The sequence below is a fragment of the Amblyomma americanum genome, chromosome 3, assembly GCF_052857255.1.
Source record: "Amblyomma americanum isolate KBUSLIRL-KWMA chromosome 3, ASM5285725v1, whole genome shotgun sequence".
Taxonomy (NCBI): Eukaryota; Metazoa; Arthropoda; class Arachnida; order Ixodida; family Ixodidae; genus Amblyomma; species Amblyomma americanum.
The window spans coordinates 2241505-2360893 of NC_135499.1; the positions used below are offsets into that span (position 1 = coordinate 2241505).

The 119389-nt window shown below is 47.1% G+C and overlaps 1 protein-coding gene and 1 long non-coding RNA gene across 4 annotated transcripts; both read left to right on the forward strand.

Moving 5' to 3' along the window:
- The first annotated feature begins 716 nt into the window (after positions 1 to 716).
- Positions 717 to 62179, forward strand: LOC144124411 (replication protein A 14 kDa subunit-like). 3 transcript variants are annotated; one of them, XM_077657038.1, is made up of 5 exons: positions 717 to 903; positions 1053 to 1127; positions 39146 to 39257; positions 61216 to 61334; positions 61875 to 62037. In XM_077657038.1, the coding sequence occupies exons 1-5, from the start codon at positions 832 to 834 to the stop codon at positions 61899 to 61901; spliced, it is 405 nt and encodes a 134-aa protein (XP_077513164.1). In that variant the 5' UTR covers positions 717 to 831; the 3' UTR covers positions 61902 to 62037. The 3 variants fall into 3 exon arrangements, with proteins under 3 accessions (XP_077513164.1, XP_077513165.1, XP_077513166.1); XM_077657039.1 differs by having other exon boundaries at positions 718 to 903; positions 61216 to 61284; positions 61875 to 62179; XM_077657040.1 differs by lacking the exon at positions 61216 to 61334 and having other exon boundaries at positions 721 to 903; positions 61875 to 62179.
- A 33067-nt stretch (positions 62180 to 95246) lies between these two features.
- Positions 95247 to 101294, forward strand: LOC144122837 (uncharacterized). Its single transcript, XR_013312912.1, has 3 exons — positions 95247 to 95418; positions 96171 to 96264; positions 97525 to 101294. It is a non-coding gene; the product is annotated as an uncharacterized LOC144122837 (long non-coding RNA).
- Positions 101295 to 119389: the final 18095 nt, after the last annotated feature.

Sequence of the window (119389 nt, forward strand, 5' to 3'; positions counted from 1 at the left end):
GGCAGCCATTGCCGAGTTCCGACAAACATCTCGACAAACATAGGTCTTGACAAACATAGGTTTTGCGAATCTTATCTAGCAGGTCCTCATTACTTCCTTTAAAGTTATGCTTGATTTGGTTTGATTTAGCTCTTGGATTTGGTTGGATTAATCATATACATGAGAATGGCCCAGGTTTTGGATAGGCTCATACTAGATCCAAGTTCATCACACATCTCCATCCAGTTCCTTTCGCACAGATCAGCGGCATGCTTTTATATGCTTTTGGTCAGTCTCGCAATTTCTCTCCTAATATTGCGATTCCATCGTTGGCTTTTCAGTTCCCTTCCCAGATCCGCTTTCTTTCTCAGGAGATCGGCTAGTGGACTGTCCTGTCGGGGCACCGCTAGGGTGTCTTGAATAGTATCTGTTGCTTCCCTTACGTCTTTATTAAGTGCCCTCTGCCATGCCTTGAGAGTAGGCCAAGCTTTAACTTCCAGGGATTGTCTAATTTCTCGGAATTTATCCCAGTCGTCCCCGACAATGATGCCGGCGTTTGCTGTGGGGCCAAAAAGCGCGCGCTAACACGTGACCATGGCTCCTCGGACAATGAGAGGCTTGCTTCATTCCGAGTAGTGTATATGCTCAAAGTACATTAAAACAAGCGCACGAAAAAAATTTACCTGCTTTTACTCTCTTTTTTTTGTTTCAGCAACTTTTTTTTGGCGACATTTAGGTGTGATTTTAGCCACTGCATTTGGCAACACTGTTGTGGCTGTTGAGCTGTGCGCGCTCGTTGAGTTGTGTTGGCGCTCTGCTTGTTCTCCCAACATCGTTGCATTACTGGGCATCATGCGAGTCAACGCCAAGCTGCTGGCCAACTACCAGCGGCAGACCGTATGCCTGGTGGGCAGGGTCCTTCAGGTACTACTCCTTTTTCGCAGCCCTATCCGGTCTCGGTGCTTTCAACTAGTGGCGCGCTTTGGCGCGCCTTTACATGCTCGCTGGTGCATGTTTCTACCTAGCTTAATTCTCTTTTTCCGTGCTCTTTACGTTTGTGTCTTCTACTGCAGTGCGAGCCACAGGGGATGTCGTTCAAGATGGAGTCCCCGGATAAACAGGTCGTCCAGATAATCATGAAGAAGCCCGTAAGTTCGGAAGCCCGTAAACACAGCGCTGTGTTTGTCTCTTTCTCAGTCCCGCCTTTCGTGCGCTGTGCCTTCATTTAGTCCCGTAAGTTCGATCAAAGGAAGGCATGCGTTAGCTCTTTTCGTTTTTGTTAGCGGGATTTTACTCGTCTGCCTCACCACTGTCCAGGCGTCAGTGGGCTTCGTTTTCGAAGCCGCTCGGTTGCTGTCGCTGTGCTGTACACGGCTATGTCTCGTTTCTGGAGACGCGGTGGTGAGAGCTCACGGGAAAGGCGATGAAAAGCGCCAACTATCAGCTGGTTTTATTCGGATCAGTGCTCCTTATATTCAGCGCCTATGGGTGGCGCGACGGCATCATCGTCAAGGGTGTCCCCTGTCTCCTTTGCACATGTTGTACTATCCGCAAGGGTTAAGAGACCAAACTGAGCAGCGGACTGGGCACCAGCTTTTCTTTTTTCAAGCAAGGCGAATGGATTAAACAGTCATTACCGGGACTAATGTATGCGGATGATGTAGTGCTAATGGCTGACAACAGGGAAGATTTGCAGTGGTTGATAGACATCTGCAGTACACAGGAAGATAGATTAGATTTCAAGTTTAGTAAGGAAAAATATGCTGTCATGACATAGGATATAGGAGATCAAGCTAGAGGTAGTGTGGATAAATAACGTTGCTGAGTATCTGACAGACTATGAAAAGTATGTAATGGCTAAAGGTAGCAGGAATGCAAGCAGGGCACTGTCATGAAAAGCAGGGCACTGTTGAACTACAATATGTACAAAGTGGTAAGAGGGATCTGGAAAGGGGTGATTGTTCTTAGCCTGCGTTCTGTGTATGAGACCAAATGTTCAAGCAAGGGTAGAAATAAACCAACGTGGCGTAGGGAGGCTAGCTTTGGGGGCACATGGCAGTACATCAAATCAGGGGGTACTGGGTGATATGGGATGGGCATCATTCGAGAGCAGAGAGGCTAGCAGTAAGATATCATTTGAGGAGCGATTAAGAGAAATTGGGGAAAAGCAGTGGGCTAGGAAAGTTTTCAGATACCTGTATATAAAGAATGTTGACACGAAATGGAGAAAGCAAACTAGAAAATTGACAAGCAAATATGTGGACAGCAGTTGGGGGTCTTTGGAGCTTGGTAGCAGCGGGACAGTTAGGGGCCGGGTAGCAGCATCCCACCGCTGCCCCGCAGTTGTTACGGTTTGGGTAGCATGACTAGTTGTGATGTGGGTAGTGTTCCGGCGTCCAACAACGAACACGCAGCGTGAAAGCAACCAGAAGAAGAACCTTTATTCGGGAGTGCTTCCCAACATATATAGTGTACCGGCGGCTGCATGATAACAGCCACGTGTTACAGATAGCATGCTGGCCAGGGCGCATGCATAGAGCGCATGCGCGTCTGATACGATACATCTCCCTCAGTGCAATATTTAAAAGTCGTCAAGCACAATACGGGACACTTGGCGGAAATCCTGGTCGTAGTGAAGACGACTGGGCTGTCGCTTTTGTCGGGTGGACCGCCTTGGCACATATTGGGTGGGCTGGGTTGTAGGCTGCGATACTCCAGCATTTTCCTGGGCTTGCGTGGGCTGTGTTATAGACTGTTGTGCTCCTGCGCTTTCCTGGGAAATGTCTTCACTGTCAGAGTCATCTTCCGTTAAGTCACGCCGGAATGGCTCACGTGTAGCTAGAAGATGTCGGTTGCGTCGAAGCACCTTGTTGTCCTCTGTAAGGACGCGATAAGACCTTGGTGCCACCAGGCCCATGACTCGAGCCTTGGAGTCCCATGCATCCCCTCGTACACGTACAACTTCGTCTTTCTTGAGTGCTGGCAGATTTTTCCCTTTGGATGGCCTTTGGCTGCGTGGCTGGCGCCGAGACGTCAGGTGACTGGAGCATGACACGAAGTCTGGTAACCGAGTGCGTAACTTTCTGCCTTGGAGGAGTTCTCCAGGGGACCGGCCTTCGGCTAGTGGAGTCGAACGATAGCCGAGTAGACCTAACCAGAAGTCCTCGTTGAGCTCGCAAGTCTTCTTCATTATTCTTTTCACAATTTGGACTCCTTTCTCGGCGAGGCCATTGGACTGTGGGAATCTCGGACTCGACGTCACATGCTTGAACTCGTACCTGGACGCGAACAAAGCAAATTGATGAGAAGAAAACTGAGGACCGTTGTCGGTGCAGACTTCCATAGGAATTCCATACCTTGAAAAAATTGAGCTAAGTGTGGCAATGACAGTGCACGTCGTTGTGTCGATTAGGTTTTCGACTTCAGGAAAGTTTGAAAACGCGTCAAACACGCACAGGTAGGAGTTTCCGCCGTACATAAAAATGTCAACACCTACTCTGTACCAGGCATGGTCTGGGATCGGCCTAAGCACCACTGGTTCGGCTTGTTGTTTGTAGGCGTATTTATGTTTTCAATGTCCGCATTCAGTCGCGGCCAGAAAACCAAGTGACGGGCTCTCGCTTTGCACTTATTTATGCCTAAGTGACCTTCATGAATGCGACTGAGTATTTCAGCTCTCATAGACTTTGGTCCCCTTCATAAGAATGCCCTTGACTTCTGATAACTCGGGAGCAAATGGTTTCATCCACCCTTCAATTTCTTCTCCATTCCTCAGTTGCCGCAACGCTGTCTGCAAGTCTGGGTCAGTGGCTGTCGCTTCTACCAGTCGGTCAAACATTTTGTTGCTTACCAGCTCCGAAGTCACGCTCACTGCATGGACGTCAACGTCATCAGTGAAGTCATCTTTGTCGCTTGGAATGGCCGACGATATCTTGATAGCATATCGGCCAGGAACAGTTGTTTGCCTGGGACAAAGTGAAGAACGTAATCATATCTTAGCAAGCACAGAAAGAACCGTTGCAGTCTTGGTGGCATGTCGCCAATGGCTTTCAAAGCAATTGCTAACAGTGGTCTGTGGTCGGTCTCAATTACAAACTTGCGGCCGTAAACGAAATGGAAAAATTTCTCACAACCGAAAGTAATGGCCATCGTTTCTTTCTCTATTTGCGCGTATCTTTGTTCAGCCTCAGACATAGGCGACCGGCCGCCAACTACCACCATAATTCTGAAGAAGGGCAGAACCAATCCCATTTTTGGAAGCATCTGCAACGACCTTCGTCTCCCTAGCAGGATCGAAAATGGCTAGCAAAGGTGGACCGCTCAATGTGTCGCAGACAGCTTGCCAATCTTTGGAGTGGTTGTCGGACCATTCAAAAACGTTCTTTTTTAATGAGGCCTCGTAGAAGCGTCGTCCTTTCCGCCAGATGCGGTATGTATTTTCCAAAATAGTTCACGACCCCGAGCATTCTGTGAACGCCGGCTTTGTCCTTTGGCTGAGGCATTTCACTTAATGGTGTGGTCATTGCGGGGTTAGGTCTTATTCCGTCTTTGTTTATAACATCACCCAAGAAGTCAATTTCGGTCACGCCGAATTTGCATTTCACCGCGTTGAGAGTTAGGCCGGCCTTTTTAGCCATTTGCAAGACTGTGCGGAGGCGAGTATCGTGCTCTTCCCTTGTGCTCCCCCATATCAGTATGTCATCGATATAGATTCGCACCCCTGGAGCATGGTCGAATATTTCATTCATAGTTCTCTGGAAAACTTCAGGCGCCGAAGCAATGCCGAAGGGTAGTCTCAAGAAACGGTAGCGTCCAAAGGACGTTCCAATTGTGCACACCTTTGACGTAGCCTCATCTAAGGGGATTTGATGGAAGCCTGAGTACGCGTCGATGCGAGAGAAAAAAGCTGCACCGGCAAGCTCAGCCTCAATGTCTTCTCGTTTCGGCATTTGATAATGCTCTCGCTTTAGGCACTCGTTAATTCGCCTCGGGTCAATGCATATGCGCAGTTTTCCGTCCTTTTTGCGTGCTGCAACAAACGGGCTCACCCAGTTCGTCGGTTCGCTGACTTTGGCCACGATTCCAGCACGTTCCATCCGATTCAGCTCTTCTCGCAGGGGCTTGAGCAACGCCAAGGGCACCCGTCGCGCCGGCTGGACTTCCGGTGTTACATCCTCCCGCAGAACCATGTGGTACTGGCGTGCTAGACAGCCGATGCTTTGAAACAGCTCTGGAAATTCCTTGACCAGTTGGTCAGTGCTGTTTGTATGCACAGCGTTGACAGAACGAACCACTAGTCCTAACGCTTCGCTTGCAGACAGCCCAAGTATGGCTTGGCTGCTCTTCTTTAAAATGAAAAAGTCGAAATGCCCACTTCGGTCGTTCACAGTCACTTGTACCGTAGCGACCCCGATGTGCTTTATAACGTCGCCGGTGTATGAGCGGAGGACGGAGGGGCTTGCTCTTAAAGCAGACTTCGCTTTGAGCCTTTGAAAAACGGAGTAAGGCAACAAATTCGCTTGCGAGCCTGTGTCTACTTTCAGAGACACTAGTTGGGAGGACACTCTCGCGTGGACGACCCAATCGGCTCTTTTGCCTAAGCTGACGTCGAGGATTTCGAATCCTTCCTGCTCGTCACGTACTGCGCTCACTTGAGAACTTTTTCTGCAACAGGCCGAGAAGCGGTTAACGCCACGGCACCGAAAGCATGTTTTGCCGAATGCTGGGCATCTGCCACGTTCGTGGAAGCGGTTACACTTAGAACACTTGAACTGCCTGCGTGCTTTGATCTGAGCCACTTCCTCTTCTCGACGGGCCTCGTCTTGCTCCGAACATTCCACAGTTTGTTCACAAGCTGGACATTTGCCCTGCTGGCGCGTTTTGATTTGTGCTACTTGTTTCTCCGCTTGAGCCCATACATTGTTTTGCTCGGCGCATACCTCTTCAGCTTTGCAAATGTCCTCTGCCTTCAGTAACGTAAGGTCCTTAACTTTCAGCATCTTTTCGCGCAACTTTGCATTCTTTGTTCCAAAGACAATCTGGTCCCTGACCATGGAGTCAGTTAGGCTTCCAAAATTGCAACTTCGTGCAAGTCTCTTCAAGTCCCGTGAAAAATGTTCGAAAGGTTCGCCCTCAACTTGCGTTCTTGAGCGGAAGACATACCTTTCGTACACTTCGTTCTGCTGCTGCTTGCAGTACTCCTCAAACTTCTTCGTAACTGTTTCATAATCTTCCTTGCTTTCGTTCTCCGAGAACACAAAATTGTTGAATACCTCTAGGGCGTCCTCCGGTCACGGTGAGCAGCAGTGCGGTCTTAGCTCCCTGCGTCCGTGGTTCTTTCGGCGGCTCCGTGGCCTGCAGGAACAGCTCGAACCGCTGCTTGAAGAGGCTCCAGTTCTTCGCGGTGCTACCGGACAGCACCAGCGGCTGCGGTGGCTTCACTAAATCCATCTTGCCAGTGCACAGCGACGCCCCTTCCACCCGCGTGTTACTGCGTATACGAGGGCGATCCCACTTCTGACACCAAGTTCCGGCGTCCAACAACGAACACGCAGCGTGAAAGCAACCAGAAGAAGAACCTTTATTCGGGAGTGCTTCCCAACATATATAGTGTACCGGCGGCTGCATGATAACAGCCACGTGTTACAGATAGCATGCTGGCCAGGGCGCATGCATAGAGCGCATGCGCGTCCGATACGATACAGGTAGCATGGTCGGGCTGGAGAAGGGACAAGGAAGGATGGAAGCTTGACATTTGGGACAACAAAAACACACAACGGGTTTACTGGCACTACGTAGAAACTTATTTACATAATTTAGAAAAGAGCAAACAGTCAAAAATTAAAAGTACATAGCTTTGAGCGACTGGATGAGCCTTGTCGCCAAGGCCCAGAGTGTTCATTCCCACGCAGAATGCTCTTTAAATACCCTAAGGCTCTGCCCCTTCACCAGGCGGTGGCCAATGCAACCTGAGGCACAGATTCAAAGAGTGACACAGCACATAGCACTCGGAGGCACTTTGGGAATGGGCGAGGAGGATTCAGAGGTCTGGTGCTACTTCGCCCCAAGCTGCACGTGTACATCCAAACACAGGTGCAGTGCTGTGGCTACAACCTCGGCAGGCTCTCTCTGGTGGGGAGGGCGCTTGTCAGACATGGTTAATTACTGGATGTCGTCATTTGTACGAGAAGCTTGGAAGAATGCAAACATTATCTTAATTCGTAAGAAGGGAGGCGCCAAGGACTTGAAAAATTAGACCGATCAGCTTACTATCCGTTGAATACAAAGTGTTTACTAAGGTAATCGCAAATAGAGTCAGGGCAACCTTAGACTTTAATCAATTAAGTGATCAGGCAGGCTTTCGTAAAGGATATTCCACAATAGATCATATTCACACTATCAATCAGGTGATAGAGAAATACGCAGAATATAACCAACCTCTATATACAGCCTTCATTAATTACGAGAAAGCATTCGACTCAGTGGAAACGTCAGCAGTCATACAGGCATTGCGTAATCAAGGGGTAGAAGAGCCTTATGTCAAAATACTGGAAGATATTGTGACGCTCACGAAGATGCGATGCCTAGTCTATTTGGTCGGCATCGCTGGGTAGAGAGAGGAAGAGGAGAACGAGGTGGTTGGTGGCGTCTCGTGCTTGGAGATTGGACCCCATCTGGTTTGTCAGTCGCCCGTCGTGGTTTGAATAAACCCCGGACGTAACATCTTGGTGGAAGGTGCCGGGTATACTGGTTCCCCGAAGACGGATCCCCTGCTTCACCGTCGCTGGATTCGTCGCATTGCTGGTCTACCGCCTTCTGTGCCCATGATGTCCCTGGACGGCGACGCTCCGAGGTCTGTGCCCAGCAGTTCGTGGCAGCATTACCGGGAGCCACGGTCGTTCGTGGGCTCAACCAGCGACGACGTGGATGAATGGCTCACCCACTACCTACGCGTGAGTCGCTACAATAAGTGGAACTCCTCCGCTCGACTTGCCAATGTTGTGTTTTCCCTAACGGACACGGCCCTAACGTGGTATGACAACCACGAGGATTCTTTCGTGGGACTGCTTTGTAGAGGAGCTGAAAAAGTGCTTCGGCGACTCAGTCGCGAAGAAGCGTGCTGAGCAAATGCTTGCGCAAAGGGCTCAGCTTCCCGGTGAGACATGTACGAAGTACATGTACAAGTACAGTACATGTACATGTACGAAGTACATGTTTTACCTCCGCACTCGTCGATCTCCATCACCCCGACGTCAATCCTCCTCACCTCCGCCGGAAAACTAGTCGGCGCGACCGATGGGGGTGAGGTCGCTGGACGTCTGCCGCTGGAAGAGATACCTCTGCCTGTAGTGATGTTACGAAACAAAGTGAATGTGCTAGTGGATGGAGTACCTGTGTTGGCTTTAGTGGATACCGGTGCTACTGTTTCAGTTATGAGTGCTGCGTTTAAGTGTCACCTAGGACGTAAAGTCTTGTTTCGATGGGACAAAAATGTCCAGTTTTGTGGTGCGAGTGGCGAACCGTTGCCTGCAGTTGCAGTGTGTAGTGTTAAGGTTTCTTTGAGTGGTGAAGTGTTCAGCACGGAAATGGCGGTGCTCGCCCGGTCGACGCACGATGTTATTCTTGGCCTCGACTTTTTGCAGCTGTGTGGCGCTAATGTCGACTGTCACACCGGTGAGCTCAACGTCGGCAAATGTTCCACCTCTGGCCTTGTGGAAGGCTCGTGCAGTGAAGAAAGTGTGTTTTGTGTTACTCGAGATACTGTCATGCCTCCTTCTTCGGCTGTATGCGTACCCGTTTCCTGCCCCAATACCCTTCTCGACGTGTTTGATGCGACTGTGGAGCCGAACCACTTGAACAGCATGAAGAACATCTTGGTTCCTCTTGCCATGGTTTCTGTCACCAACGGAAGCACTGAACTCTGGACAGTGAATTGTTCGACAGAATCTGTAGTTCTGCCTGAAGGCCTCAAACTTGCGTCATGCAGCCACGACACACAGGTATCCGTTGCCTTGGTTACCACCGCCTTGGCCGCTGCACCACCAGAGCTTTACGACGAGTCGCAGTTTCTTCGCATGATCTACAACTCGCTTTCCACGCATGAGCGCCGTGCTCTGTTGGCCATCCTCCGGCGACACTCCACTGTGTTCGGTTTTTCACAGCCCGGTGGCGCATCTTCCATCCCCTCGTCTCGGACCCTGCACAGGGTTGACACTGGCGCCTCACATCCGATCCGACAAAAGCCCTACTGAGTGTCTCCGTCTGAACGCAAGGTGATCAATGAACAAGTGCAGGAGATGTTAACCAAAGGTGTTATACAAGAGTCCTCGAGTCCCTGGGCTGCTCCAGTAATCCTTGTTCGAAAAAAAGATCGATCATGGCGTTTCTGCGTGGATTACCGTCGTCTAAATGCCATCACCAGAAAAGACGTATACCCTCTCCCTCGAATCGACGATGCCATCGACTGCCTTTTTTCAGCGTCCTACTTTTCTTCTATTGACCTCCGGTCGGGTTATTGGCAAATCCCTATGCATCCTGCGGATAAGGAGAAAACAGCGTTTATTACACCTGACGGCCTTTATGAATTTAATGTAATGCCATTCGGTCTTTGTAATGCACCCTCCACTTTCGAGAGATTTATGGACACTATACTGCGTGGTTTGAAATGGGAGATATGCATGTGCTACCTTGACGATGTTATTATTTTCGGAAAGACGTTCAGTGAGCACAACGATCATTTAGCTCTCGTCCTGGACTGCATGCGCAAAGCTGGTCTTGTGCTTAATTCTAAAAAGTGCCACTTTGGTGCGCGCCAAGCATTAGTGCTTGGAGACCTCGTTGACAAAGACGGCGTCAGACCTGATCCAGCCAAGACTGCAGCTGTTGAGTCCTTCAAGCCACCACAGTCTGTCAAAGAGCTGCGAAGTTTCTTGGGCTTGTGCTCATACTTTCGCCGTTTCATCCATTGCTTTGCGGGCATCGCATACCCGCTGACAGGCCTGCTTCAGAAAGATGTGGCTTTCGAGTGGACCCCTGAGTGAGACTCCGCCTTCCGTCAACTAAAATTCCTTCTCACGTCCCACCCTGTACTTCGCCACTTCGATCCCTCCGCCCCCACAGAGATTCATACCGACGCCAGCGGGGTTGGCCTCGGGGCTGTGCTCATACAGCGCTGCGACACCAAAGAGCACGTTGTTGCGTATGCAAGTCATTCACTCAGTAAGCCGGAGCGCAATTACACGGTCACCGAGCTGGAATGCCTCGCCATTTTCTTCGCCACGCAGCGTTTCCGTTCATATCTCTACGAACGCCCGTTCACCATGGTCACCGACCATCATGCACTCTGCTGGCTCTTTAACCGTCTGACCCATGTGGGCGCCTTGCACGGTGGGCTCTCCGGCTACAAGAGTTTGACTACACAGTCGCCTACAAGAGCGGTCGCCGGCACGCTGACGCGGACTGTCTTTCGCGGTTGCCTCTTTCCGAGACAGAGTCTAACATCGATGATTTCGATCACTGCGTCGCGTCAGTCTCACCGTGTTTTCCCGACCTCGCCACATTCCAAGCCGAGCAGCAGCGAGATTCGACCCTGCGGCCTCTTCTTGCGGAGGCTGAACACCCCTCCGGTGCAAACCACTTCTACTTGCGAGATGGTCTGCTATGGAAGAAAAATTATTCTTCTACGGGTCAGCGCTTCCTTCTGGTAGTTCCGCAGAGCCTGTACACCTCCGTCTTGCAGGCCATGCACGACGACCCTACATCTGGACATCTTGGGTCGGCACGAACGCTCCACCGTGTCCAGGCCCGCTTCTATTGGCCGAAAATGCGCGCCACGACTGAGCGGTACGTCGCCAGCTGCCCTCAGTGCCAACGATATAAGAGCCTTACTAGCGTTGCTGCTGGTCAGCTTCACCCTGTGACACCACCTTCCGCACCGTTCGAGCAAGTGGGCATAGACCTCCTTGGCCCATTTCCCAAATCCTATCATGGGAACCGATGGATAGTGGTTTGTGTTGATTACCTCACTCGGTGTTGTGAAACGGCCGCCCTACCCTCGTCTACGGCGTCTCATGTGTCCTCGTTTATGCTGCGCTCCATAATTCTCCGCCATGGACCCCCAGAAGTTATCATCAGTGACCGTGGTCAGCAGTTCACCGCTGACGTTGTTGAACAGCTTCTCCGTTCTTGCGCATCGCATTTTCGCCATTCCTCGCCTTACCATCCCCAGACGAATGGGCTAACTGAGCGTACGAACCGAACCAACATGCTCTCAATGTACGTTGATTCAAAACATAAAAACTGGGACAGCGTCCTGCCGTTCATTACCTACGCGTTCAATACCGCGCGCCATGAGACTACTGGATTCAGCCCCTTCTTTCTACTATATGCTATATGGTTGATGGAATCTGCGCTTTAATCGTCTTCGGCAGGTGTGCATCCCATTCATAACAGGGGACAAATCAGCAATTATCGGTTAAGAAAAAGTTAAAAGAAACAGAGAGAGCCCTGTGGAAAATAGGGATGCTGACGAAATAGGTACTGGGAACATACAGGATTTTTAAGCAGGAAATTGCCAAAGGAAATGTCTTTGATAATTGTATGGGGAACTTTTTGTTGTTTGAGGCCAGGATGGGAGTTTTGCAGAATAAGACATATAGAGTCAGGTACCACGAGATAGAAACTTTACGTGGTGCTTGTGGAGAGGAAGAGGAAATGGCTGAACACTTGATAATTTTTTCTAAAGGGCTTCACCCTGCATTAGAAAGCATTTTAGGGGAGAAACAGCGCAATAAAACACGGACACACGAAGAACGGACACACACGAGCGCTGTGTGTGCGCTGTGTGTATAGCGCTCGTGTGTGTCCGTTCTTCGTGTGTGTATAGCGCTCGTGTGTGTCCGTTCTTCGTGTGTCCGTGTTTTATTGCGCTGTTTCTCCCCTAAAATGCATTACCAACTAGCCCGGAACCTTGCTCTTCATTAGAAAGCAGCGGGGCTCATTTATTCAACGCTTTGGGGTTTAAGGACAGCGAAGGAAAAGTAGATTTTAAGCGGATAGGAGTAACCAAGCGAAGGTTATTTGATTGGTGGCTAAAATCAAGAGAAGAGTAAAATTGCACAAGTCATGGCTAGGTGGCTTGAGCCACCGCCCGATTTAAAAGGCTCAGCCTTATCCATTCATTCATCCATCCATCCATCTATCCATGGAGAACGGAGTGGCGATGGAGGTGCCACGGAAGCGCGCGTATGAAGGATCGTGTAGCAAGCAGTTCTGTCGCTCACTTAAGCACAGATGTGTGTCGTAGACGCCGAGACACCTTTAATGCTAGCCATGTGATCCAATAACCTCTTGAGACTATACAACACATAGTAAGGCAGGGGATGAATTAAACACCTCCCTGCGCCTTTTATGATGGTCTGTAGCATACCTTTGTGAAGAAAGTTTTTAGCAAGCATGGCTAACTAATTGGCTTCCCTGTACCATAGTTTGAGTTTATTTTCACAAACAAGGAGATGCAATGGTTGTGAGGATACAAGGGTGAAAAGCTGCTCAGGGGCAGCCTGACTGTCCCCAAGTACCATTACAATGGCTCCAGCAGGGCGAAGAGAAGGATTATGAATAGACTAAAAGCTAAAACAAAGGTAAAAAAACCCAAAGGATACAATTCAAACCGTAAAAAAGGAAAAAAGAAAACGAAAGTAAAACGCTGTACACAGCTTATTACACAACACAGTCGTGCACACAAAAATATTTCAGACAGGCTTCTTACAGAACAAGTTAGCACATCGATGTTACATTGAGTATGGTTTTAGTTACTTTGGCAGCCTGTAGCATAATATTTGTTGACCATAATTAGTTTGCGGATGAAGAACACACCAAGTCTCTGGAGCTCGAGTAGTGTAGGGGGCTACGCGTTTTGTGAGATTAGCGAGAGAGCAAAGATTACCGATTCTATTCTTCGTGTCTTTACTGTAGGGTGAAATCAGGCAGTGATTCAATAAGGCGGGAAGTGTCAGGGTTCTAAGATCACGGAAAAGGGGAGCAGAATGGGAGTCGTGAGGCTTATTGTATATGACACGGAGGAATTTTTTCTGATGACAAGCAATCTGTGAATGTTTGTGGAAGTTGTCGCCCATACAAGCCAGCAGTAATTAAGATGACTGAGAAAAAGTGCATTATATATTAACAGTTTTACGGAACGAGGAAGGCATCTGACAGACCAGACTAGACCCTGCACCTGTCAGTTAACCAGTGAGAAAATTTATACGGGAATGCCAGGACATATTATGATCGAAGTACATGCCCAAACATTTGAATATTCTCGCAACTTCGATTTTAAAAGTATTTCTAGTATATCACCAGGTAACGCAGTGTTCATGTGTTTCGGTTGAAAGAGAGAAATGGTGTTCATTAACAGGCCATTTTCGATCGACCACAGATGTAACTTAGAAAGCACGTGGTTAGAATGTAGGGTTAGGTCATCTGGAAATTTGGATGAGAAGTGTAGTATCATCTGCATACATAATGAATGTGGTATTGGGATCAGTGTTAGTGAGATCGTTGACGAAAATGTTAAATAGAGGGCTGGAAATGCTTCCTTGGGGGACACCTACATCAACTGGAAGGACGTTAGATATGCCATTCACATGCACAAACTGCCTTCTATGACTTAGATATGATTCAGTTAAGTTGAGGGCAGTGCCACGAATGCCATAGTAAGAATTTGCAAAGCAAAAGTTTGTGGTCAATTGAATTGAAGGCTTTGGACAAGCTGACAAAACGCCTAAGGTTAATAAGCATTCCTCAAAATTCTTTGGGATTAGCTCTTTCTGTTTAAGGAGTGCCAGTTCAGTCAGCATGCCTGTGCGGAAGGCGTGTTGATGCGGGGTTATTAACTTAAGCTTATCGAGAAAGCTAGATAGCCTACAAAAAATGATCTTCTCAATTTCTTTGGAAAAAATTGTAAGTATGGAGATGGGCCTATTGTTAGAAATTTGTCTGATTTCACCTTTTTTGAATAGAGCAACCACCTTTGCCACTTGAATTCTTTTTTGGGAATTGGCCTGATAAAAGACAAATATTGTAAACATGAACAAGGACAGGTGAAATTAGGTCAAGGACATACCTCAAGAGCCTGATCTGCAGGTCATCGACATCACAGGCAGTACTGTTGCTCAGTTCTTTGAAAAGCATTGTTAATTCATGTTTGCTTGTAGGGTGAAGAAAGATAGATTCTGTGCAGTGTGCATTAATATAATTGGATGCTTTCACACTAGCAGTTTGGCGACCATTACTACGGAAATGGTCATTAAAATAACCGGGATGTGCATCGGCACTGATTTCTACGCCGTTTACGACAATGTGGATTTCGGGTGTTGCCCTTGAGTCCCGATTCATTAAATCGTTTAGCTTGTGCCACGTTTTGTGGCTATCGTTTTGGCGTACGAGAAAGTTCATTTCAAAATATGAGGCTCTTGCCAGTTGTAGTTCTTTTGTAAACCGGTTACGAAAGGACTTAAAATCTGCATATCACCAGGATCTTTAGACCTGATAAACGTGTTAAAAAGCTGGTTTTTTCTTTGATCTTTATAAATAGGTCATTCGCTATCCATGGCTTACGAATTCATGAAGATCTAGAGCTTGTCATACACAGAGGAAATTGTTTCTTATAACATGAAGTAAAAATATCAATGAAGAGTTCATGCACGGGATCAGCACATTGAAAGGCATAAACAGTACTCCAGTCAACTTTGTGCAGTTCTTCCCGAAAGTGGTCATGGTTTTCAGTGATGATTTTATGAAATATAGGACAATGCTTGACTTTATTTTTAACTTTACGATTAAAACAAAAAAAAAATTCGCGTATGGTCGCTGCTGTGATATGTAAGAACACCAGACCTGATATCAGGTTGGCGAGAATTCGTGATGAAGAGATCAACCACAAGACCGAAGCAGCAGCTCAAATTCAGGTCTGACGGCAGTATCTGCATAGAAATCAATATTGAAGCCACCACCACATATGAATTCATTCGAAATGTATTTGAAAAGCCCTTGTAGGAAGTGAAAAAAGCAATCTGAATTTCCTTGTGGTGGATGATAAAAAAACAGAGTAAACTGTATGGGCGCCCAAAACAGACAATACTTCATAATCATGGGCAACACACAAGATTCCCCGAGACATTGCTCTTTGAAATTGGTTTGCACTAGCATGCTGACACTGCGACCACATAAAACACTTCTGATTAGACTAAAAAAGTCATAATTTGGGGGTCGCCAGGGAGAAGTGCTGTGGTCATAAGTTTCAGATTGCATAATAAAATAAAATTCCAGGTTCAAGCTGCTAAACATAGCATAAAGCTCGGCTGACATTTCTCGCTGACTGACAGCTTACATGGATGCACTGAATGCATCCATTGTGCTCAGATCCAATAAACTTCTTCGAATCGGAAGGAAGTACAAAGGGTTCATGCGATGATGACATTATGAAATGTCTCGTTTTTTTTTTCTTGCTTTTTTGCTTCTTCTGACCTTAATGAACTAGCTTATCAAGGTTGGCCATGCACTTTATGAGGCATGCTCTTGCTCCCTCTTCTTTCCTTACACTTTTTCACTTGGTGCCATGCAAAGTGAAAATCATTGACGCATGCCCATTCTTTAGCAGTGTTCAGCAACATTCGGTTCTGCGCAGTCAGCTTTTCCAACATGAAAGGATCTGGCTGAATGTCTGAAAAAGCATTTTTTTTTTGTTTCAAGCCATTTGTCCTTTGATTGGTGATTAAAACGAATGATTATACCTGGTGTTTTGTCGTTTCTTCACGGAAGTCTATGAAAAGCGGAGACAGTTTGTTTGGTTAGAGGGGCAAGTTTCAATTTTGACGCGATGTCGTTAAGTTTGTCCATGAGCGCTGCATCTTTTTCTTCCTTTATGCCATGAACTTCAAAGTTCAGATTTCTGCTATGGCACTCGAGATCATTAACTGTGGCGCGGATGGCCCGTACATCGGAACTAATGCAGGATGCTTCAATTTTAGCCACTTTGGCTGTGAGTGTCCATACTTTACTATCATGCTTGGCACGATTCGTGAGCACATCATCATATTTGGTTGACAGGAGCTTGACCGATGCCTCTGTTTCGCCAAGCGGTTCATCAAGCTTTTTGCTGATGTCAAGGAGTATAGTGGCGAATGAAACATCCTGTTCCTTGGGCATACCGGAGCTAGGCTTTGCATTTCGGCACAAAGGGCAGCGCCTCAACTTCTTAAAATCTTAATCTTTTGAGCAAAATTTTTTCTTAGTTACACCAGAACAAGTATGACTGATGTGAGAATGCCCTGAGCATTCGCAGCAAAGCAAGTAACCATCGTTATCCTTTATGGGGACGTCACAAATAGATTCAGGCATTTTGTCAGGCACACTAGAGAGTGGACGGAGCAGTACGGGAGACAGGTAGACAGTAATGGCAAGAAACGCACTCAAAACCGGCAGCAGCAGTGGGTAAAGTATAAATAAGTCAGGCTAGCAGAAAATAAGAGGTTGCACACCAACCTCTAATAACAGCAGATACACTTGATTAGAGACCCGTCCACTCGCTGCTGCTGCCACTATATCAATCACTGCTGCTGCCAGTGTGCACTCCGTGGGCTGTATGTTTAAAAGCTGAAATTTTGCACTTTTCGGATTATAGGTGCGAACAATACTTTTCCTTTCAATATCGCCAATATGGCATGAAATTTCTGGTAACTGTTACGAGGTTGATACGTCCGCTATGTGTGCACACCTACATGTTATGTGCTCGTCACACATGTTTCACCTGTGTGTGTGGAAAATTTAGTGAACAAAATTGTTTTCAGAAAAAATTGAGCCTTGCTGACTATAGATTGGGTGCACACTGTACATCGTAAATTACAGTGTCGTGCGCGGCTGGCTGGGACACATCCGGAGCCTCAAGTAATCACGTACGGAACGCCGCCTGTATGTGGACAAGAGTGCGTACGCTGTGATCCATTTCCTTTTGACTCCACATGGAACTAACGAGTCAAGCGGACGGCGACGGAGGGGAGTTCGGGGTGCGCAGACGACCCAGCTTGGCCGGGCCCCATTGTTCGCAGCCCGCTCCGAGAAGCAGCAACGAAGGCGCGTCGCCTTTCATCCCTACCGCGGCGACGCTGCCCAAGGCCATTACCCGGGCGGCGGTCGTTCAGTGTGTGGCTAGGAGGCAATTTTGAAGACTCGTTCCTCATGTTCACTGTGAGCGCTTATCAGCTCCATATGACTGCCAGGCACTTCCTGTACACGTGGGGCATCAGGAAGAATTGGGGAGCGACGGCGCCTTAAGTGGCACGGCTTTCGACAATCTGTGCGGCCCTCGCATGCTCTTTAAGCGAGTAATCATGCCGCCCCGCGGGGGAGGATGGAGTGATCCGAGAGGGGAATTGTTAGTATTCGTGACAATGACCTGTCCCCTCTCCCCAATCTTTGATTGGGCGTGTTTTACGCTCCTCTGTCTCTTTTTCAATGTGTTTTCCTCTCCCATGTGTTTTATTGGATGTGTTTTCCTTTCCCCGGTCCTTGATTGGATGCGTGCTTGTGTTTTGACCTAATTGGTTGGTGTCCCCACTGAGGGCGGGGACTTAGGGATTAAAAGAAGACGTTTTGGTGGGACCGGGGGTTGATTTCGTCTGGTCACTCTGCGGATCAATCACTATGTACATAGTTGTTCTCCTTGTTGTACCTTCCGTTCTGTCTTAGCTATTTTATGTGTGATTAAACAGTTTACTTCCTGAAGTTCCACGAGTAATGTGACTGAGCAAGTTTAGAACCTCAAGACGTCGGCATCCAACAACTTCTACCTTTCCCCTTCGGGCTGACATCAAGGAAGAGAAAGGGGTAAAAGGAACACAACTTACAGTAATTAACCTCGCCATATCTACAAAACACGTGACGAGCGTTAAGTACAGAACGTTACTTAAAACTTTATTGTGTTAAGGGGTTTGCTACATTGAAATGTTTCATGGGGCCCCAGTCGAAACATCTTTCAAGTCTTCGCATTCAAACCATACTTTTAAAACACATCTTTGACCTACCTAGCCATATGTGCCTTTATTTTTTTTCTTGCATTCTTGACTGCATGTTGTGAGTGCAGGGTAATCTGGTTTGTTTGGTCTATGGGGGTATAATGTCCCAAAGCTGCTCAGGCTGTGAGGGATGCTGTTGTGAGGGGCTCCGGAAATTTTGACCACCTGGGGTTCATTAACATTCACTGACATTGCACTGCACACGGGCCTCTAGTATTTCGCCTCCATTGAAATACGACCGCTGCGACCAATGTGACTTTATTCATATAGGGCAGAACTGGGGCCTTCTTTCTGAGCACACGCTCATTGCTGTTGCCGCATTCATTTTCTACCCTCTGCAGAAGGCTCTCTTCCACAGCTGGGGCCTTCTTTCTGAGTACGAGCTCTTTGCTGTTTCCGCATTAATTTTCTACCCTCTCCAGAAAGCTCTCTGCCACAGCTGGGGCCTTCTTTCTGAGGATGCGCTCATTGCTGTTTCCACATTCTTCATTTCTTACCCTGTGCAGAAGGCTTTCTTCCACAGCTGGGGTCTTGTTTCTGAGCATGCGCTCATTGCTGCATTCTTCATTTTCTACCCTCTGCAGAAGGCTCTCCGCCACAGCTGGGGCCTTCTTTCTGAGGATGCGCTCATTGCTGTTTCCACATTCTTCATTTCTTACCCTGTGCAGAAGGCTTTCTTCCACAGCTGGGGTCTTGTTTCTGAGCATGCGCTCATTGCTGCATTCTTCATTTTCTACCCTCTGCAGAAGGCTCTCTGCCACAGCTGGGGCCTTCTTTCTGAGGATGCGCTCATTGCTGTTTCCACATTCTTCATTTCTTACCCTGTGCAGAAGGCTTTCTTCCACAGCTGGGGTCTTGTTTCTGAGCATGCGCTCATTGCTGCATTCTTCATTTTCTACCCTCTGCAGAAGGCTCTCTGCCACAGCTGGGGCCTTCTTTCTGAGTACGAGCTCATTGCTGTTTCCACATTAATTTTCTACCCTCTCCAGAAAGCTCTCTGCCACAGCTGGGGCCTTCTTTCTGAGTACGAGCTCATTGCTGTTTCCGCATTAATTTTCTACCCTCTCCAGAAAGCTCTCTGCCACAGCTGGGGCCTTCTTTCTGAGTACGAGCTCATTGCTGTTTCCGCATTAATTTTCTACCCTCTCCAGAAAGCTCTCTGCCACAGCTGGGGCCTTCTTTCTGAGGATGCGCTCATTGCTGTTTCCACATTCTTCATTTCTTACCCTGTGCAGAAGGCTTTCTTCCACAGCTGGGGTCTTGTTTCTGAGCATGCGCTCATTGCTGTTGCTGCATTCTTCATTATCTACCCTCTGCAGAAGGCTCTCTGCCACAGCTGAGATGACTTCGCAGGCGAAGCCAGCTGAGAGCAGCCGGTTAATTTGATTTTGCTTGCGGGCATGACTTTGTAAGCGCAGATTCCAGGCATGAGCTTGCTATAGCTCTCAATTATCTTAGAATGTGCAGAATCATATGGTAGAGGCTCTTTCTGTCCTCATGGAGCCCAATGCCAAAGATGTGATGAAAGCTGAACTGCAAATTAAGATTTAAAAACTGCAACGAACCGTTACTTTGAAGTTCGTGCATGGACGCCAAACCCTTTCCATGATGTCTAAAAAGGTTGAAAAATACTATGCACTGAATCAGTGCTGCTCATGGTGTGGTGTTTAGATAAAGCAATTAAAAAGTCGTACACTTATACATATGTGGACGAAGCCCCTGGTAAGGCAAGTTGAATCGCTCTTGTCTATACCAGCCAAGACAGCAAAGCATGGCCGGAGGTGGCAGTTCACTGCCGTTCAAGTACATGACCATTACAAATTAAACATCGTTAAAGGAGTTACTATGAAAGCGGAATATTTAAAAACGGAAACAACACGCATATGAATTGGCATTTAATTAAGAATTTTTTAAATCTCTCGGACCAGATCGTAGTGTCACGCATATTAACGATGGTATGCGAAGTTTAACTAACTCTACTGACATAACAATTGCAGTAACGTTTGTTGCTGGGCTAGTTGGACATGCATGTAGCACTTCAAGAAATAAGGTGCTACAAAACACACACGGGACGAGACAGGATGACGATACAGGCGCCAACCTCCAACTGTTTATTCAGAGAATAAGGTACACGCATTTACACAATGCAGAACTGCCCACATTCACTTCTTTTGGTGCTTATTAGAAGCCACCACTTACTGAACCACACTACCATAATTGCAGTAGCCAAAACCCTTCTCCAGAAAACGAAGCGCAGCACTCCACCAAAAGGTCTCAAGATGGGTGCACCATGCTCAAGCTGGAAATTGTGGCGTATGTGCACAGAGTGTCGCACAATCTAAAGAAAGTTGTGAACAGGCACAAGGTACCTTTGGTGTTTTGAGCCTCAAATAAGCTGTCGAGATTGATACCTTGGGTCTGCGGCGTGGAAGTGCCCGTCTGCAAGACAAAACATAAGTCAGCCCACGTCCGCTGCTTGGTAGGAGTGGTGTATGAGATCCCCCCGAATTGTGGATTGTCCTATATAGGACAAACAGGGCGATGCATTAATGACCACATGAGGGAGAACTGCAAAAATGTAGAAAAGGGTGAAAAATACGTTAATTTGGTCCAGCACATTGGCTCGTGTAAATGCGAGGCACGACTCGAGGAAGCGAGTGTTCTAGGCAGGAGCAAGAACGAAAAGGTGAGGGTTTTGCTTAAGGCGTTTTACATCAAGAAAAAGGCTTATATGTGTGTAAGCGATCTGTCAACGAATAATAATAGAACAGCTCGTAACAAAACGGGACAAAAGGAGGAACACAGAGCGACACAAATGCTCGTGTCGTTCTGTGTTCCTCCTTTCGTCTTGTCTTGTTACGCGCTGTTCTATTATTATGAATCACCAACTCGCCCAACAAGCAACACTTCTGTCAACTAACCCGTATATGGCAGAATTTGATTTTCTGTGCCAATACGCTAATTTGGTTCAATAAGTGGCAGCTTCTGTTAAGCACCGAAAGAAGTGAATGTGGGCGGTTCTCTGTTGTATAAATGCATGTACCTTGTTCTGCGAATAAACAGTTGGAAGTTGGTGCCTGTATCGTCCTCCTGTCTCGTCTCGTGTGTTTTGTAGCGCCTTGTTTCTTAAAGTGTAACATAGCAAATGCATTTAACTCATTTTTTTTCACAGTTTGACATAATGCCTAGTGATGATTTTTGTAACCTGATCGTTGTCCTTACTCTTTATTTACGTCCAACATTACTGTTATCAACGTAATAACCAGCTTAAAAAATGCCAAAGGGAAACTGAAGTGCTGCCACTTTTGCAGAGTTGGTGTGATGCTTTAGTGAGCAGAGGGACTGATCATGGCTCACAAGGATATGAAGGCAATGAGCCTGTTGCTTTCGTCTACATTGTTTTCATGTTCTCATTCAGGCACCACCCTGTTTGTCCCACATACATATTCCCACATGTGCACCAGTCCCTCAGTGCAGTCAACAAATCTGTTTGTGTGCTTTGTCCTACATCCAAGACTTGGCTCGGTCATGTTACCACTAAGACGGCTGAGCATTGACAGCTTGCATGGAGCGGAGAAGGCTACCCGTACCCATCTTTTAAGGTTAGGGGATAAGTGTTTTTTTTTCTACTTGTTATCTGTAGTCTGCCGGCTACTTTCTCCTTTCTGTTCGTGCCTAATCAAACGCTGTGCCGCATATACCTGCATTTGTTTCGGGTAGCTCGCGGCCGTTAGCCTGGATGATTGCCGAGTGTAACTGTGTTCAAGCAGGTGCTCACAAGATTTCTTGAGGGCATTTTTAAAACATGATTTGGCCATAGCTCTCTTAACTAGTTTGGAATGAATTTGCAGTAGTGGCTTAAGGTTCACATTTACAGCATACGCACATGTAAATACGAATTGCTCCACATTCCTGTGCGTCAGGGTTAGTAGGTTAGGGCACTCACGAAAGATGGTGAATTTATTAAAAACATCATAAAACTCGGAGCTGATGCCTAAACCAGTGAAAAATTGTCTGCAAATCTAAAAACTTTAAAAACACTAGATCCCTCTAGAATGTCTCGCAGTGCTCGGTCGTACTTAGCTAAAAGCAGATCACTGAGAATAGAGGCAGTGCATGAGGCAATGCAAATGTCATCTTTTTGGAGATAAAAGCAGTCTCTCCACTTAGCAAAAGTTGAATTCAGTTAAGAAGCTAAATGTTCTAAAAACCACTAACAATTCATACCTGCGGAATTTTGAAAGACCACCACACCAATTTGATTGATGCATTCCTCTGCACACTCTAATAACTTATCTTGAGGCGGAGAATGTCTCTTGATATCGATAGACATTGTACTGAGGCACTTCTTATGACAGGCAATCAGAAAGTCGAGGACATTTTCAGATTTTTTTGCCATTTAAGGATCGTTAACACGCAGAAGTGCCAGGTTTTCTCGCAAAAATAAAGCACTTGATTTGCCAGGAACCATTTTCTGAGCTAACACACAAATGGCAATGTGGCTTGTGAGTCTTGACACAAAAGAATAAATCAGTATCCTTTGTTGCTGTTTTCAAGACTTCACGAGCTGTTGGAGGTTCAACCTGTTACATAACTTCGTTGCATTTGCCTTGTGCTTAGACAGGTTAACATAACTGCGGAGTTGAAAAAATTTCCATCTCCAGCTTTAGAATCAAGCAGTCTGAAAGATATCTGCAGGAGTAACACACCACGAATGTTCAGGAAAATTCACCATGCAATGAACAGGGGGAGGGGACATATAGGCTTGCATTTCACGTTGAGACCTTGAGGTCTGCTGAGTGAAGAGACGAGTGATTACCGTGCCCCCAACATGGGATGCCCAAACAAGAAGCCTTTATTCATGCCCGCGGGCAGAATATGTACACCCTGAGGGGCACCGCCCCTCAATGACGACTCCACGACAGGCATGACGACTCCACGGAACTTGACAGAAGACACTCGGAACTGACACTTCTTTTCATTGAGAGGTACCCCAGCTTTATTTAGGCGGGCCAAAACGTCAGCTAGGCGTCTGTCGTGCTCACACTGGTCTCTACCGAAGACTAGCATATCGTCAGTCATACTGACGACTCCGGAAGTGCCTTTTAGCAGTCTTGACATGAAGCGCTGGAAGTATTCAGGTGCTGTCGCGAAGCCAAAGGGAAGACTCCTGTAACAGTAGCGGCCAAAGGGAGTGATAAATGTTGCCAGTTCTTCACTCTCATGACTTAATTTGATTTGGAGGAAGCTGGACCTTGCGTCGAGCTTGGAAAAGACTTGTGCCCCACCAAGTTGGCCTAAGATGTCTTTCACTGTTGGCAAGACGTAGCGCTCCCGCTGGATGACCTTGTTAATTAAGCTTCGTCAGGTCGACACAGAGCCTGTACCCCCCAGACGGCTTCGGCACAATGACAAGGCCCAAACACCATGCGGTTGGCGTGTCCACTTTCCGGATGACCCCTTGGGTTGCCATGTTGTCCAGTTCCTTCTTCACGCTCTCGAGCAGAGGGAGGGTATTCGCTGTGGGACGCTCAATGAAAAGGGACGAGCATCAGGACAGAGGTGGATGTGGTATTCCTCTTGCACTTCCCTCAGTCCACGAAAGATATTGACTTGGGTTGACGGAACGCTCTTGATTGAGTCCAGAAGAGACGCTCTTTTTCAGCGTCCTCATGCAGACGTGCTTGACGCAGTGCTTCTTCTGCCGTGAGTTTCGTGCAGCGACACAACTGGTCAGATAGCTTTTCAGCCCGCACTCCCACGACAAACTTGTCCCGAACAAGGCGGTCTTCCACTTCGGGGCTTTTGTATCCGCAACGTTTTGCGAGATTGCGAAGCGCCGTGAAGAAGTCGGCTGACTGACCCTGCTGCTGTGTTCGGCGATGGAACCGATGGCTTTCGTAAATCTCGTTGACAGGGTACACGAAATGCGAGGCTAGCTTATCCTTGACAGCCGAAAACGAGAGGGTTTCCGGAGTTGAAGCTCCCAAAGACAAGACACTGCTTGCTTGAGGCCCCATACAATACAGAAGTGTGCGCACCTGCACCTCGTCGGTGGCCGTATTCAGGCCGGTGGCGAAGGCGTAGTCTTTGTACTTACGTCGCTACCCATGTTGGCCACTCTCCTGGGCTTGTGAAGGTGAACGGTGGAGAGGGTTGACGCTGACCTTGGGGTGCTCGGCGTCCGTACCGACTGCCGCGTTGGCTGGGTCCCACTTGTGACATCATGTTCTGCTGTACCGAGTGAAGAGACGAGTGATTATCATGCCTCCAACATGGGAAGCCCAAACAAGAAGCCTTTATTCATGCCCGCAGGCAGAATATATACTTGAGCAAGGTTTGTTGCTGGGCGAGTTGGTTGGGGTACATCTTGAGAACACAGCGCTTGCAGACAAAGGACCAGAACAAGAAGGACACACACCTGCGCTGTGTGTGTCCTTCTTGTTCTGGTCCTTTGTCTGCAAGCGCTGTGTTCTCAAGAATATATACACCTTGAGGGGCACCGCCCCCTTGCTCCTAGCGCCATCGCGTGACAACTCAAACAAGCACAAGCACAAGGCGGCGACCACTACAGTATGCACCGCTGCTTTTCTTCATTTGAAAGTTTGTTGAAAGCCTGTCTTACAAGTGACAGGATCTCAGGCACTGTCTTCTTTGGCTGAACAGCAAATTTTGGACCAAGGGCCAGTTCTTTGCGATGTCCTTGGGGAGCTCCTCAAGGTCTGTTACCACAGGAATCCCGCATATGTGTGTGTATGTGTGTGTGTGTGTGTGTGTGTGTGTGTGTGTGCGTGCGCATGTGTGTGCGTGTGTGTGTGTGTGTGTGTTCCGCAGTAAGCAAGGACTCCCTTAGTTCATGTCCATTTCTGCGACTAAATCTATCGCCCGTCAGCGCTATGTCTGTCCTCTTCTTTCTATGTCCTCGTCAATTGTGAATCGCGGTTTGCCGTTCACGCAACAGTCCGCAGTCACAGCAGCCAACGGTGCAACAAATGGAGTAACGCATTGATCGGAACACCACAGCTGTATTTTCAAATAAGTGCAAAGTGCTGCCTGGTGGCAGCACAGCCTCCAATGCCATACACAGCAGTGCTTCCCGTCCATGCCAAGTCAGCAGCATCTCTATTGCGGGCCCCTGGCGCCAGTATCAAAAAAGCGCACTAAAATTTGTTGTTCTTGTCGACAACAAGCCGTGGAATGAAGGAATGTCAAAAATGAATCCTTGTAGCTTTCGTTGGTAGGAGTTGCAGCTGCCATTCAAATAAGTTTCTCTTCACAGCCACATAGCAGCTGCTACCTGTTCGCTTGTGCGCTGTCTTCTGTGCTAAGGTGTCGTTGAAATCGATCATATCTTTCATTCAGTATGAGGCAATCGGGTTACCGGCAAGGCGGTGGCATGAGCGCTGGCCAATTCCAAAGCACCGCCTGGTGCGGCTTCAATGCGAAACAAACCAGGCCTCTTCATTTTTGCTCAGAGCGCACGAAAGACGAAGCTGACTGGAACCAGCATTCGCTTGGTGCCTTGAGGCACTGGCGTGCTTTTTCTTGTAAAAAACATCCTTGTGCATTTATTTTCACCCTTTCTAAATGAGATATTCTTGTGGTTAAAGGCTCTCCGCGCGGAAAACGAAGACGTGAGAACTGTCGGGCTGTGCCCGCTTGTCTCTGCCACTCTTCGTGAAGGATTTCTCTTGGGTGCTGAACATTTGTGTTCAGATAATCTGCACTGCTATATCCTGGCATGATTCCTGCGGTGAGTACGGCTCCGCCGGTGCCGCACCCTGGCTCAACACACGATTGTTCACCTGGCACTCCGTCAGGCCTAACTCGGCAGGCTATACCTTCTGCCCCACCCGTTTGCCTCAAACCTGGTGTCTTGCACTCACTCTTCTGCTTCAGCTGCATTAGGACTAGCATTTTCAGATCCTCATGGACAACACATTCCTGATGCTTCCAACTCGGGCTGTGATCTGCCACTACCTTCAGGTCAGGAGGTTTTTTCTGATTCGACAGATTCTTCTACTATCATCTACATGGACACTGCTGCGAAGACCGGAGAAGGGTCTGAGATTTATTCATGTGCCATCAAAGTGCCGTCGCAGCTCAAAGCGGCCACTTATGAGTGCAGACGCTCTGAACATACCTCAAACACCTAGGCACAACTATGGTTGTCATCAAGCCACTTGATTCCGGGAACCACATTACCCACTTCAATCCACTAACATTGAGGCAAAGATAGAATCTGTGGCTCCAGACAGCATTCTTCAAGTTCGTCCCAACGAGCACCTGAACCTTCTGGTGGTTGACACCCATACAGCGCACGCTACTGAACGCCTCTTGGAAATAACAAGCATAGCTGGAGTTGCAGTTCAAGCCTACGAGCCTGATCCCAGCAACTGCGACGCGGGTGTCATTAAGGGTGTCCCCCTGGACTTTCCTCACTCAGATATCTACTCAGCATTGCTACAGAGAGTTCCGATTAAATCTGTCCGACGCCTTTGAAACTCAGAAAACATGCACATTGTATTTGTGACAGAATCTGCTCCGCAATACAGTCAAAACACGATTTAATGAAAGTCCAGATTTAACGAAGATTTCTCTCTTCCCCTTCAGATGCCCAAACGGTCCAATTCTTTGACCGACTCGAAATAACGAAATCAATTTCGTCATCTGTCCGGATTTAACGAACCTTTTCTCGGTATATGAGTGTTAAAAGATGTTAATTTTCGGTCTATTTTGTAGAGAAAGCCCCAAAATTTATTGACACAAGCCGACAGCCACATCGCGGAGCACCTTCGTCCCGCTTTTACCAATCTGCACGGTGCGAAACGACACAGCCGGTCTGGAGGGTAGCGAGCGTTCTTCGGGAGCGCGCGGCCATGAAAAGAGATAATTTTGAGCTGAGTTTACCAGATGGCGCCAGGGGTAAAAAAGTTTCGTGTGCATGCCATAGATGGCGCTGTTGCAGTTTCTTCTGCGGATATTACCCTGTGCTTTCCCCCTTCTTTCTCTTTTCATTTCTCTTTGCAAATGTGCTGTTTGCCAAGCTCAGCTTGTTAGGCCTACAGCACCTACAGTCAGTCTAGCCTTGCTACTCGTGGACGCGGACGTGGTGTGTGCAAGCAAGCGTGCCGCTAACTCTACTGACCAGCGTGTTCAGGGGTGCTGGCTTTGATACGCTAGGCTCTGAAACTGCTGAAGCTGCACCGGACTGCGCGAGCACCGTGCACCAGCACGAAGGTGCCTACGAGTATCTACACATGGTGGATGAAGTGCCTATACAAATAAGTTTCATCGACTACGTGAGCCCCGACGCAAACGCAGTCACGACAAAAGGTTTGGATGACGCCGGTATCTTGCGGCTTGAAGGAAGCGTGGAGGGAGAGGCGGCCAAAGATGCTGACGACACTGCTGATCACGAACACGGTGATCACGCAGCTCCCGTACTGACACCGGGTCAAGTGATGGATGCCCTTGACCTGATGTGGCAGTCTGCTGGAACACACGAGGGGACCGAAGACGCACGGACGCACTTCAGACTTATGGAAATCGGTGTGACCATTGCTTACGAAGTGCACGCAAGCAAAGATTTCCGACTTTTTTTGCTGGTAAATAAATTAGTCCCCTGGGGCCCTTCCTGCGGTAATAATATTTGTTTCTTTTCATATGCGTTAGCAGTGTCGGTCGTTTCAGCGGGCCACAGCGTCATGTTCGGCGTATTTACGCTTCGCAAATATGATGCCGCTGTAGCTTTCTGGATGCTGCTGCACCATACAATCGATTGTATCCAATTAAAAGACCGAGAAATGCATCAGTCGATTTAACAAAGTTTCCGATTTAACGAAATAATTTGTGGCTCCCCTCAACTTCGTTAAATCAAGTTTTAATTGCATTATTCTCGGCTATACAAGGTATTGTGTGTATGAGTACATTCAAACATCACGGCAATACACCAGATGTCAGCGCTTCAGCCATGTATGTGGCTAGCTGCTTGCTGACTTGCCTTGGGCTGCTCTTGTTGTGGCGGTAGTCATGACCGAAATGAGTGTGCAAGTGATAACCCCCGTTGTCCTAACTGCGGTAAGCAGCATGAGGCGACGTTTTTTCGCTGCACTGCCTACCAAAAGAAAAAAACCATCTACAAGTACAAGAAACAATACAGACTATGTCAGCAAAAACTGCTATAATTGAGCAAAACCAAGTCCAGGGAAGTCGCTGGGAAAAAATTCATCACCAGGGAACAAAGCTCCTCAACCGCAGGACAAAGAAAAAGCCAGTCACCTGTGCATTGAAGACGTGGTTGAATTCCCTCCACTTCCACTGCGCCAAAATCTTGAGCCACCTCCCGTAGCGACTATACAAGTGAACAGTCCACGGCAGCCGCAGTATGAAACCTGGAAGCACCCGGGCGAAGAATCCATTCACCAAAACTTTTGACAGTACCAGTTCCCTGCTGTGCTAGCTTGTTGAGGCTGTCCGCGCTTTCCTTATACCACACCCCTTGCCGGTAGCGAAGGCCATGCTAATAATCATTGATTTCATTTCGCCTCTTTTTGCACAATGGTGGTAGCAGTCAATAGACCAGCTACTCTTCATCCACGACTGATTTCCGACAATTTGTTTCAAAGCACAGTTTACCAATCATTGCCACCTCAGGATCCCTTCTGCATGCTACCATCCTTCAGGCTATGCCATTCTGAACTCGATGACAAGTGCTGACATCAGCACAGTTCTTTTGTCTGTCTGGAAAGTCACCTCCATTCCACAACCCATACCTGCCGACTCACTGAATGAATATTTAGCAGCCACCGTCAAGATCATGAACCTGTCCTTCACAGTGACCTTCAGGTACATACCCCCGTGTGTTTGACGTTGGCCGCCTTCAGGATATCGTATGCAGTACCTCTACACTGCACATGATAACAGGAGACTTCAGTGCAGACCATGCTGCTTGGGGAGGCATCAGATCAACAGCTAGAGGAAGACAGTTATTTGATTTCGCACATTGCAACAATTTCACTTGCTTCAATAGCGGCCAGGCAACTTTTTATCAAGGTACAATGTCCAGTGCCCTTGACATTTCGATGCTTTCTGCGCATCTGTCGTCTTCCACAGCCTGGAGTGCCGACATAGAATCTCATGGCAGCGATCATTACCTACGTACATAGAGGTTGGTGGTGCTTTTTGAGTTCACAGTGGCATGTGGTACGCTACACATGAATTGGGAAGTTTTCGTTGACAGTTGGAAAAGGGGAGCTCTCAAACCTCGATTATGGAAGCTTCATTGATACTGTAGCACGTGCTAAAACGTCCAGCACTAAGGTTACAACTCTACCAAAAGTGTACTCGACTGTAGATGAACGAAAACATCTTCGACGGAAGTCAGTCTGGTTGGGTTCTTGAGATAGTTGAGAGAAAAACTGATGCCAAACAATATTTTAACTTTGCCCAACGTTCTGGGACCCACTTGGTCTTTTCTTCAGGGGTGACTAAAGTGTGCCAGCAGCAGCGGGGTGCTGCCTTCGCTCTCCCTTTGTTGGACTGTGACACATGCTAACAAAGGGAGAGTGAAGTGAAGGCAGCACCTCGCTGTTGCTGGCACACTTTAGCCACCCCTGAAGAAGGGATCAAGTGGGTCCCGAAACGTTAGGCAAAGTTAAAATATTGGTTGGCGTCAGTGTTTCTCTCAACTATCAACTGTAGATGCTGAATGTGAGCAACTTCGAGCAATTCGCCACAAAGCAGAGAGACGAGCACGCAGAACGAATTATAGAGAAGACATAGCCTTGCTAGGTGCACACAGAAACATGTCCAACGTCATTTGGACAAGCTGGCAAGGCTGGAATGGCGAACTTTTTGTGCGAAGCTTGATCCCAGAAAGCCTATTTCTAAGATATTGAGCATTGTACGCAGCCTCAGTAGTCAGCCCGCGCCACTAAATCCTTTCGAGTGCATAGCTGTAAATGCGAATATTTCTCATCTCGACGCAGCGGAAACTTTCTGTTCTAAGATCGCTGCTCGATTAACGGCCATATCGGTTCCATTGCCTCTCCAAATCTACCTCTTCACTTAACACTGCCCTCGTTGACGAACCGTTCACTAAGGAAGAACTTCATACAGCTTTGGCAGCTACCAATGAAAGATCATGCACAGGACCAATGGCATAAGCTACACTGCCCTTTCTCACCTGAAAAGTAAGGCCAAGGTTCAGCTGCTTGAGACTGACTGCCTTGAAATGTGTTGGAAGCGTGCACGTGCGATACCAATCCTCAAGCCTGGAAAACCATCAATTGACTTAAACGCCTGCTGTTCCATTGCTCTTCTAAGCTGCGTCGGAAAACTGATGGAGAAAATGGTACACACCAGCCTTACCTGGGACCTGACAAACAGGGGAATTTACCGTTCGGCCATGTCTGGTTTCCGAAAAGGCCGCAGCAGCATTGACAACGTTATTGCCCTTACCATTTCTGTCAAAAGCAGAGTGGTCTATCATCATTGCTATGCTTCTTGACGTGAAGGCAGCCTTTGATAACGTCACACATGAAGCAATTCATTCAGCCTTACAATCATTTGGAATTGGTGGATGGATGTACAACTGGCTGCGTGACTATCTGCACGAAAGATCAATTTTCATGTCAACAAGTGAAGGTGACACAACTCTGCATGAAATATCTCGTGGAGTGCCTCAGGGGGGGATTTTAAGTCCAACCCTTTTCAATATCTCGCTTGTTGGCTTGGAAAAATGCTGGCCTCCTAGAGTTAAAATCTCCTTTTACGCCGATGACATCTTTATATGGTGTTCCGGGCTCAACAGGTGCATTGTGCATGCCTGACTACAAAGGGCAATAGGCTACATTGAATCATTTTTTAAGTAAGCGTGGTCTCGTCATGTCGCCAGATAAAAGCTCAGCAATTGCATTTTCGAGGCGCGATCTTTTGCGTTACGTGCTGAAAGTTGTGGCACCCCAATACCATACGTCACAAGCCATAAATTCCCAGGGGTGTCATTTGACAGGTCACTGTCATGATCCCCACATGTACAGCAGCTTAAAATCAAGCTCTTTTCTTACGCCTTTCTTTCGTATGCTCTCCACCGCCAGAAAAGGCTGCTCTATGCCTCCATTACTACGGCTGTATGGTATGCTCTGTGAACGCCTTGTACGATACCGTCTCCCAGCTCTTCGGGATATCTCGCAAAGAAATATTGAACTCCTTGAAGCTATGCAAGCTAAGGCCTTGAGAATCTGCCTTGGCCTTCCCAAGAGCACCTCCACATTGGATACTCTAGCAGAGTCTATCTGCATGAGTACTGCTAACCCAGGAACTGCTTCGTGCCCAGGTGCAGTTCGTGGCCCGTGCACCTCACCATCCACTCGCAGCGCACGGCATAGAGGAAGTTTCCAACCCTCTGCCACCACACTACCAGCACGCTGTCACGACCTCCTCCCCACCTTGGAGGTACACAGCATGGCAAATTGAAGAGAGCAGTTCCTGGCATCAAAAAAAAAAAAAAACAAACAAACACCCCTGGTCCTGCACTTAAATATTTTGCTCTTGAACACATTTATGGATGCTACAGTGCGCATCGTCACATCTATTCTGATGGCTCTGTCACATCAGTCTCATGAGCGATTGGCATCTGGGTTCCGCCAACACACAGCACAGTTTTCGCGGCACTTAGTCACCGCACCTCGACTACTGCTACTGAGCTGGCTGCTCTGCGAGCAGCATTTACTGACATCTTACAACAACCACCAACATCATGGGTTGTGTGCAGCGACTCTTGTGCTGCGCTACAATCTATAAAGTCATCAGGAACCCTTCAGGAGCTGATCGTCGATGTCTTGAACAGATTTCACTCCGAGGCATGTGAGCTAGGTTACTGTGTTGTACTGCAGTGGTTACCTGCTCACTGTGGTCTTGCAGGCAATGATCACGCTGATGGTGCAGCGAGGTCGGTGCATGGCGACACCTCCTTGCTACTACCTACACTATTTTCTTGGTGATGGCGCGAAACTTCTGGCTACAAAATTCTGGACATTTTTTGACGACCGTGTGTGTGTGTGTGTTTGTGAGTGTGCTTGATTTCACCATTCACCCTTTTTCTCTTTTCCTCTCTCTTTCACCATTCTCTTCTCTAATCTTCTCTTCTTTCACCCTCACCTGGAGTAGCATGCCAGGCCAACAACGAGGCAGACCTCTCCTGTTTCATTAAAATCTCTCTCTTCCTCCTTATGGTTAAAGAATACTGTCACGGACGCCGGTAGGACGTTCAATCCCTGGCAGAACAGTACCTGGCGAGCACACTGCGCAGAGCGTAGCCGGCAGGGCCTAGCACCGAGCAGAAGAGGACGAAGTCCGGCGCGCGACAAAGGTCGAAGACAGACCGCACGGGGGAGCCGGTAGCGTGATGGCTAAACTAAGTGCGGCATTGCCCCTCCCCCCTGGAAAGGCATCGACTCGATGCCTGACAGTGAGGGGGAGCCACGTGTTGGTGTTAACAGAATCCCAGGCACCGAACGTGGTGAGAGTTGTCCTAGCGGGCATGGTATGGCTTGAGTCTTGCGACGTGCACAATTTCGGATGTCGGCGGGCGTCTGGAAGAACGAACACTCCCTTGCGGGCGCACTTCATACGCAACGTCGCTGAGTTGGCGGAGTGCCTCGTAGGGGCCGAAGTAACGGCGCAAAAGCTTCTCGGAGCGACCGCGCAGACGGATGGGGCTCCAAACCCACACTTGATCGCCAGGCTGGAATTCGCGGTGACGGAGGTTATAGCGGTGAGCATCGACTTCTTGCCGCACGCAGGTTCGTTGCCGAGCCAGCCGGCGGGCAGCCTCTGCATGGCGAACGAATGCATCAGCGTCGGCAACGGATGGGCGGGCAATATCGGGCAACAACATCGTGTCCAACATAGTCACGACTTCACGACCGTGTACCAAACGAAATGGCGTGAACCCCGTCGTCTCTTGAAGGGCAGTATTGTAGGCAAACGTGACGTACGGAAGGATTTCGTCCCAGTTCTTATGGTCGTCGTCGACGTACATAGAAATCATATCAGCGATAGTCTTATTGAGGCGCTCGGTTAGGCCGTTGGTTTGAGGATGGTAAGCTGAGGTCTTACGATGACTTGTGCCACTGAGCCGCATAACTTCCTGAGTAAGCGTGGACGTGAACGCTGTGCCTCGGTCAGTTAAAACAACATAAGGGGCGCCATGGCGGAGGACTATGCTGATGATGAAAAAGTCAGCAATTTCAGCAGCAGTGGCGCGGGGAATGGCTTTCGTCTCACAATACCGGGTGAGGTAGTCGGTGGCAACCACAATATACCGGTTACCCAATGATGACGTGGGAAATGGGCCCAGTAAGTCCATGCCGACTTGGTGGAAAGGAATTCTCGGCGGAGCAATGGGTTGGAGCAAGCCAGCCGGCTTGAAAGGTGGTTTCTTCCGACGTTGACACTCGCGGCAAGTACGTACATAACGCTCGACAGTCGCAGAAAGCCTGGGCCAGTAATAACGGTGACGAACTCGTGCCATCGTTCGAGAAAACCCGAGGTGGCCGGAAGGAAGCTCGTCGTGGCATGCCTGCAAAACGTCAGTGCGGAGCGCCGTTGGAACCACGAGCAGGTAACCAGAGTCCGTCGGGGCGTAATTTCGTTTGTAGAGGACGCCATCTCTCAAGCAAAACGACGACAAGCCACGCGCGAATAGACGCAGTGGTAACGAGGCGGTACCCTCAAGATAATCGATGAGTGGCCGCAATTCCGTGTCATCCCTCTGGTGTTGAGCGAGGTCCGACGTGGTCAGAGCACCAATAAAGAGGGGGTCATCTTCGAGGTCATCAGAGCTGGACGGGATAGGAGCACGGGACAAGCAGTCTGCATCGCTGTGTTTGTTGCCCGACTTGTAGACAACTGTTACATCAAATTCTTGCAAGCAAAGGCTCCGAGCTAGCCGGCCCGAGGGGTCTTTAAGATTCGCGAGCCAGCACAGTGAGTGGTGGTCACTCACGACCCGAAACGGGTGACCATACAAGTAGGGCCGGAACTTCGTTATCGCCCACACAACAGCTAGGCACTCCTTTTCAGTGGTTGAGTAATTGGCCTCGGACCGAGACAGCGTGCGGCTGCCGTAAGCAATCACACGCTCAACACCATCTTGCCACTGGACGAGGACTGCACCGAGGCCAATGTTGCTGGCATCGGTGTGAAGTTCTGTATCCGCCTCCTCGTCAAAATGGGCAAGAATGGGCGTTGTTTGTAGGCGTTTGCGGAGCTTTTCGAAGGCGTCCTGCTGTTCCTGTGCCCAGACGGAAGGCTGATCGTCTTTTGTCAGCCGTGTGAGAGGCTCAGCCAGCCTGGAGAAGTCTTGCACGAAGCGTTGGTAATATGCGCAGAGGCCAAGAAACCGGCGCACAGCTCGCTTATCAGCGGGAGTCGGGAACGCAGCTACAGCAGCCGTCTTGTCGGGGTCGGGGCTGACACCCTCAGGTGTCGCAACATGGCCCAAAAACTTAAGCCGTTGGTACGCGAAGTGGCATTTTTCGGGTTTTAGAGATAGACCGGCTGATCGGATGGCCGTCAATACTGCACTCAAGCGTTTGAGATGTTCTTCGTAGGTCGCAGCGAAAATAACCACATCATCAAGATAGACGAGACACGACTGCCATTTGAGGCCAACCAGGACAGTGTCCATCATTCTTTGAAAGGTGGCAGGAGCGGTACACAGGCCAAAGGGGAGCACCTTGAACTCGTACAAACCGTCAGGCGTTATGAATGCGGTCTTTTCACGGTCACGTTCATCGACTTCGATCTGCCAGTACCCACTGCGTAGATCAAGAGAGGAAAAGTATCGGGCATGACGCAGGCGATCAAACGAGTCATCAATTCGGGGCAACGGATAAACGTCCTTTTTAGTAATCTTGTTGAGGCGACGATAGTCGACGCAGAATCGGAGAGTGCCATCCTTCTTGGCGACCAGCACAACGGGCGAAGCCCACGGGCTTGTTGACGGCTGGATAACCTCGTCGCGGAGCATTTCCTCAACCTGCCTCCGAATCACCTCCCGTTCTTTCGCAGGCACTCGATAGGGGTGGTGTTGTATAGGCCTCTCGCCTTCATCCACTGCAATGCGGTGTTTAGCGACCGATGTTTGTCGAACTTTAGAAGTGGTTGCAAAGCAGTCACGAAAAGAGTCGAGGATCATGTGGAGGCGGTGTTTCTGATCGGCGGTTAGGTCGGGGTTCACGTCAGTCATAACGGGGGCGTCAGACGTCGATGCATGGGTATCGTTGAGGGAGCAGGCGCAGTGGGAGACTGAGTCACTAATTTCATCGAAATAGGCTATGGCGGTTGCTTGCGGCAAGTGGCGGTATTCGGCGCTAAAGTTCGTAACAAAAAGCTGCGTTCGCAGTCCGCGGAGGGAAGTAACAACCCGCGCAACGCAGACTTGTTGACTCAGCAGTAACGACAGGTTACCTTCCGCAACCCCGTGAGGAGTGCGTGGGTTGGAGCATTCCACCGTAATAAACAAACTGGAGCGTGGTGGTAGCGTGACATTGTCATCAAACACGCGAAAAACAGGCCTGTCGGGCTCGCTGCTGTCGGCTATGGCACAATGAGGTGAGAACGTCACGACAAGTTCGCGGAGGTTGATTATCGCACCGTGTTCCCGAAGAAAATCTAACCCGAGGATGAGGTCCTTCGAGCAATGAGCCAACACAGCGAAGCAGGCAGTGAAAGTCACACCACGAATCTCCATTCTAGCGGTGCAGACGCCAAGCGGTGTCACCAGATGGCCGCCAGCTGTCCGGATGTGTGTTCCAGGCCAAGGTGTCGGTACTTTCCTCAGGACAAGCGTCAGACCACGACTCATGACGGAGAAATCGGCGCCGGTATCTACGAGAGCAGTCACGCGGCGGCCATCAACGATGACCGAGATTTCAGCCGAAGCTTGGTCACCGTCAGAAAAACGCTGTGTGAGGGAGGTCGGACTAGGGGATCGTTCTCGCGGTCGGGTTGGGGCGTCAAGCAGAGGCGTCTCCGTTCGTCGAAAAGTCGTCGGACTTAAGGGTCGTTCAGATTGTCCAATTGAGGCGTCAAGTGAAGAAGGCGTCTCTGGGCGTCGAAAGGTCGTCGCGGCGTGGGGTCGGAGGTCGGGTCGCATGCTAACGTCGGTGAGCGGAGGATGTTCGTCATTATGTCCGGTGACGGCGGCCCTACCTCCGGGGGTCGCCGTCCTCAGTTTTCCCGGCGTGGGCTGGAGGACTGCCGGACGTAGGACTGGCGAACTGGTGAAGAAAACCATCGAGGCGACGGTGACCTGGACTGACGTTGGGCAGTGGGTACAGGTGGCACGTTGGCCGCTAGGTACTGATCGATCTCGCGGGGTCGTTCACCATAGCGCGGCAGGGGTGCGTCGGGCGAAAAGCCGCGCAGGCCAATCCGGCGGTACGGGCAGTGACGACGGATGTGGCCTGCTTCGCCGCAATGGAAGCACAGGGGCCTGTTGTTCGGCGTTCGCCACATGTTTGCCTTCGTGACGGGTAGGCGGTCGTCTGGCAGCGCTGTCGTATGCGGGAATCGGTGGGACAGCGCGGTAGGGGCAGGAGAGTAGAACGCCGGCGGTGGTGGCGCAGGACTTAGCAATGTCTCGCTGTATGTCATCACATAGGGCGGTGGCGGTGGTGGAGTGGGCTGCACCGTGCGGCGTATCTCGTCACGGACAGCCTCCGAGATGGCGGTGACACTAGGAGGCTGCTCCACAGAGCGAAGCTTCTGCAGCTCTTCGCGAACGATGCTCCTGATGAGCTCTCGGAGGGAGGGGTTCTCATCCCCGGGCCTCGGCATGTGGCACTCCACAGCAGTGATGTTTGAGGAACGGCCGTAGTGCGCAAACCGCTGCTGCAGGGCGCGCTCCATGCCTGCCGCCTCCTTTGCAAAATCGGCGACTGTAGCCGGAGGATCGCGCACGAGCCCAGCGAACAATTGCTCCTTGACGCCCCGCATCAAATGGCGCACCTTCTTGGCTTCCGACATCGAAGGATCAGCGCGGTTGAAAAGCCGGGTCATGTCCTCCACGAACATCGCCATGCTCTCGTTTGGCTGCTGCGCTCTCGATTGCAGGGCCAATTCAGCACGCTCCCTCCGCTCGTTGCTGCTGAACGTATCCAGCAACTGGCACCGGAAGTCTTGCCAGGTGTGGATGGCGGACTCGTGGTTTTCGAACCACGTCTTGGCGGCGTCCTGGAGGGCAAAGTAGACGTTCCGAAGCTTGCGGTCCTCGTCCCACAGATTAAATTCAGAGACCCTGTCATACCCCTCCAACCAGTCCTCCACATCTTCAAACTTGTCACCATGAAACGGCGCGGGCGTACGAGGCGACTGAAGAAGCAGCGGTGGCGAACTCAGCTGCACCAAAAATGTCACGGACGCCGGTAGGACGTTCAACCCCTGGCAGAACAGTACCTGGCGAGCACACTGCGCAGAGCGTAGCCGGCAGGGCCTAGCACCGAGCAGAAGAGGACGAAGTCCGGCGCGCGACAAAGGTCGAAGACAGACCGCTCGGGGGAGCCGGTAGCGTGATGGCTAAACTAAGTGCGGCAATATAAAATGTTGCAGGGAACTAGATTCTTCGGAAAGTCCTTCGGCTTCCCTTTAAGTCACCAGATGGCTCCCTCTTTTTTCGTGGTGTGATGGTGGGGACAGTGATCCAGCAGCAACAGCGCTGTGGGACTGGTCGGCAGAGACAAGGAAGAGGCCGAAAGTGTGTGTCAGGGCTTGTACAACAGCCTGCTGAGTCCGCATCCCCTGCCGCCAAGCGCTGTAAATAAATTCCCTGGTGCAATAAATTTTAGTCACGCATAGGGTCGCCTTATGCTCTTTGGTGTTGGAGGCAGTGGATGAAAGTCGTGTAATGAATGAGATCAGTCTATTTTATTGAGTTCATTGTATGCCTGCCCAGTTGACATTCCAGTGATTGCACAGAATGCAGCAATAAAGAAGCGTAGAAGGAATCAAAATGAAATACAATTAAAATCACATCACTGCACTCTCCTTTGCATGAAGCAGCTTAAGCCTTGGATAAAACTATCAGTTGGTCATGTTTTCATGTATGTTCAACAAATAGCACGTCATATTTATATATCTTCTGGTTCAGGCGAGTGATATTTTCTGAAATATGGGCCCGATAAGAAGTGCGCGTGTCACAGTGGTATATTTCTGATGCCCTTGACTGCCTTTGCACAATGACACTGGCTCTTTATCTCGTTAGCTTGCAAACATCCATGCAAGTGTGTTCTTCGGATATGTTTGCGCAGAACCAACAGCAGCGTCTGAATATACTGGCAAAGCGCTCACAATGGAGCAAACGCCATGCGCCAATATGTCTTGGACTAGTTCTCGGCGGCGCCATAGTGCGACGTCAATTGCATGAAAATTGCCATTGTCAGTGCGCTGCATAAACTGTGCATAAACTGCATAAACTGCCGGCATAAACTGTTCCGCATGAACCATGTGTGTGAAGGTAGCTCCAGTATGGGTGTGCGGAAGGTACGGGGTTGGATACCCAGTGGCACCAGGTAGCCACCGGCGATGCAGTTTTCCTTGGCTGGTGCTCTGGGGTGAAATGCTTGGATAATGGGTCCTTGGCCCCACCTTGTTCCATTTGGCCATGGTTGCGTTTGTGCCGAAATGTCGAAATGACGCTAGATTAACAGCCATGGTGATATTCTGTTTGGAGGATTTTTCTCGGTGTACCTCACAGTTGCCCACTTTCAGCCCAGTTGACAGTTCTTTAATCCACTTGACGCGCATCAACTGCTGAACGGGTGTTCCATCGTTGCAGGTTGTGCAAAAGGTCAGGGTGGGTAGGTTAAGCAGCATGAAATTGAATTTCTGGGCCCTATGTGATGGTGGTCCATGATCACAGGCAGTTTGTCGGGCCTGGTATGTTTGCTACCTGTATAGATAGGCTTGTGCCCCACATTGGAAACATTTCGTGCTTTCCATGTTTCCATTGTTTTTCTGTTTTTTGCATTCTATGGCGTGGAAATAACCATGGAATGGCACTGTCTACACTTTGTTTCTTGCAGATTCAGGAACCATTGGAGGGGATCATCGAAGTAGTCGGAGAGGTGACTGCCAAGTTGGCAATTGTTTGTGAAAGCTATGTGCTGTTCCCGCCTGCACTTGCAGACAACTTTGGTAAGCTTGTGGTGTCGGCAATATACATTGAACTGAAAAAAAAAAAAGTAAAGGAAATCATGGGGCATTTGGTAGCTCATATCCCTGTCACACAGCACTCCTCAAAGGCCTTACAATCCTGATGTGTCCCATTTCGCCAAAGGGGCTGTGATGCAATTCAGTGGTGCAACAGTCGTTGAACCTTCAGTGTTGCTCATAGTGCACAAGGTGCCAGAAGCAAAGGTTCCCGAATTGAACTGGAGAGTCTCATTCATAGAGCTTAAAAATTTCACCTCACCTCTACAAGTGCCAGCAGCACCAGTTTTATATCTTGGCACCTTGGGTGCTCACTGTAGCTACATCCTTACTGCCGTAGGATCTCGGCATAATACATAAGGTAACCTGCTCCAATTGTAAAACTATTGTTAAATTATTTATAGGTAGTTATTACAGAATGTAAGCTGCTCAGATTTTCTCTGGTTCGCTTTTAGTTGTTTACGTTGGATGGGCAGCTTCTCGAAAGCTGCTCCTTTGGCATTCAAAAGCCTTAGATGGCTGCCTTCAGGTCCAAGGCTCTTGGTAGCATAGCTGCAGGCTGTGCACCTTTGAACAGAAGGGCTTCGTTCTGAAAGGCCTTAGTGGTACCAGTGTAACTTGGTTATTAGTTTGCTGCGGCTTGCTTGGAGACAGAGGTCTTCGTCCGAATGAAGAGTGTCTGCGCTGCTACTTGGATGTGTGACTTGTATTGCAAACGTAATTGACGTGCCACACTCTTCATGACTACATACTGTCACGCGCCACACGACCACCGCAGTAGCCGCAGTAGAAGAGGACGAGGCTGAAGACGTATGAAGGACGTTCGCTTGGCTGCTTGCTCCGTTTTTTATTTATTTATTTATTCACAGATACGTGCAGCGCATTATTGCAGGGGGGATGTACAACGAAATTGAAGCATTACGTGTGCTATAGTCAGGTGTTGAGACATTCAAACAACATACAGCACAACAGAACATATAGAACATACAGCAAAATCAGGCACACACAATAATGATACAAAGTTAAAATTCAGTGATTCTACAAATAAAAGCATGAAACGCTTCCACTGATGTGCAGTCAAGGACATTTTTAGGGAGTTTGTTTCAAACAGATATCACATGCAGAAAGGAAGAGTTCTGATAAACGTTAGTTCCACATTTGATTCCAGGCACTTTAAAGGCATGACCACAAGATGCAGATAATGTGGCAGCTGAACGTACAGTGTTTTATCAGTTGCAGTGTTGCTGAAATGGATGAGATAGCAGATTTCTAGATTGCGGCGCACTGGCCTATTACTGAGAAGTTCCCAGCCAAAACATTCCTTTATTGCTGAAACGCTGTGTCGAAATTCCTAATCATTGGCGACAATCCGATGATGTAATCATGCATGCATCCCACAGCATGCTAGTATACTCAAGAATAGGTCTAATGTGTGTGAAGTACAATAATTCTTTTATATTTGTTGGGGCTTCATGGAAATTACGCCGGAAGAAATTCAACATTCTGGGTGCTTTGCCTACCACACGTTCAATATGGGTTCCTCATGTACCGTCCTCTCTGAAGTAGCTACACACCGAGGTACTTAAATTTAAAAACTTTTTCCAGAAGAGTAGAATTTAAAGAGTACACAGAATTTAATAGGTTATGGTTTCGTGGAAAAACAACATATTTACATTTATTTGAATTCAGCGTCATTTTCCACTTGATGCAACATTGATGGATGCTGTCTAGATTTTGCTCTGGGTGCGAACATCATGTTCGGTGACAATTGGGCTGTACACGACGGCGTCGTCTGCATAAAAGCGGATTTTCAGGAAATGTTCTCGGCAATATTATTAATATAAATATAGTGGGATGTAACACCATTAATTACAGCATATTGTGATCTATCGGAAAGGTAGTCGCGATTCCATGCAATTACAGCGTGGTGGATCCCGAGGGAAGCAAGTTTTGCAATAAAAGGGCATGCGGTACGCAGTCAAACGCTTTTTGAAAATCCAAAAATATGCAGTTAACTTGAATTCCACAGTCATAACACGAAATAATATCATTACTGAATTCCAACAACTGCATAGAACATAAAAGCCCAGACCTGAAACTGTGCTGTACATTTGCAAAGAAGTTGCTATTTTGAAAGTGCTTTATAATGGCACTGTAAATATGTTCTAGAATCTTGCAATTTACACTTGTGAGGGAAATTAATTGGTAGTTTGAAACCTCAGTTTTGGAGTCACTTTTATGGATTGGCTACTTGTTAGCTACTTTCCATTCTGTGGGAAGACAACCAGAGTCTGACTTTTTATACAGCGCAACCAAATCATGTGCTACCACCTCAGCGCATGCTTTCAGTACATAAGATGGAACTTTGTCAGGACCAATAGCGGTTTCAACATTAAGCGATTGCAGTTTCAAAATTTCAATATATGTAACTGTAATAGGTGACATAGACACAGAAATAACTTGAGTGGTTTCAGGAAGTTCTGTGCAAAAGGGAGTGCTGAAACCGGACCGAAAATAGGGATTAAAACAAGCTTTTTCATAACCATCGGTGACGTCAGCTTCGTCAACCAATGGGTGTGGAACGCCAACCTGTTCCCTTCCATGAGATTTTAAAAACTTCCATAGCTCCTTAGGATTACACTGAATTTTCTCACCCAAAGAAGCGAGGAATTTATATTTTGAATAATTAATTTAGCTTTGAATCGCGCGAAATGGCCTTCATTGCTTGAAACGTATGTGAGCAACGGCTTTTTGAGTGTGCGGTGAGAAGGTGGTGCCGCTTGTTGACCAGTGCACGGACATCCCGATCGAACCAAGGCTTATCATTTTGCTGTTTGCAAGACAGCACTTTTGACATACATGTATGTCAACAAGAGCTTTGAATTTGATTTTAAAGAGTTCCCAAGTGTTATTACAGTCTAATGTATGACTGTTGTTTAAAAGATCAGGCAAGAAAGAAACAAGATCACATGATAAGGATGCAAAGTCATCTTTTTGGTAAAAATAAACTTTCCTCGATTGCTTATGCACGGTCCGTGCGACTGACACCGTAAAACGTGCACTGACACAGTTATGATCACTCAGACCAGGGATTTAATGCTGGCGAGATTGTGTTCAAGAAAACTAAATACAAAATGGAAGACCTCGAGTGTTGATGTCTAATAGGCTCAATTACTAGCTGTGTTAGATCATTAACTGCTGCGATGAGCTCTGCAAGGGCTAACGCCAGTGCAGACTTGTCGGTGAGTATGGGTTTTTTATACTTTCATGTGACGTTGGGCGTGCTAAAATCACCACCGAAGATAACGTCATTGTTTAGTGTGGAAAGGAACCGTGACAGGTCGTTGTAGCACTCGACACAATTTTGACCAGGGGCCCTATTCTCGATATTCGCCGATCTGCCCAGAGCGGGGCGTACCCTTGATGCGTACATCGGTGTGGTGCCAAGGTACGTAAATGCAGAATGGGATGACGAAATTGGGAAAGAAAGGAAAAAGTATCACACCAATAGATACTGTCGTCTGCTACTTGGCACCAAGTTCAAAAAACACCGATGCTTTAAAGCGTGCTTGAAGCTGAGCATCTGCGGCGCGTAGGAACGTACAATTCGCGCATTACTGCCGCTGAGCATAACAGTGAAATGCGGTCTCAGCGTATCAGTCCGTACATATGCATTGGGCAGCAAAGGAATATTTATTTATTTATTTATTTATTTATTTATTTATTTATTTATGTATTACAGATACCTGCAGCGCCCGGAGGCATTATTGCAGGGGGGGAAACACAATGACTTCTGCTCGTTTGGCTGAAAGTACAGAGGATAACAAAAATACAATACAAATACAACTACAAAAGTACAAATACAAAAAATACAAAGTGCAAGTAATAATAGATGAGGAAAAGCATGCACTGAAGGAGAACCGCGCTCCAAAAAAAAATGCTAATAAAATGAAAAAGACACCCGCAAAAGAACTGGCTCTATATATGGCTCTAGCGTTGGTTCACAATGCGACGCGAATAGTCGCAAGAATAGTATAGATACTTTAGCGGTAACTGCGTGAAGCGATGTTCTTCGCGACGCTGCCGCTGCTATACCCGCAAGAAGCGAAGAAGCTTGGGGGCAAAGCATGAAAAACGCTATGACTGAGAATTATTTGGTGGTCCCTGACTGTCGCTTTGTTGGCACATGCGACGTTAAGAGGGAGAGTCTTCGTGCGCCCATACAGTGAAGGCAAAAGCAAATGCTGGGTTCGTAGCGATCCTTGAAACCCTTAAAAACCCTTGATTTTTAAAACGCTATATTCAAGGCCTTGGAAACCCTTGAATTTTTTTAGGTGCTAGGAAGTCCTTGAATTTTACGCTCGGCTGGGCTTAGCGGAATTGACAGAGCGTCTGGCCACATTCATGAAGTCATAATCCAAGTCAATCTAGTGTACTTGTTTCTTGACCATTTCCTCGTGGTTAGCGTGGTTCACGGGCTGTGAAGAAAACTTCTCAAGTTTTTCCGCTATGCCAGGAAGGTGCAAGTTTCAGCGGTCCTGGCTGGACCATGATGTTTATAAGCAGTGGATTGCTCCGGATCCCTCGGACTGTCATCGCGCAAAGTGTAGGGCGTGTTGTAAAGCATTTGACGTTTCCTCCATGGGTGAGTCGGCAATTAAAAGCCACATGAGAAGCACAAAGCACATTGCAAACGTAAAAAATGGAGCGCAAGGAAACTCGATTCGGAACTACGTGGCGGCTACCATCAGTGAGCGTCCGGAAAGCGTCATGCCTTCAGTGTCATCAGACTTGCGTCATGTGTGCTTATGAACGAACTTGTGACCGATGCCGAAGTACTGTGGACTTTGCAAGTGGCAGCCTCCCACTATTCATACAATTCGTTTTAGCACACAGAGGAACTGTTCCGAAAGATGTTTCCCGACAGCGATATCGCGAAAGCCTTCTCCTGCGCAGAAAAGAAATGCGCGTACATCCTTTGTCACGGCCTGCGGCCGTATTTAATCTCTCGTGTTTGTAGCGCAAAATGGAGCAGTGCGACTCTTACACTGTCCTCTTCGATGAGTCATGGAACGGCTACCTTCAGCGGAAGCAGATGGATATCCACGTGCGGTACTTGGACACCGTTTCTGAATGTGTAACTACCAGGTACTACACATCAGTCTTCATGGGACACAGTACGGCAGAAAATATCCAGGAAAACTTTTGAGTGCCTTGGATTGTTTGCCACTTTAAAAAATAGTTCGCTTGTCTATGGATGGGCCCAATGTGAACTTGAAATGTTTCGAAAATTTACAAAGTCACCTTCAGAACAATTATCAAGTTCAGTGCCTGGAGTTGGGGACTTGTGGTCTTCACACTCTGCACAATGTGTACAGAGCAGTTGTTGTTGCCAGCAAGTGGTGCCTGGATACCCTCCTTTCAAGCCTAAGTGGCCTGTTTCACGATGCACCTGCACGGAGAGATGACTTTGCCTCTGTTACTGGCCAGACAACATACCCTCTCAACTTTGTCTCGCATCACTGGGTTGAAAATGTACCTGTTATTGAGCGCGCTATTCTTTTGTGGCCCCATGTGAACAAGTATGTGCAATGTATCAGAGTGAAACAAGTAAGTTTGCCTAAGTGTATTGCATTCCAACGTGTGTGTGATGCCTGCGCTGATCCGCTGACGCCAGCAAAGCTTCAATTTTCTCTGGGAATTGCAATGATATTCAAGCCATTTTGGACTGAATACCAAGGTGACAAACCTCTGGTGTTCTTTTTAGCAAAGGACCTTGAAAGTGTTATGAGAAAACTAATGACAAGGTTTGTAAAGTGCTCTGTGGTAGCAGCGTCTGCTGGAATCTTGAGCCTCTTGAAGATTGACATCGATGATCCAAAGAACCATGCTCCCCTTGAAAAAGTAGACATTCGTCATGCAGCAGAACAAGTTGTGAAAGCTGTCAAGATAAGTGCAAAGGATGTGTTTGCATTTAAGATGGAGTGCAAACAGTTTCTGATTAATGCAATGAAGAAGATATTGGATATCATCATCATTTATTAACCCTTAAGGGTCCCGTAGGGACATTACATAAGGGGGGGGTGGTACAGAGGCATTCAGCCGTCATACATGAATATAAATAGAATGAATATAAATATAGAAGGAATATAAAAATACAGAAAAACAGAAAAAAAGTAGAAAAACACGAAAAAAGACAGAAGTAACAAATTCAAATAATCACGTCATGACAGAGTGTAGCAGAAATATAAACAAAAACAAATTGCAACTTTGGAAGTAGCACAGGATGGTCAGTTAGCAGGGCTTGGAAGCAGGCATAGGGTGCAGGAAAAAATTATTTGTCGTTGAGATGGTCGATTAGGAGCTGTCTGAATCTGGAAGGATTAGTCTCAATGACAATGTGTTCGGGGAGGTTATTCCAGCTTTCTATAGCACTGGGAAGGAAAGATTTATTGAAATAATTGGTGGAGCCGTGCAAACGCTGTATGCTTAAGGAGTTAAATAAACGACGAGATGATCGTACCGGAGCTCGTAGAAGGTTTTCTCGATGTTAAAGTACAGTTTGTGAAAAAGACAAAGAATTGAAGTTTTCCTGCGAAAGGCTAATGACTTGATGCCGAGAGATGATTTCAACGCTGTGATGCTGAGCTGAGATTTATACTGTGAGGTGATGAAGCGTGCTGCCCGATTCTGGATGGCTTCAAGTGAATCTATCAAGTAGGCTTGGTGAGGATTCCATATTGTTGAGGCGTATTCTAGTTTAGTTCGAATGTACGTTTCATATGCTAGTTGTCTGGTGGCTGCGGTGGACATGGAAAGTGATCGCCTGATGAATCCGCGTGATCTGGAGGCACTAGCACATAGTTTCGTGATGTGATTAGCCCACGTTAGGTTGGTTGTTATCTCGATGCCGAGGTACCGGTATGAATTAGTTTGAGACAGCGCTATGGAGTTCAGGGAGTACGAAAAATGAAGAATCGAACGTTTACGTGAGATGTGCATGAACTTACATTTAGAAACGTTGAGCTGCATTACCCAGTCGGAACACCACTTCTGAATTCGGCTTAGGTCATCCTGTAATAATTCCTGATCACTGCTATTGTTGATGCGGCGATAAATGACGCAGTCATCCGCAAAGAGACGGACAGATGATAAAATACCAGATGGCAAATCGTTGATGAAGATTAAAAAGAGTAATGGAGCATGAACCGATCCTTGGGGAACCCCGGAGATTACTCTAGTAGTTTGAGATGCATGACTGGCGATGACGGTGAATTGCAAGCGGTTGGTTAAGAAACAGTGGATCCAGGATAAGACAAGCGGGTCAAGTGACAGAGCTGAGAGTTTGGAAAAGAGACGCTGGTGAGGGACGCGATCGAATGCCTTGGCGAAATCTAAATAAATTATATCGGTTTGGAAGGCGGAGTCTAGATTTAGGTGAAGATCAGTTGTAAGTTCGAACAGCTGAGTTTCGCACGAAAAACCTGCCCTGAAACCATGCTGATTGGGAAAGAAGAAACGGTTGTGGTCAAGGTGAGATGCGATGTGCGAGTATATTATATGTTCGAAAAGTTTACAAGAGATACATGTCAGTGAAATTGGTCGATAATTTGAGGGGTCGAAGCGATCTGCAGCTTTGAAAACTGGGACAACTTTGCTTAATTTCCAGTCGTCTGGAATCTGACTAGTGTTAAGAGACTGGGCAAAAATGAGTTGTAAGATTTGGCTCGTGAAATATTTAGTTGCTTTAAAAATCTTAGCAGGGAGGTTGTCAGGTCCAGGGGAAGTGGATATCTTTAGATTATCTATGAGTTTTAAAATTCCCTCTGCTGTGATGGTAACAGGTGGCATAGGTGCATAATTTAGACTTGGTACGGAAACAATGCTTGCTGTTGGCTCCTGGGTAAATACGGACGTGAAATAGGAATTCACGACGTCGAAGCGCTCGGAAATTGCAACATCGGAGCCGTCTCGTGCCTTCAGGGAAATATTGTGCGAACTGTTTTTATTGGGCGTGAGCAAGTTCCAAAACTTCTTGGGGTTTACCCGCATTATCTCAATGAGATCGTGACAGTAGAATTTTCGTTTTGAAGATCGTAATAACTGCGTGTATTCGTGCAGACTTGCAAGGTATTTGTCCCACTTCCTAGCGCATCCTGATTTCTTTGCGTTACGGAATAGGCGTTTTTTCTTTCGCTACAACTTCCTCAGCGCATTTGAGTACCATGGTTTATTGGCATCCCCACGAATGCAGATGAGCGGGACGTAAGCTTCTATAAGCAATAACATTTTTTCTTTAAATAGACACCAGTTGTTATTCACGGATCTGCTATGTATGGAAATTTGAAACGTCTGAAGAAATTCTTCAAGGTGGGAGTTGATGCTTGGGAAATCGGCCTTAGAATAATCATGGATGTATTTAACAGACGGTTGGCGTATAGGAATTTCAATGGACAGGTTGAAAGTTATGATACAGTGATCACTTAGACCACTAGTACACGAAAGCGATTGAACTAATTCTGGATTGGATACAAGGACGAGGTCTAGTATGTTTGAGCCTCGAGTTGGTGCACACACTGTTTGGGTAAGGTTAAACGTAAGGACCAGATCCAAGAAATATTTTGATGGACGAGATGACGCAGTCAAGTTATCCCAATCGATGTCTGGAAAATTGAAGTCGCCACAGAGTATGAAGTTGGCATGAGAGAATCTAGACTGCAAATCTTCAAGAACAGAGTGAAGGTCGCTTATGAAGGAAGGATCCGTGTCGGGGGCTCGATAGCATGCAATTAGAATGTTGGTGCAAGAGGGAAAATTAAATTTGATGCAGAGTATTTCGCTATGGCAATTGATATCAACTGGGGTAGAAGAAAGGCTTGTTTTCACCAGAGCGAGAATGCCGCCTCCCCGACGACCAACTCTGTCTCGCCGGTATGAGTGAAATGATTGATTGTCGTGCAAAAGTTCGATGTCATCTATATCGGATGTTAGCCAGGATTCAGTGAATAATGCGATGTCAGTGCTGTGGTCGTCGAGAAGCGCCTCAACCGATTCTTTTTTGGGCAGGTAACTCCGAATATTTGTCAGCAAAAGCGAAACATTATTGTAGGTATCGATTGAGCGATTGCGCTGTGAAGGATTGGAATGAGGCGATTGTGGGGGTCTCGGTGTTTTCAGTAATCGCTATGGTTTTAGTTCGACAACGGAATCCGTATCTGCATTATAAGTGAAAACCTTTTTGCCAATCAGCAGCTTGTCAAAACGAATCTTGAAAGAGGCGTTGTTCTGTTGACCATAAGTGAAGTTTCTTTCTAGCCACGCGTACCTTGGCTGAATAATCCTCGCGGATAGAAAACGATGTATCCTTCAGCTTCAGACCAGCAAGCAATATCCCTGATTTTTCTTTGAAATGCGTTAGCTTTACAATGATTGGGCGGTTTTTGCCTACCTCGAATCGACCCAATCGATGCGCACGTTCGATCTGATGATTTTCAATTGAAATGTCAAGCTTGTCCGAGCAGAAAGAAACAACGCGTTCTTCAGATTGTGCCCAAGTTTCACCGAGATCGTCTGTGATTCCAAAGAACAATAAGTTCGAGCGGCGTAAGCGATTTTCGGCGTCATCGTACTTGGTCGTCAGCAGTTTGACGTCAGAAGAGAGTTTAGTCAAGTCCGGGGTAGCTTTAGATGCGGCATCATTTTCAGGGTTGTTTTCAACAATTTTTTCAAGTACTTCGACGCGTGATGAAAGTCGACGCACAGAGTCTTCAATGGTTGTTTGTGTCGACCTGATCAAGGCGAGCTCAGAAAGTATAGTGTTCTGGCTCGATTCTATGCGTAATATGGCCTGTGAGATAGATTCGAGGGTCGGAGGGGCATCGTTTTCGGTAGGGCCTGGGTTTAGTTCGATATCTTTAGATAAAATGAGCAAAAGAGAAGCAAAATGGGCGTGAAGACAAAAGGAGGAGGCAATACATAACAATCTATGGCAAAAGACAATGGCGTCTTTGGGGCACGACACCGCTAGCAGGAAGCGATCACTAGTGCGAAAACATGTGGCACAGGGTAGGTAACTAACCTGCAGTAGAAGGAAAGGCGTCTGCATGACCGGTTGATATGCGGTGTCGTGCCCCAAATGGCTCCAGCGGCGCAGCGGCTTTTGTAGTCGGGGAACTTCCGCGCTGGTACTGGCACCACGTTGCCAGATGATGATCCTGTTCACCGCCGGAAGCAACGGATGCAGGTGAAGTTCGTCGTCTGCGTGGTAGCTCGTAGACTCAACTGGCAGCCAGGCGGATTCTTCGGCGCCGCGCACAGCAGAGGGTCGCAAACTGAAAACGTTGAAAGGTGTGGTGGGGATGGTCCAGGATAAGATAGCCTGCAGTAGAAGGAAAGGCGTCTGCATGACCGGTTGATATGCGGTGTCGTGCCCTCGTGTCGTGTTAGTGCCCTCTCTTCTTTAGATCCTGTGCGGATGTGTTCAAGGCCGGATGAGTGCCTTACAGGCTTCAGGAAAGTTTTGGGTGCCCTCATTGAAGCAAACCGGTTGAGCGAGCATCAGCGAGATGCAGTTTTCGCCGAGTACACAGAGTTGCTCCAGGAAGAAAAACGCACCCTTGGATCATTCGAGAAGCATTCCAAAAGTTTGGATGAGTTTTTTTTTGCAATCTTTTGAAGTTCATGCTCAAACCTCTGGGGTGTGGTCAAAGTTCTGCTAATTTTAAGTCATGGTCAGGCTACTGTAGAAAGAGGATTTAGCATTAATTGCCACATCTCCATTGAAAACATGAAGGAAATGTCTTACGTGTTGCAAAGAATTGTGTGCGATGTCATAGATAAGGCGGGAGGCATCCTTAAAGTTGCAATAACAAAGGAGCTGCGGACATCTACTTCAGCCGCTTGGAACCGGTACCAAGCGTACCTGGAGAAGCAGAAGCAGCAAGAAGCTCAGCAGTTAAGCCAGTCATAGAGAAGCCTTATTGAAAATGAAATTGAAGCCAACAGACACAAGAAAAAGAGACTAGAAAAAACTATTGTGGACTTGACGGCAGCTGCAGACAGTTACCCCGAAAAAGCTGAAGCAGCAAATGACATCACATATATTGTGAAATCAAACAGTCTTAGAAAAACTGCAAAAGAAAAGATGCAGGACCTTCAAGCAATTGACCGTGCGATTGCAGAAAAACTTCATGCGCTTCCTTGATATGCTTAACGAGTGTTGTGCTTCAAGGAAATGTGTGTGTGTTTACTGATATGTTTTAAGGTGGTGTATGCCTCTTTCCTTTTTTCTTTTGCAATAAAATGAATAATTTTGTTGTTGAAGAATTTCTTCTTTGGTTTGAGCTGCTAAACACAACATTGTTTGAGGTCGTTGAAATTGCTATGCCAGGGCCTTGAAAGTCCTTGAAAACCCTTGAATTTTTTCAACTAAAACTGCTACGAACCCTGAAATGATACACTGAAAATTTACCACTTTATAACTTATTTTCGTCGCATGAAAAAAATGTAATAAACAAAACAACTTAAATGAAAAATTTGTACCTTTGTTCATTCAAGGACGTTTGCTAGGAACAAAGGGGGAAGAGCTCCACGAAGCACGCAATCGCAGCAGAATTAAAATGGACTCTGCAGAGGGAAGCAGTGCCCTGCAGGGGGGTGTCTCCAGCTTGCAGGCGTTGGTGAGTGGCGACACCACGGGTTCCCGAGCATCCGCAGGGACATCCCCGGAAGGGGATAAGGATAATCGTGAACAGTGCATCACCATGGACCCGAGCACCCACACCTAGCCGTGCGTGGCATCGCCGTGTCCGGGGGAAAGGGGATCCTGGTGGTTGAGCCGATGCCGAGCGTTTGGACCCTTAAAGCCCCTCGGCGGAGGCAACACACCACTTTGGCCCCAGCTTCCTGTAGACGGCACCTCCGACCTGACCCGACCGGGGGAAATCGGCAGTCGCCTTTTGCTATCCTTCCCTTCATCTTTCACTTTCCTATCTCTTTCTCACAACTCTCCTATCTCCTACTCATTTCTTTTTTTTTTCCTTTTTTCCTGGCGGCGAGGGTTAACCTTTTGTGACCAACTACCCTGAGTTGCGTCATATTTGGCTATAGTTGAGGTGTACAGCCGGCATGGGCAGGACTTGCTTTCAAGTCCCTGTCCCACCCCTTGTTGGACTCAGTGGTGGGTGGCTGGCACCATGACTGAAAAACAATTTTTTTATCGCTCCCCTGCTTTCAAAACCAGATCGCTATCTCAAAAGGGGGAAGAACGAAGCAGCATATTTTTTTGCCAAAAAGAAACCAACATTCACCAAGTTTCACGTAATCCACAGTCAAAGCGATGAAAAACAAGCAAGAATAATATCTCCATTCCTTGTGTCTAAATGTTTAAACGATACCTTGGGCCCTGGCTGCAAGGTCTCAGAAATGGCCAGCGGCGACCTTCTCTTTGAACTGCGTGAGTGCATCGAGTGCTCTATAGGGGACGTCCCGGTCTCCATAACAGCACATTGATCACTGAACACTGTCCGAGGCGTAATATCAGATACTGATGTTGTACACATCACTGAAAAAGAAATGCTCGAAGGGCTCAGCGACCAAGACGTCATAGATATGCATCGAATCAAGATCCGGATGGACAATAAGGATGTACACACAAAGCACTTGATCCTTACTTTCAACACCAGCTCATTGCCCGACGCAATCAACGTGGGATATTTGAAGGTTAATGTAAGACCATATATACCTAACCCTCGCAGATGTTTCATTGTCAAAGGTTCGGCCACGGCTCACAGAGTTGCCGCGGTCACAAAACTTGCGCAAAATGTGCCTCGAAGGATCACCGTTCTGATGCGCAAAATGTGCCTCGAAGGATCACCATTCTGATGAATGTGACGCAGCCCTGCGCTGCACAAACTGTGAAGGAGACCATGCTGCATATTCCAGGGTGTGTCCGTCCTGGAAGAAAGAAAAAGAGATAATCACCATAAAGACGAAGGAAAACATTTCACTTAAAGAAGCGAGAAGGCGTTTTGCACTTAGGAACACATTCTCTTTCACAGCAAAGCAAAACTTCGCTGATGTGGTGCGCAGGGGCGTAGCACCACACAGCACTCCGGCACCTGCCGAGGCCACTCCCACCGAGCCTATGGCAGTGCCATCCACATCCCAGGCAGGGACAGCGAAAGCTGCCCTGCCATTGACAAAGCAGGGAGCGCCGGACAATGGGTCGGCATCCTGCAGGACTTCCCCCGTCAGGGGAGGCCTGAGACTAACACAACCGCGGCTGCGCGGTCCCCCAGCACCTCTGGCGAGGTGATGGATGTAACCCCCAGTCCGCCCGCTCTGCAGCGGTGGAACAGCTCTCTTGAGTGAAAGAAAGACAGGCCTCTCATGACGGGCCCACAACCTAAATAAATCCCCTTTCATTTCCTCTCAAAAGCATAAACATGGCTTTTTTAATTCAGTGGAATTGTAGAGGACTTATGCGGAATTACAGTGACATAACACACATCTTAGGGTCATTGTTACCCATAGTTTTATGTCTTTAGGAGACCAATCTTGGTCCACAACATGTGCATATCCTGAAACAATATAAAACATTTAGACGCGATCGAGAGCAGCAAGCAGGCAAATCGACTCTAGGGAGGCGTCGCGATTGTTCAATGCGGCGTTCCTGCTCAAGAAATCAAGCTCAAAACAAAACTTGAGGCGGTTGCAGTCAGCATCGTCAGCTACAAAACACTAACAATCTGTTCCGTATACATTCCACATTTTACAATAACAGTTCATGATCTACAAGAACTGATAGATGAACTTCCGGAGCCACATCTGGTAGTTTGGGATTTTAATGCTCACTCCCCTTTTTGGGGAAGCAAGCGCTGCGACTCTAGGGGGCAAACAACCTATGATTTTATTCTCACAAGCAATACATGTCTTTTAAACACGGAAAAGGCCACATACTGCTTGCCAACCTCGGGCAATATGAGCTGTTTTGATTTGTCTTAGTTCACCATCTGTTTTTAACGACTTTAAATGGGATGTTATCGACAACCCATATGGCAGTGATCACCTTCTTGTATTAATAAGCTTGACATATGCACCAGAAATCATCCGAACTAAACCGCGACGTTGGAAGCTGCATTTAGCAGACTGGAAAATTTTTAGAGCACAAGCCAATTTAGAAGATATAATTTTATAAAACGTCAAGATCGATGAGATAAACGAAATGCTCACGAATTGTATAATTACTTCCGCACAATTAGCTATTCCTCAGTCTTCAGGAGTGGTGCGGCAAAAACACAGTGTGGTGCACAAAAGAATGCAAGGAAGCAAAAAAAAACAAAATAGAGCTTGGGGTAAATTTCGCAGGTACCCAACACAAGAAAACCTCATACATTTTAAAAAGGCAAGAGCCAGAACTCAGTACGTCTGCCGCAGTGCCGAGAAAGCTTCTTGGCAGAGTTACGTTTCATCTTTAAACAGTCAAATCACAAAAAAATGTGGGAACAGGTCCTCTTCTAACAACACCTGGCACACAAAAAGCATAAGGGAACAGGCAGACATTTTGGGGGAATACTTCGCAGCAACTCCAGTTCTTCTCATTATATACAGTCATTTCTTAAACAGAAAAATATAGCCGACAAACAAAAACTTCCAATAAGTGGAGGGGGAAAGGAACAATACAACAATTTAATTACCCTCCAAGAAATGGAGTACTGTCTGCCGGAAAAAAAAACTGCATTAGGGCCCGATCATATACACTACGAAATGCTTGCCCATCTTTCTCAGCCTGCCATAGGGGCACTCTTGAATTTCTTCAACAAAGTATTCATAGAAGGAAAAATGCCTAAAGCGTGGAAAACAGCAGTGATAGTGCCTTTCCTGAAACCTGGAAAACCACCAACTTCCCCTTGTAGCAATAGGCCGATAGCCCTCACAAGCTGTCTCTCGAAATCTTTTAAAAGTTTCCTTAATATAAGATTAACATTTGTCCTTGAAACCCACGAACTTCTTGATGCCCATCAGTGCGGTTATAAAAAGGGATGTTCAACGACAGACCATTTAGTTTGCCTCGAAAACACAATAAGAGAAGCTTTTATACACAAACAGCACTGTCTTGCCGTTTTCTTCGATATGGAGAAAGCGTATCATACAACCTGGAGGTTTGGGATCCTCCGCGACCTAGGTATCCACGGTAGGATGTTAAACTGCCTCACTGACTTCCTTTCTGAGCACTCATTTCAAGTACGCCTGAGATCAACCCTGTCCAGGAGCTTCGTTCAAGAGAACGGGGCTCCTCAGGGAAGTATTTTAAGCACGACATTGTTTATTATAAAAATGAATTTCATAAGTAAAATAATCCCAAAGTCCATCTATTCAGTGTACGTTGATGATGTTCAAATAGCCTGCACATTCTCAAACATTGCAACATGCGAGAGACAAATTCAGTTGACAATGAATGAACTAATGACATGGGCAGATCAGAACGGGTTCCAGTTTTCCACACCAAAAACAGTAGCCATCTTTTTCTGACTGAAACACAGCATACAAGTCGACCCATTCATACACCTGAACAGAACATAGATACCTGTCAAAAATGAGCACAAATGTTTAGGGATAACCTTTGATAAAAAACTCACTTTCCTGCCTCATACAAGCGCACTAAAAGAGAAAGCCTCCGGATCCCTAAATATAATCAAAGTACTGTCACGCAAACGTTGGGGTGCTGATAGGACATGTCTATTGCAAATTTATCGCACCGTGGTACGCTCTACTTTAGATTACGGATGTGTAGTATATGGGCCAGCGAGAGCATGATATCTTAAATGACTGGATGCAGTGCATAATTTAGGTTTACGTCTTTCCGTGAAACTAATGAATCATCACGTACAGACAGAAGAGCCATGCTTACCCGCTCGTACATTCTAAAAATCCATTCCCTACAAAAACATCTGTTACCATATAGCTACGAAGTGCCCATCTCAAACGCTCTATAACAACAAACCTCAAGCTACCAGGCCATTGCTCTTGCGATTTGAAGAGATGTGCCAGAATCTTGGCGTCATCAACACATTACCTGGTATTGTGCAAAGACGGGACACACCCTCCATGGCACAATTTTCCTGCAGCCTGCGATTTTACTCCTAAAGACTTTCGGAAGAAACAACCTCCACAGCAACATATCATACAAGAATTTCTTGCACTGGAGGAAAAGTACAGTACTTTCAGAGCTTTTTATACAGTTGTTTCAAAAACAGATGCCAACGTAGGAAGCGCAGTGTTACAAGGGAATTGGATTGAAATAGTAAGGCTTCCACAGTGTGCCTCCATTTTCACTGCCGAATGTTACGCGATCTCTGGAGCCGTACAAAAATAGTGAACGAGAACCTTGCAAATAGTATTATATACACAGACTCGCTAAGCGTGCTTACAGCCCTTCACTCTAGAAATGCAGTCACTCCTATGGACCTCCTTCACCCCGCGACGTTACGAAGATGCGGTGGTGCTGATGTCAGCAGCGACTTTCGCATGGTAGGCAAAACAGCTACCGCCAGCCGATGCCTACCGCAGCTGCTGCAGCTACCGGCGGCTGCATCATGCGTGAGCACTGCAGAAGCAGCATGTATTGATCATCTGCGTCACTGTTCGATCCACGTAGTAGCATAAAAGGAAATTTAAATTAGCCCCGATAGGCTTCTCGCGATAAATACCGCATTAGTAAACTGGCTAACGGGGAATGGGCCGCGGTACTAAAGCGCGAAGTCTGGGATTCGATCGGCACTACCACTCAATGTACTTAATAGCATGTAAGTTACTGCGTTCATTCACCTGAACATCAGCATAGTACGCTTATAACTGCGCAAGAAAAAAAGCACGTATGTAGCTGCGCACGCATTTATCACCTGAGCCGGTGTGCACGGGGCCCCCGCCAGCAGGTTCACTCGCCCCCAAGGAATGCGTTCTTTTGTTACTAGCACAGCATGTTTTAATGGCACGCTTTATGGCATTTGATATTTACTTGAAAGTGTTTGTTTATATGACCGACGTAATTATTTGTTTCGAGTAGAAAGACATCTGGCAAGTTCATGCGCGGTCACGTTGGCGTGCTTAGGATAGCGTACCTTAAGTGTGCTAAAAGCCACATGCTTTTTCATTGCATCATGCATGTGTCATGTTTCATGATGCAGTCCATGACTGCAAACGCTGTTTGGAAAGAAGTAGCCGCAGGCGTGATACTAACAGACGTGTCGAGATTGAGAGGGGGCGCGGCAATGAAAAGTGTTTTCGTTATTTATGCACGCGATATGAAACTAAATTTGGTGCAAATATGAAATTGCTACGCTAGTTTCAGTAATGCCTTTTATTTTTAGCTATACCTGGTGCAGTTCTTGGGTAATTATAATTAACACCCTCGTCAAGTCGCCTCAAGGTCTTAAACAGTTGAGTAGAAAGTGCGCAAATTTTTTATGCCAGCATGTTCACAAAGCCCTGTTCTGCATATGACGCTATTACTTCTTTTTTTAGATGGTCATGTACTTATGCATGCACAGTTTCTTACAAAAATAACGAACATAATACTGCACGTGTAGGAAAAAAAAATCGAGAGATAAATTACACTCCTCAACGTCTCAGGAATCGTTCACGACAAATATAATCATTCTATTTTCGTGCGTTACGAAATTACGAAGGTGTGAGGGATGCCAATCGCAGAAAATGTGAAAGGTCAGAAAACGAACCTTAACGTTTACTTCCTCGTTTTTGGCCTTTTCGCTAGCGCTTTGGTGAAAGAAATGCAGCCCTGAACTCAAAGAAAGCCTCAAAGAAATTACCTCACAATTTTCGACGACCATGCATCTCGAAAGCGTACTTTATAAATTTCTGCTGAATATTAAGCTATAATTTTTCGTCACGAAACAGAACACCCCAGGGCTAAGAAAATATTTCCTGAAATCAAAAATTTTCACCAAATCGACCAGTTTAACAAGGGGAGAAGTCGGCCTGGCTGGTGCGTGATCCTGCCTGCTGATAAAAACAGCGCTTAAGCGGGACAGCTAGAGGAGAATGGGGACACGACGCTGTCCCCACTTTTCGCACAGCACGACACCTACGTATGTCAGCAGACGGTGAGCGCACGTCTGCTCCGCCGAAAGAACGCCAGCGCATCCTCTGACTACTGTCCCGAAGTAAAATTATTCTGGCTAGAGCAGAGTGTCAAAAATTTCCTATTTTATTCAATGCCTAGCGTAGAAATCAACGCCAGAAACGCTTTCTGTTTACTACTAACCATATATACAATACACAGTGGCGAACTATTTCTCTGAATACGCCGCACGTGGCCAACGCCAGCTGGTGTACTTCAAGAAATTACTAAGCTGTAAACATCAACCATTGCTGTGATTCGCAGAAACTGAGAACGCGCCTACAAGCCTTGAAAACCCGCGCTCAACGCCTCTCCGCAACGACACTCCCCGACCTTTTGCCTACCACGAGCCCGCTAGTGACTGCAGCGCCACCTAGTTTGTTTACAAACATGCAGGAGGTCTATACTTGGTGATATCATACGCAACATAGTAATAGCCACAGGTAAAGGACAAAACGTAAAGCTCTGCTGGGTACCAAGCCACACTGGAGTTAAAGGCTTCGAAAGAGCAGACTTCTGCGCTGCTCAAGCTAGTTATCAGCATGTAAAGAAAGTAAATATACCGTTCAAAGATTGCATTAACTTAATTCATCGTAAAATAACACAGAAATGACAGTCCACGTGGAAAAACGAAGTAAATAACAAATTACACAATGTAAAACCAGCTATAGGTGAATGGAAGTCCTGCATCCACCAGGAACGTTTTAAGGAAGTGATTATATGCCGTCTTCGTATAGGACACACGCACCTCACACGCAATTTCCTACCGACAAAACAAGATCGACCGGTCTGCGAAAAATGCGGACATGAAGTTATGGTTAACCACATTTTAATTTCTTGTGCGATGCTGGAAAAACTAAGGAAAAAGTACTTTACTCAGTTCTATAACGAATACATTCCTTTTCATCCCGCACTGGTTTTTAGAAGGTGATGCAATTGTTGAGATATCGCGTGTTTTTAGCTTTCTTAACAAAATGGGATTTCTCAAGAGACTCTAAATTTTTTACCCACTGGTCTGTTTAAACTTTAGTACACCTCAGTCACTTTTTCATGGCTGAGAAGAAGGCTGAGGCTTTTATATTGATTGGTTTGGAGCCTCGATATCCTTTCACAGCCAAGAGAAGGTTTATTGACTTGAAAGGCTGAGAGGTTGGCCTGAAAGATATCTCGCCTGCTACTCTGCACTGGGGAACGGGAAGAGGAGAAAAAAGAGGGTCGCGATGGGGGATGATGACGATGGGAGGAGGCAGATGAAAAAATACATAAAAAATGCACACTTTCTGACATCACAAACACGAGGCAAGGTCCGTGTCGCTTAAGAAGCGTGAGAGCGCTCGCGTTGCCTGTACAGTTTTCAAACTATCTGGCCAAGTGCCGAGGATCAAATCCTCCGAGAGGGGCCTTGTGTCCATAGACCTCAAAACAGATGCAAGCATGTCTTTCACGTGTATATGCTGGACACACCATTAAAACATGTTCTATAGTCTCTTGCACGCCACATGTGGTACAGTCCGGGGAGTCCGCTTGTCCTATTAAGTGCAAGTATTTGCGACGTTTAAACGTAATCTATGGATTACGCATGCAATAGGACGTGGTATTCCGCGAGGAACAGAAAAGGTCATCGCCGGATCAAGCCGTTTAAGCCGTATGTGTCGAGTGTCTGGTAGGGCCCAGTACCTAGCTGTCGCACTCCTCATTGATTCCAAAAGGAGACACAGCCAAGGAAAGCTACTCAGGTTACCCAGCCCTTTTTAAAGCCTTTACTAGTAGCCATTTCTACAATTTGTGTATGCCTTGTTCTTGGCGCATGATGGCCTCATTTGCCTATGTGCCGTTAAACCCAACACAGAGGGAAGCAGTGAAGGCGATAGCGAGCAGCATGGTGCATGTTCAACTGATAGCTCTGCTCAACTTTATGCAGAATCACTGTGCGTTGGCCCACGCTGCCGATGGTAGTATATTGGCCGAGGAAAGGCTGGCGCGGTGGATGCAGCTGGCAGAGGACAGGTTTAATTGAAGAAGCATGGGAGAGGCCTTTGCCCGGCAGTGGGCGTAGTCAGGCTGATGATGATGATGATGACTGGTCGTCTGATGGAAGTTATCACCACAGTGCAGAAGGTGAAACAAAATTTATCAAGTAGAGCCCAGTGATTTCTTTGCTATAAGGCAACTGTTATGCACCTGCAGCAACAGGCAGCTCGTTCTAATGCAGTAACATTCCTTGTAAGAGAGAAAGGTTTAATGTCCAGAAAGGTGAACGGATCACCTGGAAAAAATGTCTTCACATATGCTACTCAGCCTTGGGGAACGGGACGAATATAGAGCCGGAGAGTAAAGCTGGAGGGAGATGTCACATTACAAACAGCTTCATGCAGTGTGCAAGACACTTGCTTTATTCGCTTCATGCAAGTTATCTTAATGTGCACATACACGCATTATCTAGTGCACATGGCACAGCAGACCGAAGGCAGTCAACTTGAGTATCAAAGCTAACCTAAACCTTATGTAAACAGGACTTGGCTAGTGAAGCCCTGAGGCAAGTTTACGCTCTAACCCCTCTTAACCAGCTTCGAATGGCACTAGTTGGAGGGCAGGAGTGCCTTTTCTGACCCAGGCATGTACGCCCAGCAGAGGTGGTCAGGATTGTTAAAAAACAATTTTAAATCTAAGATTTGCAAACGAGTTATCAGGGAGTTCAGTGGCAAAATTAAAACTAAAATTAAATTGAGGGGGTGTAAGCACCCCCTTGATTTCCCTCTCTGAAATGGAGATTACCTTCCTCTCCGATTTTATCCTATAGGCACCTTTACATGCTTTTTTATTTTTAGCTGAGTGAATTGTTGGCACTAACACTTCCTATTGTTTACCACTTTCATGTTTTGAAAAAAATGCTTGATCATTGTTTTATAGGCACGTTTACATGCTTTTATTCTTAGCTGTGTTAATTGTTAGCGCTCACTCATCCGATTGTTCGCTCTATTCGTGTTGTAATACTGCGCCTTCATCGTTTTGCCATTTTTCTTTCCTTTTCTGTGCTTTTCTCGGATTATTTTCTTTTCTGTTTTATTTGGTGGCATTCCACACGAGTTGTGCTTGTTTTCCTTCCTTTGCCACCGCTGTGGCTCTATGGTTATGGCGCTCGGCTGGTGACCCAAAAGACTCGGGTTCGATCCTGGCCGTGGGGGTCGAATTTCGATGGAGGCGAGATTCTATAGGTTTATGTACTCTGCGATGTGAGTGCATGTTAAAGAACCCCAGGTGGTTAAAATTTCTGGAGCCCTTCACTACGGCGATCCTGATAGCCGAGTCGCTATGGGACGTTAAATCTCCATAAACCAAACTAAACCATTTTCCTTGCTTCATCTGCTGAAGGGTGTTTTATGTTTATCTCCAGTACCTTTATTGCTGGTTGTCTGGAAAAAGCAGTGATGTGGTTTTTTCATGTCCTAAGCTTTCTTCTTTTCACGTGTTTCTGCTGACACTTGTATTGTTTTTTTCCCTCTGGTAGGCATTGCCTAGGGGCTATTATGTACTGGCCACAGCCTTCTCAAATAAAGTTGTTCGGCGCTCTTTCCTATCCACCTCTTCCTTCATTGAATGTGCTCGCGCTGCTGAAAATATGATCCAACCAACCAGCCCGACAGCCTGTGTTATTGGACTCTTGTCCGTAAATAAACTGGCCCTCGCCATGCTCTTTTTCCAGCAGTTTTTCCTGATACCCAGTCATGTTCTTTGCCAATTTGTCCCTTGATGTATCTGCATACCTACCCCTCCTCCCTTCTCTGTTCTGCTGCATCCTTCCAGACGTAGCCACCAATAATTCAAGACTGAAAACGGTGCAAAAAACGGGACAAGTCACCAATAAACCACCAGGTAGCCACCAAGTAGCCACCTATAAACATTGGCTCCTCTATATCCCTCAGGTGTGTCTCGCTCAGGCGTACACACCTATTTCGTCATCCTGTAACTGTGGTTCGATTTCTAACTGTTTGGCTTTCTTTCTACTCTTTTGCATGTTTATGTAACTGATCCTGGAGTTAAACTTCTTTTTTGTAGTTTTCTTCCTGCATCTGAACAAAGAAAACTACATCAGAAACGCAACTTCAATTCTTTGACTGCAAGCTAGACGTGCAGCTTCATTGCTAGGGATGCGGAAGGTTCTGAAATCAAAGGGCGAAATCATTGGCAGGCTTGCGATGGTCAATGGGCGCAGTAAGGAAAAAGGAGGGTGCATGGATAATGCGCTCCAGAGAAGCTCTACAGGTATTTGCAGCTTCTGTGTTGCTGCCTTTGTTTGGAAGGTCATTTCATTCCAAGCTGATAATGGATGTCTTTTCCAGAATGGTATGTGCACATCAACCGTGGCAACAAATTGTATTTGGAGCAAGTGTGGTTATGAGTAACACACGTGATGCTGCTGTTCCAGTGTTGCATTTGCCCTTATTATTTTTTTCTTTTTGCAGATATGGCCTCATACAATGCTGTTGTAGAGAGTCTTCAGAACTCAAGGGACTATTACCCAACCATGGCTTCATCATAAAAGGATTTAATCAGAGGCAGCTCATTGTTAAATGGCGGCTCTCACATCTATTCAGACACCTCCAGAAAAATTCTGTTAATCATTGGAGGAATTGTTCAAGCCGCCTTTGGCTTACTGTTTTTGTTTTTGCTTAGTGTTCCATTGTGTGAACTCCACGTTTCAAGACTGAAAGCGTGTTGGCATTAGGGCTTTGTGGTGAGTGCCCAATAAACCTTCTGTACATTTGCATCATGTAGTATTGTTATCAATCTCGTGTTCTTTCAGCCTGTAGTAGGTTTGCGGCATATGCTGAATTGCCTTCGCGTGTTGTCCTACTTCTTCCTGTCTTGGCTACGAAGTCCCCGTTATTTCTCAATACTTTTGCTTGTCCCAGCGTACTCTGTTGTAGCGTCCCGCGCTGCTGGCAGTGGTGAAATGCCAAAAAGGACGAAGTATCCCCAGCACGCGCTCGTTTGAACGCTCGGGACCAGTAATTAACCGCCTGTGTCTTGGCCACTCCCCCGCAGTGGGTATGTGCCAGCATTGTTTGAGGCCTACCTACCTTGGCTAGGGTTGGACGCTAACGCCGCCGCTCCGCTGCTGACTCTTCAGCAGCCCTCAATAAATGTGGCCGCGGTCGCCTTCCTGGGTGACTTCCATATTGTGATCTAGGACAGCCCGAACACCCTCACAACCCGAGCTCCGCAGCTGTACCTTCGAGTTCCTGCCTCGCTGTTGACCTACTGCAAGATGAGTGGCGCCTGATCCCGCCTCAGGACCCCTCCCGAGTACAGTTGTGGCCGTTCCGCCTGCACAGCCCCATTACATGGTTCGTGCAAGTGGAGACTTAGCTATACGTCAACGGTGTGTCGTCCCAGATTTGGCGGTTCCTCGTCAAGTGGAAGCTGCCCGCCAACGTCTTGGACCAGCTTGACCTTCCGCCGCCGGACGACCACCTGTTCAATGGACTGAGCGAAGCTTCTTTTCCGTTTTTATGGTGCTCCACTCCACCACCCCGCCGCTCCCAGCAATCCACCCCATAGGGGCACCGGAAGCCAGTGCAGCTGCAAGCACCCGTCCGACAGCGGCTCCAGCTCAGCCTTGCTCGTACACTCCCGTGAGTACTCTCGCTTTTCCCGGATGAGGTACCCACGCCTGCTAGCCGCACTTCCAGCTCCTGCAAAGGTCCGCAACGCACTAACAGTCACACGAAGCAGGATGAGCAGGCCGAACGGGTGACAGAAGTACCAAGCATGGCGATCGTCACCCGCCCTACTTTGCCTGTGAAGGACCCTGAACCGGTGCCAGCGCCTGTCCTGCAGCCAACCCAGACCTGTGATGTGGGTTCTTGCTCCCCAGTGGTGTTAGATTCTTCACAGCCTCCGGACACCTGCGGTTCGGCCGCTGCCAAACCCAGGTTTGACGGGAGCCCACCGCACACAACCTCTCGTCCACAGCAGATTCCGGTTACCAACACGCTCCAGCTTCATCAGGCGCCGACTAGCCAGCTGCCTAGGCTGACCAGGCCAGCGGACGGTTCTCCGGCTGCTGTTGCGGTGCTGAGGGCGCCTCGGAATGACGCTACCTCGCTGGCGCCCCCGTCATGACCTACTCTGCGCCAGTGGCAATGCCGCCGATCATGCGTCCGCCTTTCGCGTCCAAGCCATTCAGTACACGGCTGGCTGTGCGCGTGTCCCAGCAGCCACGTGCAGTCCATCACAGCTATTCTCGCACCTCGCTGCACCTTCCGAGCTGCCCGCCTGGGTACCGGACAGCTGCACCCGGCATCAGTTAATCGAATCTCGAAACCCGCGGCACGCCTAGCTCCCTCTGCTGCGCCATCCAACATGCGTCCGCCGTTGATTGCAGCACCAGAACCGCCGGCACTGGGTCCACACAGCAGGCCTATCCACTTTCCTCCACTGCTGCTACGCGTCCCTCAACGCCCTCCGAAAGCCCGGCCTCAATGCCACAGCCAGGGTCGCCCGCCTGAGCCACGCCTTCGGACCCCGGACAGCCTGCACGACTCTTGACATATCTGACTGATCGTATAGGGGGAGGGAGCCCTGTAGCGACCCGTGCGGCTGGCAGTGGTGAAATGCCAAAAGGACGAAGTATCCACAGCACGCGCTCGTTTGAACGCTCGGGACCTTGGCCAGGGCCGGACGCTGCCGCCGCCGCTCCGCTGCTGACTCTTCGGCAGATAAATGTGGACACCGTAGGGAAGCGTCTGCAGCTTGCAGGCGTTGGTGAGTGGCGACACCACGAGTTCCCGAGCATCCGCAGGGACATCCTTGCAAGGGGATGATGGTGAACAGTGCATCACCACGGACCCGAGCACCCGTGCCTAGCCGTGCGTGGCATTTCCGTGCCCGGGGAAAAGGGGATGCTGGTGGTTGAGCCGATGCCGAGTGTTTGGACCTATAAGGCCCCTCGGTGGAGGCAACACACCACTTTAACCCCAGCTTCCTGTAGATGGCACCTCCAGCCTGACCCGACTGAGGGAAATAAGCAGTCGCCATTTCCTATCCTCCCCTCTGTCTTTCACTTTCCTATATCTTTCTCACAACTCTCCTACACCTTGGTTTTTCCTTTTTTTTCTGGCGGTGATAGGGTTAACCTTGTGTGACCAACTACCCTGAGTTGCGTCATATTTGGTTATATTTCGGGTGTACAGCTGGCGTGGGCAGAACCTGCTTGCAAATTCCTGTCCCGTCCCCAAGTTGGTCTCCATGGTAGGTGGCTGGCACCGTAGCCGAAAAACACTTATTCTATGGCTAACCTTCTCTCAGCAACTGATCGCCCTGGACCGAGGTAACTCAGAATTTCATGAAAAAAGAGTTTCCCTAAGTTTGAAGTGATTCATAGTGAGCAAACTGATAAATCTGCTAGAATAATCTCCCCATTCATGTGGAAAAATGTTTGACAGGTGCCTTGGGCTTTGGCTACAAGGTTACAAAAATGGTCAGTGGAGACCTCTTACTGGAACTCCGAGATAGCGTCCAGCACTCAAAACTTTCCAACATTGTGTTCATGGGTGACATATCCCTGTATCCATATCTGCCCACCGATCCCTCAATACAGACCATGGTGTAATTTCAGAGAATGATTTTCTCCACCTCACTGAACAAGAAATCAAAGAAGGGCTTGCTGAACAAAAAGTCGATGTCCACAGGATAAAAATAAGAGGGCAAAGAAATCCCAACAAAGCACATAGTCTTGACAGGTTCGCTATTTTTGGTTTTGTTGTCCTAAAGACGTAGGAGACATGCGATGCGGTTTTCATTGTTTTTGGTTTGCGTGCTATTTCTCCCCTTGCCTGTATGTTAATTCTGTGTTTCTCATTGTTTGCTATGTCAATTTTTTTGTCCTAGAGACATTTTAGCTATGCGTTGTTGTTTCCTTCATTTTTCATTGTATTTGTGTTAATTATGTGTAACTCATTGATCCTTGCATATAATTCATGTAGTACGTATGCGATGTTACTTTTCTTGTTTTGCTTTGTGTATTCTGTATAATTTGCCACCCCCCTGAGCAACGTAACGGGTGACGGGGCCACGTCAGGCAAAAAATGAATTGCCTTTTGTCCCGTCACCTCTGACAAATCGATGTCAAATAAACTTCAAACATAGTACTCTCCCAGACTCAATTGAAGTGGGCTATCTAAACATAAATGTGAGACCCTACATTCCTAACCCTCGACGATGCTTTAACTGCCAAAGGTTCGGCCACGGTTCAGTGAGTTGCCGCGGTCGTAAAACTTGCACAAAATGTGCTTCAAAAGATCGCTCTTCTGATGACTGCAACGGCGCCGCACGCTGTGCAAACTGTGACTGAGACCATGCTGCATACTCCAGGGCGTATCCGTCCTGGAAGGAAGAAAAAGTAATCGCACTCAGAACTGCTGAAAACATTTCTTTCAAAGAAGCAAGAAGGCGATGCACACAAACGAGCACACTCTTCACAGCAAAAACAAACTCCGATGTGCGTGGGCGCGGCGCACCACAACAGGCTTCGGCACCTGCCCAGGCCACTCGCAGTGAGCCTCTGCGGGGCCATCCGCGCCCCCAGGTGAAGTAGGTAACACTACCCCGCCAACCCAAAAAGAGGCCTCGCAGACACCCGTGTCCGTGGCCCCCAAGATCTCCTCCCACAGGTCGAGATCCAACTCTAATGTTCACGTGCCCTCTGCACGGTCGTCCAGCGCCTCTGCAGAGGCGATGGACACAACCCAGGGCAGCCCCGTGCCATCCACGGCGGGTGGTCGGCGGAGCTCTCTGGGTCGGTCAAAAAAAGACAGGCCCAGAATCAAGGGGCCATATAACTTGATCTAGTTTTGAACTACACAGGAAAACAAAATTAAGATGGCTTTCATAATGCGATAGAACTGTAGAGGACTTATTTATAACTATAGTGTCAAAAGATATCCTAGGAGCACACGCTCCTGTTGCGTTATGTCTACAAGAGACACTGACTAATTCCTTCAAAGCATGTCACATACGGCTTCTGATGACGAGTCGTCCATCCACGTGTTCTGTTGTTGGTTTTTCCAATCTTGCACAATGAGGCAAGTTTCTTTGGTGCCGAAAATACGACAGTTGCGTTTGCGCGCTGTCCAATTCTTTTCAGATTGTGAGAAATCTGATGCAAATATGGCAATACAACAGAGCGCTTCCTTACACCGAGCATCGAGGCCGGTTGGCATTGATCTTCGTTCAGTTTTCTTAGAAGCTTCTCGGAAATAGACACCTGAACATCGTCGGGGTACCCAGGATCAGTCAGCCTTTTGGTCTGCTCCTTAAAACTTTGATACATCCTGTGCGCACATGATTTTCTCAGGGAGTTGTGAAAACACATGTTGACGATGGCTCTTTTTACTAGTTTGGAATGTGCAGAATGATAGGGTAATATATGCTTGTTACTACGAGGCTGGTAGGCCCAGGAAATACGACTATAGGATGAAAGATGAATTTGAGGTCTAAAAACCTGATAGTGTCATTTACTGGAAATTCAGTGGTTAAAACAAGTGGTTAAAAACAATCCTTCATGATGGATAAAATGCCTACGGCCTTTGACTTTAGTGAGCCAGAGTCAGTGTTAACAAGGATTAGGAAATCATCAACAAATCAAGATTTTCACGACGTCCTTTCCATTAAGGCGACTAATAGCCGTCTTGTCAAGTTGGGATAGAAACAAGTTACTTAAAACTGGGCCCAAGCATGATCCGATACATATTCCATCTTTTTGAAGGTATGGTTTTCCTTTCCAGTTTATAAAGGTTGATTTCAAGTAAAATGCTAAAAGCTCCAGGAAGTCGGCCACTGATTTACCCGCCGCGTTGTGGAAGGCAACACATCCGAAATCTTCAATATAATCCTCAACACAGCAAAGCGCCTTGTCATTTGGCAACGAATAATATAGATCCTTAATATCCACTGAAAACGCGTTAAAGGGACACTGAGGAGAACCCTATCAAATTTTTTTTGTTAGCAATATCTGGTAGTTCGGCATTTCATGGCTTTGTTGCCGCTTGTCCGGGAGCGAAAGATGCATTTAATTCAAAGAAATTTGGATTCGAAGTTAAAAAATTTTTTCCCGCCGCTCCGATTCAAACCCGAGAACTGACGACACGGAGGACTCTTATGACGCCACAGGAGGGAGTGACGTGAAACATGACGTAAACGGAGACTCCGTGATTTCTGGTTGCTAGCGGTGCGGTCTAGCAGCTGCCGAAATGAAAGCTACCGCCGCCGCACGTTGAAGGCATCTGTCGGGGGTCGCTACCGTCGCTTCGTTTACGTTTGCACCGGCCCGGCGTCTTGCCAGCGTTACGATGGATCCCGTTCCCGAACCCGACGACGTAATTCTCGCAAAAAATCCGGCCTGCATTTCAGCGAACTCAGCCCCACAGAGCGTGCGATGCTTTTGAGGGAGTACGGTTAGGTTAGGCGCCGGCGGGTGGTTTCCCCCTTCCTCAGAGAGCAGCCGTTGCAAACTAAATATAACACCAGTGCGGGGAGTCGCAAGGGGCCAGGACAAGGTCGGCGCTTGCGCCCATCGGAGGCTGGCCGGGGCTTTGGGGCCAACGGATTGTGATTCCTTGAACGGCGCGGTTTCACGGCGCAGCAGGCGGCGTCGAGGTCTCCCACAGCTGCAAGGGCCAAGTTATTTGTTTATTTTTTTTTACAAAAAACAAATGGGTGCTCAAGGGCGGTCGCGTTTAAAGTCGGCGGCTTGAAACCAAAGCCGGCGCACGACGCTTCAACGGCTTCCGCTAGAGCCAACGGGTCCACTGGATCGGGCTCGATCGCCCACTTGCATGTACCTTCAGATATGTACTGTGAATGGATTAAATTAGCTGAGCTCGGAAAGAAAAGCTCCGCCCAACTGCCGCAGCTACTGAATACAACGCGCACCTCGCCTCGAAGCCAAATCAGTCTGGCCGGGCCGGCTGCGGTAGGCGCACAGAGTGCGGTCAGAGTGCGCCGAAGCCGCCGAACGCGTCGGCGGTCAAGCGCAGTTGGAGTATAGAGGGTCTCGCTTTGACCGACATGACTTCGCCGTGCAGCGCGCGCGCGCGCCTCGCCGCAGCATAAACGCGCCTTAAAGAGCCTGCGCATAACCGCTAACCAACGTATTCGGCGGCGGCATCCATGGGAACCACTGAAGCCCCCCGCCCACTCACTGAATAAAAGGAAAGAAGTCCTGTGCCGAGATTCGGAATCGAACCAGGGCCTTCGGCGTTTGAGGCGGAGACGCTACCACTCCACCACGACGCTCAAGGTACAGCCGTCAATAAAGGCACGTCTAGTGAATGCATTCTTCTGATGCAGACATCTCCGCGTTTTCGCTAGGTATATCCTGGCCTAACAGAGTTCGGCCATCAGCAATTTTCCTGAACTGCCTTGTACCAGAGTCCTTCAATGCTTTGAAGGACTCTGCTTGTACCTTGTCTCCCGTCCCTAATAAACGATTTCCGTTAAGTAGTTCGAAGTTGACTGGCGCAGCCGGGAAGACAAAAGTGCTCTTTATACTGCTAACTGCTTTGTACGATCACCGACCATCGTGCCATCATAGTTTTTCATCGACCGTGGCGATCATCTGACCAGCCTTAACAGGCTCCTTCAAAGATTAACTAGCACTTGAAGCGGCACTTGGAGTTCCTCTGCTGTTCGGCGCTTGTAAATTGAGGCGCGTCAAAAACAAAACCACGGGGCACGCAAAGCTCATAGACGCGAAGCGCCAGAACACATCGAAACTCTCCTGGCCGCCTGTGGCGCCGCCAAGCATCGGTTTTCTTTGTTTCCAACATTCAGGTTGTCCTTTGCCTGCCTTTCTTGTGTGATAAAAGTGCACTATTTGTTTTAAAACAAAACTTACTTCAATATTGATCTGCGCAACCTACCTTTGACAGCCTCAGAGATTCGCGCGCCCATGTAGGATGGAAAATTCCTCCAAGGTGGCGTCTCTTGTCCTATGGCATCACTACGCTTGTACTTGCGAGATTGGCCTGTGGTGGCGATACCTGCATTTTGGTTTTTTTCTATTTTCTACCTTACAAGAGCTTTGTTTTCAGTAAGAGCGGCGTTTTTGTGATCAGGTGCTGGTATTCTATCGATACAAGCCAACTTCAATTTCTCCTCAGTGTCCCTTTAATACTTCCACCAGGCCAGTTCCGTACAAACTCTATGATTTCACCAAAATTCTTAACAGGAAAAGGATCGTCATTCCGTAAAAGGTTCAACTTTTCTTGCAAATACATGGAGACAGTTTTCTGCCATGTGCCATTTTCAGAAATGATAACCCTGAATGGTTGTTCCGGCTTATGCGTTTTAACGCTGAAAAACACGTCTAGAAAATCTTTGACTCACCTATTAATTTGGCAAGCTTGGTAAGGTTGAACCGATTACATAGCTTCTTTGCCTCGGCCTTTACTCTTGATATAGCTATATCGTCACGTGAGTCAAACACTGAAGACACGGCTTTGTCTGCCTTCGAAGAGTAAAGTTCTAAAGATGAAACAGCAAATCCACCTTCTTTGTCTGCTGGAGGTACGGACAGTCCATTTTCCCGTATGTAGGTCTCGACGCGATTGAGAGGTATCTTGGAACAACCTGCCTTGGAGCGGTGCACGACGTCGACTCCTTCGGATATACATCGGTGGTGTTCCAGTTGCGTTGCATGCTGCGAAACTTGTCGTACCATCGAAAGTAGTTGTGGTGCTGACGGCTTCGGCTCTACGGCGAACTTAGGCCCCAAAGATAGCACTTTGGACACGTACTCCGGTAGGTCCAGAGCCTCCAACTTGTGGACGGCGGTGCGGGTAGCCTTCGGCTTCCTAGAAACTTCAGTCAGCAGTTTTTACAAATGCTGCATCCATATAAATTCGGTTGTTTGGGCTGTCAGTCGCTGGTACTCTCGAAGAGTTTGCCAGGTGGCTTGGCCTTCACCGCTGGAGAGAATCTAAGCCTCGAGGCACTGCCTGTAGATTCGAGCTTGCCTGTACCACTCGGATTTCGCGAGCTTGCATGCCCTAGTGCCGTGTCCAGCTGATGGGACAAATCCTCCAAACAACCGCCTCACATCCTCAGGAAGCACATTGTTGCGAATGCAAAAAGACAACGAGCGCGCACGACAAATGGCATGTGCTATGGCTGTGACTGTAGCACAAGGACGGTGGCGTACGTTGATGAAAAGGCCCGTTGTAATAGAAATGTAGTTCAAAAGCGTGGCTTTTTGGGCTTGTTGGTGCATGATCAAGCAAGAGACTATAGCGCAGAGTAGACAGGACACAGAAGAAACGAACAACACGAGCGCTAACTTCCAACAAATTTTATTTCACACATGCAACATATATATACATCAAAGACACGTCATCACCAGTGCTAACAGTACCGTTGCCTTAGAAACTCAGGTTGTCAGCCATGAGTTGTGACGGGGAATCAGTGGGCCTGAACTTGTTGAAAATGAACCTCACTGCTCGCCTCTGAACCATTTCAAGTTTATGCTTTAGATGAAAGGGATCCCATACTATGGCTGCATGCTCTAATTTCGGCAATACGTAAGTTCTGTAGGCTAGCATTTTCAAATCAGGAGGTGCTGTTTTCAGCTTATGACGCAGAAAGCCGGGTTTTCGGGAAGCGGATGCGCAAATGTGAGCAATGTGTTTGGAACAAGAAAGAGTGTTTGTAAACGTTACGCCTAGGAAATTTGTATTCTGTGACTTCCGTTATTTGAGTATTATTGATGCAATATGAAAATGAAATTGCCTGTTTTTTGTTCGTGACGCTAAGTAAGACCGTTTTTTCAGTGTTCAGGGTCATAGACCAAGCCGTGCACCATTCATTATGTGTGGCTAAACTATTGTGTAAGTGAAGTTAATCGTCACGGCCAGTAACCTGTTTAAAGAGCAGACAATCATCCGCGAACAACCTGATGTTAACATGAGGATGAACGGCACTAGTTATATCATTAACATTGATTAAGAAAAGAATTGGTCCCAGTACGCTTCCTTGAGGTTTCAGTGTTCAGGGTCATAGACCAAGCCGTGCACCATTCATTATGTGTGGCTAAACTATTGTGTAAGTGAAGTTGATCGTCACGGCCAGTAACCTGTTTAAAGAGCAGACAATCATCCGCGAACAACCTGATGTTAACATGAGGATGAACGGCACTAGTTATATCATTAACATTGATTAAGAAAAGAATTGGTCCCAGTACGCTTCCTTGAGGTTTCAGTGTTCAGGGTCATAGACCAAGCCGTGCACCATTCATTATGTGTGGCTAAACTATTGTGTAAGTGAAGTTGATCGTCACGGCCAGTAACCTGTTTAAAGAGCAGACAATCATCCGCGAACAACCTGATGTTAACATGAGGATGAACGGCACTAGTTATATCATTAACATTGATTAAGAAAAGAATTGGTCCCAGTACGCTTCCTTGAGGCACTCCGGGCGAAACCAGTAACACATTGGAGGCATGGCCATTGACACCCACGAACTGAGTGCGGTTCGAAAGGTACGCTCTTATCCAGTTTATGATGAATGCAGGAAAACCAAAATTAGTAAGTTTTTCAAGAAGTTTGCCGTGAGGAACGCGATCAAACGCTTTGCTAAAATCAAGGAAGATAAGATCAACCTGCCCAGAAGAATCAAGTGTTAGAGCGATTTCGTGAACAGTTTATTTATTTATTTATTCAAATACCCTAAAGGCCCTCTTGGAAGATGGTATTACATAGGGGGGGGCACATGAAACACACTAATACGCAAACACCAATATTGGTAGTGGATTAAAGTTCGAATGAAGATGAGAATAAAGTGTGAAAATTGAAACACTGGGGGTTTAAGGATAACACAAAAAGAGAAAAAACTGCAATACACTGTCGAACAAGATGCAAAGGTATTAAAATAGCCCTGAAAAAAAAATAGCTAACACCAAAAACGCACAGAGACGTCAAATTCAGATATGAGTCCACAGCATTTGATGAAAGTGATCGGTGTTAACTTCAGTGGCAATATCTGATGGCAGGTTATTCCAGTCAACTATGGTTTTGGGGATGAATGATTGTGCGTAATGGGCCGAGTGGCATGCTGGGCGTTTGACTTTGCAGGGGTGATCACGGCGAGGAAAAATGACAGGGGGTGACTGAAAGAAGTCGTCGCGCAAACGATCATGATGATAAAGTTTGTGAAAGAGAGATAGGCGGGTGTGTTTCCGTCGTAGTGATAGCGGAGGCAGATCAGCACGAATTTTTAAAGATGTAACACTGGAGTACGGAGAATAATCTGAAAAAATGAAGCGAGCAGCACGGCTTTGCAGGGATTCAATGTTACGTATAATGTAGTCCTGGCTCGGGTCCCAGATGGCACATGCATATTCAATTTTCTGCCTGATTAACGTGGTGTACGCGAGTTTTTTTAGGTGTGAGGGCGCTTGCTTTAGTCTGTGCTTCATGATTCCGAAAGTACGGTTAGCAGATGCAAGAGTAACGTTGATGTGATGATGCCATGTTAGATCCGATTGCAAGTTGATTCCTAAGTATTTGTACGTGGTAGTACGTTCGACAACAGTAGTAAGTTCGACAACATTGTTACCTATAAAGTATGAAGTTGGAATACGGGAAGAGGAGTGTGTAAATGACATGCACTTAGTTTTAGTATGATTTAGGGTCATTTGCCAGTCTGAACACCATCTGTTTATTGCATTGAGGTCTGACTCCAATGCTTGATGGTCAGTGTCAGTAGAAATGGTACGGTAAATTACGCAATCATCGGCGAACAGTCTTACTCTGGACGGCATGCAGTTAGGCAAGTCATTAATATAAATTAGAAAAAGCAAAGGGCCAAGCACGCCCCCTTGTGGAACGCCGTACGTGACAGGAATAAAGTGGGAGTTGTAATGATTAATATTTGTGAATTGAGTTCGAAATGACAAGAAATCCTTTATCCATGCAATGACTTGTGCGTCAATGTTAAAATGTTTTAGTTTCAGTAGTAGCCTGTGGTGAGGAACGCGGTCAAAAGCTTTGGAAAAATCTAAGAATATCGCGTCGACTTGGTTGCCAGCGTCAGTACATGAAAGCAAGTCATTAGTAAACCCTGCAAGTTGCCCATCGCATGAAAATCCCTTGCGAAAGCCGTGCTGGTATTTGAAGATTATGTTATGTTCTTCTAAGTATTTAATGATTTGAGAATGTATGACATGTTCCAGTAGTTTGAAAACGGTGCTAGTTAACGAAATAGGCCGGTAGTTAAGCGGTGATGAGCGATCGCCAGATTTAAAAATTAGTATGACCTTGGCTGTACGCCAATCATTAGGAATTTGGCCGGATGACAATGACTGTGAAAAAAGAGCGCACAAGATTCCCGAAATACTTTGCGATGTACTTTTAAGCAACTTGTGGTTGAACCCAACGTGGTCAGATGCAGATGATACCTTACGATTATTATATGATACCGGACTCGATAATATTTATCTGCGGCATGATGATATCGGAAAGTGTACCTATTTTTGGGCATGAAGTGACGTCCTCGGGGGTGGACACAGGCGAGAATGCATTGTTTAATATTTGTGCACACTTTGACTCGGGAACAGTGGCGCCTGTGGGATCGGTAAGCACAACGTCAGGATGATTGCTTGGATTTATTACTTGCCAAAATTTACGAGGATTGTTAGTCAGCATAGATGACAGGTCGTGGTTGAAAAAGTGACGACGACTGGATTTAAGTAACTCTTAGTATTCTTTGTCGCACTGTTTGTATTTAAGCCACGGTGGAACAAGACTGGATTTCTGGGCTTGCCTGTACAATCGCTTTTTTTGTTGTTTAGACGCCGAAGTTGCTTGTTGAACCATGGCGTAGAGCTCCTACTCCTAATTGTTATGGACGGTATATACTTGCTAACGACGTCAGTAAACATATTTTTGAACGCGACCCAGTTTTCTTCAACTGTACGGGACAAGAAGTCATTAAGAAACTGGTCTGCAAAAAGAGATAATTGTGCATTCATTCCATCAAAGTTAGCTCTGCTATAGCATTCAATTTTTTTTTCAATGATCTTCCTACTGTTATGCCGACAAACAATGCTCCCAGTAATGACGTCATGATCGGAGAGCCCATCTAGGTGACTAATGTTGGCGCAAATGTCAGGGATATTAGTAAGGATTAGGTCAAGAATACTGGAGCATGTGGGAGTGCGCCGTGTGGGTTGCATGATAAGTTGGGATAATGAAAAATCTAAACATGACTGAAGAAATACATTGTTAAAAGTTGGGTACATGTCGACAAACCCCTCGGAAATCCATGCTGAAATGGAGAGTAAGTTGTTAGCTTCTAGAAAATTCGTTATGTAGTGAGCGATGATGTGTTCTAGTGTTTTGCAGCTCATAGATGTCAGTGAAATTGGGCGGTATACAGTTTTCCACAAGCTGACGGTCACCTCTTTTGTGGACTGCTATGACACGGGCCACACGCCAATCGTCAGGTAAAGTTGCCGTGCTAATAGATAAAGAAAAGATAGCTGTTAAAATGTGTGCAATATGCTCGGCGTAACGATGAAGGAAGGAATTCGGTATGCCATCTGGGCCTTCAGAAGATCCATAGTATTAAAGCAGCGCTAAGCAACAAGGACGAAGATTGAAGGGAACACACACACAGGCGCTGATCTTACAACTAAATTTTATTTGAAGTAAGCAGGTCAATTTATACATACACAAGAACTACGCACATGCGCATGGTCAAACACAGATGTACTCATTTAAAAATGCAAATAAAAACACACTGCATCAAAGGCTCGTGCAGTTATCGCCGATATGCTATCCCCTGCGCAACAGGCTCATTTCCTCGGAGGTTAGGGTTACTGAAGGTGTGTTGACGCAACAGCTTGTCTTTCTTATGATATGGAAGGCCTCTGCTATCTCTCTTGTGCGCCGATCATTGTGCACAAACAACACTTCCGTGTCGACAAAATACGGTGTGCATTGACACGTGAAGCAATGCTTGGCTAGGTTAGTCTGTTTTTTCCCAAGGAATTGGCGTGTTCCATGAAGCGTACATTAATACATCGGCCGGACTGACCTATGCACGTAGAACCACGTGACAATGGGATCTGGTAGACAATGCCAGTCCTGCACTGGACATATTGATTGACATGGTTGATGTTACACACTTTCCTCTTTCTATGTCCTTCGATTTTTCTTTGTACTGCGGCCCCTACTTTACTTAGTTTATTAGGGGCTGAAAAAAGAACATTAACTCCATACTTAGCCCCCACTTTTTTAAACCGGTGCGACAGTTTGTGAACATATGGCATGACGGTCACCCTCTTCCTTTCATTTTGACAAGACTGCACATTTGAGGTGCACTCAGAGGACTTCACTGCTTTTAATACTTCATCAGCACTTGACACAGTAACCGAGTCCGGGTATCCTGCTTCCCTGCACTTGCGCACTTGGGCTAGGAGACTGCTGCTCATTTGATGAGGACAAGATTTGTTTACTGCCGTGCTTAAACAACTAGTAACAATTCAAGCTTTTACCAGTTTTGAATGGAACGACTTATAGTTCAGTAGGGGCTTCTCGCTTCGGGGGGAATATTGCCAACACACATGGTCTGGTTCAAAAGTCAGTTTTAAATCAAGAAATTGCAAGCCATTTTGCTGGGGGACTTCATGCGTAAACGTCAGTCCCGAGCCATTTTGTGTAAAAACATCAAGAACTCGTGACACATATTCAAGATCTAGGGGCCTTCCAAACACCAGGAAATCATCCACGTAACGGAAAATGTGAATGACTGTTCCTGATAATTCATTCGACACTTGTCTATCAACGCGGCTCAGAAAGGTATTGCTCAGGATAGGGGCTACCCTCGCACCTATGCAGACACCCGACTTTTGCATAAGTACTTTGCCTTCCCACATAATATACGTGTTATTGAGGTAGAATGACAACAGTTCTAGAAAGGACGCGGTGGGAATACCACAGGAATTCTGGAAGAGGCATTCATCGTGGTCTTCAGTAATACATAGCTGGACGTACTTCATGAGTTGGACATGTGGAAGTGAATAGTACAAATCAACCACGTCCACGCTGAAGCCAGAGCAAGGGCCGGGTTTTTCATCCCTGAGGAACCTTGCAACAGTTTCCGAGTTGGGAACCATGAAAGGATCCACTACATTAAGTGCAGAGAGATGTCTGCACAGGTAAGTAGATATAACTAACTGCCAAGAGTTGCGCTCAGAAACTATCGATCTAAACGGAATATCGGGTTTGTGGGTTTCTGCCGCAAAAAACACTTCAAGCACTGAAAGCTCAGCTTCTTTAACCTTTTTCGCTATATGTTCTAGACAGACTCTCCAGTAAAACAACTGCCTTCCCCTTAGATCGTGCAGGAATTCTTTTAACACTTCTGAAATTCTTTTGAAGTGCATCACTGGCTTTTTTGGCGAACTGGTCCTCAGAAAGCAGAACAAAAAATCCTTCTTTATCCGACTGTACAACCCGCAGGTGATTTTCAGACAAATAGTTGACTAAGGAACGAAACTGATTTTGCTGCCCTTTCAAAATAGCGCTGTTAACAACCGCGTCAACGCATTCAGACTCACATCTTGGTGAACTTCAGTTGGGGCTTTGAAGGAAACATCACGGGCCAATGCCAACTTTTCCACAGTTTTCATACATGGTTCTAGGCAAAACTTGGGTCCTAGACGTAGGGTCATGAGGTACGTCTAGCTATGTATTACTGAAGACAACGATGAATGCCTCTTCCAGAATTCCTGTGGTATTCCAACCGCGTCCTTTCTAGAACTATTGTCATTCTGCCTCAATAACACGTATATTATGTGGGAAGGCAAAGTACTTATGCAAAAGTCGGGTGTCTGCATAGGTGCGAGGGTAGCCCCTATCCTGAGCAATACCTTTCTGAGCCGCGTTGATAGACAAGTGTCGAATGAATTATCAGGAACAGTCATTCACAATTTCCGTTACGTGGATGATTTCCTGGTGTTTGGAAGGCCCCTAGATCTTGAATATGTGTCACGAGTTCTTGATTTTTTTACACAAAATGGCTCGGGACTGACGTTTACGCATGAAGTCCCCCAGCAAAATGGCTTGCAATTTCTTGATTTAAAACTGACTTTTGAACCAGACCATGTGTGTTGGCAATATTCCCCCCGAAGCGAGAAGCCCCTACTGAACTATAAGTCGTTCCATTCAAAACTGGTAAAAGCTGGAATTGTTACTAGTTGTTTAAGCACGGCAGTAAACAAATCTTGTCCTCATCAAATGAGCAGCAGTCTCCTAGCCCAAGTGCGCAAGTGCAGGGAAGCAGGATACCCGGACTCGGTTACTGTGCCAAGTGCTGATGAAGTATTAAAAGCAGCGAAGTCCTCTGAGTGCACCTCAAATGTGCAGTCTTGTCAAAATGAAAGGAAGAGGGTGACCGTCATGCCATATGTTCACAACCTGTCGCACCGGTTTAAAAAAGTGGGGGCTAAGTACGGAGTTAATGTTCTTTTTTCAGTTCCTAATAAACTAAGTAAAGTAGGGGCCGCAGTACAAAGAAAAATCGAAGGACATAGAAAGAGGAAAGTGTGTAACATCAATCATGTCAATCAATGTGTCTAGTGCAGGACTGGCATTGTCTACAAGATCCCATTGTCACGTGGTTCTACGTACATAGGTCAGTCCGGCCGATGTATTAATGTACGCCTCGTGGAACACGCAAATTCCTTGGGGAAAAAAAGACACTAACCTGCCAAGCATTGCTTAACGTGTAAATGCACACCGTATTTTGTCGACACGGAAGTCTTGTTCGTGCACAATGACCGGCGGACAAGGGAGATAGCAGAGGCCTTCCATATCATAAGAAAGACAAGCTGTTGCGTCAGCACACCTTCAGTAACGCTAACCTCCAAGGAAATGAGCCTGTTGCGCAGGGGATAGCATATCGGCGATAACTGCACGAGCCTTTGATGCAGTGTGTTTTTATTTGCATTTTTAAATGAGTACATCTGTGTTTGACCATGTGCATGTGCGTAGTTCTTGTGTACGTATAGATTGACCTGCTTACTTCAAATAAAATTTAGTTGTAAGATCAGCGCCTGTGTGTGTGTTCCCTTCAATCTTCGTCCTTGTTGCTTAGCGCTGCTTTAACATTATGGAGCATTTCCAACTCGCCCAATCTGCCGTTTTTCTTCAGGAGATTTTTGTTTAACTTTTAGCAATAATGAAAACACGCCCTCAAAAGATATGAAGGCTGACAATTGGTAGCAAGAAGACAAAGCCTCTGTGACACTATCAACCTGGTTGAATATATACAGAATGAAAGTATTCATTCATTATGTTAAACATTTCCTGTGGATCAGCAATTACATTATCGTGCTGCCTTATTTCTTGCAAGTGTGTGCTCTTATTTCCAGGGTACCGCCAAAATTTATCAGGGCTAGTTTTTATGCAGTTCGGCAAGGTACTGGAAAAATATTTTTTGTCGGGCTATCAATAATGCATCAGAAAGCTGGGTTTGCAGTTGGCGAATATCTACGGGGTTTCTGTTCTTCCGCTTTTTTGTGCGTTTTAGCCTACGCTTTAAATGTATTATTTTTCTGTCAACCCATGGGTTTGTTCGCTGTGATTTAATGCATTTGGTCGGAACAAAGACATCGATGCGGTATTTACAGCAAGTTACAAACGCCTGCCATAATGAAGTAATGTCAGTTTTTGGTAAGTTGTCAACCAGCTTCCATAGTTCACTAAGGACGGATTGATCATTGGCATGACTGAAGTCTTTAACAGTTTTACAACCTTTAATATATTTTTTCTTGCAGTTATCAAGGCTGCAACTGAACAGCACAAGCTTGTGGTCCGATATTTCCTCCTCAACGCAAACCTTGAACTCTGTAATATTCTTGCTAACAAATACAAGATCCAATATTGAGCCAGTGTCACCATTATCGCGCGTGCTTTCAAGTATGACTTGTTTTAAGTCGCATGCAAGCATTATGTCGAAAACAGGGCTATCAACAAGATCTATTTCAGGCCTATGTAGCCAGTCCGCTGCAGGTAGGTTAAAATTACCCGCCATAATAATTTGGCGGTTTTGCAGCGCGAGCATGTAGTCACGTAGTGATATCAAGAACTCGGGAGGGGATGGCGGTGGCCTATAAACTGCACATACCACAACTACGTGTCCCCAACAGTTATCTTAACAAATAGACTTTCGTGGATATCAATCTGAGGAAGTGTTTCGGAGATAATCGTGCTTTTTTAAAACCAGCAATACCACCGCCCCTTGATCCACGATCCCGGCGAAATATATGATAGTAATACCAGCATTTCGTCGCTAACACCATCATGCAGCCATGTTTCTGTGACAATTGTAATGTGTGGTTCATACTTGAGGAGAAGGAATTCAAGCTGTTCAGCCTTATTTACTATACTTCTAGCATTGAAATTTAGAACTCTCAGATTTTTAAAAACGAAGCAGGGGTTGCGTCATTCGTTATCAGAAGTTTGGAGTTCCCGGCTGATGACAATTCGTTGATTTCGATTATCATCCCAAGCATAGAAGCAGCCACCAATTTTCAGTTTATAATTGATAAGAAAAGCACGTTTCCCGCTGTCGACACCTGGTTTAGCAGTTTCCCATAGAAGTTTACCTTTTCTCAGAGTTTCTTTGCTGTAGTCATTCTGAATAGATATACCGCTACCTTTTAGCTTACGTACGTTCCGAAAAACAGCCTCTTTTTCTAAATAATCCTGAAAATATACAATAACAGGCCTTTTTCCTGGCTATCTTCTAAGACGATGAATACGTGTGACAGACTTGCAGGACCGTTGCAGTTTTTCTAAAAATATGTCACTGATGACAGCTTTCGGAAACGCCTCATCATCTTCCTGATCTTGCTCCTTGACACCGAAGACAATTAAGTTTGATCGACGACTGCTGTCTTCGAGATCAGTCAGTTTTTCATACTGTTTGCTAACTTCCTGATTTAAGGCTATAACTTTGTCTTCTAATGTTTGGATTTAGAAGGTTTTCACGCCAATTTCTAGCAGCAACTTGTCAGTTAGATTCAGTCGAGTGTTAACAGTGGTAATAGCTTGCTCATTTGATGTAAGGCGCTCTCGAATATGAGCTAGCTCAGTTCATATGTTTTCCTGCCCCATCTGAAGGTTAGCAAACATCTCTTCAACTGTGGGGCCAGGATTTTCTTCGATGTCACCACAAACAAGCAATTTACACGTACAGAAACAATCGTAAGCAATTGACATGCGTGTCCGTGGGCACGGCAGAACCAGCAATGTAACGTCATTACTGCGGATAGTCGAGACAGGCAAACTGACCTGGGGAAGCAACACAAATTGTTTGGTGAGCGACATGATCCCTCTGGTGTCGCCGTGCCCACTGGCGGAGAACTGTTGTGGACAGTCTTTTATAGGGCATCCCGATGCGGTAGCTGATTTCACGTGCGCATCGTAGCGCACTTTATGGTCGGCAGGTGGCAGAAGGCGAGGAAAAGGGGGGCGGTAGTCTTCCACGTCACACACGAAGAGCACTGTCGACAAGCTTGCTTTGTACGATGAAGCGATGCTTGCAAGCAGCAAAACCTGGGGAACCTTTGAAACTTGGAAAGAACCCACCTTGGCGCAAGTAAAACCACACACACAAAGGAAAGACAAGGAGACAACGGACAGGCGCCAACTTCCAACTATTTATTCCTCAAGAAAACCACACAGATAAATAGTCTCAGGATACACTCACTTTTTTTCACTCCATGTGCCTATCACAGCCATAGCCTATCACCCTGCATTACCAGTTTTTGCACAGAAAATTGTACTCCGCCGCATACAAATTCACTGACGTGTCACTCACACACAAGCCGCCGCCTTTTTCTTTATGTGAAATGCTTCCAACAAAAGCCTCGCCTGTTTAATCTTGCTCCTGCCAAGAATCCTCGCCTTTTCCAGTCGAGGTTCACACTTGCACATATTAACATGGTTGACCAAATTGGCATATTTATCTTTATTGTTTTCAACCTTTTTGCAATGTTCCCCAAGGCGTTTGTTGATGCACCTCCCCGTTTGCCCTATATAGGACTTTCCACAGGTCAGGGGTATCTCGTACACCACTCCTTCCATACAACGGGTGAAGACACCCTGATGTTTTATATTGCATCCAGGGCGCTCAGTGCCACAAATCCGGGGTATAAGTTTGTTCAACATGTGTTGCAGCGCGAACCACAAGAAGGGACGACGACAGACAGAGTGTGCTGAAGGTGACTGAAGGTGTGCTGACGCAACAGCTTGTCTTTCTTATGATATGGAAGGCCTCTGCTATCTCCCTTGTCCGCCGGTCATTTAGTTTTGACGCATGAACTGCCCAGCAACAATCCATTAGATTTTTGGAACTAAGACAAGTTTTGCAATGACCATGTTTGTTGGGGGTATGAACCACGGGGGAAAAAAGGTTTATTACCCGCTGTGTCTGCCCGCTCCAAGCTTGTGAAGCGCAGCGTTGTAAAGCACTGTTTTGTAAATGCCCTGACTAAGTCCTGCGACCATATGATCAAAGAAAGTCTAGCCCTGCAAAATAGACGCCTGTCTGACGCAGGGTACCCGGAGGCCCTTGTGGTTTCTGTGGCCGAGGGCTTGCTCCAGAAAATGAAAAACGTCCGGCAATCTGAAAAGAATGCCGTGACAGGCCCGGATGCACGCAAAAAAGTGGCAGTCATTCCGTATATCCACCAGACTTCCCACAACTTGAAGAAGATTGGAAAGGGCGTAGGCGTTAATGTTGTGTTTTCGGCCCCACTCAAACTATCAGTTCTGTGCAAGAAGACTAACCCGTGCTACAGCAAAAAGGAAAAATCGTGCATGATTAGACACCAGAATCAGTTTGTCACTTGCGACGATGGTGTCGTATATCGCGTTCCGTTGTCCTGCGGACGCGAATACATTGGACAAACCGGCAGGTGCATAAATACCAGATTGAAAGAACACAACAAGAATGTAAATGATGGTGACCAGGGCCATCTTAGCACGCACTGTCGTAATTGTGGCAATGAGTCTGCACGTCGCCGCAGAAAACCTTGCGCGCCTGCGTTCCAAAAAAGCACAATCGTTGCTCGACACAATGAACAGTGTGTTAGGGAGATAATAGAGGCGGCAGGTATTGCTCGTGCAGAGGACAGGTGTGTAAGCATGCCATCAGTTGTTCTAACCAAGAAAGAGCTGAAGTTTCTGGATCGATGGTGATTGTCCTAATCTCCTATGCCTTTCATGCTGATTGCTTTGCCTGCCCTTTCCTGCTGAAGGTTCAAGTGTATAAATGCGTGGCCTATCAGGAAAATAAATAGTTGGAAGTCAGCGCTCTTTTCACTCTGTCTGTCGTCGTCCCTTCTTGTGGTTCGCGCTGCAACACATGTTAGATATGAACCAACTAGCCCGGCAAGCAACCATTCAAGTTTGTTCAGCTTGTTTGGTGCTGAAAATACTAGCGGTACTTCGTGTCTGTTAGCCACCTTCTTCAGATTATGTGACACTTTGTGCACATAAGGCATAACTTCAGGTTTTACCGCAGGGCTCCTTTCTTCCGGATTCTTTGGCCTGGTACAGCGTTTTGTTTTTTGGAGGAGGGTTTCAGCGACAGCAGTCAACAGCAGGCGTATCCTGAGACTATTTATATGTGTGGTTTTCTTGAGGAATAAACAGTTGGAAGTTGGCGGCTGTCCGTTGTCTCCTTGTCTTTCCGTTGTGTGTTTGGTTTTACTTGCGCCAAGGTGGATTCTTTCCAAGTTTCAAAGATGCTTAACCAACTTGCCCAGCAACATGCCTTACAAAACCGGGGGAAGCAACACAAATTGTTTGGTGAGCGACATGATCCCTCTGGTTTCGCCGTGCCCACTGGCGAAGAACTGTTGTGGACGGTGTTTTATAGGGCATCCCGATGCGGTAGCTGATTTCACGTGCGCATCGTAGCGCACTTTATGGTCGGCAGGTGGCAGAAGGCGAGGAAAAGGGGGGCGGTAGTCTTCCACGTCACGCACGAAGAGCACTGTCGATTAGCTTGCTTTGTACGATGAAGCGACGCTTGCAAGCAGCAAAACCTGGGGAAGCAACACAAATTGTTTGGTGAGCGACATGATCACTCTGGTTTCGCCGTGCCCACTGGCGAAGAACTGTTGTGGACGGTCTTTTATACGGCATCCCGATGCGGTAGCTGATTTCACGCGCCCATCGTAGCTCACGTTATGGTCGGCAGGTGGCAGAAGGCGAGGAAAAGGGGGGCGGTAGTCTTCCACGTCACGCACGAAGAGCACTGTCGATGAGCTTGCTTTGTACGATGAAGCGACGCTTGCAAGCAGCAAAACCTGGGGAAGCAACACAAATTGTTTGGTGAGCGACATGATCACTCTGGTTTCGCCGTGCCCACTGGCGAAGAACTGTTGTGGACGGTCTTTTATAGGGCATCCCGATGCGGTAGCTGATTTCACGCGCCCATCGTAGCGCACTTTATGGTCGGCAGGTGGCAGAAGGCGAGGAAAAGGGGGGCGGTAGTCTTCCACGTCACGCACGAAGAGCACTGTCGATGAGCTTGCTTTGTACGATGAAGCGACGCTTGCAAGCAGCAAAACCTGGGGAAGCAACACAAATTGTTTGGTGAGCGACATGATCCCTCTGGTTTCGCCGTGCCCACTGGCGAAGAACTGTTGTGGACGGTCTTTTATAGGGCATCCCGATGCGGTAGCTGATTTCACGTGCGCATCGTAGCGCACTTTATGGTCGGCAGGTGGCAGAAGGCGAGGAAAAGGGGGGCGGTAGTCTTCCACGTCACGCACGAAGAGCACTGTCGATGAGCTTGCTTTGTACGATGAAGCGACGCTTGCAAGCAGCAAAACCTGGGGAAGCAACACAAATTGTTTGGTGAGCGACATGATCCCTCTGGTTTCGCCGTGCCCACTGGCGAAGAACTGTTGTGGACGGTCTTTTATAGGGCATCCCGATGCGGTATCTGATTTCACGTGCGCATCGTAGCGCACTTTATGGTCGGCAGGTGGCAGAAGGCGAGGAAAAGGGGGGCGGTAGTCTTCCACGTCACGCACGAAGAGCATTGTCGATGAGCTTGCTTTGTACGATGAAGCGACGCTTGCAAGCAGCAAAACCTGGGGAAGCAACACAAATTGTTTGGTGACCGACATGATCCCTCTGGTTTCGCCGTTCCCACTGGCGAAGAACTGTTGTGGACGGTCTTTTATAGGGCATCCCGATGCGGTAGCTGATTTCACGCGCGCATCGTAGCGCACTTTATGGTCGGCAGGTGGCAGAAGGCGAGGAAAAGGGGGGCGGTAGTCTTCCACGTCACGCACGAAGAGCACTGTCGATGAGCTTGCTTTGTACGATGAAGCGACGCTTGCAAGCAGCAAAGCCTGGGGAAGCAACACAAATTGTTTGGTGAGCGATATGATCCCTCTGGTTTCGCCGTGCCCACTTGTCTCTTAGTTCACCGTCTGTTTTTAGCGATTTTAACTGGAGTGTTTTAGACAATCTATATGGAAGCGATCATCTTCCTGTTGTAATAGGTCTGTAATCCTCGCCAACAGTTATTCCACCATAACCACGGCATTGGGAACTACATTTAGCTGATTGGGCATTGTGTAAAAAAGGCCAGTTTACAGGATATAATTTTAGAAAACCACAGCACAGATGAGATAAATGAAATGTTCACAACATGCATTCTTTCTGCTGCACATGTATCAATTCCAAAATCCACAGGAGTAGTGCGCCAGAACCACAATGTTTGGTACACACGAGAATGTAAGGAGGCAAAAAAACTGCAGAATAAAGCTTGAGGAGTCTTTCGCAGATACCCAACATATGAGAACCTTATTTTTTTTCAGAAAGGCGAGAGCACATGCGAGGGGTATCCGGCGCAAGGCCAAGAAAACATCATGGTAAACTTATGTCTCTTCTATAAAGAGCTCAACCACATCAAAAAAAAAATGTGGGAGCAAGTTTGAAAATTAAATGGCCGCTACTCACCTTTCCCAATTCCTCTTTTCACAACACCTGGTACACAAACGACTTTAAGGGAACAGGCAGACATACTGGGGGAGCACTTCGCTGTAGTTTCCGGTTCATCACACTATACGCAGTTATTTCTAAAACACAGAAATATAGCCGAAAAACAAAGGCTCCCAACAAATGGAAGTGCTAATGAAAAATACAATGGTCTTATTACACTCCAAGAAATCAACACTGTACTGTCTGCCGGTAAGAAAACTACTCCAGGACCCGATCATATACACTATGAAATGCTTGCCCATCTTTGCAAGCCTGCTGTCGAGACACTTTCAAGATTCTTTAACAAAGTATAGGTTTCGGGGAAAATGCCTGAAGCCTGGAAAAAAGCTATTATGTACCGTTCCTTAAACCTGAAAAAACCCCAACCTCTCCTAGCAGTTATAGACCCATTTTCCTGACTAGTCGCCTCGAAAAATCCTTGGAAAGTGTCCTTAATATAAGATTAACGTTTGTCCTTCAATCCTGTGAACTTCTTGATGCCCATCACTGTGGTTTTAAAAAATGATGCTGCATGACAGATCAACTAGTCCGTCTTGAAAATACTGTTTGAGAAGCTTTCGTTCATAAGCAACACTGTCTCGCTGTATTTTTCGATTTAGAAAGGGCATACGATAAAGCATGGCGGTTCGGGATTTTCAAGACCTTGCCGAGCTTGGCATCCGAGGAAGAATGTTGAACTGCGTAAAAGATTTCTTATCTAACCGTTCATTTCATGTCCGCCTGAGTACAACCCTTTCAAGGAATTTCATTCAGGAAAACGGAGTACCTCAGGGGTGTATTTTAATCACAACTCTCTTTGTTCTGAAAATGAACTCTCTTAAGAAAATAATCCCAAGGTCCGTTATGTACTCGGTCTTTGTGGATGACCTTCAGATAGCTTGTACATCCTCCAATGTATTAACACGTGAAAGGCAAATACAAATAACAAATAAATTGACAACATGGGCGGACAGAAATGGTTTCCGGTTTTGCCCACAGAAATCGGTGGCAATTCTGTTCTCACTCAGACGAGGCATACATAGAGATCCAACCCTACACCTGAACGAAATAGAGTTGCCAGTGATAAATGAGCATACATTTATTGGTATAACATTTGACAGAAAGCTCATTTTCCTACCTCACATAAATGCATTGAAAACGAAAGCTTCTCGATCCCTAAACATGCTCAAAGTGCTGTCGAGAAAACACTGGGGAGCCGATAGGACATGTCTTTTACAAATTTACCGCTCTGTAGTACGCTACACCCTGGATTACGGATGTATAGTGTATGGGTCAGCGAGGCCATCGCACCTTAAACGGCTAGATCCAGTACATAATTTAGGCTTGCGTCTTTCCATTGGTGCATACAGGACGTCGCCCATAAACAATCTGTGTGTAGAAACGAACGATCACTTACGGACAGAAGAACGATGCTCACGTGTTCCTACATTCTAAAAATCCGTTCACTACCTTAACACATCTGTCACCAAACAGTCACAAAGTGTCCATACAGAATACTGTTTAACAACAAACCGCTAAGTACCAGGCCACTGCTCTTACGTTTTAAAGAGATGTGCCAAAATCTCGGCGTACCGGACACATTGCCTGACATTGCTGGAAGACGAGATCCACTGCCGCCATGGTACAATTTCCCGGAAATCTGTGGTCTCACTATTACACATTTCGGCAAAAAACAAACTCCACCACAGCATATAATACAAGAATTTTTTGCGCTCCAGGAAAAATGCAGTACTTGCACAGCTTTTTATACAGATGGCTCAAAACCAGATTTTTACGTTGGAAGTGCAGTCGTAGAGGGGAATTGAAGTCATATAGTGAGGCTACCACAGTGTGCATCAATCTGCACTGCCGAATGTTACACCGTGTCTGTAGCCATTGAACAAATAGTAAAAGATAACCTCACAAACAGTATTATTTACACAGACTCCCTAAGTTTACTTACAGCTCTCCACTCTTGAAATGCAGTCATTCATATACTTGGTGATATCATTTTTTCTTAATAAATATAAAGATACTGCTGGATTTAGTCCAAAACAACTGCGAATATACTTTGTGAAAATGTAATCTGTATTTATTCATATGTCGTATGAGAAAATTTGTTATTACTGTACTCTTTTTTGCATTCATTCATTATTGATAAACATTCTGTTAGTTTATTTCTGTTGTGTTGCTCTCATGCATACGCTGTATAATTTCTTTTCTATTTATTTATTGATGACCACTTCTGTATTGATCATTAATTGTTATTTCGTTCTGTCTGCTGCTGCCATGTAATGGTTTTCTGGGCCTTCGTCAAGCTGTTCGTACAGCTTTTAGCCCAGGTTACCATCCAGATACTTGCTGGAGAATAAAATATGGTCTGATTTGATTTGAACATAGTAATAGCCACAGCTAAAGGACAAAACCTAAAACTCAGCTGGGTACCGAGCCATATCGGAATTAAGAGCAACGAGAGAGCAGACTTCTGCGCTGCTCAAGCACGTGACAAGCAAATAATGAAAGTAAATATTCCATTAAAAGATTGCATTAACTTAATACATCGTAGCATAAGACAGTAATGGCAGTCCGCGTGGGACATCGAAGTAAAAAACAGACTACACAATGCAAAACCAGTTATAAGTGAATGGAAGTCCTGCACCCACCAGGAACGTTTTAATAAAGTGATTATCTGCCGTCTTCGTATAGGACACACGCACCTCACACACAATTTCCTGCTGACAAAACAAGATCAACCTGTTTGCGAAGAATGCGGACATGAAATTACGATTAACCACATTTTAATTTCTTGTGCGAAACTGGAAAAGCTAAGGAAAAAGTGCTTTACTCAGTTTTATAACGAATACATTCCTTTTCATCCCGCACTGGTTTTATAGGAGATGATGCAATTGTTGATATATCATGTGTTTTTAGCTTTCTTAACGAAACTGCATTTATCAAGAGACTAAAATTTTTACCCCCTGGTTTGCTTGAATTTTAGTACACCTCAGCCACTTTATCATGGCTGAGAAGAAGGCTGAGGCTATTATTTTGATTGGTTGGGAGCCTCGATATCCTTGCGCAGCCAAGGAAAGCTACTGAGGTTACCCAGCCCTCTTTAAAGCTTTTACTAGTAGCCATTTCTAAAATTTGTGCATGCGTTCACTGGGTAGTATTAACGTTTGAGGGCATTTACACCAGGGATGATTCTTACATTTCTATAATATTCAACAAAAGACTTTTTTCTATACCTTGTTCTTGGCGCATGATGGCCTCAGTTGCCTATGCGCCATAAAACCCAACACAACACACACAGTTAAATGTGGTCGCGGTCGCCTTCCTGGGCAACCTCCACGCCATCTTAGGCAGTGGCCAGTGGTTATAGAGCTCGGCAGCTGATTCGAAAGACGCGCGTTCTATCCTGGCCGCGCCAGTCGGACTCCAATGTAGGCCAAATTCTAGAGGCTCGTGATCTCGGTGCACGTTAATGAACATCGGGTGGTCAAAACTTCTGGAGCCCTTCACTACGGCGTCCCTCATTGCCTGAGTCGCTTTTGGGGCATAAAACCCCTATAAACCATCTTTCATCTTAGATATTGCCATTGTCATTCCTTATGCAGAAGCGTTATAGCCGAAAGCATCTGATGATGCGAAACCGAAACTTAAGGAATGTTGGGCCCGCCCGTCTGGGCCTCAGGTGGCCTGGGCAGTGTGTTGCAGTGCAGGGCAGAGTGATCGATGTCAGGCTCACCGTGATGAACTGAGTGTGTGTGTGAAAATGATCCAGAGGTGTGGCTCGCAGCGCAAACACTTGGCCTGAACCTTTGTTGGGCGTTACAAAGCGACCTAGGTTTTGCTGAGCTACAACCCCCTCTTACATTTGGTGGAGGCTGCTATATGTTCCCCCTCTCATCCTGGGGCTCCGTAGCCGCAACATAGGTGCGATGTCTGTTATGCCCGCAGTCGCCAGCCTGACAGCCCCAATCCTTCGCTTACCATTCTCTGTGCCAGCGGGCTCCGGCAGCACGATCGCAGCATTTTCAGCGGTGCCGACGACTAGTTGCCGTCGTACGAACGCGTCAGCGCCTACAAGTGTAAGATGCAACCAAGCTCGGTAACTTCCTGTTCAATCTTACCGACGTAGCTAACTTGTTCCGAGACCATGAGGGCGACTTGCCTACCTATTCTTCCTTCAAGACCACTTTCTCGGAGGTATTCAGCTCCCAGCTGCGCGCGAACCGCACCAAACGCCTGTGCGCTCGCGCTGAGCACCTCAATGAAACTTTCACGAGTTATATAGATGTTGTCGGCCTGCAAGCGCATCAGCCCATCAGTGCCTGTGGCAGATAAAATTAACATCTGAAGAGTATCTCCAGCGACGCGTTCCAGCTAGATGTTGCTCGCCAGGAATCCACTAACAGTCGTCGATTTTTCCAGCATTGGCAAAGCTATGGCGCCGTAAAGAGGCAGAGGGCTCCTACTCTCCGTTCCGGTGTGCTTGACTAGTCACTTTCTGCACCGGCGTTTTTAGTCTGGCTTCTGACCCTGCCTCACTGCTTCCCGAGATCAAGGCCGTTGTACGGGAAGCGGTGGGCCGCTAACTGTCGCTCCTGCCTGTGTCTAGCAACTCGGCACCATTCCTTGACACCACTACCACACTTCAACGTACCATCCAGGAGCAGGTCGTCGACTGTTTGCTCTCGCCCCTCTCACGCTGATGTTGCCTGACCACCTACATCTCCCACCCATCGGTCGCACCGCTGGCACCTATCCGTCGTAACCCGCTGCCTCGCCGCGTTGTCATGAACCCCTGGAGCACCCAGGACAACCGCCCCATATATTATGCCTATGGCTTGCCGGGCCACGTCGCAAGGCTTTGTCTCCAATACGTGCCGAGTTTCCGGGACAGGGAACATCCATTCTGCTACGACTCTGCGCCTCCTTCGCCACTGTCACGGATCTCCCCGGAGAACACTCGGACCGAAAGAATGGACTAGCCGGCAGGTGTACCCACACAGACAGCACATTTAATACACCCTACGTGACACACATACTAGCACACAAAAATAACCAACAAACTAACACAAAACACAAAGACTATAAATACACACGTCCCTGGAATACTGCTACCAGCGTCTACTACTAGCGTTCTACTGTTAGTGGTCGGCGTTCGTGCTCATGGTTGGTTCGGTGCGGCTGCGGCATTGTATGGGTCCAGTAGCCGGCGTCTAGATGGTGATCGACGTGCTGCGGCTGGCGTCGCTGGCTGCGTCGTACAAGCTCCCGGTCCAAGTGCCCATGGAGGTGATGCCGTTGTTGTTGGAGTTGGGGGCACCACCCGGATGGGTGGCAACAGCGCCGGAGACCCCCTGGCTGTAGCAGATGGTAGTGTCCTCCTCAGTTAACTCCCCGGAACGGGCTCAGGAACGGCAGGAAGTCCACGATGCGAAGCCGTAGAACGCGAGCTCACGGGAGCAGTAGCCGACATCGCATCTCTTCCAGCCGAAGCGTCCGTGACTCACTGGAGCCTCTGCTTCTCTGTTCTCCCCCCCACCCCCCCGTGCCTCGCTCTCTATCGCCCTTTTATAGCATTGGCGTTAGTCCACGTAAGCCTTGTCATCGTCTTCTCCTTTTCTCCACCAATCATCTCTCTCCACCTCACCGAATGCTTCTTCTTCATCTTCTTTAGTCTTCGGTTAATCCACGTTGTCTTCTTCACACCTCTTTCCTTCATAATTTTATTTTCGACTCCCTATTATATGTGACAAGGGCCCCCTCTCTCAAGATTTTTTCCATGACAAACTGCTCACGTCATCCTCCTCTTCAAGCCATCCAGCCAGCCGACTATCTTCTGTGGCGATACCGGTCCCAACACACACCACACCGCAGATGCCCAGCACACACCAAAAGCACACCACTAACACAGCACACCAAACTGCATTTTCGGAACATTAACATACCACTGCCGTTGTCCGTACGGTGTCCTTAATAAACATGTTAATACCCGCAACACATTCCCTTGTATAATCACATAACAATAGCAACAACAACAACAAATCAACAACACCAAAAAGAGATATTCCACAGATAGCTAGAGCCGTTTAGTTGGCTCTATCTGTAATTTGCAACATATGAATTTCGTTTTGCCCCGCACATCTGAATACACCTCCTTGATTTGTAGCAGAGCTGTGATCGTCTTTCTTCATTCAAATTGGGTTCCATTAGTGCCTTACCCCATCCTACCCTTTTCTTCCCACTGCACCTGGGCACCTCGGCAACATCATCTGTCCCCTCGGCCACTACCGAGCATGCTACCTTGGGGGTGTACCGCCGTACGGGACCTCTTGCTTCATAATTCTTCAACATATTTACATGGGAAACCTTCTTTGTGTCATCTATCATTACCTCAATCCGTGTCATTATTCCAACGCGTCACATGGTAAGGGCCCTTCCCCTGCATCAGTAACTTATTATGATGCGTGGGTAGCAGGATGAGAACCTTGTTGCCTGCATTAAGATTCCTGTGAGTGGCTTTCTTGTCGTAGTAGCCCTTATAGCGTTCGCGCGCCCGTTCCAGGTCTTGATGTGCCAGCCTGCATGTTTCCTCCAACTTGTCCCGCAACTCAAGAATATGGTCAAGTAAAAAACTAGTTTGGGCGAGTTGGTTCATGTTGAAAGAAAAACTGGTCAGTCCTGTCTTTTGTGTGCCTTCTATGTCCCCGTTTCTTGCGCCATTACCAGTTTTTCTTTCAACTCAAGAATGTATGTGTATGTTGTCTTGAGATCTGATGCAATCTCCTTATTAGCCCAGAGCTCCTTGAGGATTGTAAGTGGACCTCTAACGGTTCTCCCATACAACATTTCGAAGGGCGAGAAACCAAGACTCGTTCGCGGTACTGCGTGGTAAGCGAACATAACAGCTGGGAGATATCTATCCAAATCAGTAGGTCTCTCCTGGCACATTGTCTTGATAATATTTTTGAGGGTGCCGTTGAACCGCTCTATAGGCCCATTACACATGGGATGGTAAGGCGTTGTTAGTAACTCCCTTACTGACAAAAGGCGGTTAACCTCCATCATTAGCTCCGATGTGAAGTTCGAGCCCCGGTCACTCAAAACTTTCCTCGGGAACCCATAACGCTAGAACATCTCCACAAGACCCTCCGCCACTTGGATACTGTCAATAGTCGTCAATGGAACAGCGTCAGGATAACGAGTGGCCTCGCCAGCCAGAGTAAGCACATATCTATTGACTCTGGCGGAAGCTGGAGAGATAGTCCCCCCAGTGTCAATAACCACTCTTTGAAACAGTAGGTCGATGGCTGGCATCTTGCCCAAAGGTACGGGACCAACTCTTCCCTTTGGACTCTGAGCGCTGGCACGTCACATGAGCGAACAAAGCGTTTAACGTCACTCTGGACACTGGAAGCGCCTCTGCGCTGCCCTGAGAGACACTCGCCGCCCTGACCGAGCGTGGCGAATTCTCCACGCCATGCTGCACCCCCCTGTGACGCGCTGCCCTGCACTGGCCATCGCCCACGGCTACGACACCGCGACGCTCGTGGAGACGCTGGCAGACAGCTTCGCTGCACCGAACTGCGGGGCGCAAAACATCGCGCCCCCCAACCTCCCTCGGCCACCTGTCAGCAGCCGGCTGGGCGTCACCATCGCGAGGCTGTGCAGGGCAGACTTGGCTGCCCACGAACTGGAGCGTGCGCTCGAATCACGCCGCGACAGCCGCAGTGCCCCCGGTGTCGATGGCATCACATACAAGATGCTGCTAAACATCGACAGGGGGCAGCGGCCAGCTCTGCTCGCGGCGTACAACGAGATCTGGCGCAGTGGAAACATTCCGGCCGAGTGGAGGAGCGCGATCGTGGTCCCCATCCACAAGAAGGGCAAGCCACAGGGTGTGACTTCCTCGTACCGGCCGGTGTCGCTTACATCATCGGCGGGCAAGATCCTGGAGGCGGTGGCGCTCCACAGACTGGAATGGATAGCCGCCGTTCGCGAGGCCCTGTCTCCCGAGCAAAGCGGTTTCCGCGCCGGACGCTGAACAGCGGACTGCATCGCCCAAGTGATGTGTATGCTGGAACAGGCAAAGGCAGAGCGTCAGGAGGCATATCTGGTGCTTCTCGATGTGCGCAGCGCTTTCGACATGCTGCCGCACGAGGTCATCATGGACGCACTCCGCTGGCTGGGCGTTTCCGCGCGGCTACTCCGCTACGTGGAGGCCTTTTTGACTGGCCGCACATTCCAAGTGCGAGTGGGCAGCACCTGCAGCACCGAGCGAGCGGTCACCAAGGGAGTCCCGCAGGGCAGCGTCATCAGCCCATTTCTATTCAACTTGGCGCTCGCACGGCTGCCGCTCTCTCTGCCGAGCTCCAAGCATTCCATCCGGGTGGTCATCTACGCCGACGACATCGCCATCGTCGCTACGGCCCCTACCCTGCATGGACCCGAGCTTCGGAGAGAGGTGCAGGCGTCGCTGGATGCCATCTCACGGTATCTGACGGGAATCGGCCTATCAGCCTCCCCGGAAAAGACTGTGGCGATGCTGTTCAGCCCGAGGCGACTGGCAACCAACACCACACCGCCCCTGCAGCTACAAGGCACTCCCCTCCCATGGTAGCACAGAGGAAAGTACCTGGGCCTGAGCATCGACTCCAAGCTCAGCTACAAGGCTGCGGTAGGTGAGCTGAGATTGATCAACAAGCGCGTCGCCGCTTTCGCGTCCCGTCTGCTCGCGCGCGGAGAGGGAGCCACGCCCACCCTTCCCCTTCGCCTGTACGAGGGTACCGCATCGGCGCGCGTACTATACGCGCTGCCGCTCCTGCAGCTTCGCCCCGCGCAGTGGGAACAACTGGACCGCGACCAGCGCGCAGCAATGCGGAGATTCGCGGGCCTCCCGAAGGGATCCAACATCGGTCCAACTCACGCGGAACTCTGTGTCTGGCCGGTCTCGCTTCGCGCGGAGCGCACGGCGCTCAATCATATCGAGCGCCTGCATCGAGCAACTGGCACGGCAGAAATCATCGCCGACCTGAGAGCGTCGCCGCGCTCACGCATGGGACAGGCGCGACGAGATTTCGACTTTGTTGTTCGCGCGAAGCCAGCCCCAGCACCACCTCGCCAGCCGCCCCATCGAGCACCGGCGCTCCGAATCGAGACCACCATCCCGGGAGTGCAGAGCAAGCAACGCACGCCGCACTGCGCAATCCGGCAGGAGACCGCTCAGCGAGTGGAATTGGACTACGCCTCCCGTGTCCATCTCTACACGGACGGGTCCGTCTCCCGGGATGGCAACTCGGCCACAGCCGAACTTCTTCGGACAACGTAGGGGCTCTGACCTTCCCCCAAGCGCCGCACCAAAAGGCGAAAAGTGCACTTTGCGCGCTGGCTCGCTACATTGACAAGGCGGGTCTCCTCAGACGCTTTTGACAGAAGTCCACTTCCTCGTATTGTGCCCGCCAGCGCTGACACAAAGCCCATGCTAGGGAGCTAGGGAGCCTACATGTCGCGCCCCCTCCCGGCTTAGGGTGGTGACTTCCTTTGACACAGCTAGAGTGACACAGCACATGCCGCCTCCCGCTAAGACCCATGTTGCCAGCGCGTGTGTTGTCATGGTTACGGGAAGACGCCGCGCCATCTTGTTCCCCGCCGTGCATAGGCGCGCATTAGCTGCTGCAGCAGTTGCGTCTTCATCGCCGTTCATCGTTGAGTGGGACAGTCATATGTTGTCGGTTGTTGCACTAAGTGCGCCAGGAAGCTTACGCAGCAGCAATGCCCGGGTGTTGCGTTCCGCAGTGCTCGAACCACTGCAGGAAGGGCACACGGATGTTTCGTTTCCCGGCCGACTCCAACCGAAGAAAACGTTGGCTGGCACAAGTAAAGCGAGACTGCTGGGAACCCACTGCTGCTTCTCGCATATGTTCTGTGAGTACCGTACCTTTTTCTCTTTTGTTACCTGCTCGCTTGTTATGTTTGGTGTACTGTGCTTCACGTTTACGATAATTAAACCACGGCCGCCTCGAACGGCGTGCGCGGCGTGGGTTTGATAACAGGCTACGCATTGCGGGCGTGGGTGCAATCTTCTCGTTAGTTTTTAGATGCGCTGGCGGCGTGTCTCGAGCACCAAGGGCGAGAAGCAACGGTTCGCATTCGCCCTCGCTGACTGTAATTCTCACGCGAGTGCACTCACGATATATTGGCGCCCGCTTCCTTGTTTGCGCTGTAATACATGCGCCAAGACTCATGTCAGAGAACATGACTGAGGTAGTGAAAATAAATTTCTACATCTCTCTGACATTGTACGCGTTCGCTGTTTCGTGAGCGCTGTGGTCGGAGGAACTTAATTTCAGTCAGGTCTCGTTATCTAGGCACCGTTCTGCTGTACGACGCTATTCGGTAGAAAAAGATTGGAAACCCAAGATCAGACTAAAAGAACACATTTTGTATATGCCCGGTTACTGGCATGCATATGAAGCCTTTAGGAAGCCCTTATCCAGTTTTTTTAGCTTGGCACTATAGCCTGGTAAAAGACAGCATGTGAAAACATTACAGCAGGTAGAAACAGCTCTGTAGTTGTAACGCTAGTCATGTTCCGGTTTGCAGCATTTGTCACAGTTATGTGCAGGTATGAATATACTTCTTGATGCTTATGAAGTACTTGCTGCCATTCATTTCAGGCACATTTTGAAGAAACAAGTTTCGAGCAAAACAGACAGGATGGCTTAAAGAAGCTAAGGCCAGATGCGGTTCCCACACTTTTTACTTATCGAGGTAAGCTTCTAATTTTGATCCATCTCTTAAATACAACTCTGCCTCATTCATATGAAATGTTTGCAAAGAAATTTGTCTACACGTATACGGTAGTGCTGTGGTTGCTTTGTGCAAGCTCAAAAATGTGCGCTCATCTGCTTTTAGAAGGCTGCAAAGAAAGGTTCATCACCATCAGCATTTCAAGGTCCATAGCAGGACGAAGCCTATCCTACTGACTTCCCTTTAACCGGTTCCTGTGCCATCTGTGGCCACATTATCCACACGAACTTCTTGGTCTATTGATATGGCTTTTATATCCAAGCATTCCTACAGCGCATGTTTGCATCAGCATCTAGATCCCTAGCTAGAAATTTGTTGGGATCCATGCAATTCATTTCTTGTAAAACTAAATTGCGGGCATAAAAAAATATGTATATTGCACGTTATTGTAGGATCATGCATTCGAACAGCACCTTCAAACATAAAATCACCTTAAGCCGTGTTTTAACGGCTTCTGCATTACCTCTGGCTCATTTTTCACTGTAGATTGAAAAAAAAATGAATGAATGACAATTGAAATCTTCCGTGTAAGCCATAAAGGTATAAAGTATGGCACTAAACAAAACTTTTGCCACCTAACTCTCTGCCTACCCCTACTATATTTGCTTTTCTTGAACACCCACTGCTTCCCTAAGGGACTACTGTTTATCTTCTCTACACATTGAATGCACTCATATATATGATACTAAGATCCAAAACGTAACACACAGATATAGCCTTGTATTCAAAGAGCACAAGGCCACCTATAGTGTGTTTATACTTTGTATAGCATCGTTTTTTCTTTATAATTCACCCGACGCCTGCGAGAAAGGGGGCGTCTAGAATCAAACAAATATCCTAAAGCAGACTGCATACTGTGCTGTCTCATTTGTTCTATGTCACCTGGCACAGAAGCTAAAATGGCAAAATTCAGGACGATTAGTAATTCTAGTTGCATCAATGGTACCTCAGCTGCTAACACAACCTGCTGTTGAGCACAATTTTGCACGACTGAATCATTGCCAGTTGTAGCATGCTTTCCGACGCTGTTAAATATGCACTGGCGGTAAGAAATCTAAAGCCCCCCAGTACAGCTTTGGGATCTTAAAACCCAACTGATATTGCTACTCCTGAAGTTTATTTGGAAGTTTTATGCAGGTACTAGGTTGCGCTTCTGTAAATGCAGAATTTCTGCAGTTCTTGAGTGTAGTGCTACCCTATTGACTGAATTTTTTATTTCAGCCATCCCGAAACACCGGAAGCCTCCGAAGAAGCGGTCTTGCTTTCGTCCGGCCACGCCAACGCAAAGCCCAGTACTTGACCCCACCGGAAATGAACCATGTGGTAGTGCTGCTCTAGAGCCTGTCTTCGCATCAACAGCCGAACAAACACAAGACTCGGCTGTGAGTGACAGCATGAGTTCCCAGGACACTGTCAGTCCACTACAATGTGCTCAGGTACCAGGGTATGATCTACCTTTAACAACCACCTTGCTGCCGCCCAAAGCTGTCGACACTGTTATCTATGCAGACAGCGTTGCCCATTCCTTTCTGAGAACAGATAAAGCCAGTGGGGAAGATTCCACTGATGCAAGTCGACTTGCTCTGCCCGCAGCTTCACCCATGGAGGCCGAATCCTTAAGCGCTGAAAGGTCACAGCATAGTAATGAGCGATCAAGTAAAGAAATACCTCAAGCTGCATTCACACTTGGTTCAAGTACGGCTTCAACTGACTTGTCTCTTCAAAGACAGAATGCTGAGCTGAGAAAGAGAAATAAGGACTTGGCCCAAAAGTACAGAAACCTACAGAGGCTTCACGAGCAAACAAAGAGAAAACTGCGCAGTCTTGTAAAGAAGTCACAGTCGCCACAACAAAAAATGATAACCTTGGAACAATTACCGTTCCTCAAACACGACCAGAGAAGGGCTTTGACGGTGAAAACTACGAAGGGCCTTAAGTGGTCTGAGAAGACTATTCGAGAGGCCCTTCAAATAAAGCACGCATGTGGAACAGCAGGCTATGAATTATTAAGATCATTATCATATCCACTGCCATGCAATAGGACATTAATACGAAGGCTTCAAAATATTAAATTTTTTCCTGGAGTTCTTCATGAAGTTTTTAATGTCCTGAAATCCAAAGTAGCCACAATGCAAGACATAGAAAAAGACTGTGTGCTCTTCATGGATGAGATGGAAATCTCCCAAGGATTTGACCACGATCGCTCGCTTGATTGCTTTTTTGGGAGCACTACATTGCCGGAGTCCGCTACAGATGTTGCCAACCATGCTCTTGTGTTCATGGTTGGTGGCGTGAACACGAGATGGAAACAGGTTATCGCCTATCACTTCACTGGAAGGTCGATAGATGGCTCTATTTTGAAGGACATTGTGTTCCACTTGATTGAGCTTTGTTTTCAAATCTCGCTTAGAGTGCTTGTTGTCACAAGTGACATGGGAGCTGCCAACCGTGCAGTTTGGCGCCTGCTTGGCTTGTCCAACCACAGAAACTCACAGACTGTCTGCTGTATTCCGCACCCGCACCTCCGTGGCAGGCAACTATTCTTTATGGCTGACCCCGCCCACGTCTTGAAGAACATCCGTGCCCAACTACTCCGAGTGGGAGAATTCACTCTGGGTGAAGAAACTGTTAAGGAACAAAGTCTTCCTTCTGGCACTGTCAAGGTGGAGCATGTTGAAGCAGTGTTGAAGTACGACTGTCAAAGTGAGCTGAAGATTGCAAATAGGCTGTCGGAAATCCACATCAGCAGTGGACATTTCACTACCATGAAAGTGAACATTGCTGTGCAATTGTTCCGTGAGGCTCCTGCTGCTATCCGATATTTAATCCAACAAAAAATTTTGCCCCCCGAAGCAGAGGCTACAGCGTGGTTTTTTAACCTCGTGAGCAGGTGGTACACCCTTATGTCGGCCAGACATCCGGTTGTTGCTCTGAGCGATATAGATCCTTCAAAGCATAAAGAGGCCACTGCGCTTTTGGAACTGACGTGCAGCACTTTCCGTCAAATGAAAATGGGAGCAACGGCACATTGGAAGCCTTCACAAGCTGGCCTTCTGGCATCGACCACTGTTGCTCTCAGCCTGTCGCAAGACCTCTTGGACAACCAAAGCTACAAGTATGTGCTTCTTGGCCGGCTCGTACAAGATTGTCTCGAAAACATATTCTCTGTGTTGAGACTCAAGAAGCCGGTCCCTAGTGCATACGACGTTAAGTGTGCACTGAAGCTGATTTGTGTTGGACAGTTCATGCACACACCTACAAATTCTAGCTACGAGGTTGATGACAGCTTGCATCTAGCTGACCTCCTTGACCCAACTATCCAGAGACATGAAGGACAAAACCAAGAGCCTGAAGAGCTAGAAAACCTGTTTGTGTGTGCTCTCACAGAAGCAGAATGTGACATTCTTGCTTATCTAGGAGGATTCCTGGTCAAGTCTGTCATGAAGTCCATTGGTAACTGTAGTGACTGCAAAAATGCCCTTGTTGGAGATGCTACAAATCAGTATAGCAATCTTATTAAGCTTAAAGAGTACGTGAAAAATTCTGAGAACCTCATTTATCCAACGCAAGCAGTGATTAATGTCCTTATAGAATGTGAGGAGCAGTTTAAGACTTTTGCAGATATGAAGGAAATCATGGTGCTCAAAACCCCATTTGCTAGCATTCTGAATGCCCTGTGCAAGGCTGTCAAGTTGAACTTAGGTTGCTGTGAAACACATCATGCTCAGGCAGGGAAGGTCCTCCTGACAAAATATGTGAGGACAAGACTGAGGATCCATCTACGACAGCAGCATGCATAGAGGGTGGATGGAATGTCTAGCAAAACATGTGCCGCAACAAACCTGGTCTGAACTCTGAGAAGGATGGTAACATCATATGCTTAGATGCTTGCAGTCAGCTAGTTAATGATTTGGCCTTGCTTTCGTTGTTTTCCTATAGTTTGACACAACTCAAGAAAATAGGGGAGATGTCCTTAAAGAATTCTATCCAGCCAATGGCGCCAACCGATTTTCATGACACCATGTTTAATGCTGGGAAGTTGCATCGCTGGGAGTGGCAGATGAACGGCAGTTAACCGTGGCTTAATCGGATTGACCGCGTTGTCATGAAAATCGGTCACTGCTATTGGCTGGAGGGAAACGGTCGGGGGGCATCTGCCACTACTTCCTTGGGTTGTACCCGAATATAGCACTCTGACACTTTCACTGTGTATGTCGTGTGTACTTTGCTCGCCTGTAAATTGTTCACGTCTTTCAGCATATTTTTATGTCACCTCTCTGTAGCAAGCTGTTGCTTGCAGATTGTGTGCACTAACCAATGAAGCTGCTTTGCTTCAGTCAGCATTTGGAAATAGCAAACTGATTTACAGTGCGCGCCACTAGTGTGTTCATCAAAGGTGAAGTTTTTAGGAGCAAGTGTTGGAACTAGATGCAAATGTGTAAACCACTGTTTCAAGTCTTTTGTGAAGTGCGTAACAGTCTTATTTTTGTGGCTGGAGCATCACTACCATGCCTTGCATTATTTAGGGGCTGTAAAACATACGCTCCCACAGAGTTGCCGTGGTGTTTCTCATTATCATTTGAGTTGTTTGCATTACTAGTCCTGCTAATTTAGCCCATTTATTGTGTCCTCTGTACTGCACTCATGCAATTTGTTCATGGCTATCAGTATATTTTGTTTTATGTAGAAGTGTTCATTGAGCAACGAAGCTGCTTTACTTCGGTCAATGTTTAAAAATAATAAGCCTGTTTGCAATTACACCATCAGTGTGCGCACCAGATATGTTTTACAGGAGTGACTGATATGTGTACAAAAATTTCACTGGTTTCACAGATGCTGATAATGGAAGAATGTAATTTCATATGCACTTTAGCTGGCTGCGGATGCTTATATATTCTGTCAGTTTGCTTGAGAAAGAATATGAGCACCTCCCCTTTAATTGACAGTTGCCAGAAGTGTGTCGGCAATAAAAGAAGCTTCTTGAATGTTTACACGAAGGCGTCTGAAAATGTCATTTGGTTTCTTGATTTTAGGTTTTCTCACTTGTCCCATTGTTTGTATTGCTCCTCTTTCTCTGATTCCATTCCAGCAAGTCTCATGTTACACTCTGAACATTTGAGCCTCCTACTGAACACCCTGTGTAAGTTAGTTTCTCAGCACACGTGGAAAAATGGTAGGCAATGTGAAATGAAGCACTGCTTTAATGTTAACTCAATGGCAATCTGTACAAAACTAAGACGCTTACAACACTCGATCTTAATTTGTTAACATCAGCCTCAAGATTCCCTAAATTTTTTTAAGTATGTTTATACCTTTTGCTGAAGCTACAGTGTGCTAGTATGGGGTTGCATAGCTCATTGCGTAGAGCATGTGTAATTGCTCACAGAAGAGCAAAATGCACAAACTAATGGTACATTGCACACGGAAATGCCATTGTGATGTCGGTAATAGAACTACTGGGGCACTTAAGTCTCTTCCCGTGCTGTGAATGCATAAGCATTAGGTGCTACTGTTTTGCTTCTGTTGCGTGGTTTTATTTTGAACCTACATAGACCAGCGTTAGCTCGGTTTACCGTTACATTTTCGATTCTACTCATCGAGACCTTTCAACGATATATGACGATGCTATAGCATTAGGTTCAATTTTAAGTCAAATAAATAATTAATGGTAATTAAGACCTGCGATTACTCCGGTGGAATTATACTCGACATAAGCTATCCAACGATATATAGCTTGATGATGGAGCATAACGATTGATTTTTAATCACGGTTATCTAATTAATGGTCGGTAAGACAAGATTAGTTCAGTGCAATTGTACTCAACATAAGCTATCCAGCGACTTAGTGATGTAGCGTAAATTTCAATTACATTACAATTAACTAATTACCGGTAATTAATTGAGACCTACAATTAGTCCGGTGCAATTATACTCGACATAAGCTATCCAACGATAGAACACTTGCGGCGATTATGCCCGACATAAGCTACACAGCCACTACGGCCACATTCTGTACAGGCCGCGCATGAACCAAGTAATTGATAAGCATTAAAAAGTGGGCCTGCGTAATCTTTTGATTACCGTCATAACATTAAATTCTGAACGCCCAACACCTAAGCTCGGTTAGTGCTCATCGTGAGGAGGAACCCTTTTTACGTAATTGATAAGCGCTGCCTTTTGGCGCGATGACGCGCGCAGAGGAGAGACCCGTTCGGAGTGTAATGCACCGTCGCTGAGAACTGCTCTATGTCGTCGGAACGGCGTCATCTGTTGGTACTAACTTCGAAAGAAACACCGATAAACTAGAATATAAACTAATGTTGTAGATCGCCCCAGCGACCACGCCACTGAAAGCCGGGGATGCTCTCTTCAAGGGGAACAACATGGCTGCCCGTCATGTTTAGCGGCCGTTTTCGGCAACACTGGGAGAGATGTCACCACCCTAAGCCAGGCGGCAGGCGGCATGTATGTAGGCTCCCTAGCCCGTGCGCCCCCTCTTCGGATGCCAGCAGACCCGCTGCCCCCCTCGCACCGCCGTGCGTTGACCCCGTGCTGTTTGTGCCCTCTCCCTTCGTCAGTTTCCCCCGACCAGACCCGTTTTCTACTCTGTCTCTTTTCTCCCCCTTTCCCCCCTCCCCATGTGCCGCGCAGCGAAGGTGATCTCTAAATTGAGAGAGACAGTTGCACGCGCTGCACAGAACTATTTCCAACAAGAATAGAATCACAGAAGAAGAGCGACGAATGCCGACGGCCGCCGCATGGAACGCTGCAAGTCGGGAGGGTGCCGCCGAGCCGCAACGCTCTCGCAACATCGGCAAGAGGACTAGTGCATTTTTGCTTTCGTTCAGCTGTAATCGACCAAAGCTGTCATGGGGGCAGCTGACTATAGGTTTCAGGGTTTGTTTTGAGTCTCTGTCGAGGAGCTGCACATTTAGCACTTGTCGCTTGCGCGAAAGCTGCTGTGAAATTCAGCACAACTTCGTGTTTCGAAACACGAAACTTGTGCTTGTTGCAAATGGGTTGCAAGCCCCAAGGGTAGCGTTGGCCTGGCGGCCTGGGGCACAGCTGGAAACATCCGAAGGTCCCGGCAAAGGATCAGTCGACTGGCAACAGAACAACTTGTTTATTCTGGCATCGCAAAAGAGCAGCCGGTCAGGGCGACCACGTTACTCGAAGGAAGAAATCGAAGTCTCTCTTTGGCGTCCGGGGCAGCGGCTTTTATACCCTCGGAGTCGAGGGCAAGAAGGAACGGCTCTGGATGAGGCGCCCGATACGGCGACGCTCGGACATGTTCAGACGTGACGTGCGCGTCCGCCGGGCCGGCGCCGGTCAGACCTCCTCGCCTCCCAGTTGGGGAGCTCCTCTCCCCGGCTGCCGCGCTTTGACAAGCGTGGGCACCAACATGCACACACACACACACGCACACACGACGACACGTGGCATTGAAACTTGCCTGGACGCGCTTGGCGGGAGGCGTTACGGCAGCACTGAACGGGCCCAAAATGACCGCCACTTTGAACGAAGCCCCAGCGTCCGTTGCATCCGCGCCGGTTATACCGCGCGTCGTAGGCGAAACGTAACATGCTGTACATATATATCTTTTATATATATATATGAAGTACTTTTTCGGTAACATTTTCTCTAATAAAGTAGACGAAACGCTTCGGTTAATTTTATTGGATTATATTTAGGTGTTCTCGCTGTGTACGTACTACATTTGCGAACGAGTAAACACATGCAATGTGAATAACGCAGGAAACACAGTCGTGCAACACTCGTTTTTATTCGCGTGCAATATCAATCGCGGACATGTTACAGAAGTACAGCAAGCAGGGCCCATATGTGCACATGAGAAGCATTTATTGGCAGCGACGCAGTTTTCGAAACTTATGCCGCTGCCTTTGCGCTTCCCTCTGTTTGTTGAGGCCCTTGACAAAAAAACGAAACCTTAAGAGAACATAAGACTTTACAACGGTAGATAAAACTGCCTTTTCATGCTCTGAGCAGCCAAGTTGAGGAAAAGACAGTGTCTGTAGCTGACTCGAAAATTCAACTAAACTCATTTCATGGAGCTTGTTTTTACTAAAAAACACAGTAAAGGCATCTTTCATGGCCTTTACAGCAGTTGACAAGCTCTGGCTGGGGTACACTAGGCCCCCATTGTCAAAATGGCTAGTAAAGTACGAAGCGGCGTTGGCACTTGCTTCAGCTTTGCTTACACATAGGCAGCCTGCACGCTGTGGACAACAGTTCTTAGCAATGATCTTTCTTGCCACGTAGCCTGTAGTGTAGTAGATCAAAGCACTGTGGCTCTTCTTCTCTATGCACGATGCATGGTCACTGCTAGACACGACAGCTTGAACTACATCTTCAGCTTCACTGACGTTTCCGTGGTCAAGAAGGTCATCTATTTTGTCTGAAAGGAACTTACTCGTAGTTTCACACACCTCCTTTGGGCTCAGCAGTGCTTTGATTACGTCTGGGGTGCAGTTCACTCCTCTAGGTGGCTTTGCCAGGTTGTAGAATGCGAGTAAATTCACAGTCATCAGAAACTGTGACACTGTCGGATGGTCGTTACAGCCAGACGACTGTCTAATTATACCAAAAAGGTTTTCAAGCTTATCCTGGCTTAATCTGGATGTTAAAAGATACTTGAAACCCACAGTCGACGTCAGGTAGGACAACAAGCCAAGTGTACTCTTGATGGTAACCCTTAGCCCAGCATACGTGCTTTCTGTAAGAAAACCACCACCAGCTGGTTTTGCAGTTTGCTCCCATTCCTGCAGATACTCTAGGAAGCCTTTCAGAAATTGCACATTTGGACTGTCAGGCTTGAGTGCCTTCTCGCTTGTTCGCGATGTCATAACACGAATCAGGCGATTCATTTCTTTTACGAAATCTACTGTCGGCTGCACGTTCCTATGTGAGGCTTCAATGTGTTCTCTATAAATGAAAAGTCATTTGATGACCTGGTCGCTGAAGAGCTGAAATGCGATGTCCACTTTCATTTTTTCAAAGCAGTTTGGCATAAGGTGTGCATTTGTCAGGCTTGGCATAACTTTCAGTGTAACATTTTCTCGATCCGCTTCGAAGGCTGCTAGTACAATACCAATGTGAACATGCCCAGCTGGTGTCAGGTATCCTTTTCCAACAAATCCATTTCTCACATTCTTCAAAAGGTGTGGAAAATCTGACAAAAAAAAGAGCTGCCTTTTAGGATCCACTGGGTGTTTGGTGCTGCTCCGAACATGGCTTGGAGAACCTTTGAAAAAAAAAAACAACTTGCGATCAGTTTCTTCATCACAATATTTAAACATTAGAAACATGAAATCTGCACTAGCACCATGCACACTCTAAACAATCTTGCATTTTGCGTGAAATTACAGCCTTACCCTGTATTCCAGACAGCCGCCACATGCTCCTATCCCAGCTGGCGCCGTCGCATGTTATGCAATCCACGAACAGACCAGCCTTTTCCGCAAGGACTGTGGTTTCCAAAATGATTTTCGCCAGTGTTGGGGCCTTCACATTGCCCTTTGAGGCAAAAACACCGAGGATTTGCGTCCATTTTCCTGCGGAAAGGTAATCTCTCACAAATGTACGTCCGTTTTACGTGTAAAGTTGCGAACTGTAACCAAGAGAAAAAAAAATTTACCAGTAAATGGCTGAAACAGCACAATCATCCCATGGTCTGCCAGCACATTCTTCTGGTCAGCAGGTGTATGACCTCCAAGGTCAACAAAGCCTTCAATATCACCTGAATTCATTCGACCGCGTTGCGCACTCACGCTTAATAGGTAAAATTACTTCCCTCAACCTAGACTCACTAACAACCTCATGGCTAAGGAATTTCTTGTCTTTTCGTAAACAGTTCACGGTTGTTAACGGCCACTCATCTCCGTTTAGCGATGTTCTATCTGGTGTTCCTCAAGGAAGCGTCCTGGGCCCGTTGCTGTTCCTGATTTACATTAATGATCTGCCATCTAACATTACATCAACCATTCGCTTGTTCGCAGATGACTGCATAATTTACCGCAAAATCCGATCACCTGCAGACCTTCTTGCACTTCAAAGGGACCTCGATCATGTAACCGCTTGGTGTTCATCATGGCAAATGTCACTTAACACTGAAAAATGCAAGTTAATGACATTCAGCCGCAAAAAATCTAACTCTTCGTTCAATTACATGCTCGATAACAGCTTAGTCTCTCAGGTGTCTTCTTACAAATACCTCGGTGTCCATTTTTCATGTAACTTGTCCTGGTCCACTCATATACAGAAAATAACAGCTAAAGCATCCCGGACCTTAGGATACCTAAAACGGAATCTTCATGGAACTCCTGCTACTACCCGTAAGCTCGCCTATCAAACATTTGTTCGTCCGCAACTCGAGTATGCATCATCCATTTGGTCACCTCACCAGGCTTATTTAATTAACTTCCTTGAATCAGTCCAAAATCGTGCTGCGCGTTTCATCTCCAGAAACTATGACCGTCACTCAAGCGTCACAAACATTAAATTATCGCTCTCTCTTTGTACCTTGCAATCACGAAGATTAATTGCTCTAATCTGCTTATTTCACAAGATAGTCTATAGCACTAATCTTTCGACTCTCCCTCTTGCCCAACCTCACCGCACCTCGCGCCGTTTAAACAACCATCTCAGCTTCAAACGCCTTTCAGGTAAAACCGTTGCATTCAATTCATCCGCTTTGCCGCAGGCTATTGTTCACTGGAATGGTCTTCCGGAACACATCGTCAATATTCGTGATCCAGGTTCTTTTAGGACCGAAATAACAGCCATTTTTTCTAATTACTGACGCGTCAATAACTATTGTATAATGATGTTCTTACTGTTTAATGAGTACTAACAGTCAATCAGCATTATATAATCGTGTCATTCATGCTCCTGTTATTACCCCTATTTATGTAATCCCCCCCTCACACAATACTCCATGCTTGGAGCCTGTGAGGCAACGTGAATAAATAAATAAATAAATAAATAAATAAATTGTAAAAAAAAAGCACAGGAAAAACACCTTGTTTTATGCGCAGACATCTCTCAACACAGATCATCATCATCATCATCATCAGCCTTACTACACCCACTGCAGGGCAAAGGCCTCTCCCATGTCTCTCCAATAACCCTATCCTTTGCCAGCTGCATCCACCCTTTGCCTGCAAACTTCTTAATCTCATCCGCCCATCTAACCTTCTGCCGCCCCCTGCTACGCTTACTTTCTCTTGGAACCCACTCCGTTACCCTTAAAGACCAGCGGTTATCTTGCCTTCGGATCACATGCCTTGCCCAAGCCCATTTCTTTCTCTTGATTTCGACTAGGATGTCATTAACCCGTGTTTGTTCCCTCACCCACTCTGCCCGCTTCCGATCTCTTAACGTTACACCTATCATTTTTCTTTCCATGGCTCGCTGCGTTGTCCTTAACCTAAGCTGAACTCTTTTCGTTAGCCTCCACGTTTCTGCCCCGTAGGTGAGTACCGGTAAGATTATGCTATTGTACACTTTCCTCTTGAGGGAAATTGGTAAACTGCCACTCATGATCTGCGAGAATTTGCCATATGCGCTCCACCCCATTCTTATCCTTCTAGTTATCTCCCTCTCATGATCCGGATCAGCTGTCACTACCTGCCCTAAGTAGACGTATTCCGGCACAATTTCTAGGCTCTCGCTGCCAATTGTGAACTGTTGTTCCCTTGCTAGACTGTTGAACATTACCTTGGTTTTCTGCATGTTAATTTTTAGACCCATCGATCTGCTCTGCCTGTCTAACTCGTTGATCATGATTTGCAGTTCACCTCCTGAGTGACTCAGCAAGGCAATGTCATCAGCAAATCTCAGATTATTTAGGTATTCTCCATTTATTCTTATTCCCAACTGTTCCCAATTCAGGCCTCGAAATACCTCCTGCAAACATGCGGTGAACAGCATTGGCGATATCGTGTCTCCTTGCCTGACGCCCTTCCTTATTGGAATTTTATTGCTGACTTTATGGAGGACTATAGTAGCTGTGCAGTTGCTATATATATCTTCCAGTATTTTGACATAAGGCTCTTCTACCCCCTGATTACGCAATGCCTGTATGACTGCTGAGGTTTCCACTGAGTCGAATGCTTTCTCGTAATCAATGAAAGCTATATATAGAGGTTGGTTATATTCTGCGCATTTCTCTATCACCTGATTGATAGTGTGAATATGATCTATTGTGGAATATCCTTTACGAAAGCCTGCCTGATCATTTGGTTGATTAAAGTCTAACGTTGCCCTGACTCTATTAGCGATTACCTTAGTAAATACTTTGTAGGCAACGGATAGTAAGCTGATCGGCCTGTAATTTTTCAAGTCCTTGGCATCTCCCTTCTTATGAATTAAGATAATGTTTGCATTCTTCCAAGCTTCTGGTACAGTCGAGGTCATAAGGCATTGCGTATACAGGGTGGCTAACACAGATCAGAATATGGCAAAGGTGCTAAACCAGCATAAAAAGAAACACGTGCTAAAAGACTTGACGATCGAATATTACCAGAGCACTGCACGGCTCGAGCAATATTGTAGTGCTTAGCAGAACATCGTATTTTTCTCATACTGTAAAAGCTCGCTGATTCGTGCTTCAATGGACCGGAAAAAATGTTCGCATAGTCTGAAATTAAGTTCGAACTATCGAATGACACCGAAAAAAAAAAAACTGACAAGAACCGCTTGCATCGCGGTAAATTTATTTGGTGAAAGACTTGGCAGTAGTTGATTGTTATTTTAGATGAGAACGGCGCAACAATCACTATTTTTAGCGGTGGAGCTCTGCCGCTAGTGCATCGCACGCCGCAAGCGCGGAAGATTCATGGGCGATGAATACGGCATTGCTCAGCAGCTCCGAAGCGGCAAGAAAAAAATGTGGATAGGAGAAGATTAGCCAAACAGCCAACCAACGCTATAAACGGCGCGTAGCTGGGTTTGGCTGGCTGGCTAGTGCGGTTGGGCGTACGTTTCAGAAAAGCAAAATCGAAACTATCAGTGTGTCCGCTCTTGTAGATGAGGCCGTCCGTCCGCCATCACGCCTGCCGTTCAGCGCAAGTCAGGGGTGCGCGAGTGATTCTGCAGCACAGAATTCAGCTTTGAGGGGGGCTATTTGGACGACCGCTTGCCGAACCGATACCTGTATGTACACAACCTCCTTTGGGAGCCCGTTCGAATTAACCGGTGCGAGACCCGTAGCTTCCGAAACAGCGAGCGCGCAACGCCATAGACTTGCATAGCGTTGGCCGAGACCGCGCCGGCAGTTCGAATTATGCGGATTTTCGCATTGCGGGGTTTGAATCAAAGAGCTTTTACCGTATACGCAGAACGGTCCAAGAATTCATTGCAGCTATACTCACCAGCTGATTTCACATTTAGGTGCTCCGAAAGCTTTATTTCGTCAATGACGAGGCCACCGTGACGACTGTAAGCATCCATGTTCTTTGTTTTTTCATTTAGGGAATCGAAGACCTTTGTACTGAGGCCAGAGCCACCCTTGAAGCGCTGTAGGTACTTTTTCAGGCAAGTTCGCCCTGGCAGAACCGTAATAAACTGTCTGCGGAGATGTTCATACAACTTCGGGCTTCGCATCCTCATCAGCATACATTCTAAAATCCACTCATCATCGTATCGCATTCCCTTGTGTGATTTTCGCCTTGCAGCAAGGAAACAACTCTTTACAACCAGCTGCTGCTTTGAGGGAAGAGATTTAATTTTGCTCTTAAATGTCTCTTCACTAAGAGCCTCATTTCGCTCTTTCATGTGAGCCACCTGTATCCTTGCATTTGCCAATCTTTTCTTGGTTCTTGACAGGCTTCGAGAAATGTTCCTGCACTGTTTCTTTTCATCAGATTTTCTGGCAATTTCACTTGTGCTTTGCTTTTTTCTGCACGCTTGGTTTTGAGCCAGAATCCTTTGGTACTTGCAGAAAGCGCAGGATTCACCTTCAGACCTCACAGATAATGAACACTTCTCAGAAAAAATCATGCCTTTGTAGGAGGTGTGCTTTCCTGAGGCCAGCTTTATGCCGCATCCATCACAAAGATTTGTCAAGGCAACTTCCTTGATCAAAGTTTCGGCCTCTTCGCAAGTTGTGACGATGTGTTTTGACTTTTCCCTTCCCCTGAGGTAAACCGTGGCTACCACTGATTGTCCATCAAGTAATGGCTTTGCAAATGCTACCATCTTTTCAATGAAGAGGTTAGCGAAGTTATTTTTTTCAGCCTCACAATAGGCGTACGCTAATGAATCGACTGTCACGGATGGCACTTTTATCCATGTCACTGGAATAGCGACGTTAGAGAAGGGATGGAGACGATCGTTGGTTGTTCGTGGTCGTCCGTCACCAGCATTTTGCGCTTCGCCAGCGCTTCCTTCTGCAGAAACACAGCGTGGGGTGGTGCACTTTTCAGTTACTGCAGCTCCGCTGTTGGTGTCAGATGCTTCCATGCTCACCGATTCAGCATTATCAATGCCTGAGCACAACTCGGAGGCTTCCGACGCAGCACGCCTGTGACGCTTTGCTGGAGGCTCTTGCTGGCACAGATTTCTAGTTTTTCTTTTAGCTGACACTTTAGGCAGAATGTGTTCTGGGTAATGCGTGAATATCGAAGGCACGGCGTCGGGTTTCAGGCGCTGTTTATCGCGGGGAAGCTCGCTGGTAACACCATTTACGCTGACACTGAATGTGCGCTCGATACAACTGCTCTCAAAATGTTTCTCGCAAACCACAGCAGCTGGCGTCAGCCTTCTGTCCTCTCTTTTGATGTTTCTTTCCCATTCTGCAAGCCGCGTAGCATCAGATGGTGCAGTAAACATGGAAACACGTTCCTTGTTCCAGCGGTAACCGCTTTTACACATTGGCACAAAGCAAGTCTTCTCTTTGCACTGTCGCTTTGGCTTTGACATCTTTTTTGTGCAGTCACATGTAGCTAGTTTAGTGGTGGACACGGGAAAAAAACAATCGAGAGCTCAGTGCATGATTTGACTACACGGTGAAAGCACGCAGAACGGATACACGCACGCACAGAACGCGCGCACAAAACCGACGAAATCACCACAGAACTGCTCGGAGGAGCGGATGCGTCGACTTTCATGTACAAGGAGCCACACAGGACAACATACACTGCATCTCAGTCAACAAAATTTCGTGCACAAGCAGGTTAATCGCACACGCACAAGACCAGGTCGCTGCCTTCCGAAGCGAGAAAACCGCGTCGTCTGCTGCGGCAGCACCCTCCTTGGATGGATGGATACGGCTGAACCCTTTACATCGGGCGGTGGCTCAAGCCACCTAGCCATGTCTTGTGAAATTTTACTCCTGTCTTGCTTTTAGCCACCAATCAGATAACCTTCGCTTGGTTACTTCTAACCTCTTAAAATCCACTTTCCCTTCACTATCCCTAAACCCCAATGCCTTGGGTAAGTCAGCCCCGCTGCCTTCCACTGTAGGGTGAAGCCCTTTACAGAAAAGTATCAAGTGTTCAGCCGTTTCCTCCTCCTCTCCGCACGCAATGCACAAAGTGTCTATCTCCTGGTACCTGACTCTATACGTCTTAGTCCGCAAGACTCCAGTCCTGGCCTCAAAGAGCAAAGAACTTCCCCTACAATTATCATAGATATTTTCTTTGACAATTTCCTTGTGACCCGCACAACAGCGCACCAAGCGGGCACCGCTGGAAATCATCGACATCGGGACCTTCGCCTAGCCCGCGCTTGCCACACTAGCCAGTATATTTCTAGGCACTATACCACTACAACGCCTTCTAGAAAACAGTAGGTTAGATGTATAACAATAATCATGTAAATAAATTTGCGGTAGAAATTAGCAAAAAAGCGATTGGAAGATTGGTGGCTCAAAAGCAGAGAGGTTACATAGGGTTAAAAGTGTAGGAAGACGTAATGCAAAAAAGACGAACTGCGCAAAAAGAACACGGACGAAATGGAGGCAGACACACACTAACGCAGACTTACAACTTTACTAAAGGAAGGAATACAAGGCAAATATATATAGCGATCCCCCAACGCACTTCAAATCTGATCAATATGGCACGTGACAATCTGCCCAGGCGATAAACAGACCACACAAGAACCAACCGCTTACAAGGTAATCTTATACCGGGCCGGCCCTTTCTATGAAAACATAAAGCAAAGGAACGCTTAGCGACAGTGCACACTTGAGAATTACGCGTTCTGCAAAGTAAGGAAATTCATAACAAAAACCACACCACTGTAGCCATCTGATACCACTGAAGCTCGAACCGTTTACAAGCGCAGGTGCTGACACCAAAACCAAGAGACGAAGCACTCCCCCTTTTGAAAGCAAACAAAACGGGAAACAAAAACAACCACATCGGTCATCGTCAAAAACAAAAAAACAGTGAAAAAAGGCACCAGGTCAAAAGGGTAAAAAAAACCATGAATCAGCTCAAGAAGCTACGTCACAAAAACAGTGAAAATAGGCACCGAGTCATTTAAAAAAACAAAAAGATGAAAGACGGGACAACAGTTTAAGACAACAACGGTTTTAAAAAAGGGGGGTGAATGAAATCCAAAGCGTAGGAAAACATCTCAAACCATGACAGAACCGAAACAAAACTGAGATCGCTAATCAAATGAACAACGAAAACATCAAACGCAATCAGGAGGCACTGCTCAATCACCAGGGCTCAAACAGGCCACTAGGCTACACATGCCCCCGCAAAAACGAAAATTCTTTGGATGATAAGGAAATGGAAGCCTTGCTAACACAGTTGTCCGTAGTGCCGATGTAAAATGTTTCGACGACGAGACGCTCCCATTTGTCATTCAATCTGGCCAGAAATTCCGTCTTTTCGAACCATGGTACACAGTCCCGTTGCTTCATTTTTGTGCAGTCCGCACAATGCTTAGCCAAAAACCCTCCATCGTTGTTTGCCACGCTCAACCGGTGCTCCCTTGCTCTTTCATTAAAGCATCTGCCGGTTTGGCCTATGTAGATTTTTCCGCAACTAAGGGGAATGCGGTAAACAACGCCGGAAACGCAATCTTTGAACTTCCTTAGATGTTTGATTTTGCAAGGGGTCTTCTTAGTGTTCTTCATCATCACGCACACCTTGGACAGTCTGCATGGAGCCGAGAAGACAACGTTGACGCCTCCTTTTCTCGCCACTTTCTTGATGTTGTGCGAGAATTTGTGGATGTATGGAATCACATGGGCCTTATTTTGCTCGGCGTCTTCTTTGTCTTTGCGTTCTCTCTTAATTTTTTGAAGCACATTTTCACACACACTCGAAATGACGTGCGGAGGGTATCCAGCTGCTTGCAAACGCTGAAGCTGGTACTGGAAGCTCTCTTGGACTTTGTGGTCACAAGTCTTTTTCAGGGCCGACTCAACACATAGGGAAATGATGCCTCGCTTGACCAACTTCGAATGGGCACTAGTGTAGGGAAGCAAAGCCTTTTTGGACCTGGGTTTGAAGGACCAGCACAAACGCTGTTTCTCAAAGTGCAGATCTAAATCCAGGAACTGAAGATGACCATCAAGCGGTAGCTCACTGGTAAACCGGAGCCCGAAAGATTCAGATGAAAATGCCGAGAGGATCTTTGAGGCCAAATCCTGAAGATTGCCGTCCCCCGGTGGGGTCAGGAAGACCAGGTAGTCATCGACGTACCTGCACACGCGGGTGACAGCCATCCCTCGCAGTTTGTCTTGAAGACGTCGGTCAAAGGATGACAGAAAAATGTCGCTGAAGGCTGGAGCTATGCTCGCATAAAATAGACCACTTGCGGAAAAGCGAGCGCCGCCTGCCGTGCAAACAGGGAAGCTCCGCTGGCACTTTTGGTTGGAAAGGGGTTCTCGAGCAGGCGTGTGCAAAGGTAGATTTCAGCTGTTCACGTGCGCTTGTTTTCTTGCTCTAGCGTTGTTTCTTCGCCGGAAGCGTGCGTTTGCTAACGAAAGGGGATGATGGAGGAGGAGAACACCCCATTTCCGTTTTTAGAAACGGGGTGGGGCGAAGAGTTTTCGAGTTGTAGCCTGAAAAACGACCATGTGTGGTTGAACCTGCAGTCTACTACCTCACCGGAACGCCGAATGACCAAATGAAAGTGTGCATGAATGTGCGCCTAAGTGCGGGCGAGTGTAACAGCATAATGAAATGCACTTTCCTAATGCTCATTTATGTTCGCGCTTCCTTGATAGGGCAAGAGATTCTGCTAACTTCTTGCAGCACCTTTTGCCGCAGGCCACACTTAACTGGTCAGTAAACGACCCGTTGCACCATCTCAACCACGGCTCGTGCTGATACGATAGAGCATTGCTTTGCGTTCTAACAGGCCGCTGGAGCGTTGGAATGCGCGGATATAGGCGAGGTTGCGCACTGACGCGTGCTTCGCTGTTGAGATAGCACAGCTTGACATTGTAGCATTTATGAATGTTCATACTAGTACAAATAATTTGGCTGTCACCGAATACGCACGTGCGTCGATGGCAAAACTCTTCTAGAATGACCGAGCTGTGCGCACTTGGGAGCAAGCGCGAAATGTAGCAGGAACAGTCGTTTTGAAACGTGCTCGATGCGCGAATTGCTGGCTCCATTAACGGCTTCGTCTTTTGCGCGTTGTATCTCGTAGCGGCTTTTATTACGTCCAAGTATCGCTGTTGCAAAACGCGTGGTCAGTTTAGTTAGAAACGCGTTGAAGTTACATGACAGTTACGTGGCAGTTACAGCTCACATCTGTCGCCGCACTACAGCGCTGGAATGCACGGCCAGCTCATGTTTTCCAACCAAAACCAAATCGCCTACAGAGGGCGCTAGCTGCGCTTTCACCGCAGAAGGTGGGTAGTAGGATAGGTCGCCAGGCAACAGCTTTTTTGGGGGGACCCAGAGCTCTGAAGGAACCAGTGTAGAGAAGGAAGAATTAAGATCAAACGGACAATGGAACCATAGGGGAAGAAAGAGACGCAAGCGCCAGGGCCAAGTTAATTCAAATATAGGTTTCATTAACATGCAAGGTGGCAGGAATAGACTGAAATGGGAGGAAATAGAAGAACAGTTAAGACAGGAGGAATTAATGGTATATGGTTTAGCGGAAACACATCTTAGAGACATGGAGCAACCACCCTGTAACCCAGACTACGCATGGGAATATTGCAATAGAACAGAGGGCAGCAGAAAGGGAGGTGGAATTGGGGCATTCATTCATAAAAGTATGAATTTTCAAAGGGTTAGACTGGGATGCAGGGAACATTTATGGCTAAAAGGAACAGTGGCAGGCAAGCAAACACTCCTTGGCTTTGTATACCTGTGGACAGGGGTTAGTGCCAAAGAGGAAAACAGGAAAATGTTAGAATGTATTGCAAGCGACATTGATGAGCTAGGAGGACAGGGCGAGATAATTATATTAGGCGACATGAATGCACACATAGAAGACCTGGATGGGTACACGGATTCGACAGGAAGCATGCTGCAGGACATGTGTGACAGGCATGATTTAGTTGTATGCAACAGCACCGAGAAGTGTGAAGGGCTCATAACATGGGAGGCGGGGAGTCTGCACTCGACGATAGATTATGCACTAATGTCACAGAGGATGTATAACAGATTAGGGGTAATGAGCATAGATGAAGATGGTTCCAGAAGTCTAGGTAGTGACCACAAGCGTATCAAGTTGAGCTTCAGAAGAAAAAGCATTGTAGGACTGAATCAAGATAAACAATCAGGGGAAAATTTTTACTCAGAAAAGCAATTGGAAGTAGCAGCCAAACAAATCGAGAAAGTAATTTTTGAGGATAGTGAAACAGAATGGACTTATACCAAATTAACTCGATTACTGGAGCTAGAGCTAGCTAAGGTGCGAGTAAAGCTAAAAGGGAAAAGATGCAAACCCAAGAGTTGGTGGGATGAGGAGGTCAAGAGGGCAATAGAAAAGCGCAAGGAAGCATCCAGGGAACACAGATATTCCAAGAAGAGGGGGGAACCAAAACCCGAAGTAGACAGAAAATGGGATACCTTCATAAAGTGTAGAAGGGACGCATCCTATTTGATTAATGAGAAAATTAGAAGAAAGGGTGCCCAATGGATGTCAAAAGTAAATAAAAAGGATAGAAAAGCAGCCCAAAAATTCTGGAAACATCTAAATGCAATGAGTAATAAAACTAGGCTAGAACAAAGGTTTATTGTTACAGATGAGGGTATTCGACTAGAAGGGGATGAAGCAATAAAACACATAGGAACAAGGATGACGGAAAAATTTTCAGCAAAGCACGTGGTACATAATTTATCGAAGGAGGATAGACCGGTTACAGCAATAGCTTCACTTGAGCAAGGAGAGTGGGAAAGGGCAGAGAAGAAGGTTCCTAGTGGCACATCAACAGGACCAGATGGTATCCCGATTATGTTGATAAAGAAGTTAGGACCAAAATCCAAGCAAACATTAATACAGGTAGTGAACAAAATGATAGTGGATGAGAAAGTCCCCGATGAATGGCGATTAAGTAGAATGAACATGATATATAAGGGAAAGGGGGACAAAGCAGACGTAAGTAACTATCGCCCCATAACAGTGACGTCTGTGGTTTACAGGGTGGTGATGCAAATTATAAAGGATAGACTGCAGGCTTGGGTGGAGAACGAGGGGGTGCTAGGGGAACTACAGAATGGGTTCCGGAAACAAAGGAGGTTGGAGGACAATCTATTTTCATTGACACAGTGTATAGAAATTGCGGAAAAGGAACGTAGGCCCTTATTGCTAGCATTTCTGGATATTAGGGGAGCCTATGACAACGTTACTCAGGAGCATTTGTGGGACATATTGGGCACATTGGATGTGGAAAATGGAGTAATTAATCTTTTAAAAGATGTATATAGAGGTAACAGAGTGCTCATAAAATGGGAAAAAAATGTATCAGGGCCTGTAGAGATACAGCGGGGGCTTAGACAAGGATGTCCTCTGTCCCCTTTGTTGTTCATGTTGTACCTGCAAGGTTTGGAGGCCAAGCTAGAGGGGAGCGGACTAGGTTTCAACCTATCTTTTTTCAAGCAAGGGGAATTGATTAAACAGACATTACCGGGACTAATATATGCGGACGATATAGTGATAATGGCTGACAACAAGGAAGACCTGCAGAAGTTGTTAGACATATGCAGTACAGAGGGAGATAGATTAGGCTTCAAGTATAGTAAGGAAAAATCTGCAGTCATGACATTTAATGAAGAGGGCGGCGAGCATAGAATACAGGAGTTCGTGCTAAAGGTAGTGAATGAGTACAAGTATCTTGGGGTGTGGATAAATAACAGTGTTGAGTATCTGACAGAGCATGAAAAATATGTAATGAATAAAGCTAGTAGGAATGCAGCTGTCATGAAAAATAGGGCACTGTGGAATTACAATAGGTATGAGGTGGTAAGAGGGATCTGGAAAGGGGTGATGGTCCCTAGCCTGACCTTCGGGAATGCGGTCCTGTGTATGAGGCCAGATGTTCAAGCAAGGCTGGAAATTAGGCAACGGGGAGTAGGGAGGTTAGCTTTGGGAGCACATGGCAATACACCAAATCAGGGGGTACAGGGTGATATGGGATGGGCGTCTTTCGAGAGCAGAGAGGCTAGCAGTAAGATAGCATTTGAGGAACGATTGAGAAGGATGGAGGAAAAGCGGTGGGCTAGGAAAGTTTTCAGATACCTGTATATAAAGAATGTTGACACGAAATGGAGAAAGCGAACTAGAAAATTGACAAGCAAATATCTGGACAGCAGTAAGGGGGCAAATCAGCAATTATCGGTTAAGAAAAAGGTTAAAGGAACAGAGAGAGCTTTGTGGAAAACAGGGATGCTGAAGAAATCGGCACTAGAAACATACCGGACCTTTAAACAGGAAATTGTCAAAGAAAATATCTATGATAATTGTAGGGGAAGTTCTTTGTTGTTTGAGGCCAGGACTGGAGTTTTGCGGACTAAGAAGTATAGAGTCAGGTACCAGGAGATTGGCACTTTGTGCGTTGCGTGCGGAGAGGAGGAGGAAACGGCTGAACACTTGATACTTTTCTGTAAAGGGCTTCACCCTACAGTGGAAGGCAGCGGGGCTGACTTACCCAAGGCATTGGGGTTTAGGGATAGTGAAGGGAAAGTGGATTTTAAGAGGTTAGAAGTAACCAAGCGAAGGTTATCTGATTGGTGGCTAAAAGCAAGACAGGAGTAAAATTTCACAAGACATGGCTAGGTGGCTTGAGCCACCGCCCGATGTAAAGGGTTCAGCCGTATCCATCCATCCATCCATCCATCCGCGCATGCGCAGAAACTTTTCCGCAAATGGTCAATTGGTTGCCCCTTTCGACTAATCGTGTCGGACAGGAACTGCTGGCAGAGCAAGCTTGGGAACTTCCTGCAGATACATTTGAATGTGTTATTAGGCAATGACCCGTTCCTCGTTAGAAGCTCCAAAGAAGTCGTTGAGCTGATGGGAAAAGGGCTACCAACTTCCACGACAGCTTTTTCCGTCGACATCGAGGACATGTACTATTCCATTCCGCACGAAGGACTGTTCGCTGCCATCAGAGAATGCGTGGAGCTTCACGGAGAGACGAAGTTCCGGAACTCAGTTGGCCTCAACACTGGCAACTTCTTGGAACTTATAGATTTCTATCTAAAGTCTTCCGTCATCCACTTCAATGAGAGTTATCATATTCAAAAAGCAGGCATTTGTATAGGTTCGAGCATAGCTCCAGCCTTAAGCGACATTTTTCTGTCATCCTTTTGTCTGTCATCATCAGTTTTGTTTCGGTTCTGTCATGGTTTGAGATGTTTTCCCACGCTTTGGATTTCATTCACCCCCCTTTTTTAAAACCGTTGTTGTCTTAAACTGTTGTCCCGTCTTTCATCTTTTTGTTTTTTTAAATGACTCGGTGCCTATTTTCACTGTTTTTGTGACGTAGCTTCTTGAGCTGATTCATGGTTTTTTTTACCCTTTTGACCTGGTGCCTTTTTTCACTGTTTTTTTGTTTTTGACGATGACCGATGTGGTTGTTTTTGTTCCGTTTTGTTTGCTTTCAAAAGGGGGAGTGCTTCGTCTCTTGGTTTTG

Coding starts and splice junctions, on each gene's coding strand:
- LOC144124411 (XM_077657038.1), top strand. CDS start 832: ATGCGAGTCAACGCCAAGCTGCTGGCCAACTACCAGCGGCAGACCGTA. Junction 39,258..61,215: donor TGCACTTGCAGACAACTTTG/GTAAGCTTGTGG, acceptor GCATCCTTCCAG/ACGTAGCCACCAATAATTCA. Junction 61,335..61,874: donor GGCTCCTCTATATCCCTCAG/GTGTGTCTCGCT, acceptor TTCTTTTTGCAG/ATATGGCCTCATACAATGCT.